At 39.7% G+C, this 144,179-nt stretch overlaps 4 protein-coding genes across 7 annotated transcripts; 3 read left to right on the top strand and 1 right to left on the bottom strand.

Annotated features, from left to right (window-relative positions):
- Nucleotides 1-61,513: 61,513 nt before the first annotated feature.
- Nucleotides 61,514-67,226, top strand: SELENOK (selenoprotein K). Its single transcript, XM_032211739.1, has 5 exons — nucleotides 61,514-61,618; nucleotides 62,099-62,189; nucleotides 63,455-63,532; nucleotides 64,586-64,675; nucleotides 66,491-67,226. The coding sequence occupies exons 1-5, from the start codon at nucleotides 61,600-61,602 to the stop codon at nucleotides 66,492-66,494; spliced, it is 282 nt and encodes a 93-aa protein (XP_032067630.1). The 5' UTR covers nucleotides 61,514-61,599; the 3' UTR covers nucleotides 66,495-67,226.
- A 2,219-nt stretch (nucleotides 67,227-69,445) lies between these two features.
- ACTR8 (actin related protein 8) lies at nucleotides 69,446-95,052 on the top strand. The gene is given in 14 exon segments (XM_032211208.1): nucleotides 69,446-69,910; nucleotides 71,460-71,630; nucleotides 75,113-75,223; nucleotides 76,197-76,301; nucleotides 81,633-81,806; nucleotides 83,132-83,225; nucleotides 84,811-84,943; nucleotides 85,658-85,811; nucleotides 88,258-88,276; nucleotides 88,279-88,352; nucleotides 89,295-89,435; nucleotides 91,904-92,165; nucleotides 92,355-92,518; nucleotides 94,744-95,052. Coding segments are annotated over 14 exon segments (1,890 nt in total). The 5' UTR covers nucleotides 69,446-69,766; the 3' UTR covers nucleotides 94,888-95,052.
- A 1,172-nt stretch (nucleotides 95,053-96,224) lies between these two features.
- IL17RB (interleukin 17 receptor B) lies at nucleotides 96,225-120,165 on the bottom strand. Its single transcript, XM_032209008.1, is given in 16 exon segments — nucleotides 96,225-97,422; nucleotides 99,572-99,661; nucleotides 104,182-104,217; nucleotides 105,171-105,255; nucleotides 108,523-108,591; nucleotides 108,861-108,890; nucleotides 108,892-109,016; nucleotides 110,141-110,155; nucleotides 110,158-110,187; nucleotides 110,514-110,543; nucleotides 110,546-110,581; nucleotides 110,584-110,637; nucleotides 112,150-112,266; nucleotides 115,801-115,926; nucleotides 117,329-117,353; nucleotides 118,944-120,165. Coding segments are annotated over 16 exon segments (1,518 nt in total). The 5' UTR covers nucleotides 119,016-120,165; the 3' UTR covers nucleotides 96,225-96,844.
- A 2,338-nt stretch (nucleotides 120,166-122,503) lies between these two features.
- On the top strand, nucleotides 122,504-143,051 carry CHDH (choline dehydrogenase). 4 transcript variants are annotated; one of them, XM_032209005.1, is made up of 8 exons: nucleotides 122,504-122,723; nucleotides 124,425-125,220; nucleotides 129,206-129,357; nucleotides 130,694-130,823; nucleotides 131,163-131,297; nucleotides 136,520-136,662; nucleotides 137,154-137,256; nucleotides 141,948-143,051. In XM_032209005.1, the coding sequence occupies exons 2-8, from the start codon at nucleotides 124,476-124,478 to the stop codon at nucleotides 142,364-142,366; spliced, it is 1,827 nt and encodes a 608-aa protein (XP_032064896.1). In that variant the 5' UTR covers nucleotides 122,504-122,723; nucleotides 124,425-124,475; the 3' UTR covers nucleotides 142,367-143,051. The 4 variants fall into 4 exon arrangements, with proteins under 4 accessions (XP_032064896.1, XP_032064895.1, XP_032064898.1 ...); XM_032209004.1 differs by having other exon boundaries at nucleotides 122,507-122,733; XM_032209007.1 differs by lacking the exon at nucleotides 122,504-122,723 and adding an exon at nucleotides 122,932-123,121.
- Nucleotides 143,052-144,179: the final 1,128 nt, after the last annotated feature.

Here is a 144,179-nt window from a genome sequence, read left to right as displayed (position 1 = left end):
GTTATGCATAGTCTCACAGTAGGGCATGGCCAATCACACAATGGCCATTGACCCATTTTATTTCTCCAAAACACCCAGTAATTTATGTGGTCTACCTAGCATTGTTGTGCTTGAAGTTGGTATCTTGCTTTACAAAGTGTTATTCCATTAATTTTTTAACTAAATTATTAAATTTTAAATTAAATTTATTTTATTTTAACATATTTAATAAAAACTTTAAAATATTTAAAATTAAATTCAGATAATGTATGGGTTTTGACGAGAGCCCATAAATACAGAGTTGGAAGGGACCCTGGAGGTCTTCTAATCCAACCCTGGTTTGTTTAGACAGGAGACCTTATGCCATTCTGAACAAATGGCTATCCAATCTCTTCTTAAAAACCTCTAATTATGGAGCACTCACAACTTTGAAGGTAAGCTGTTCCACTAATTGATTGTTTCCATTGTTCTTATTCTAGGTTGGATACTTCCTTGATATATTTCCATTCATTACTTATTACTTACCTTCAAGTGCTTTGGAGAACAGGTTGACTCCCTCTTCTTTGTGACATCCCTTCAAATATTGGATGACTGTTATCATGTCACCCCTAATTCTTCTCTTTATTAGACTAGACATATCGATTTCCTGCAATCAGTCATCACATGCTTTAGACTCCAATTCCCAATCATCTTTGTTCTTCTTCTCTGCATTCTTTCTAGAGTCTCAACATCTTTTTTGTATCACGGTGACCAAAACTAGATGCAGTATTCCAAACATGTTTTTACCAAAATGGTATACAGCGGTACTAATGCTGATTTTGATACTATCACTTTGTTGAGACAGCCTAGGACTGCATTAGCCATTTTGGCACCTGCAGTACACCGTTAGCTCATATTAAACTGGCTGTGCCAAAGGACTCCTAGATCCCTCTCACAGTTACTGCTATTGAGTCACACCATACATAAATTGTATGAGCCATGGTGGTGCAGTGGTTAGAATGCAGTACTGCAGGCTACTTCTGCTGACTGCTGCTGACTGCAATTTGGCAGTTTGAATCTCACCAAGCTCAAGAGTGACTCAGCCTTCCATCCTTCCGAGGTGGGTAAACTGAGGACCCAGATTGTTGGGGGACATAGGCTGACTCTGTAAACCACTTAGAGAGGACTACAAAGCACTGTGAAGCAACATATAAGTCTAAGTGCTATTGCTATTGCTATTCCATTCCTGTGCATTTCAGATTTTTTTCTGTCTAAGTGTAAAACCTTAGTTTTCTCAGTACTAAATTGCATGTTTTTGGATTAGGCCCAGTGTTCTGGTCTGTCCAGATCCTTCTGGATCGTGCTTGATGATCAGCTTCCAAACCCTATTTCAGTGTCTTTCCTAAGACTGATCAAGTAAAAAGGACCTTGAATCCATGTAGAATCGTTTCCTTTGAGATATTTCTTCTTGATCCTTTTCAGGTAAAAAGCCATTGTCACTCATATATCAGACATAGGTGTTTAAATATCATTTCTACTTTGCTCTTAAAATCTTAATAGCCACCTATCTTGCTAATTTTTGCATTGTACATGTTTTTGCTAGAACCTGTCTTTTTATCATTCAGCATAGATCCGTCTTGGAAGTTTTTCCGCAAGAAAATTGTTAAAGTTGAAAGATGCAAAAATATAAAAGAAGTAAAAAGAAGTGCAAAACACATAAAATCTCTTCTAAGTTGAGCTCAACTTCTGGAGGTCTCTTGGACATCCACTCCAGCAATATGGAAGAATTTTCCAAAGCCTTCTCATAGACTTTCCCTCTACCTCCCCCTCTTCCCACTCCAGATCTCACCTAAAGCCCTGATATTTCATCTTGATATCCAAAAGTCTGGCCTTGCTTAGATTTTGAAACCAGACAAGTTATAAAAATGAATTAAAGAAAATAAAATTAAAAGAACTTTAAATTTGTAGGGGCTAGACATTTTTGTATAATCGTCCAAGGAACACAGTTTAGCTCAATCAGAAAGTCTCTAGTTGAAAAGCACCAACTAGTACTTCACCACTCAAAGTTTAATGCTTTTTTCATTATGGTTTGGCAAATCAATCTTCCTTCTTTAAAGCTGTAAAATCCAACTTATTTCAAATTTGCATTAAGTCACATTAGGCTGTATCACAGATGTCTAATGTAACCAACCTGAATATTTTAATTCAGCAATTTTAAAATCAATTATCTCTTACAAAAAAAGCACAAAGAAAAGTGGCTATTACAAATAATAGAAAAGCTTTGCAAAAAAAAAGGAGAAGAAAATTGCCTTCCTGTATTATAGGGTCATAGAAGAAAATTAATGCCACTAAAGAGGAAAATGCCTTTTATATAATTAAAATGAATTATGCATTCATCAAAATATATTACTTACATAATATATCTCAATTTTTAAATGAACTTTTGTGTTGTTTGCTTGGATTTCACTATGTATGCTCTATTTTGAATTACAATAACCAGATGTATAGCTGCAAGGTAAGGTGAATAAGAATTAATGCAGCTATTAATAGAAGAAGGAATATGAGCCCTCCAAAATTACACATATTTAGATCTATTGATTTCAGCAAGAAATAGTAAATATTCATTGTTAATCTTCTTGCTGAAATTTATTGAATTTAAGAATTCAAAATTCTATTGCACCTATATAGAAATAGCAATAGAATTTTGGTTAGTGCTCTACAGCATTCTCTGAGCAGTTTACACAATCAGCATATTGCCCACAAGAATCTGGGTCCTCATTTTACCGACTTCAGAAGGATGAATTATGAATCAACCTTGAGCCTCATCCGGATCAAACTCCAGATTGTGGGCAGAGTTTGCTTGCAGTTGTTGTGGCCCTTTGACTGCCAGCAGAGCAGAGGAGATTGAGGGACAGCCTGGCCAGCTTCGGAGCCTTTGGAAGGCTCTGATAAGGAAACAGCATCAGAGATAGAGCTGGGGAATTCCGTCCTCCCCCAGGTAGAGAGGCAGATGTCTTCCATCTGAGTTGAGCTGAGTTGAGTGAGTGGCAGGAACAGATTGGGCCCATAATAGATGTCCGTATGCATAAAGAGAAAAGGAGAGGAGAGCAAAGGAAAGCAATAAACCAGCTCTCAGGGAGAGGCAGACACAGATTATAGCCAGCCCCCTCCCTGGTTGAGAAATAAATAGTAGGGGTTTGGGAGTGGCCGGTTGTCCCAGACAACATCTTGCTTTTAAGGTACAGTGAGCAATTCAGATTTCTTGGCCTGATCTGTTGGAACTAATGACGTTTGATTGTTGTTTATCCATGTGAATAAAAGACTGTTCCTACCCTGTTTGAAAAGGGGTTTGTTTGAACTCACAAGTAGGTGGCTTATCATTACTTGCTAAGGCTGAATCAGAACAGCAGTTCTGCACTTTATCATCTGTGCCACCAGAGCTCACATATCATTACAATAGATAGGTAGGGCTTCAACTTACATAGGTTTTATGTGAAATAGGTTCAATCCTTTAGGTCGCCAGTAGCAAATTGGCATAATAATTTGTATCATAATAATTCATTCCTATGACAATTAATTTATATAACTTAATGACTTTTTAAGGGCATTAAAACAAATTAGATTATTTAGGAAGGTGGGCCTGAGCACTTACGTACTTAAATTTGCCACATAGTTAATTCACAAAAGCAAACTAAATAAAAGCAGGTAGGGTCTCTTTTTAACATCACTATCCTTTTCTTATGGCCAGCATGAGGACCTGTTTACAGTATGCACATAGGAATGTTTAGTGGAACCACTACAAATCCACTTGGCGATTTGCTTTCCAACAGACCCTCTTCCTGTTCGTTCATTCTTTCTTTCTTTCCTCTTCTTCCTTCCTTCTCTCTCTCTCCCTTCCTTCCTTTCCTTCCTTTCTTCTTTCTCTCCTCCCTCCCTTTCCTTCCTTCCTTCTTTCTCTCCCTCCCTCCTTCCTTTTTCTTTCTTTATTTCTTCTTCTTCCTTCTCTCTCTCTCCCTTCCTTCCTTCCTTTCCTTCCTTCCTTCCTTCCTTCCTTCTCCCCCTCCCTTTCCTTCCTTCCTTCCCTCTCCCTCCTTCCTTTCTCTTCCTTCTTTCTTTCTCTTCCTTCCTTTCCTTCTTTTTGTCCTTCTCTCCCTCCCTCCCCTTCTTTCTTTCTTTCTTTCTTTCTTCTTTCTTTCTTTCTTTCTTCCTTTCTTTCTTTTATCTTCTCCTTCCTTCCTTCCTTCCTTCCTTCCTTCCTTCCTTCCAGGTTACTAGTAGACGGTAGTTCAGAAATAATGAAAACTCTATGGCTTTGCTACCATCTGATAGTCATCCAAAGTTTTGTAGCCCGCATCTAGTAATGATACTTAGCAGACTAGGTGATGATCTCAGGCACTGGCAGTGTACACATTTGCGCTTGGCCATAATAGTTTAAATTTTGTTTACTCAACAAGCCACAGTTGGTTTCTTTAAACCATTGAAATGTTTTAATACATACAGTATATGCCATATCCCTTGATTATAAATAAAAATGACTAAGCGCACAGAACCAAAGAAGTTGCATCTGTGATTTAGTATAATGTATACATCTAATTTTTGCTTTTTCAGTTTTGTGAACATGAAACCCACATGAAGAAAAGCACCTCTGTAATATGCTGCATTTTTCTTTTCCTCTTTTTTTTTCCAAATAATCTTGTCATATTCTCCAGTAGTATCCAGATAGCAACAGTATAAGAAAGAGAAACTATATCAGCTGTCCTAGGTTAATGTGAAATATGTTGTGATTACTGCAACTTAGTGGTGTCAAACATGCGGCCCATAGGTCAAATTCATTATGCTCTGGCCAGGCCCACCCCAGTTTAGTGAAGGTCTAACTTGAGAAGGTTTAATTTGAGGAGGTAGAAAACAAAAACTTTATTACAATTCATCAAGACAAGTTCTACTGTGTTTGGGATAACATAGAGTCTATTATGCTCAATATTCCATATTTGTTGTACCCTTTCCCTCTCCCCATTTATTATATATAAAACAAGATGCAGAACAGAATTATGCCACATTATAACTTAAACAAAATATTTCCAGGGTTAAAGAGGTTTGAGACCCTGAGTTCAACAACAGAATATATTACTTCAATGCTGAAAAAACTCTAAAATTATAATGAGATGGATTCATCTCCATCCTCATTATGCTAATCCAGATTCCTTTAGGAACATCCAAGATAAAAAGCTGAAACTGACAGAACCTATTTGTGGATAAGCAAGAGGCCTGCACTCTCATATCTGAAGTCCATGTTCATTCAACACAAATGCTTTGTTCCTAATCTCTTGAGCTGTACTTCATTAGACATGTAAAACCCACTCTTGTATAATTTGACAAGGTTGGAAGGATGTAAGGAAAGTTGAGGCATTGAATTGTTACATACATGTTCCTCTTGACCAGGTGTTTCTTTTTCCCCATTGGTACCTAATAGAACACTTTTTAAGTTATTTTATTCAGATAAAATGTATAGAACAATGACATTACATTTACCAAAAGATCGAAATTTCTAGAAGAAAGATCTTTCGATTCTTGAACTTTGTGTCAAACAACACCAAAACTTATATGACTGTGCTACTGAAATTTGAGGTTATTTTTAAAGATTAATTATCCACTGCTTACAAAGGGCAGATTGATACAAGGTCCATTGTATGGAATGGGGCTTATTTCAGAATAACCACATATGCAATTGAACTGTCAATTCATCGAATATGTACTCAGAACTTCAGTACAGATAAAGAGCCACACATACTGTAGTTTTCCCCATTTGCTTCGTTGCTATGGAAAATCTTAAGGTCTATTCGCCCAGTGCTGAAGACAAACGCTAATCATTATTGGTACTGAGAAATATGGCTGAATATCAACCAGACACTTTAGCTGCTTCAAAGGCAACTTAGTTGCTTTCTTACTTTATGGATTCTATAACAGAATTACATCCTATAACATGTTTGACAAAAGCTCAAGAATATTTTTAAAGTGGATATTTCTGGGTTATTTCAAACATGGTCTAGAGAGCTAGAATTTCCAATAAGCCAGTTTGCTCTTCTAGTGGTTAAAGCATCAGTTTAGAAGCTAGGAAACGCACAACTTCCTGGTTTCTAGACCACCACCTTCACCACTACAGTAAACTGGCTCTTAACTTTTGTTAATTGTTCCTATTATGCTGTATCTCTCCACTCCATCATTTCCAGCAAGAGAGGCACGCTGTGAGTACTGTCAGCTATAAAGTTTCATCAGACAGGACCTAGGAGAAAAGGCTTTTGTGCCATGGTCCTGGCCTTTTGCAACATCTTTCCCTCCTAAAGTGGGACTGGCCCAGCGGTGGCATTAACTTACCGTATTTTTCGGAGTATAAGACGGACCTTTTTTCCTCAAAAAAGAGGCTGAAAATCTGGGTGCGTCTTATACATCTAATACAGCATTTTTTGCCTCCTGAAGCCCCGCCCCCTTCACCAAAATGGCCATGCATACCCTTATGGAGGCTTTCAAAGAGCTCCTGGGGGCTGGGGAGTGCAGAAATAGGCAAACAATGGGCCGTTTTTGCCCCCCCAGCCCCCAGCAGCACTCTATAAGCCTCCATAAGGCTATGCATGCAATTGTTTTGACAAAAAATGGGCCCATTTTCATGAAAAATGGGCTGTTTTTTGCTCATTTTTGCCCCACCCCCTCCTGCAGGAGCACTCTGCAAGCCCCCCCCCCCCGCCCCCAATAAAGCTATTCATGCCTTTTGTTTGGGAAAAACGGGGCCATTTTCGCAAAAAAAAAACCAGGCCATTTTTGGGAGGTTTGCAAAGTGCAAAAACTTTTTTTTCCCTTTTGGAAAGCTCTTTGATTGATGAGAATTACATTGATCAAGTGCTGTGCCAGCAGAAACAAAGTCTTAGATGCTGCAGATTGTCAGTGATTTCCTTCTCCAGCACATGGATAAATACACTTGGAAACGTCTATCTACCTACCTACCTACTCTCTCTCTCCCCCTACCTACTTACTGTATTTCTCTCTCTGTGTCTCTATCCCTCTATCTACCTACTTACCTACCTACTCTGTCTCCCTACCTATTTACTGTATTTTTCTCCCTCTCTCTCTATTTCTCTCTATCCCTCTATCTACCTACCTACACATTCTCTTTCTTTCCCTACATACTTACCTACCTACCTACCTACGTATTTCTCTATCTCTCTCTGTTTCTCTATCTCTCTCTCTATTCCTCTATCTACCTACCTGCTTTTTAAAAAATTTGCCTCTTCAAAACCTTGGTGCGTCTTATACTCCGGTGTGTCTTATACTCTGAAAAATATGGTACTTTCCCTACTGATTCGCAAATGTGAGCACGTGTGTATTGCCTTCTGCACATGCGCAGTGCTCGCATATTATGATGGTGTGGATGGGCGGGGCCTTGTACAGCCAACACTACCGTTTCTCACAAACCAGAGAGAACCGGCTGAATACCACCTCTGGACTGGCCCCAGCCTTCTCAGAACATAATTTTCCCATGATAAAGTGGGGCTTGCTAGATGCTGCATGATACTTAATACCAAATACCATAAATATGCGGACGATACTCAGCTGTATCTGTCCGCCCCGTGCCAACTCAGTGAGGCGGTTGACATGATGTGCCAGTGCCTGGAGGCTGTCAGGGTCTGGATGGGGGTTAACAAGCTTGTACTCAATCCAGACAAGACCAAGTGGCTGTTGTGTTTTCCTCCCAAGAATTTGGCCAGTATTCCATAACTCAGGCTGGGGGGTGAAAATTTACGCCCCTCAGACAGGGCGCGCAACTTGGGAGTCCTCCTGGATCCACAGCTGACTTTAGAACATCACCTGTCGGCTGTGACCAGGGGGACATTTGCCCAGGTTTGCCTGGTGCACCAGTTGCGCCCCTACCTGAACCGGGAGGCACTCGCAACAGTCACTCATGCCCTTGTGACCTCAAGACTGGACTACTGCAATGCGCTCTACATGGGGCAGCCTTTGAATAGTATTCGGAGACTTCAACTCGTCCAGAATGCAGCCGCGCGAGCGATTGTGGGTGCACCTCGGTACACCCACGTTACACCTATCCTCCGCGAGCTGCATTGGCTACCGCTCGGTCTCCGGATACGCTTCAAAGTGCTAGTCGTAACTTATAAAGCCCTTCATGGTATTGGACCTGGGTACTTGAGAGACCGCCTGCTGCCAATTACCTCCCAAAGACCCATCAGATCTCACAGGGTCGGCCTCCTCCGGGTTCCGTCCACCAGCCAATGCCATCTGGCTACTACCCGGGGGAGGGCCTTCTCTGTAGCAGCTCCGGCCCTTTGGAATGAACTCCCCGCGGAGATCCAGACCCTCACCTCTCTCCAGGCCTTCCGGAAAGCCGTCAAAACCTGGCTGTGCCGGCAGGCCTGGGGTTGATGAGTTCCCCTCCCCTCTCGACTGGTATGGCTGTGTGATTTTCATGTATTTTAATTATGTGTACTGTTGTTTATGTTCCCTTTCCCCTTTGAGTTGTTCGCCGCCCTGAGTCCCTCCTGGAGAAGGGCGGCATACAAATAAACCAAAACTAAACTAAACTAAACTAAACTTAACTTAACTGGATAGTCTGTCTGCTTTGCCATCATTCTTTATTATTTAAATATTTAAATAATTGTGGTTTTCAATGGTCTTGATATTTCATTTATTATACATGTCACCCAGAGTACTATGTGAAATGGACAGGTCCACAAATGGGACAGAGAGATGGAGATAGAGATGATATAAATAGATAGATGATAGATAGATAGATAGATAGATAGATAGATAGATAGATAGATAGATAGATAGATAGATAGATAGATAGATAGATAGATAGAATAACTTTGCATTCATTAGTAAACCGGTGATTATTATAAGTATAAAATATGAGGTAAGGTTTTTTCTTTTCTTTCTTAGTCTGTATTTTAGTTTATAGTTTTAATTTATTTTAAAAAGACACATATCCTTAAAATTAAAAATAAAAAGACTTAGGAAGAGCAATATTTTAAATATTGCCTGAAGTATCTGTTGGGCTGGGCTGAGCTACAGTACCAGATTACCACTAGATGGCAGCATGCCAGCTCATCACTTAGGCCCCCATATTTTTGCTGTCCAGAACTGAAAGTCTGTAGAGATTCTCAGTCATCCAGGTCATGGTTGTCCAAAAGGTGCTTTTTCAGGACTTTCTTGCTTTTTCTTTGAAGATGTTTCGCTTCTGAAGAAGCTTCTTGGATGAGTCCAGTTGCCTCCTGAAAAAGCACCTTTGGGATTGTCCAGATCTGGTAGCCCCTGTTTTGCTCCTTTTACATTTTGGAGACTTGCAGAACTATGGATTATAATTGGGAAGTCCGTGGTGCAAATAAGGATGTGGGAATATCTCTAAAGAGAAGTAACAAACTAAAAACTGCTTGGAATAGAGCCTGAGGAGAATATGAACCAATGGAAGGAAGATTGGAGAGACAGCCCACCCCCACACATAATAATTTGTTTGGGGATTCCCTGATTCATAACATGCTTGATGCCGGTATCTTTAAATAATGCATAATCAAAAGTTACGATTGTGATCATCAAACAAAAACATTTTTTTCCTGTTGAAAGGAGATATAAAGGATGAAAAAAATATTAATCAATACCCAGGCTGCATCTATTCAAGATGGATTTCTTTTTTCCCTCTGTTTTTAAATTCAATTAACAGGAAAACGGTGTTCACCTTTCACTTCTCTGATATGTAGCTTCTCACACACAAGGAAATTTAGTCAATCAGCTGTTCAGGACCAAACTAGATAATAGTCTTCGTCACTCGCTCATGTTTTTAAATGAATAATGTATTTCTTAGTTCCCCATTCCCTTTACTATCTTCTTCTTTTGAATTTTAAATTTATGTATGTATATGCTGTCCTTTAACCAAGTGATATTCTAAACCAAATTAAAGCTTGCTTTAAACATTCATCTTCTCGTTTATTTCTTTCCTTCTGCAAAAGAGATAACAGAAAAGAAATGTGTTCTTGCTTTCTTTAGTCAGCAAGTATGCCCATGCCTCCCCTAAACAAATATTTGGGTTATCTTAATGTCTATCAAAGAATAAACAGTTACTTTCTATCTTCCTCCAACAAAATTTTGTAGATAGATATTGTATGTATTTCAATTATCCCAATCAATTCTTTAAAAAAACAATCACTGATGTTATCTCAATGTTGTAACCTATTGAAAGTGCTAGTATCAATTCTGAAGCGAACCTAGCTGAAGCCATCTTCACTGCCTCAAGCAATGGATTGAAACTAATCAAGGAGAGAGCCAACCTAGAACTAAGGAGAATTTTCCTGACAGTTAGAACAATTAACCAGTGGAACAACTTGCCTCTAGAAGTTGTGAATGCTCCAACACTGGAAGTTTTTAAGAAGAATTGGACAACCATTTGTCTGAAATGGTATATATATGGTTCCTGCTCCAGTAGAAAGTTGGATTAGAAGCCCTCCAAGGTCCCTTCAAATCTGTTATTCTGAGACAGAAATTGACATGCTTCCTCAAATGATAAATCTACCTCTGGGAAGATTCTCTTTTAAACATTTTTTTTCAGAATTCCCCAAATTAGCTTATTTTTCAGTGCATCATTTACCAAGTTTAGTTAAGTTCAGTTACAGTGATAGAGTCTCTAACAGATCTGTCTCATACACAAAGAATCAGAATCACATATTAAAATATGATTAGTACATAAAAAGATATATTATCACTTTCCCTTTAATGTAAGATCATATTATAAAAGATGTCAGAAATGCAGTCAATGAAATCTTATGAGATTCTCATGATTTGGGGGCAATTTTTAGCAGGGAGGAGAGGGCGGTCATGTGCAGAAATCACACAGTGGTGCCCAGCATCTGAAAAGTTTTCTAAGCTTTATTGCAAGAATAACATCTGAGTGCAGAGTGCTTCACCCTCCATGTTGTTACTGCTTTACTTATTTATGGTGTTTCTTTTTCATCAGAACAAGCTGTTCTAGTGTCCAGAAGAGAGCTGAGAAGGGGGAAAAAAGGCATGGGTAAGTTTGGCCAGGGGAAGATACAATTCTACTACTGCCACATTCTTTGACCCAAAGTCAAATGACATGAATAATTAAAATTGTGAACCTCCGTCTTAATGCTTTGCAGATAAGCATTTTCAGCTACATTGGCACTATATTTCTCTGCTGGCTTCCTAGCCGACATGACAGATAATTTGAATTGGAGTGTTTTAAAAAGCTTCTTGGATCGTAACTATAATGATTTTATTTCTACATGAATTTTCTGTTTCAGTCAAGTTACAAGAAAGCACAAAGACAAAGTCAAATAAATGCATAAAGTGTCAAAACAAACAACAGCAAATACAGGTTGTGATGTAAATATATATAGTTGTGTTAAGCCCTGCTAAAATGAAACTAACCTTTAGATGACCCTCACTGTTAGCGCCAACTGTTTTGGAGGAAAACTTTGAACATTCATATTTGGACGGGGTTTTCAAGCATTATGATTGGTTAAGACCCTGTGGGCCTAGAGTATAAATTAAAGGCAATTGCCTGCTATTCCTCAGTTCCAGTTTTGAATCAATAAATGCTGTTGTATCTTTGCTGGTCTGGTTCTTGCCTACTGAAGCCCACTACACAACACAGGTAATCTTTGACTTATGGCTATAATTGACCCCACATTTTTGGTTGCTAAGCAAGGTGGTTGTTAAGTGAGTTTTGCCCCATTGGTGACCTTTTGTTGCCACAGTGAAGCAGATCGCTGCAGTTCTTAAGTGAATCATGCACATTAAGCAAATCTGGCTTCCCTCGTTGGTTTTGCTTGTTGAAAGTTGGTGAGATGGTGATCATATAAGCCCCAGGAACAATGTGATTGCCATAAATATTTGCCAAGTGCCCATATCTTGGTCATGTGACCGTGGGAATCAATGGTGGGTTGTGGCTTCCATTGCAACTGGTACACTGCAACGAGAGCCGGGCATGCACCATGGGCACACGGGCTGCGCACACATGTGCACCCACCTCCTGCGATGCTCCAGCTGCTCGGTGGAGCGTTGCGCAGGCGCCGTAAGCTGCACGTGCATGCACAGATGGTCCATTTCCTTCAAATACAGGTAAGGAATGAGGGCGGGCAGGTGGGCCCTCCAAAGCACCATTCTGGTACATTGGCTGCTGCTTCTGGCAGGCACTGGTACACGTGTACCAGGGCGTACCGCCTTCAACCACCACTGGTGGGAATGCTGCAACAGTTGTAAGTGTGAAAAACAGTCATAAGTCACTTGTTTCAGTGCTGTTGTAACTTGAAACAATTGCTAAACGAACAGTCATAAGTCAATGATTACCCGTATGTGCACTTTAAATAGCAGTACAAGTAGTCCGCGACGTGCAATAGTTCATTTAGTGACCATTTGAAGTTACAACAGGACTGGAAAAAGTGATGTATGGTCATTTTCAACATTTACGAGAATTGCAGCATCCCATGGTCACACGATCCAAATTCAGATGCTTGGCAACTGACTCAAATTTATGATGGTTGCAGTGTGCTGGGGTCATGTAATTGCCTTTCAGGGACTCGTGACAAGCAAAGTCAATGGGGAAGCCAGATTTACTTAATAACCATCTTACTGTTCTGACCTAGGCTTCCCCAGATCATGAAGCAGACTCCTCATCCCAATAAAACCTCCTTTTATTTAGGTTAAAGGGAATTCCTCTCCAGCAAAGTCCTGGCCAACAGTCCTTCATGAGATTCCACAACTACAGACCTTTTTCAAGCTTGGAGAGCTGCCAGGCCAATATCTTCCAAACGCCATGCTGTAGCAGCAATTACTTGGCAAGAAGTCAGGAACAGATCTTGAATTGAACTAATTGAATGAATTGAACTAATGAATTGAACTAATGAATTGAATTAATTGTCTCCTGCAGACTCCCCTCCCCTTTCGTGTCTCTTTATTCCTTATGGGAGGGGCCATTCACCATCCACCTGTGCCTTTACTCCCGAGTCAGCCATTGTTCCCTAGCTGTTCCTTTCTCCTAGCAGCTCTGCACATGCGCACATCGGAAACAGGCTCCCGCTGTTCTTCTGCCCTGCTGATATCCGACTCCGAAGGCAGCTGATAACTTCCGGACAGCCCTAGCCCCATCTCTGTCGCAGAGCACTCAGAGCCTTCCCCAGACACCAGGATTGTCCCATGTTCCTCCCCAACCTCCTCAATGTCTGAGTCTGCCACCAGCTCCACTGACTGCTGGCAGGCCACAACATTTACTAACTTAACAACTGCAGTGATTCGCTCAACAACTGTGACAAGAAAGGTGGTAAAATAGGGCAAAATTCACTTAACAACCAAAATGTTGGGTTCCGTTGTGATCATAAGTCAAGGACTACCTGAATGCAGCAGACTATTTATTCAAGGAGGATATCCTGGCTGCAGAAATCTCAACTTTTGCAACAAACACTCACAATTTCTAGTCTCACTATGTGCCCAAGGCTTAGCTTCCTTTCTTCCTCTCCCTCTCTCTACCCTTGGGAAAAAACTCTTGATAAGACTTTTTATAAAAGTGACAAGGATAATTCTCACGTGCAGTGACATAGCCCAATTAAATGCACCCCCCCCCCCAATTTCTCTTCCTGCCAAAGTAACCCCTTTAATCTTCACTGGATATCTCCAGATCACAAGGAATGTTAAGCACTGATGAGACAGGGCCTGTGCCTGCTCTCTTACATAACAAAACAGAGGCTCTCTGCCAGCTGTGCCACTCTAAGCCCGCTGCATTTTTGATAAGGGCTTCTCAAAAGAGGAGTAGCAAAGCAGCAAATTAGTTTTTTTTTTTTTTAATGGCCAGTCATCTGTCAATAGCCGAAGACGGCAGCATTTGAGGCCATGTTTAGTGAGCATGGTTTGAACTGCCCTTGGAGACGAAAAATTAATTATGCCACTGAACTTCCCTTTTGAGCATAGAGGCCATTTCACACCCCATGAACCTTTCATCTAAATCAAAGGACCAGATACAAAACCTGGCAGTTGGAATATCTTGGGGGTTTCAGATACCCGTTGGGGAAAAAGCACCACCCTAGAAGCAATTTGTAACACTGTGCATGTACCATATGCAAGTGTACATGAATAGCAATTTTTTCCCAATGGTATCAAACACCGCTTTCCAAACAGCCTCCCATGGGACTAAATCGCACAATGGTTTTCTGGAGCTAGGTAATTCCTAACCGCGTAGTTAAGAACAGTCCACCTACTGGTTAAATCTTACCAGTGCACTCTGAGAGGAGCACGGAGGTAGCCTTGAAAAAAAGGTGCATGACAGCACTGGCCCTTTTTCCTGTTTTCCTGGATTTGCTTCCAATTTTCATCAAAAATATTTATTGGGTAAAAATGGATCAATTTATTGGCTGCCGCATTTGTTTAATAACTGTAGTGTTCATTTAACAACCATGCTTTTGCTTAATGGTTGCTGCTAAAATGAGCCATGGTGGGCCATGGTGGGTAGAATGCAGCATTGCAGTACCACTCTCATTACTACCAGCTGTTCAATCCTGACCAGCTCAAGGTTGACTCAGCCTTCCATTCTTCTGCGATGGGTAAAATGAGGTCCCAGATTATTGGAGGCAATATGCTGATTCTGTAAACCCCTTAGAGAAGGCTGTGAAGCGGTATATAAGTCTAAGTACTTATGCTATTACCAAACATCAGCTTAACCTGGAAAGTCAGGAGGCGATGAGGAAGAGAGTTGCCTCACCTTGACTCTCTTTGATATAAGAAGGATGCAAAGAGAAACTTTCAAATGTGTTATTACTCCCTATAACAATATAGTAGAACCCCCCACAGGTTTGTCCGCCCGTAATGACTGGTTGCTTAGCAGCCATCAACGATATGACAGAACACCCCCCCCTACCCCAACAATAGTTATGACCTGGTTCTGGAGTTCTGATGGCTGCCCCACCTCCCATGATCTCATTTTGAGTGTCGGGCAGCTGACTCCCATTCCTGACTGTTTCCAGTCTCTCATGGCCACATAACCAAGATTTTTCTGGATTTGCTTCCATTTCAGCCAAAAACATTCATTGGGTAAAATGGATCCTTTTTATGACTTTTGCTTATTGACTGTAGTCTTCATTTAACAACCATGCATTTCCTTAACAACCACTGCTAAAAAGGTTGTAAAACCAGGAAAGTCACTTAATGACCACCACAATTTATGACCATAATTCCAGCTTCAATTACAGTTGTAACTCGAGGATTATCTGTATGTTTCTGATGTGGCCTACCTCCTAGGGCTGATCGTACTTAACAGATCCTCATATTCTAATATCTGAATTGCAATACGTGTGTACATTTTTTTTCATGTATAATGTTATTTCTTCTCCCCTTTTCTCTGCTTATTCCTTTTCAATAAGTTGCACTGCACTCAGGAAATTCATCCCACCAGGTATCATAAATGCCTATTTAATCATCTTTTTTTCTTCCTGTATTAAGGTTTTCCCCGCTGTTTACTTCCCATATTTTGTGCATGTTTGCATTCCAGTATCTTTCCCCTGAATTCTCAGGACATGTGAGAATCATCTGTCTTTTTTCTTCTAGCTACTCATTGAGTACATCAAAAAAACGATGAATGAAATACACTCTCACATCCGAACAAGAGGTAAACCTCCATGTCAAGTACTTGTCAAGTACAATGTAGCTATTTCTGACTTTGAGAGATAACAGCTAAATCTCTTTTTATGGATTATCTTTTCATGGAATCCTCTACCAAATCCAGAGTCATTTTCTCATAGCCTTTTTTCTTCTGAATACTTGATCTCTGTAGGGGGTTATAAATGAACCCACACATATTTTTGTACTCTTTGAATTTATATGAATCTACTATCTGTTTTCTTTATTTGGCTTTGGTGATACAAAATGTCTAGAGACAATTATGTGAAGGGGAGGTGATTCTAAATAGAGCAACAATGAGTCAAATTAACTGTAAGTAAAACAACTATTTTATATACACAAAAACAAAGTTACTGATATTTATCCTACTACCATCATTCCAAACATACCTTAAAGCCAGCCTTCATTTTCTCTACTTTGTCTTTACTATCTGCAAATCTTTGACAACTTTATTTAGATGATTTTTTTTTAAATATGCTTCTGAGTCAAATGTTTGGAAAGAATACTTTGAAAAAAATACTGTCTACTTTTCAGCCAGTAGTGTAGAAAATGTGAGGAGGCTCCATCTTATTTCTTTCCTCAAGCTATAAAAAGTAATTGGTATAGCAGCCAATCTGTTGGCTCAGCTATCCTTGAAGATGTCTGGGCTGTAGTGATCAGTCTCATTGTTGGTTAAAGAGACCAAAAACTACTAACGCTTCTGGAAAGTCTTTTTTTGTGTAACCTTACAATGGCAATGCTTAAACTGTACTAATTACATCAATATGAACAAGATGTTTCCAACCTAAATACTGTTCTATGTTTTGTCCCAGCATATTTTGCAGTTGTGTTTGGAACAGAATCATGATCACGTGAAGTGTTAATACCACTTTATAATGCCTTGGTAAGGCCACACTTGGAATACTGCATCTGGTTTTGGTCACCACGATATTAAAAAAGTTGCGGAGCCTCTAAAAAGAGTGCAGAGAAGAGCAACAAAGATGATTAGGGGACTGAAGGCTAAAATATATAGAGAAGGTTGCTGAAATTGGGTATGTCTACGGCAGGGGTGGCTTGCTGCCGGCGTTACTGCTGGTTCGCAACCCACGTGCAACATACATTCATGCGCTGTTCAGTGTAAATTGTTCTGCACACATGCACAGAACATTTTACAGTGAACTGCGCATGCACAGTCACTAAAATTCAAAAGGGCAGCGCCCAAGCGGCAGCAAGGGAACCAGTTCGGGGACGTGTCAGGCTTGGGTCGCTGCCAGTTCTGTGAGCCAGGACTGAATTCCACTACCAGTTTGGCCAAACCGGGCTGAACCAGCAGCAACCCACCTCTGGTCTACGATAGTTTAATGAAGAGAAGGACTAGGGGTGACATCATAGCAGTGTTTCAATAGCTCAGGGGCTGCCACAAAGAAGAGGGAGTTAACCTATTCTCCAAAGCACCTGAAGGCAGGATGAGAAGCAATGGGTGGATACCAATCAAAGAGAGACCCAACCTATAACTAAGGAGAAATTTCCTGACATTTAGAACAATTACTCAGTGGAACAACTTGCCTCCAGAAGTTGTGAATGTTCCAACACTGGAGGTTTTTATGAAGAATTGGACAAGTATTTGTCTGAAATGGTATAGGGTTTCCTGCCTGAGCAGGTGATTGGACTAGAAGATAGAATAACAGCATAACAGAGTTGCAAGGGACCTTGAAGGTCTTCTAGTCAAACCCCCTGCTCAAGCAGGAAACCCTGTACTATTTCAGACAAGACCTCCAAGGTCCCTTCCAACTCTTGTTATTCTGTTAATAAGCTTTTCTTGTTCACATGAACCCAAGATATTAGAACTTAAGATAAAATTCACAGCAGGAGCAAAATCTGATCTTTTTAATGTACAGTTGTTGTCATATCAGTATCATTCATTCTCCTTGAACATAGCTAAATTTTGTTATAGTGCTCATAAAATTTGGCAGACTTTTATTATCTATTAATGAACTCAACACAAATTGTAATATTTTATCTTCTTTTGTTTAGACATTATCTTTATTTTTACTGCGTCTTTGTTTGCAATTCTGGTCACTGACCTTAATAAAAAATATTCTTTTCTAATAAAATTGCTGGGCAAAATTGCAGCTGTGTTTCCCAGCTGTAACAAAATTATTGCATATATCTACATTGCAACTATGAAGTTGAATGCAAGAATATTAATTTGTACAAGAATTAATAATGCAATTATGCTGAAGTATATGTTATGGATTGCCACTAGAGAATTATATTCCAACCATTAATTTATTACATACAGCTAAATTCCATGGAAACCAAGAGAAAGCAAATCCATGTTTTGTAGGCAAAATGCACTGGAAAAGCAAACATTATCTCATCATAAAGTTAAATAAATTGGGTAAAATTATCTGTGAAAGAAATATTAGGTGTGTGGAAAAGAAAGATAAGTAAATACAAAGTGAAAAGGAAATTTTCTTTTCAGGGAACTTTCTACTTGAAGTCTTCACAGAAAGATGACTGGAAAAAAAACTTCTATCTAGCCCTTCTTTGTAAAACGATAGAAGAATTGTTTATCCTTTCAATGGGGCCTTTTCAACCATCACAGGAAAACTTCAACAAATGTGGCATTAGCATGATTACTCCAGTCCATCAGCTTTACTCTCTTCCACAAATACTCCATTCTGTTCCAACTTCCATTTATAGTTCTAGTTTTTCTTAATATTCAATTAAATCTCTTGGCCAATTATCATGGCCAGTTCTCATTGAGCTGACTTGGGAATTTGCCATTTTATAATTATTTTACAACATTATCATTATTATGGTAACCCTGAAGCTGTTGAATCCTCAGTTTTGCATATGGATGATGTCTTCATAAGCACCCATATTCATATTTTGGAAATTTGTATTCATATATTACAAGCCAAAAAATTAATCAACATGCATTTAGCACTTTGAGTTGTCCCTCTTCAGATCTAGGGAGCCAAAGAAACTCAAGTGACAACTTCTGCTCAGGGAAGACACAAGCTGAATTGGAAGTTGCATATTTGGTCGTTTGCGGGGACATGGAGTGTGGGGGGGTATCAAAATAGTTTATGATGGTGACCACAATTGCAGCATTAAAATTGTGGGCATTTAAATAAATAAAATGGAGGGGTGTAAATAAAGAGGGTGGGTAACCGCCAACCCTCAAAGATAACTTGCCTGCCGTTACGATATTTTCAACACATTACTTCAGGGGAAAATAATATTTCTTTCAAATGAATGCTAAATTTACTTAAACTGACTGACTACTTTTATATGGTAAAAACATTTCTGAAAAAAAAAACCTCTTGTCCCTTCAATGTATCCCATAAAAATGTCTTAGAAATAAAGAATATACAAGTACTCAATAATACAAGAAGAACAGGAAATGCAATATTTTTACTTCTCAAAACCTACCCTGTTTCCCTGAAAATAAGACCTCCCTGGATAATAAGCCCAATCAGGCTTTTGAGCACATGCACTAAAATAAGCCCACCCCCCAAAAAATAAGTCCTCCCTGAAAATATTTAAACACATGTGCAGCCAGTCCCCGCCATTTCTTCTGGTGGCTTGCTGCACAATAAACACAAGGTGAGGAGGCAAGGCCGGAGGGGGGGGAAGGAGGCAGAAATATGTCCCACGCACCCCACATACCCTTACCTAACAGCCACTCCCGCAACTCTAAGTACCACGCCCCTTCTGTCACACTAATGGCCACCGCAAAAAGAATGGTAGGCCCAGTGACGCAATGTCGGGGTTCCAAATAGCACCCAAAAGTAAATCAGAGTCCAAGGCAAAGTATTGCTCAAAGTTCCAATGTATTAATGTATATTGGCACATCTGGGAAAATCTGAATCTGAAGGCTTCCTGGTTTTCCCACCCAGTTGAAAGTTCAAGATCTTGCCCCCACACCCACAAGTCCATCACATGGTCTAATCTTCCACTGCCCTGCTGGCAGCTTCCACCCATCCAGTTCCGGTCAGGTGCAGAGGTGCAAAGATAAAGGATGCCCTTGGCTTTCTAGAAAGAATTTTGTTATGGCTACTTATCATCTAACTCCGTACAACACCCCCTCTCATTTTCCCACAATACAAAATGCATAGTAAAATAATAGAGAATGTGGCAGGCCTGAGATCCACAAGAAATGATGGCTGCAGGCCTGACACACACATCATGCCACACTCCTTACCTACCGCCATTTACTCCTGCAGCTGAGCAGTGCTTTGATTGTAAAGCATCCAGTTGATGAGCAGCTGTGTTGTGCAGCAGTGCAACACAGCAGCAGCCAGAAGGAAACCACGGTCGCCACCTCCTGCACCTCAAAAATAATAAGACCTCCCTGAAAATAAGGCCAAGCACTTATTTCAGGGATCAAAAGAAAATAAGATCCTGTCTTATTTTTGGGAAATACAGGTATTATGCTTTTCCACAAACAATATTGATCCCCAAACAGCTACCTAAATCAAGACAGCCTTAAGTGTGCAGAGTCCAAGGTCTCCAATTTCATAATCACACCACTGGGCATATCTGAGACCAAAGATCTCTAGAATTTTGCAGACCTTCATGAAATGTAAAGTTTCCTTTAAAAGACAATATAGTGGACTGGATCCTTTTGCTCTGGCACTGAATGATAGAATTCATAGATCCGTTTTTTGAAACCTGGCAACTTTAAGATGTTGGGACTTCAACCCCCAGAATTCCCCAGCCAACACCTGCCAACTTTGAAAAACACTGATCTACTGGACCCCCTTGGTTAATACTTATTATTGTGATATTGCAATTACCTATCCCAATCTGAAAGGGTACAGGTGCAGCTCTTCGCAGGATGAACAATCACAAGTGCACGTGCCAATTTGTTGCAGAGAAAAAGGGTTGTTTGTGAACCATTCATTGCGGCTTCCCACCCTTGGAGTCTTTAATGGGACCCCCGATTGCGTATGAATTCTGGACTTCTTTTGGCCTCTCCTGAGTACTCAGTAAACACACCATAATAGTTCTCTCTGTCTCTTTGTTCCAGAGCAACAGCAAATAAGCTGAAAAAAATTGGAATTTCACTGAGCCTAGCAGTGATTGCTATAGAGCGCTGAAGAGGCGTAATGCGCTTTGAAATTTTTCATTTTCCTTGTCATCACAAGAGCTGAGCATCATAATTTGTCTCAAGCACCAAAATTACTAAGATAAGTATTCATTGTAGCACTGCTTTTTAAAAAAAGAAAAAAAAACCATACACACATTCAAATAGAAGGAAATTTCTTCCTTCCGCCGCTTTCCCTTCCCCATCTATACATGCACATGCCCGAGAGACCGAGTTAATTAATGGTTAACCGCTTTAAGAAATAATACTTAGAATTAGAAATAGGATTAACACTTGGGGAGAGGAAATGATTGGCCACTACAGTGTAATGACAGGGCAGAATAAAAGTGCAAATTGCAATTACCTAGGGAAATATTTACCAAATGGAGCTGAGCGGGATCAGGTTTGAAACTGAGATTTAGGTACGATTATTGTCACAGTGTGTAAGAAGATTTTTTTTTCACTGAAAGCTGAAGAGAGGAAAAAACAAACAGAGTTTGCAAGTGAACTTAAAGTAGCAACAACTTTACCTTCCAGGGCTGTGTGTGTCTCTACGCGAGAGGTAGATCCAAGCTACAGCTCTTTAAGCCAAGTTTTATTAAGTGCTGCCATTATGCGTAATTTACAGCAGAAAGATCTTAAGCAAAATGTACATTAATAGTCACATATTTTTCTGTTCTGAGGCTGCAGCTTTCCTCCAGCAGCATAAGAGATTTATTTCATTTGCCGTGTAATAGGGTGACACCTACTGGATCCATTCAGAGCACAAACTCAGAGTAGGACATGCCAATAGGAATAATTGGCTCAGTTCGGGATCTAGTCAAAGGGAGAGAATAGTGACCTCTGGGCCAATCCCTAGTACCAGGCTCACAGAGAGCCTTTTAAGGCTAGCAGTAAAAATAGTCTTTCTTAATAAGGACCTGCAATTTAATTTTTCCTGGTTTCCACAACTTAGAAGAAGCCTGTTGGCACCTTTACCAAGTAGCACATTTTATTAAATTATTATTCTGCCCTTTTATTTTATTATTTATTTTATTTCTATCTTACAGGCATCAAGAAGCAAAGATAAAATACTACATTTAATAAAAAAATAAAGTTGGCAGTGGGCCTGTTCTCAGTTCAGGAGAGGTTCAGAACTCTGCCAATTAAAGGGAATGATTGGTTTTATATACTCACAGTACCTTGAACACTATAAAGGGGGAAATTATGAAACAATGAATTGTAATATTAGAGCAAAATCCGAATACTTCTCTTGTTTTCTGATGTATACATTTGTACTGAGCACAAATACTTGACTTATGATCTGAGAAAGATGGACAGATCCACTTCACATCCTCAAGACTGCCCTATCAAATTTTGGTCACAAAAAATAGCAATAGTCTGCAACATAATTTTAGTGTATGCAGGACAATTATTAATGAAAGTTCTAAAATGTCTCCCCCCCCCACTTCACCCCAAGCCAGGGGAGAAATCAACTACTGGTTCGTAAATGTGAGTGCATGCACCAAATCCACGCATGTGAGGACCTTCCACGCGTGCACAGTGTCAAAAACTGGACATGATGACATCTGGGCAGGTGGACAGAGCCTTCTGCCACTACCGCTACTGGTTTGACCGAACCGGATAGAATGGCTGAATTGCACCACTGCCCCAGGCTTTTAACACACTTTTGTATCATGTCAAATGAATAACCCTCCCCCCATCTCCCCTATTCTCAGTAAAAAAAAAAAAAGACCAGCAATCTCAGCTTCCTCACACCTAATGAGGTTACTACATTACTAGGATTCCTTCTACAGTCAGAAAAAGATAGAGAAGAAGGAGAAGTAGCATTTGCCACCTTCAGCCAAAAGCCTGTCTATTGCTAACCTCTACTCCTGGTCCATTTTGGCCTAATGATTTGTACTGGCTAAAAGTTTCCAGAGAAGTAATTTCCACTGTCCTTTGGGATTAGGATAAATGAATAAGATTCCAGTTCATGAAGAAGTACCTTCACATATACACAAAAGTTCCATGGAGATGGGGGCTACAGGTCTGTTACCTGCACAATTTAGAGAAAACTGATATGTCTTGGCATATTCAATTCTACCCAGGAATATATCGCCTGAACACAGCTACAAGAAATCAGAATGCAGAATGATAGAGTTGGAAGTCTTTTAGCACAACTCCCTGCCCAAAGAGGACACCCTATACCATATTGGACAAATGACTGTCCAATCTTTTGTTAAAAGCCTCCAGTGTTGGAGCAGCCACAATTTGAGAAGGCAAACTGTTCCACTGATTAATTGTTCTCACTGTTAAGAAATTTCTCAGTTGTAGGGTTAGATCTCTCTTTGAAGAGTTTCCATCCATTGCTCCTTGCCCTTTGAAACGTTTCCATTCATTGTTTCTCCTCCTGCTTTGGAAAATAGCTTGATTCCCTCTTCTCTCTGGGCAGGCCAGGTTGGTGCAAGGCAGCTTTGCCAGATTTTGTGTGTTTCTGTGTGATACCTGGTTGTTTAGATAATTGTGAGGTGGTTGCTTCTTGCAATCCCTTAGATATTGGACTGCTGCTATCATGTCACCCCTAGTCTTTCTCTTCATTAGACTAGCCATTCCCAGTTCCTGCAACTGTTCATTTGAGACTCTGGATTCCTAATATCTTTGTTGCTGTTTTCTACCACTCTTTCTAGAGTCTCAACATCTTTGTTGTATCGTACAAGTTGGAACACACTGCATCTTGAATTTGACCCACAGATATCAGCATCAAACTTTTCAAGCATCTGTTCTATGGTTAATCCCTCTCTGTTAATTTTTTGTTCTTGTTCTTTGCTATGAACCAGGATGCAGCCTATGCCACCCATGTGAACCCTCTACAAATTGCCAAATAGAAGTATTTTTAAAAAAATAATAATAGTGAAACTATTAAACACATGGAAAGTGCAGCAATTTTATTAGCTGCAGGTTGCTAATACTAAAATGGAAGTTTAAATTTGATTTTTGTTTATGAATGGGAGCTGCAGTGGGCCAGTTAGAGTCAAAGCATAATGCAAAGCAGAGAGACAAAGAGCTTAAAAGATTGCCTTGCCTTACCCAATCAGTTTTAGTAAAAATGTTCACCTCCACTAGAGGGCAGCAATGTGTTCCTCTTCTTTATTCCTTAGCTGCCCTCTAGTGGCTGTCTGAAATTGTCCAGTCCAGATCTGGTAACTCCTTTAGATTTTATAAAACACACTGGAAAAGTGTCCTATGAACCAATGTTGTTTGTGGATGTGCTTCTGTTCAGGTCTTCTCTGGCCATCTCTTTTTCCTCTAATAGACAGCTAGAATTCTAACTAACTCTGCATGCTCAAGCATAGGTGAGAGTTCATACCTAATGAACCAATTTTGGAGCAGTAGATTAAAGTCACTTCTCAAAAATTAGAGCTTCACAAAGGACACCTAACCTTGTTGGACCTAGTACTTGCCTTTAGAGGGACTTTGGCTTGTTGATGTGCATTGTTTAGAGATTTGGAGTCCACTCAAATGCTACATTCTGTAGCATTTATACAGTCTAAAAATGAATATGCATGACCATCATTCGGCACAGAATGCAATTTCCCACATTGTTGTAATGATTTTAATCATACCTGATTTGCCTCTTTCTTAACATTAAGGCATTTAATCACTGTGAAGGAGGTGAGGAGGTGGGGAGAATGCCATTCATAGTCCTCAGCCTTGTCTGAATGCCCAGGTTTCTGTCTGGTGCCTTGTGCCAACTTTGATTTCAATGCGTAGTCCTCATTTACCAGAGTAACTGTTAGTAGAAAAGGGTCCACGTGACTGCTTCACAACTCTTTAGTTTGGTCCTTGTGATGGTACACCAAAATAACATTGAAGCAAACACTCGGAATCAAAGCAGTGCTCTAGGAAATCTGTAAGGTTCCAATTGTGCACAACTAGAAGTCAACAAATTATATGAGCACTGTAGACTCCAGCTGGTTTTGTAGAACTCCATTATATTTCGTGCACTGTGTGGTACTGTAGCTTTTGATATTCTTAAAGAACTGACAGCATCTATTTCCTTTCAAAGAGAGCTGCTTTCAATTTAGCGCATTCAGTAACCTGAAGATTGGAGTCTGCAAGGCACTCTTAAGAATATCACTTTCAGATGACTGATGTTTTGCAGGTGGTGTTTGCAGAGAACCATGAAACACAGCTGCTGTAAAACCTTTGATGAGTGTAAGTAGAACAACATCAAAAAGCATGCTTTCTTTTGAGCAAACACATGAAAGCACAAAACTGGCGGACAATGTCACAGCCCAGAATTCATTTTCATTAGCAGGCACAAATCAAGGGGAGGCAAGCTGACTGTTTTATGGATAAAAATGTACATTACAGAGGAACAGAGACAATATATTAATAAAGATATGGATTGGTTTGAAATGAAAATTGGTCATATTCACAGTTTTTTTTTTAAAGTATTGTCTCCTTGACTCTAGTTTAAATCCTAATGGTTATGTAGGGGAAGGAAGGAAGGAAGGAATGAAGGAAGAAAGGAAGGAGGGAGGGAAGGAAGGACAGATTTCCAATGATCCTGGTCAATTTCCCACAAGGAAACATCTTGTGGAAGCTGGCAGGAAGTCAGAAGTCACTCCTGCTCCTACTGCTTTCCTGCCTGTCAATGGTAATTATGTTTTTCTATTTGGATATAAAAATACTTCGGAAATGATGAGTCAATAAGGCATTGGTTTAATATCTAAAATGTAATATTTAAGTCTGTATAGTGTATACAGCAGTGGTGGGTTTCAAAAAGTTTTCGAACCTACTCTGTGGGTGTGGCCTCCTTTGTGGGAGTGGCTTGCTGGCCATGTGACCTGGTGGAAGTGGCTTGCTGGCCATCTGTTCTCTCTCTCTCTCTCTCTCTCTCTCTCTCTCTCTCTCTCTCTCTTTCCTTCCTTTTGTCTCTCTGTCCCTTTTTCCTTTTTTCTTTCATCTCTCTCTCACTTTTTCTTTCTTTTTTCTTTTTTCTTTATTTCTTTCTTCCTTTCTCTTTCTCTCTCTGTGTGAGTGTGTGTGTGTGTGTGTGTGTGTGTGTGTGTGTGTGTGTGTCAGTCAGTGGTGGGTTTCAAAAAATTTTGGAATCTCTTCTGTAGGTGTGGCCTGCTTTCTGGGCCCACTGGTGGAACCTCTTCTAACCGGTTCAGTAGATTTGACGAACCGGTTCTACCAAACTGGTGCGAACTGGTAGGAACCCACCTCTGGTATACAGTATAATAATTCATTTAAAATGGGCTTAATCAGTGGTGAAATCTAACCTTTTCCCCCACCGGTTCTGTGGGCGTGGCTTGGTGGGGGGAGTCATATGATTGGATGGGTGTGGCCAACATTTTTTTCACTTTTTAAAGCATTTTTTTCCTGCCTATTTGCCCGAACCTTTTTTTTATTAAAAAGTGAGCAGCGCAATCCTCGGAAGGGGTTGTTGTTGTTTTACTACTGGTTCACAGATCCAACAGCAATTGTCCCTACTGTTTGGCCAAACTTGGCCAAACCAGACCGAACCGGGTGGATTTTATCCCTGGGCTTAATTGAAGCAGCATTGTATCATTATACATATACATATATGTTGTGGCCCAGCAGGATCCGGTTGAGCTGCTGATGGACTCGGATAGCGAGGGACCGTATGAGTCTGCCCTGGTCGATGTGGAGGACTCTGGGCAGGGTTCAGACTTAGAGCAGGGAGCAGAGAGGCTGATTGGCCACCAGGAGGCGCCTGAGGCATGGAGCAGTGGGGAGGATCAAAGGCACTTTGTCCCTGATGCTAGATTGAGAAGGGCTGAGAAACAGAAGCAGCAACTCCGTAGTCAGACTCACAGAATATGATTAAGCAAATATGGTTGTTGATTGGTCCCTCCTAAGAGAGATTATAAGTGAGGCGTTGGGAGGGGCATTTGCAGGAAACAACCACTCGAATTAGTAGTTAAGAAAATCTATCTGTGTATTCTAGTCGTGTCTGTTCGTTTGGACTATCTGCGTTGCTTCGTTTGAACTATCTGGGTTGCTGCAAAGCTACTCTATTGAACGTGAGTTGCCTGGGCCCTCAGCCAAAGGATTCATTATCTCAGTAATTGAACAGTGGCAAACAGCCAATCCTGTGTTCTGGTTTATTCACAGGCTGGGGGGTCAGAACACATCTACATCTACATATACATATACATATACATACACAGAGAGAGAGAGACACAGACAGACAGACAGACAGACAGACACACACACACACACATATTAAGCTGCCAGATTTACGTAGTTGAAATAGGCAGCTATAGAATTTGGATGGATGGATGGATGGATGGATGGATGGATGGATGGATGGATGTTATTTCTTTGAAAACTTCAGCAAACGGTGAAGTGCTTCAACTCTGTAGAGATTGAATTCCTAAGCTGCTTGAAAAATGATCCCTGACTTGCTGTGATGACACATGGTGCCATAGGTGATATATGACTCTTTATAAATTAGCATGCATGAACAATAACAAAACCCTGCTTTTTTGTTGTAAGAGTTCTGAGGGAAATGAAACTTATTTCTATTTCCCCATGTTTTTTCTTTCTGGTACCAGGTGAATAGATTAAAGCAGGGGGAAATACTAAGGAATACTATATGCATTTATTTTATTTTCCTCTTTTTCAACTCTTATATGTATAGGTAGTCCTTGACTTACATCACTTTGTTTAATGACCATTCAAAGTTACAATGGCAGTTACTTATGACCATTTTTCACACTTATGACCATTGCAGCATTCCCATGATCATGTGAGTTAAATTTGGATCCTTGACAACTGGCTCATATTTATGACGATTGCAGTGTTGTCCCAGGCTCATGGATCTTTTGTGAACTTCTGACAAGCAAAGTCAATGAGGAAGCCAGATTAACTTAACAATAGTGTTACTAATTTAATAATTGCGGTGATTCACTTATCAACTGTGGCAAGAAAAGTCATAAAATGGACCAAAAGTCACTTAACAAATTTCTCACTTAGCAACATAAATTTTGGGCTCAGTTGTATATGTGAAATTTTATTGTATCTTTTATAGTTATTAGAATTTTTCAAAATGTTAAAAAAATTGTTATTTTATTTTCTATATTTATTTTTTTGGTGCTGATCGTTCACTGCTTCCTGGTTCCTTTTTTTGCGTGTAATTTTTATTAAAACTTTAAAACAAGAAAATTAAAACGAACACAAATTAATATAAAGCAATGTAGAGAAAGGGAAAAGGAACAGAAAGAGATCAAAGAAAAATCAAAAAGGGCAAGAAAGGGTGAAGAAAAATAGAAAAAAGATTTAAAAAATGAAGACATGCTTCCAATGTTCTTCACAGCAGTTATAAGTACACAAATATACTTTAGCCTATGTCTAAAGTTACATTACATTACTCTTCTAATAATATTAAATAATAAATAATAAGAATAATTGACAACTACAGCCTTCTGTTATTGTTATCTTGATCTAATTTTAAATTCCCTTTGATAATTTTCCAATAAGTCCTATACATCAACTATTTTTCTTTATTTGCCATTTCCTTTCTATAATACACTTCCTGAGCTGAGATCTATGAAGGTGTTTTCAGACACAACCTGGATTTGTATCTATTCCATATGCTTAATTAGGTACATCTAATGGAATGATTTTTAAACTTCACATTAACTTTAATTTTATTATACCATAAATACTATGCCATCCAAACCTCAGTTCATGAAATTTTAACTGTAAAAGGTCTCTTGTTTCTCAGCAACATCATTCTTTCATCCAGATTAAACAAGCAACAAAATACAATTTTGACCCTGGTAAATCCTTTGCATCTTGTAATAGTGCCTCATGCTTTCCTGATAATTAAGAATTTTCTCAGTGTTTTCCTATTGTCCATCATTATGCCTGTTCTGTTTTTATGAGGTTGCTAATATGAGGTCACTTTCTTTCTTCCTAGGCACAATCATACAAAACACATCAATCTTGGACTACAGTGGTACCTTGGTACCCATCATTAATTGGTTCTGGGAGGTGCGATGGGTACCAAAAATGATAAGTACCAAACAGTTTTTTCCCATAACGAATAATGTAGTGAGTACAAGGCAGCTGACACCGATAAGTTCCTGCTTGTGCATTGAGTACCAAACAAACACTGATTACCGGGACAGATGTTCACGTCAAAATGCACTTAGTACTAAATTCAATGAGTTTCAAAGCAGTTGAGTATCAAGGTACCACTGCATATTGTTGATAGGATGGCATCCACTCATGCAGAACAATCCCCCACCCCAGTCCACACATCTGAAAAGGGGAATTGGGGAATTCTGTTTTAGATGCTCTCAATAATCAAGGAAGAGGCAGGGAATCATGTAGAAGAAGGCATACCTTCATATAACCTGGACTTAAGCCGCTGAAGATTTTATTGCCAGCACTTATACTTCAAGCTAAAACAAATTATCAGTACCTTGAGCCCTGACTTGTTATAATTTCTCAGTTTCAAGTCCACTTTTAGCTGTGGAAGTTTAGGCCAGGCATTAGATGTCCTTGGTCACAAGTGTGCAGTAATTGGATACACTGGAAGAAGGAGGGCAACATGTATCTTAGTGAATTTATGGAGAATGGTGAGATGTAAGCTTAACAATAAACTAACAAGTTTCCACACAAAAGCAGCCCCATGTAGAGAGAATTGCCGTAATCAAAACTGGAGCACATGCAGTCAGTCTTTAAATCATTTCTTTTCTTGGAAATTCACAGTGGGAATATTTTGTGTTCATCATTATCTGAGAACTTGAAAACATCAGAATACAACTGAAACACTCAAATAGTAAAGCCAAACAGTTCAGCTACCTCCTTCTTCAATTACTCAGAAATGAATCAAAAGACTGTAGGCAATGTGGCAATTACAAGACTGCGAAGATTGGATATTCTGAATTTATAGGAGGCCAAACAGAGAAAACACACTTTTAAGACCTATCAAATTAATAGCTCTGTGGATTGAGTTAGTCAGAGGGAACCTGAAAATAAGTGTTGGAAAGGACAGCATAATATTTAAAAGGAGTGCCTTGTGCCTTGTTTCCAAATTATTCTGTCCCCCAAATACTGTCTGTCTCTGGAGAGCATTGAAATTCTGTGAAATTTAGGCTGGGGTGCAGTGGAGTCCAAAGGGTGATTCTATTTCGTTGGGCTCCAGGCTAAATCAACTTCCTAAAGGTCAATTGTGCTTCATTTTTTTTCCAGTGACAAAGACACAAGAAGATGCAGAACTCTAACCACATCTAATTTGGGTTTAAACTAAAGATCGTTCTGTACAATAATGCAGAAGTCGAAACAATAGCAACCGCAACAAGAACTAGGCATAATTTCTTAAATCCAATCAAAGTTAGTGCTGGTTTAGTGATTGCCTCATACAGCAGCTGTTTGTAGTTACAATGGAGATGAAAAAGTAACTTAACAACCTTCACAGGTATGTAAAGGAAAGGAAACCTTTGTAAGGTAAGTACAATCACAGTTTCATTTAGTCACTAATTTGTTTAACAATGGAGTTGCCAATCCCAGTCCCAGGACCACTTGTAGAGAGCCGAGGTGGCGCAGTGGTTAAATGCAGCACTGCAGACTACTTCAGCTGACTGCAGTTCTGTAGTTTGGCTGTTCAAATCTCACTGGCTCAGGGTTGACTCAGCCTTCCATCCTTCTGAGGTGGGTAAAATGAGGACCCGGATTGTTGTTGGGGGCAATATGCTGACTCTGTAAACCGCTTAGAGAGGGCTGAAAGCCCTATGAAGCGGTATATAAGTCTAACTGCTATTGCTAACTGCTATTGCTATTGTATTTTACATCTGATAATATAATGTGAACTTCTAACAAAGGGTTTAGGTAGCATAATACAAGGAGACTAGGAGAGGCAATCTTTAGTTATACTTCCCATGTGGCAGCACAATGGGAATGTCAGCCATTAACCAGCTTTAAGAAGGCAAACTTACAGAACAGTCTTTTCTGCTCTTTGCCAATCCATATATTTCTCTTTAATGCTCCTTTGTTTTTTGAGGAAACAGGTAGGCAAGCTGAGCTCTGAAAGAACATGGCTGCAGTTGTCTTTCATTTGAATTTTTTTTAAAGTACCAATTGGATCTCTGACAAATTCTGGGTAAGAAAAAAAATAATGTTAGATGATGACACTTTGTAGCAAACCATCTTTGTAGTTATTTTTACCTAAAGGGATTTTTTTTTAAAAAAAATTGTTCAGGTGGGTTAAGGGACTCTAGCAGGCACCAAAGGAGATATTTATAGGATCCATGTTGCCTATTCTTGCAATAATGGGCATGACTTCCTTCTTGTTTCCACAGTACTTCTCAAGAGAGCCATTCTGTATGCCCAGTTTTGCATTAATCTGGGATCTGTGCCATGTCTCAAGGTCTCATGATGCTGGAACTCTTTGGCAGCTCCTCTGAATAATTTCTGCCTTATGTAACTTTAATAAACTGGTGTAGGCTTTCAATGTCCAGTATCTGTTGGAGACTGTTGGGCTTAAGGTTTTAGTAATCGTGGTCTAAATAACATTTTTTTAAATGTTTTGCCAGTAAGTGTGATTGGTCTTTTTAGAGGCAAGAGAGTCGGTTTAGTGTTTAGCTATAGCACTTACTGTAGACTTATATATTGCTTCATAGTGCTTTACATCCCTCTCTAAACAGTTTACAGAGTCAGCATGTTGTTCCCAACAATATGAGTCTTCATTTTACTGACGTCAGAAGGGTGGAATGCTGAGTCAACCTTGAGCTGGTCAGAATTGAACTCCTGGCTTTGAACAATGAGTTAGCCTGCAATACTGCATTCTAACAACCACCATAGCTCTTAAAAGACAGGAAGCCTGTAAGAATCTGTTTAATTGCTTGTGATCTGCATAGTATTTGATTCATGATTTCTGATATCTATCCCCTCTTTTGGTTAGAGATGCCATCTTTTCATTGTCAACAGAAGTAGCATAATACCAGCGCTGAGATACACAGAAGCAAATAAAGCACCCGTCTTTCCTCTGAATTTTGAGCGTTGTTATCTGCTGAACTACTAGCACCCTTTGAACCTTGTAACTTTCAGCTTTAACTTTTAGCTCCATCTCAATTATTTTTCTTTTTGTGTTGTATCTGGTTTAGATTTTTGGTATTTGAAAAGCAAGAAAGTTAACAGTAACTTAGCAAAATGGAAGAGGGTCCTTGAAACAATAATCATGTTCCTTCCATGTGATACCATTTAGATAAATGTGTTTTTATACATCCAGTATATTAATAGAAGATTCAAAATGTTGACACAGATCCAGCAGCAAAAAAATCCAGGAAATTAGCAATGGGTAGGATAAGAGAAAAGCAACAGGAAGCAGAACTCTGCGTTTAGCTACTCAGAGCATATTGTTCTTAAGTGTGCCTCGCAAAATGAAATATTGAACACAATCATTTCTAAAATGATAATGACCAGATGTTCATGCATGTCACTCATGAGCCATAGTTTCTTCTGAACTATTTCACAGACAATGAATGACTCCTGTAAGAAAACTAAGATGGAGAAGAAAGAAGTTATATTTAGCATTTAACAGGGACAACCAAAAGCAATCTATCCTTTTTAAGAGGGATAACCAAAAGTAATCAATTTTCAAGTAGGATTAAAATACATTGTAGTTTCTGTGATAGAGCAAGACCATGACTCAATCGGAAGAGATTGTTTTAAATGGTGGTTTTACTAATTGCCTTTGGTCCATGGTCTCAAGTTTATGACCCCAGCATCAGGAAACAAGTATGAGGACTTTTGCTGGTCTCTGGCAAATTCCAACATCATGCAGGCATTCATATTTAACAGCAGTGCAAGTTAGCATTATTGAATATTGAATAAAATATTTAATAAAAGTGTATTGTGTGTTATTGCACTTACTTTGCTACAATATAAATCCATACTCTCACCAACAGAAGAGTTAGCAATAGCATTTAGACTTATATACCGCTTCATAGTGCTTTTACAGCCCTCTCTAAGCGGTTTACAGAGTCAGCCTATTGCCCCCAACAATCTGGGTCCTCATTTTACCCTTCTCGGAAGGATGGAAGGCTGAGTCAACATTGAGCCGGTGAGATTTGAATTGCTGAACTGCAGCTAGCAGTCAGCTGAAGTAGCCTGCAGTACTGCACTCTAACCACTGTGCCACCTCGGCTCTTAGGTGAACCGTAGCTCACCTTCAAAGGATTACTTAAAGCGATGACACTCAATAGCCCTGTAGTGGATGGACAGGCAGGATCACATGGAACGACAGGCAGAGGCATCTGCGTTTCACTCAAGATTTATTCATCAAAAATAGTGGCCTGCCTTGGATCATAGGAAAAAAATCATATGATCAGATGAGTTCCAAGATTAAAAAGTGGGGAGGAAGCTCTTCAGCCTCTGATTAAATGGAGGGGAAAACAATCAATAAAAATATTTTTGGAAGGTTTTCTTTATTTTTCCATGTCTCTTTCCATTGTCAATATATTTACAAATAATAATAATAAGTTCTCTTTTAACAAATCTCCAAAATTATGAGTGAAGTCCCTTCCTGAGATCTTTGACGTTCTTGGCTTTGGATTCTCTTCTCTTGTTAAGTTCCACCATTTGTTCTGACTGTGGCAAGTCAAAGTGGCCGACTGAAGGAAAGCAGTTGGGGTTGTGCCAAGGTCATGGAGGGGTTTTCTGGGAGATGGACAACTCAGGACTGACCACGAACATACGGGCAGAAAGAGGAAAATGCTAGAAAGCACCTGTACAGTAGTATGCATGTTTCTTTTCTTTTTTTTCCTTAGGATGGCAATCCTCCGACATAGTTTTTTAATTATTTTTCCCCTTCTACAACACCTTACAGTCATTACATCAACATTGTTATGCCATCATACCTGTACATGTATATAATATTTCGCTTCTATATTTACACACTTTATACACAGTTATATATACATTTATATATATTGTTTTTTGGCTTAATTAATTTTGTTCCTGTTTTGCAGCCATTTGTACCAATTGTTCCAAATTTCATAATATTCCGACTCTTTTTTATCTTTTAATTTCAGTGTTAATTTGTCCATCTCTGCACATGTTTGCATGTTTCTTTGGTATAGATCACTGATGGTGAACCTTTTTGACACCAAGTGCCTAAAATGGAATGCACACATGCACATGTGCACGTGCTGGAGTGCCGGAAACGCGAAGACCAGCTGGCCGGTGGGAATGCGTGTATCATCCAGCTGTTTTTTGGGGGGGGTTCTGGCACACCAACTGGTCTCCATGCACTCTGGAGCACCAGAAACCTGAACACCAGCTGGCCGGCACGCGCATTTGCACCGGCCAGCTGGTCCTTGGGTTTCCGATCCTCCAGCATGCACAAAGACTAACTGGCTGGCGGGCATGTGCACACTGGAAACTAAAACAGCAGTTGGTGACAGTGCACATGCCCACAGAGAGGGCTCTATGTGCCACCTCTGGCATGCGTGCCATAGGTTTGTCATCACAGGGATAGATTATAAAATGAGCCAGGAAGAGGAGAGGAAGGGGCTGTTACAGATCCTGCAGAACACACTACTCTACTGCAGAGGATGTCACCTGGTATATGTGGGCTGGAGTAGATCCTGTCAAATCAACAGATTCCATCTCTGATTCTAGAAGGGAGACCAGAAAAAAATCCTGCAGACACTTTTGAAAATATGGAAAGACAAGAGGATGAGCTGCATTGTGTCTAAGAAAATTTGGATATTGTACAGTGGCATTCCATGAGTTAAAGATTTTGGCAGCAAGACAGCCATGAAAAATCTCCCACGTTCCAGTATCAGTCACTGAGATAAAAAGGCAAAGAAGAAGCCAAAATGTAGTATAAAAAGCAAGGGAAACAGAGTTGAGTGGCAGAAAATTAAGAAGCTTATTTTTTATAATCTATACATTCTATTCTGCACCTACAAGATTTCTGGAAATTATATTGTCACTTGTATATCTTAGCTCACACTTTTTTATTGGCATAAGTATCTTAGTGTTCACAATAAAATCAATCATTTGTTCAAATGCTGTCTCTGTATGTCTCTCTATCAGCTCCTATCCTGATTAGGGGTGGGTTCCTGCCAGTTCTAACCTCTTCTATAGAGGAGGTTCCACAAATCTACAGTGCTGTTTAGAACCAGTTCCAGCTTCCTCCCCCCGCCTGTCCGCATATCATCAAGATGAAGAGCGAGAGGAGGAATTCTGGGAGTTGAAGTCCACAAGTCTTAAAGCTGTCAAGTTTGAACACCCCTGAGGTTTTTTTTCCTAAAGGGTTAGCAATAGCAGTAGACTTATATACCGCTTCATAGGGCTTTCAGCCCTCTCTAAGCGGTTTACAGAGAGTCAGCATATTGCCCCCAACAATCTGGGTCCTCATTTTACCCACCTCGGAAGGATGGAAGGCTGAGTCAACCCTGAGCCGGTGAGATTTGAACCGCTGAACTGCTGATCTAGCAGTAGCCTGCAGTGCTGCATTTAACCACTGCGCCACCTCGGCTCTTAGGGGTGCAAGGGTCTTGTAACTTGACAGCTTTAAGACTTGCGTGCTTCAAATGCCAGAGTTTCTGAGCCAACATTTTGGTTGCTAAGCAAGAGTGTTGTTGTTAGATTGGGTAATGGAAAGGCACACTCAGGCTTAGGCAACAACAGCTTTTTATTGTAACAGAACAAGTATGTACAATCCAGCGAAGGTTCAGTCTGACAGCAGCCCTTTTATAGGGGGCTGTCAGACCCTTCGACCAATGAAATTAAACCTCTGTTCCTACCGGAACAGAGGACTTTGGTGGAAACCATTATAACAGTTGCTAGTATCTAACAGTTGTTAAGTGAGTTTCACCACATTTTACAAGTTGGCCACACTCACCAGTCACATGGCTGGCAAGCCACTCCCACTAGGTCACATGGCTGGAAAGCCATTCCCACCCGGTCACATGGCTCCCACAAAGCAGGCCACACCTACAGAAGAGGTTCTAAAAATTTTTGAAACCCACCACTGATCCTGATTCACCCTCCAACACTGTCATCCAGTTTGCTTTCTTCAGTTCCTTGGTCTTTGAAAGCTTCTTTTCACAATGTCTCTGTTTTCATTCCATAGTTTTATTGGGGGGTTTTAAAATCAAGATATCAGAGTAATTCCTGGTATTTCTCTTGAAAATAGCCCATATATTGTCAAGACTGTTTCTGTTTGCTTTTGTTCTTTTACTTTAGCTTGATTTGGAACATTCTTCCTGACTGTGACAGCAACACTAATCCTGCTTTATTTTTTTGTGTTTCTTGAGTAGTAAAAAGTATAATCTGCTTACTGAAAATGTCCAATTCCAGTCTTTTCACTTCACTGATGCCTAAAATGTCAACGTGTGATTGATTCATTTCATATTTTCACTGTGTTGACTTTCCCATGTTCGTGCTTTTTATATTCCATTTTCCTATTGAGTTTTATCTTTGAAACTACAGATTTTCTTTTTCTCAAGGGCAAAATCAGCAAGTAGACATCTGGAAGGCTTTAATGTAGTTATAGCATAAACATAATTAGTACTTTGAAAGCTCCTCAGAGCTCTCTCAATAATATATTGAGTGCCATCTGACCTGATGGAACCATCATCCAATTAATTTATATTGTATATCCAGGTTGTTTTCTAGTAAACAGAAGTGGTTTATCATTTCCCTCTGCAGCACAGTATGAAATAATGTCTTTGCTGTTGTCACTAATATAATCATCAGCCTCTAGCATGTTTGTATATTATTGTTCCTCAATGAATGAACGAACGAATGAATGAATGAATGAATGAATGAACGAATGAATGAATGAACGAATGAATGAATGAACGAATGAATAGAACTAGACAACCTGAGCCCCTTTTGGTCATTTCAGAGATAGTCCCTTACCTAGACAATGAAACAGAATGAAAATAGCTGGCAAAAAAGGCAGTGGGATTGGAAGTGTCTTCTAATTTCTTGTCAGCTTTCCAGCTGACTTTCCTTGTTCGTCAGAAATATACCCTCTTCTTTCCCTCTTCTTTCCCCTTTCCTCCCCTTCTCAGCAGGCAGGTAAGTGATTGCTGTTGGGTGGGGGAAGGGAGTGAGGTATTGCAAGAGTGCCTGGAAAGCTGTCACAATACATTAAAAATGACCACATAACAGCAGCAGCCCAACAGCATTGAACTTAAATTTCATTCTGTCATGGCTTCCGTATTTTGGACACATTCCATACATTAGCCCATGTGAGGCACCTTGGTTTAAAAATGGCTGCCCTATGATTCACTGTTTCTCCCAGTTAAAGGTCATGACAACGAGAGTTTCAGAAAAATATAGATAAAGTGCCTGTTTGCTTTAGCTGGGCAGCTAGGATGACCTTCATGCTTTGGGTTATCACTGTATTACCGGTGAACATTCCCAGAGTTCATCTCTCATTCCTCCTATTGAAACAGCATAACCAGTGGTGGGATTAAAAAAAATATTACTGATTCTGTGGGTGTGGCTTGGTGGGCATGGCAGGGGAAGGATACTGTAAAATCTCCATTCCATCCCTATTCCAGGGGAAGGTTACTGCAAAATCCCCATTTCCTCCTGATCAGCTGGGAGTCTGGAGGCAGAGAATAGATGGAGGTGGGGCCAGTCAGAGGTGGTATTTACCAGTTCTCCAGAACTGGTCAGCACCTGCTCAATACCACCTCTGAGCATAACAGAAGTTCAGGGAGTCTATGTTAAGTACTATTATCTAGTTTTAAAGTCAATAATTTATCATAGAAACAGTTATCAAGGTTTTTGGAATGGATTTGGATACGAGTAAGTTCCAATTTTTGTCTCTATGTTGTAAAAAGGAGAAGATGACACAATATGTTGCTCTATGATTTAAATTTAATGATTAACTTAAAGCCTGAATTAATTTTATTTATACTTATATGGCTCCTTTTAAAATATTTACTGTATACTTATATAAATCCCTTTTTTCTATTAATTAGTTGGAGGAATTGGTTAGATTTGATTTACAATATTTTTCCATTTTGTTTGACTATTTATCTTCCTTTTTATTATATAAATATCTTTCTTTCATATTTTCCCATTTTAACCAAAATAAAAAAAGACCTTATTATGATACTAAAAAAATTTTTAAACTGTCAAAGGTACCATCTGCAAAGGGATTGAAAAGCGAGTTCAAGGAATGAAACAGGAAAGTGTGTAATCTCCATGCTGTCCCCTTTCATTCTACTTTTCCAGCTGACATGAGAGACCCAGGTGGAAAGATTCACTCAGCATGTCAGAGAGGAGAAATTCTTCCCCTCACATAATTGATTATTCTTACTAAGGAAACGGCTTTTGCCAAATGCATTTAGACTGCTTAGCCTCATTCTTAAAATGAATTATTCACTTCATAGCCCTAGAAAAAAATAAGAAAGGCATACTTCCCCACTGTAGTAATTATAATGAGCATAGTGTTGGATTAATTAAAAAATGAAGAGGAGAGAATTGTAACAAAGAGCTCCAGATGTAAGGTTATAGATTAGTGATGGCAAACCTTTTTGGCATCAAATTCCCAAACCGGAATGTCTGTGCATTTGCATGCATGTGCATGCTGGAGCACCAGAAACTGAAGACCATCTGGCTGGCACACATGTGCCGTTTTTTTGGTCATTTGGCCTTTTTAGGCCTTTTTAGGCAGTTTTTCAGCCGTTTTTGGGCCAAAAATGACCCAAAAAGGCCTTAAAACAGCCTGGTTTTTGGCTATTTGGGGGGCCGTTTTCAGGCACTCTGGCACTCACAAAGATCAGCTGGAAACTATGCGTGCTAGAAACCAGAGGAGCAGCTGGCGATGGTGCGTGTGCCCAAAGAGAGGTCTCTACGTGCCACCTCTGGCACACATGCCATAGGTTCGCCATCACAGTTACAGATGTTGCCCAATCTATGGAATAACATCTTATGTCCCTGGAACCAGTGAATGAGAAAGGATGTTTCATAGATACATGATTTAAGACTAGCAACATAAAGCAAAATGCCAAAGCAGTACAGCTGTAAAGCATGTACTTATTCCAGTTTAGTATTTTAAAAAAAACAAATGGTTTCTTTGGACCCAAACTCTTCCACAATGAATGTTAGCCTTGAACAATCATCTATTATTCTATACTAGCAATTATGGCTACTTCTTGTGCATTACCAGTAATTGTGAGTATAATTGTACTTCCAGTAACTGACCATTTTGTCAGGTCATTAACAAATCTCTGATCAACATAGCAATGGACTTTGGGTAGAAATTTGAATGTAGAATAGCAATAGTAATAGCACTTAGCCTTATATACCACTTTGCAGTGCTTTACAGCCCTCTCTAAATGGTTTCCAGAGTCAGCATATTGCCCCCAACAATCTGGGGCCTCATTTTATTTATCACAGAAGGTTGGAAAGACGAGTCAACCTTGAGCTGGTAAAATTCCAACTACTAAACGGCTGGCAGTTGGCAGCCAGCAGAATTAGCCTGCAATACTGCATTGTACCACTGCGGCCACTGGGCTCTAGAAACAAAGGAAGTGGAGTCTTTCATCCACAGCAGACTTTTCTGTAGGACCAAAGTCTTGCTTTCACATATTTTTGATGAGAATATATCTGTACTTGATTTGTCACATGCAAAAATTAGAAAAGACCCATCAATTGATTCTTCATTTCTCCCAGCTTAGGAGTCACATTACTGAGTGTTCCTACCACCATTGAAACCACTTTGGCTTTTACTTTCATCATCTCTTGTTGCTCTTCAAGTTCTGGATTTATCCAGTTTCTCATACTCAATTTTCCTGATGTTGTTGTTACTTGGCACTGCTACATCTATCACCACTGTGTTTTCTGGTCCTTATCTACTACCATAATGTCTGGCTGATTGATCTGATGGATCTGGAAGTCCCACGGGATCTTATTCTCTATAACCTTCTGTGGAATTTTCCATCTGGACTCAGAAGGGTATAGCCCATATACCATATATATGTACCGTACATGATGACAGCTACTTCTTGTTGTTAGTTGCAAAGTCATGTCCAACACATCGCAACCCCATGGACAACATTCCTCAAGGCCTTCCTGTTCTCTACTATCCTCTAGAATCCATTTAAGCTCATGCCTACTACTTTGATGACTCCATCCAGCCATCTCATTCTCTGTCATTCCCTTTTTCTTTTGCCCCTAATCTTTTCCAGCATTAGGCTCTTCTTCAGTGAATCCTTTCTTCTCACTATGTGGCCAAAGTATTTGAGTTTTCATCTTCAGGATCTGGCCTTCTAAGGAGCAGTCAGGGTTGATCTCCTGTGGGACTGACCGGTTTCATCGCCTTGCAGTCCAAGGGACTCACAGGAATGTTCTCCAGCACCATAGTTCAAAGGCCTCATTTTTTTGGCGATCAGCCATTCTTATGGTTCAACTTTCACAGCCATACATTGCAACTGGGAAACTTCTACCATTTAGTATATGCTGTTACTGATTGTATGTTACACCCAGCCACTATGTGTTGAAATGTCTCTGAGGTCTCTCTCACTGTCTGTATCTTGGGTCCTGTCCAGTGTGGCAGACCACACACTTTCTATGAATCTGGTGATTAGTGCCTGTTCTTATGCTGCTATGATCAGTGTTAAAATGTGGTCTTTTAAACCAGGTCTAACTGAAGAAGACATTAAGATGACGATGATCATCATCATGATGCATACATAGATGATAGATAGAAAGATAAAAAGATAGAAAGATAGAAAGATAGAAAGATAGAAAGATAGAAAGATAGAAAGATAGAAAGATAGAAAGATAGAAAGATAGAAAGATAGAAAGATAGAAAGATAGAAAGATAGAAAGATAGAAAGATAGAAAGATAGAAAGATAGAAAGATAGAAAGATAGAAAGATAGAAAGATAGAAAGGTAGAAAGGTAGAAAGGTAGAAAGATAGATAGAAAGGTAGAAAGGTAGAAAGAAAGATAGAAAGAAAGGTAGAAAGAAAGGTAGAAAGAAAGGTAGAAAGAAAGGTAGAAAGGTAGAAAGATAGAAAGATAGAAACACAGAAAGACAGAAAGACAGAAAGACAGAAAGATAGAAAAAGAGATAGATAGATAGATAGATAGATAGATAGATAGATAGATAGATAGATAGATAGAAATAGATAGATAGATAGATAGATAGATAGATAGATAGATAGATAGATAGATAGATAGATAGATAGATAGATAGATAGGATGTCTGTCTGTCTGTCTGTCTGTCTTGCTGGCTGGCTGGCTGGCTGGCTGGCTGGCTGGCTGGCTGGCTGGCTGGCTGGCTGGCTGGCTGGATGATAGTAGATAGGTGTGTATATGTGTGTGAGAGAGAGAACGACAGAGAGAGATGGAGAGGGAGGGGGAGAGAGAGAGGGGGGGGGGGAGAATTCCCAACTTTTTTATCAATCTTCATTCATATGGAACCCAGCAACACATCTACAATGTCTTCTGATCAGTAGTGCTAGAAGCCATCAATCTGGAATCACTTTTTACTTCCTTAAAAAAGACTATTTAAAATCAGTGAGCCTTAAGTTTATTGATAATTTAATATTTTATGTTCCTATGTAGTAATCTATAAACACCCATCTACTGAAAAAGAAAGAAGATGGAAAGTAAATCCCAAACGATCAATCACAAAATTCACAGAGAGACAAAAGTTAGCAAAGGAAGGATAGGTATCAAAGAGGGCCTGTGCCCATGTGATTGAAGTTTCACCCCTTTCTTATGTGTCCAATGCACAACACAGATGGAAAATAAAAAGGTGTCACTCACATGTCTGTGGCCACCATTTTGACTTTGGTATCCCACCCTACTGCAGACCACCCTGTAGAGAGGGCCTCTGTGTAATTAACAAATTAGATTTAGCTTATGTCTTCTTCACTGAAGTAGATCTGTTCAAAGCATCACTCTGTTTGGAATCAATCCACTCTGTTCAAGCAATATACTGTGTTGAAGTGACCGTGTTTTTTATGTTCCCACATTTTATTTTAAATGCTATTTTTTTCTAAGTCATTTCTGTGAGTTTTGAAATGAAATGTCATCTGCTATGTTGTCAAAAAAACCTATGTTTCTTGTCAGAAAGGACTTGATTAAAATAATTGCCAGCCTGGGAAGCACAAATTCAATTCACTGCTGCAGTACCAAGAGGTATTGCTTGGGAAAAAAAATTAGGAGGTTGCCAATGAACAAAAGATTTTTTTTTTTTTGGCAATACAGAATATTTTTTTGAGAACAGTTGTGTTAGAACGCTTCAAGCAAGCAAAAATAAAAAATAACATCGCTGTGTTTCACAAATGATTTTTATAACTCGTAGTCAAAAATGAAAAATTCTTGATAGATGAAAAGTTCTTGGATGTGAGTAGAATGACCTTCAAGATGAGAGCATCCATTGATTTGGAGCCAGCTATTATCGACATGATGATTATGCCTAGTTGTATGTGTCAATCCCAGACAATCAAGTAATACTGTTGAAATCCTCACCCAGTGTCTAGACTCTAGAGATTGTACAGGCCTGTATGGAGAGGAACAAATACAGATTCAACCCTGACAAAATCAACTGGCGGGGTTTATTTGGTGGCCCTGTCCTGGGGATATTTAATTGTTAGTCTCCAGTGGGTTGTACTTCCATATTTGAGATTTGTGCACAATCCCGAGACTTTCACCTCTCATCTCTTACTGGAAGAGCAGGTAGCAATGTGGACAGATGCTTTACATTATGTCATTATCATCAGGCTTGCTCAGTGCCCATTATTGGAGCAGGACACTTTGGTCATGGTAACACATTCTTTTGGCATTTCCTGCTTGGATGACTGGTTCTACTCTTGAAGATCAGTAAGAAAATCCAGTTTGTTCAAAATGCAGTGGTATGCTTAAGTGATGCTACTAATTTTGGTCCTGAATAGCCTTCTAGTATGATTCCAGAAGAAATTCAAGATACCAGTTGTTACCTATAAACTATTTGCAAAACCATATTTCTTCTGTTACTTTTGCCAATTCCACCAGACCTGGCAGAATTGGCATTCTATGGCTTCCTTCTATCAAGCAGTGTCATCTGATAGGATTCGGGGTGCCTGCACTGTGGAATAGCTTGTTGTCTGAGATTCAGATGGAGCTCATTCCTGTTATTCTATGAAGACCTTGATACTGGGCCATTGGGCCAGAGAAGTCCATTGCTAGAAGAGGTATTATTATATGAATGCCCCAACACTGCAAGTCTTTAAGAAGATGTTGGATAGGCATCTGTCTGAAATGGTATACGGTTTCCTGCCTAGGCAGGGGGTTGGTCTAGAAGACCTCCAAAGTCCCTTCCAACTCTGCTACTGTATTGTATTGTATTGTATTGTATTGTATTGTATTGTATTGTATTGTATTGTATTGCATTGCATTGCATTGCATTGCATTATATTATATTACATTCTTGTTGCCAATATCGGTTTTGTTTTGTTTTGATATGCATTGTTTTTATGACTATATATTTATTTATTTACTGCCCATCTTGTAGCTAACAATTCTGGGCAGTTTAAATATTAAAACATTGAACACATTAAAATCATCTGTTATAAAAACACAGCAGATAAAAACATTAACAGATAAAATAATGGAGAAAAGATGGCAAGAAGGGAGCTGGACATACGGGGGAATGGAAAGGAGAGGTGGCATTGAATTTTAATTAGTCGATCACCTCCAATACAAAGCTCCCCCAAGCCATCTACCAGAGCCAGGTCTTAAAGTTCTTTTGAAATGTCAAAATGATGGGAGTCATATCTCACCTCATGGGGTAAGATGTTCCAGAGGGCAGGAGCCTTAGCAGAACTCGCCAGCCAAAATTCCTTGACTGATGGGATCCACACTATGCCTCCTCTGCCAGCATGGGTGAGGCAGGCTGATCTATCAAGGTGAGACATTTCCTCAGGTGGACTGGACTCATACCATACAGGGGTTTAAAGGTGATGACCAACACCTTGAATTGTTCCCAAAAGCAGACAGGCAATCACCTGCTCTTCAAGTAGGGGTCCCGAATCCAGGAGAACCTCCTAGTTGTGGACTGGGTCTATGTGGGGTAGTGCCACCATGTCCAGCACTAAAGATGTTAAAGTCCTGGATCTTGAAGCTCCATGCACCCAAAGCCAGGTGGCCTTGTCAGGGTTCAGACAAAGTCTGTTGTTCACCATCTAAGCCTTGTAGCTTCCAGGCACCATGAGAGGGAGCGACGTCAACATTTGGGTCTCAGGAGTGGAGTTCAACAGCATACTAGTGATATCTCAACCCATAGTGATAGATTATTTCACTCAGCAGCTTCATGTAGAATGGGAAGAGTACTGAGCCCTGAGCAGAGCACAGAATAGCAGCCGAGGACTGGATTTGTCACTCCCTATTAACACTAGTTGGGATTGACCTTGGAGAAAGGAGATGAACCAGCACAATACTATGCCACCCAGCCCCCATAGCAGACCCAAAAGGATACCATGGTTATGGGTTTTTTAATGTATTCATATACTGCCCAAAGTTGTCAGGAGTTGGGCAGTTACAGAAGGAAAAAAGGAAGGAGGGAGGGCCCCACCTAAACTACACTATATTGCCAAAAGTATTTGCTCCCCTGCTTTTACTCGCATATGAACGTATTGTAAGTGACATCTCATTCCTAATCCATAGGGTTCAATATGATGTCAGTCCACCCTTTGCAGCTATAACAGCTTCAACTCTTCTGGGAAGGCTGTCGACAAGGTTCAGGAGTGGGTTTATGGGAATTTTTGACCATTCCTCCAGAAGTGCATTTGTGAGGTCACAACTGATGTTGGACGAGTTTACGTGGCCTACCACTTCATGGCTGAGTTGCTGTCATTTCCAAACACTTTCACATTCTTATAATACAGCTGACAGTTGACTGTGGAATATTTAGGAGCAAGGAAATTTCACAACTGGATTTATTGCACAGGTAGTATACTATCACAGTTCCACACTGGAATTCACTGAGCTCCTGAGCAATGTTCCCTCTAATCTGCGGGGCTGCATACGTGGCAGAAAAACACTGTGCGGCAGTTTCCAATGCGGCAGTGATTTCTAATGTCACAGGCTCTGGAAGCTGAGGGGCCTCAGATTTTCTGTCCTAGTTAGGGTTAGCATGGGCATGGGGATGGGGACGGTGGCAGGAGCTTACGCAGCATGGCCGGTTTCCTAGGACCTAGGTGCTGGCTGTGCCGCTCAAACTGCCATCAGTTGCCCTGTGTTCAGCAAAGCAAGTGTGGGGGAAGTCCTTTGCAGGCGGCTAGAACTGGCCACCCGCAAAGGACCTCCACAGACTTGCTTTGATGAGCAGGGGGCGACTGATGGTAGTTTGCACCTGGCGCTGCGGCTGAGGTAAAGCCGCCAAAGCCACCGCTGTCACCGGAATTACTGCTGCCACCACCTCCTCCTCCAACAGCACTGCTGGATTTGCTGCCTGGTGCTGAAGCTGAGGTGAAGGCGCCAAAGCTCCCGCCGGTGCCCCCATCCATGGCAGTGGCAGTGGTGCCTCCCCCTCTGTTCAGAGCACCTGAGCTGGGCCCCATGTTACCCCTGCCACCGCCTCCTCCGCCACTGTGCTTTTGAGAAGCCATGAGGCCTTTTTTTCCTGTGGGGCGCGGGCTGTATGGCAGATATGGACTGACTGCGGAAGGGGAAAAGGGCACCGGAGCCCTGGCAAAGGTGAGGCGGCAAGGAGGCAGCGCCATCGCAGGAGCCAGTAGGAAGGCGGCGTAGGGGACGGAAGCAGGAAAAATAAGGTTTCATGGCTTCTCAAAAGCACAGTGGCAGAGGAGACAGCAGCAGGGGTAACGCGGTGCCCACTCAGGTGCTCCGAGCAGAGGAGGAGGCGCTGCTGCCGCTGCCACGGGCAGGGAGCTTTGGCTGCTTTACCTCAGCTGCAGTGCTGGGCAGCAAATGCGGGGGTGCTGTTGGAGGAGGAGGAGGTAGCAGCAGTTATTCTGGTGGTGGAGGGAACTCATTGGCATCTTCAGCAGAGGCCCTGCCCCCGGTGAAAAAACCAAAGATGGAGCAGATCCAGGCTGATGATGTCGCTGCAGCTGCCAGGTCCGGATGGAGGTAACCAGAGCAGCGCTGAGGTGAAAGAGCAACATGACTGGAGGAGGAATTCTGGGAGTTGAAGTCCACAAGTCTTAAAGCTTTCAGGTTTGAACACCCCTGGGTTTTTTTTCCTAAAGGGTTAGGGGTGCAAGGGTCTTGTAACTTGACAGCTTTAAGACTTGCGTGCTTCAAATGCCAGAGTTCCTGAGGCAACATGACTGGAGGAGGAATTCTGGGAGTTGAAGTCCACAAGTCTTAAAGCTGTCAAGTTTGAACACCCCTGGGTTTTTTTTTCTAAAGGGTTAAGGGTGCAAGGGTCTTGTAACTTGACAGCTTTAAGACTTGCGCATTTCAAATGGCAGAGTTTCTGAACCAACATTTTGGTTGCTAAGCAGGAGCATTGTTAAGTAATACTGATATTGTATAACACTTTTAATTAAGCGGGTACCTTGAATAAACATAACTGAGTTTCAAATAATACTGATTTCATTGTTGTCTTAGGTGACATCTGTGAAAAAAATTCAGGTGCTCAGGCATGAAAATGTGCCACTCAAACATTATACTTTTCTGCTCACACTGAAAAAAAATTAGAAGGAACAGTGAACTGGCTCTTGAGTAAGTAGGAATAGCATATTGAACAAAAGTTCTTTTCAAGATCTTGACTGGCAGAGAGTCATTGCCTGTAAAATTGCCTGGCTCAGTGGCTCACTGGTCTGCTTCAGTGTGAGAAAGCTTTCCATAAATGGGCTTTACAAAGATGAATCGTTTTTTCTAGACCATATAACTGGCTTCCCATATCACCTCAAGCCATGATTTAGTTTGCATGATAATCCACCCTGACTGGATGCATCAAATCATAAACTCTGGTTTACAAACCATAACAGCTGTGCCATGAAAAATGCTTAGAGGGGGAAAAAGGTATCTTACTGAAGTACATGAATCCAGCCTATGTTTTATCTGACAATGCGGTCTCTGTTCCATAAAAGCCAGAGCTTTACAGCAGTAGATTATTATGGCTGGAAATTATAACATTTAATGAATAATTCAGTTGAATATTTTTCATTGTAGAGTATATGTTTTTTCCAAAATGATTTTACATTCATTATTGTCTTAAAATGCAGTCTTCTTAGTCCTTTCCCAACTTTTTCCATTTTATGCTGCAGTCATTAGAAAATGAATGAGTATTTGGGAGGTGGCTCAACAAGCAACATACTGATCTGATCATGTATTTTTCTTCCATTCCTTTCTTCGCTTTTGGAGCTCAATTGCATAAGATTCCTCCTCAGAGACTTCTAGTTCTGGTAACATTTACTAGTAAGTGAAAATTGCACTATTTTTAGCACTTTTATAATACTGTGTTCCCTGATGCATTAGCAAATGACAGTTGAACTGAGAAGTATCAACAAGAAACTGCACTTTACAAGCTGTAACTGTCTGCACCGAATGCCAGACTTGATAACTAAGTAAGGCTATGAAGTCAATATCTGTAAATGTAGTGTAAGAGGGAAATAAAAATATGTGTTCTATTTTATCACTGACCAGACCTGTTTTTTTCTGGGAAGGAAACAATGAGGCACGAATTGACAGATTTTGCCAGAAATTCTAGCTTCTCCAATCAACTGTTGTTGTTCAGTTGACTGGAGAAAACCACCATATGTCTAAAAGAGAGTTTATCAGAATGAGAACATGGGTCAGAAAACCTTGGGTTGATAAATACTCCCATCCTTCATCCACCTGGGCAGTCATGAGGGGAGTTCCACCGTTTCTAGCTGCTTTTGTTAAAATATAGATTGTGTGTCATCTGGACATACCAATCATGGTTTGATGCAAAACGGATTTAACTCTTCCTCAGAGGAAAACTGAGCTTCCTTAATGATTTCCTGCATCTTCTACTGTGTGAAGGTGTTCTTCAGATAAAGTGCCAGAAAATACCCAACACTCCAAATGTAGTGGTCCTGTAAATGTATGCATGAGTAGAGAATACTTGTTTATTCTTTTCAATTCCTTCCTGAATCATCCTTAATCAGAATTTGACAAATTATGGTATTTTGTTTCCAATCATCTTGCAGACATTACAAATGTTTAATTCAAAAACTCTGAATCATACCTGACTGACTGCTCCTTGTTAAGTCTCCTTTGAGTTGAGCTTGGCACATATAATGATTCTTGACAAAGGTATGGAAATGATTTGCTACTGCATTGTGGCTTGTTTGCATAAAAGATGAAATGGGAGGAACAAATGCATTTCATAGGTTTGTTGAGATTATAAGAAACTCAGCACACCTTTTTTAAAATTTCTTCCCACCCCCACCCCCACCCCACCCCACCCACCCCCCGCCAAATGAGTGGGAAAATGTGCCAGTAGCATTTCATGATTTGCTGCTCAATTTTGTTCAATCATGTTAGCTATAAAGAAACTTCAGGTTTAAATAGGATGTGATAGATTACTTTAATGCCAAAAAGCTATTAGCTTTATATCTTACTAGAAAAAAAAGGCAAGATCATGATCATGATGATGTCCATCATATTCCTTGCCACAAAAGGAAACAGATTGTGGATGTATCCTGTGGTGTTTTCTGATATGTCACAGAATTCAATATGGCCTTTTATGGCTTTGAGATCAACCTTGTCTTCTTCAAAGCTGAAGCATTTCTAACAGATGGATCTGGACAGATCCATTGAAGGGAATCCTATTGTCTCTCTGCTACAGAATCTTAGAAATCATACCCCTTAACCCTTGACCAATATGTTATTTGTAAATCAATAGTTTGACTATAACTCCAATAGAGATAGGTGATAATTTGTTCTGTGGGGACTGACCTAATTTCCTACTCTTCAAAGAAGGGAACAAGGAAAACAATATTTCCTTTAACACTTTCTTAAGTAGATTTGAGGGAAATATTCAAATCTGCTTTAATCCTGAGACAGCTTTTATTCCCATGTACGTAGCAAAAGCCAGCATGTTCTATAAGTCAATCATTTTCATTTTTATCAACAACCAACTGTATTTAAATTAGTATAATCACAGAACATAAGAACCACAGATTTAGTATAGGCATCCCCAATGCTAAGTACAGAATACACATCATTTATATTCAGGCCAATCCAATCCCTAGTATATAAAGCACTTATGTCATTTTTTTTATATCTAACCACGCAGACAGGCTTTGATCATGGACTTATACTGTACAGGGATTGCTTTCATTGCAAAAATAGAAAATGTTCTCCAACGATGTTGTATCTGCCTGACCTCTTTTTTAGATTGCTCAACATGTCAAGATTTCACCACCGTATTGTAAGTCTGTTCACTAGTCAGGCAGTAAATCTAGCAATACAAAATATTCTTGTACACAAAGAAGAGAGTATAATGAATGCTCTTTTTGATTTACCCAAGGCTGATGTTATGTGCAAAATATTCTGTTATGCTGCCACCCTGTGGTTATGTGGCCAAAGAATACATGGAAATTACGGATGATAGATTCATTAGGTGTATAAAACACTTACAATAAACGAATGAAGACACTGCAACACATTGGTTGCTCATATTAAAACATGGAATTCAAAACAGCTCTGTTTGTGGGGATTCATGGTCTACTGATGTCCCAATACTGCAGTAACAGTCAGACCCACCAATGGAAAATTTCCCCTATTAAAGTCAAGATTAGCATGGCTTTTTAATCACTGAAGAAGTGATGTATCATATTTCTCTATAACTCTGCTCAATAAACATAAGTTAACCTTCTTGTCCTCAAGCTTTGAGAACTCCCTAGGCCCAATTCTGTTTTTAAAAACAGCATTCCTGGATTTTTCCATGACTAGGGATCAGCCTATCACAAATAGCGCAAATAAGTGAGCGGGCTTTGGTGTTCTCCAGAACTTTAGCTGCATCCCAGTTCTTATGCTTCACTTATTATTCGCTCAGGTTTTCATTTTATAAACCAATAACTATTTGGAATAATTGCTTCATCTTATTGCCTCCAAAGTTTCTCAGTGGTTCAAGAAATCTGTCCCTCTGTAAATGCCAGCTAAACTGACAATCTTCCCTTTCCTTGTGCAAAGTGGAAAATGTTACTTTTCTGGGCAATGGACTATTCCAGTGGTTCCCAAATTTGGCAACTTTAAGACTTGTGGACTTCAACTCCCAGAATTCTCCAGCCAGCAGAGGTTGAAGTCCACAAGTCTTAAAGTTGCCAAGTTTGGGAATCACTGGACTATTCAAAGGCCATTATATCAACTCAGACATCAAATGTCAGAAGCTGTACTACATCATGCAATAAAAAAATTAATTACTGCAACTAACATGCAAACAGCACCAGCAGCATGTTAAAAACTTCAGCGATGGCAAAACTGCTGATTGATGTTCAACTTGGTCATCAGGCAAGCAAGAGGTACTTATGCAACACCTGATGCAGGCAAAAAAAAAATTGCAGCATTTGCTTGATGTTCCTGCACAATATTGTTTGTCTCCAGCCCCATCTATCTTATGTTTATTAAGTTTGAATGGGAACTCTGTTTGCAGACTCTGTTTAGAATTTACCATAGAATTCATTGCACCTGGGACTTCCATTTAGAAATTGTTAGGCAGATATTGTCTACCTGACAACCAATCTCTCACTTTTGTAGAATAGGGAGGAAAACTTTTTAAAAAATGTTCAGAGAGAATAACTTGCTATTGTCAAGCCTTGTGTAGCTCCAAGTCAAACAATGATTTATGCCCTTCTGGAATATCTGATTCTTCTTTCTTCAGTTTACTAACTATGTCGGGTTTGACAAAAGCAACAGTTATTGTCTCTGAATCATCTTTAATGCTGGTCTGAGGAGTAACTGTTGCTCTTGTCAAACTGCACATACCTTGATAGATAATGATAGATAGATGATAGATAGATAGATAGATAGATAGATAGATAGATAGATAGATAGATAGATAGATAGATAGATAGAGATAGAGGAAGGGAGGGAGGGAGGGAGGGTGGGTTATGGCTTCTGTTACTGCTGGTTCGTTCAGGGATGTGCTTTGTGCGTGTTCATGCTTTGCACATGCATGCACTTGATGTGCAGTATGTGCACATGCACAGTAGTAAAAAAAATTGCTTCTGCGCATGCGCAGAAGCAAAAACCAAGATGGCCGATAGAACTGGTTCAGGGGTGTGGCCAGCCGAGTTATTATCTACTCAGCTGAACAGGGCTGAACCAATAGGAACCCACCTCTGGGGGAGGGAGGGAGAGAGAGGAGGGAGAGGGACAGAGGGAGGGAGGGAGAGAGATTAAGTCTGAGTCTCTTTAAAACATTTCCTTACCACATCTCTCACCTGTGGACTTCTCATTCCAACTATATTTTCGTTCGCAGTTTCTCACAATTTTGCTCAATCAGGCAAGATGCTCTATTTCTGAAGTTCTGGGTCTAGCTATCAAAACAGGAAATTATCCGGATTTCAATCCAACTTCTAAAAGATCCCTCTGGTTGAATGGCAATGCACTCATAAGTTTTAACTGCTTCTGCATAAAAGGGATTATGAGAGAGTTTCTTGGGATTCAAGAAGAAATTTTTATCAACTCCGGTTTCTCAGCAAGTTATCAGCATATGCTTTAGAAATTCTATTGTATCACTTCAATAGGGATTTGTCATGTATTAGTGGAGGACTGATAAAGTTATGGGAAAAGTTTTATTATAAAACATTTGTGTGTGTGCGTGTGCGTGTGTGTATGAAGTTTTCATTTTAGAAGACAGAAGCAGAGCTAATTTCTTTCCTTCCTGTTTTTTAGAGTGCTAAGGCAGTTACTCAAATGTATACTGTTCCTATAAGGATATGCAGTAGCCTTAAGATATCCCAGATCAGTAGTAAAATACAGTTACTATGCAGAAGTGAAACACTAATAACTAATAACTCAAAAACATATATTAAAACATAATGAAATATGGAGTGGCAAGCACGAAATTTTATTTTTTCAGTTCTGCTAAATAAGTGTCATTAGATTCTTTCAAGATGTTCCAACTTCAGATTTCATTTGTATTGCATAAATGTCATAGTAAAAATTGCAAATTCATCCAAAAAGAACACAATTAAAGTAAAATTTAAAATATAAAAACTTTAAAACTAATAAGTAATCAAATATTGACAAAGCTGATAAATGAACCCAATAAAAGGATCAAATGACAATTATAAGACCCATGCATGGCATGAGAGTTTTTTAAAAGGAAATAAATAAAATATTAAACATACATAAAATGCTAAAGCAGAGGGGGAATACACACATATGCACATTAAAGAAATTTCAATTTTAAATATGTTATTAAATCACTTCATTTTAATGCACCTCCTGGGTATTTTTCATTTTTCCTTCCTAAGTCTCAAATTAGCTATTGGTACTTGACTTTATTTGCCTTATGATAGGATGAGACTGGAGTTAAATGTCTCTTTCCTTCTGTTATTCTGTTTTCCCAAAATTTATGTTGTTAAATGAGACATTTGTTAAGTGGGTTTTGTCAGAATAACTGATGCCAAGATTAAGGAGATCAGATATGTCATTTGTGACAAGAGGTGCGAACAGCTAAGTAGGATCAGAAAAAAAGTATTTGAATATTCTTTCAGGGATGTCATTGAGAATTTTTTGGCAACTATAGAGCATCAAACTACATTCAGCTGGTTGAGAAATTTCTTACAACATACAAAACCACAAAGTACAACATATCACTGAAGATTCATTTTCTGCATTCACACTTGGTTTTGTAATGTGTTGTTAGTTTTAGCTTAGTGTGGTATAAAAACCAAGCTCCATAAAACCCAAAATATCAGTGTGTTTAGGCACCATCCAAAACTGCACAAACTATAAATACCTTAAGTATCTTTATATTTGGAAGGAATATAAGGAATATAAGAATACTTAATGAATACTTAAGTATCTTTATGACATTTTTATGGTAACTTTATATTTGGAAGTCCCATAGGACGAGGCAGTAGATATAATATGAAACTATGCCATTATAACTGTTGGCATGGCAACAATTATGATATATTCTGTTAGCAGTTCCCAGGCAATAGATTATATGCATATGTACCTTTCACTCAAGAAGATCAGAAACCCTTGAGGTCAAGTGGAATGAGAAAGAGAAACAAACAAATAAACAAACAAAAGATCTGGAAGGAAAATACATCAATGTCTTACATCTCAAATGGTAAGCGACTGTTACACCAATTGTAAGAAGGCTTTCCCTGACCTATTAGTGGGGAATGACAGGAATTGTCCTCTAATATATCTGAATGGCTGATAGCAAAGTTGATATAAAATAGAAAGTCTATGAGGAATTCCTCTATTACAGGGGTGTCAAACTGTATGTGTCATGTGGAGGCCATACCCATCCCAGCTCCACCAAGGCAAAAAACATTGTGATACATCACATGACATAAATGCCGCGAGTTTGATACCTATGCTCTGTTAAGTGCTCTTTCAGACTCAAACACATGGGAGGAACATCCATCCATCCATGCAGTCAAATGTATAAACATACATGGATGTATGCAAACAAACCCATCATGTTTTCTCCTTTGGGAGTAAACAAGTGTAGACAAGAAAGAAATTAAACATGTTAAACCTAAACCTTATGACCTTTAGTAATTATGACCACATTGTGACCTTGAGTAATTAAAACATTTACATAATATTTTTAGTACTAATAAATTACTGACACAGAGATGCGGTCTAGAAGATTTTCTAAACTTGTTTAAAGTTTCAAACTTGTATAAAGTTTGCTCTTTGGGTGATTGTTTTAAAAATGGAGTAGCAAGGATTTCATCTCTGGTACCAACCTTTCCCAGCAATGTAGCCAAATATCTAGGCAGATTTAGAGATGACTATGCTAATTGGAAACATACTTAGTAGCTTCAGAAAGTTTCCATTTCAATTTAAAAAAAACCTTCTAAAACTCATAATTTTTTAGACATGTTCTAATTTATGCACAGCATGCCTGCCATGTTGAATACTAGCGCGGGAAATACAAGCGCGGGGATAAAGGACTCCCTTTCTGATTGGTTCCCGGGCGGAGCCGGTTCAATCCTCACCCCGATTGGTCGAGCTACTCGACGCCCCATTGGCTCCTCGTTCAAACCCGGGGGTATAAATGTTTGGCGCGAACCACGCCACGTTGAATCGTAGTCACTCTGTTCTCAATAAAGGTTGCTGTTGCATACCCGCTTGTCGCGTCCCTTCCCTTCGCTCCAAGATGCAAAACTGGCGACGAAGGTGGGATTCCGATTCCCGCGACCACGGAGGAGAACGAGCCAGCTGCCACCGCGTCTGAATCAGCACGAACGCTATCGCAGGCTGAGAACTCCGGCAGCGAACGCAAAAAATTCTCCGCCCTCTTCCTCCCCCTCTCTGGCTCCACACCACGATGGCATCAGCGCTTCCTCCTTTCGCGCCATTCGGATCTGCCGGAGAATCATGGGACGGCTTCATGGAGCGTTTCGAGTGCTACTTAATCGCATCGAGGAACCAGGCACAGACCGACGAGGAGAAATGCAGTTTCTTCTTGTCTTGCTGTGAGCCTTCCATGTTCGCCTCTGCGAGAGCCCTGGCCGCCCCGAGGCCAGCCTACAAACTTGGGTGGGACGAGCTGATGTCCAGGCTGAGGAACCACTACGCTCCCTCACCCTCTCTGATCGCACGCCGCTTCACCTTCCGCCGCCGAGTGCAGAAGCCCAACGAATCCATCAGCCAGTTCCTAGAGGCTTTGCGCACCGTGGCCGCCCAGTGCGATTTTGCAGACCTGGAGGAGAACCTCATAGAGCAGTTTGTATGCGGGGTCCGCGACGCACATTTGCGCAGCCGAATGCTCCGGAACCACAAAATCACCTTGGTGCAAGCCGTGGAGACCGCGCGAGCAGCGGAGCTCTCCGAACAATCCACGGCCGACATCGAACGCCTCCAGCTGAAACCCCCCGCACAAACCGCCGCGGGGCCTTCCACCCAGACGAACCTCGTCGACGACCTCTCTCCTGCTGAAGACGAGGAGGAGGAAACCGTCGGACAAATGAGGACGCAGCCGAAGCGGAAGCCACACCTGCAACCACCGACGCCAGCTCAGCCAGCCTCAAACGCACCTTGCCGCGGATGCGGCGGCCGCCACAGCCGCGCATCCTGCCCGTTCCGTTCTGCCGTCTGCCGCCGCTGCCGAGGAGAAGGACACCTTGCCAGGGTCTGCCGGGCTCTCGTGCCAGCCCCATCGTTCATGCAGCCCAGCGACCAGCGCCAGGCACCGCAACGCCGCCAACAGCCACGTCCTGCGAGGCGAGCTGAGGACTGCCACTCAACCTACCAGCCCTCCAGCGCCGACTGCGTGGTCTACCAGGCTTCCCACGTTCCCGCCGGCGATCGCAAAATCAGCACCGCCGTCCGACTCGAAGGTCAGCTTTGTAGAATGGAGGTGGACTCCGGGTCTTCCCGTTCTCTCCTATCTTGGGCCCAGTTTTCCCGCCTTTGTCCCGGGGTTCCCCAGAGCAAGTTGCGCCCCGTCGGGGTCTCCCTCCTAGACTACCAGGGAAATGGGATTCCCACGGCAGGAATATTCCACATCCGAGTGGAATACGAAGACTTTAAGGGGAAACTCCCAGTTCTAATCGTCAGGAACGATCTGCCCGCTCTCCTTGGGTTGGATTGGTTTCCCGCCTTGGGCCTCACCATAGAGGGGGTGCACAGGGTAGTTCCCCTCACCGTAGATAGCGTTCTAGACGAGTTCGCAGATGTGTTCGATGGGAAATTGGGCTGTTATAAGGGCACCCCCATTTCCCTCTGCCTCGATCCCCAGGTCGCTCCCATTAGGCTGAAGGCACGCAGGGTCCCCTTCGCACTGAGAGCAAAGGTAGACGCTGAACTTGATAAGCTCATAGAGCAAGGGGTAATCGAGCCCGTAGATCACGCCCGTTGGGAAACCCCCATAGTCCTCCCGGTCAAACCCGACGGATCGGTGAGAATATGTGCCGACTATAAGTCGACCATCAATTTGGCCCTGCAGGCAAATCCATATCCGGTCCCCGTAGTGCAACACCTACTCCACTCCTTAGGGCAAGGCCGCATTTTCGCCAAGCTAGATATGGCACAGGCCTACCAGCAGCTTCCCGTAGACGACGATGCGGCTACAGCCCAGACCATCGTCACCCACCGCGGGGCCTTCCGCTGCCGCCGCCTCCAATTCGGCGTTTCGGTTGCCCCGGGGATTTTCCAGAGCCTCATGGAGCGGTTGCTCCACGGGCTCCCAGGCGTCGTGCCCTACTTCGATGACGTCCTGGTCGCAGCCCCCAGCCACTCAGAACTCCTGAAAATACTGCGGGAGGTCCTCACACGTTTTAGGGAGGCAGGACTGAAACTAAAGCGCAGCAAATGCGAAATTGCTGTTCCCAAAGTAGAATTCTTGGGGTTCCTCATTGATGCCCAAGGCATCCACCCCACCCCTTCCAAAGTTGCCGCCATCAAAAACGCACCTGCACCCACCTCTAGAGCGGAATTGCAGGCGTTCCTGGGGCTTTTAAATTTCTACGCCCCGTTTATTCCCCACAAGGCGTCGCTAGCTGAGCCGCTACACCGACTACTTGACCGGTCAGCGGCCTGGCAATGGGGTAGCCGTGAAGCGCACGCGTTCGCGGCTATAAAAGACATTTTGACCTCATCGGCAGTACTTATTCAATATAGCGATAGGATACCCCTAGTTCTGACTTGCGACGCCTCTCCCTATGGCATAGGGGCGGTCCTGAGCCATGCCCTCCCGAACGGCTCAGAGGCCCCCATAGCCTTCTATTCCCGGACACTCTCCTCCACGGAGCGGAACTACAGCCAAATCGATAAAGAAGCCCTGGCTGCAGTATCCGGCATTAAGCGGTTCCATGACTACCTCTATGGTAGGAATTTCACCCTTGTCACGGATCACAAGCCACTCCTGGGGCTACTGGCAGGCGACAAGCCAACCCCCCCCCATTTTGTCTCCCCGCATGACACGCTGGACGGAGTTCCTAACGGCGTATTCGTATACGCTGTTATACCGTCCGGGTAAGCAGCTAGGGCACGCAGACGCCCTGAGCCGCTGCCCCTTGCCAGAGACGGACACTGCCCACGTACCCGCTCTCTCTATTTTGTCCATCGCCGAATCCGACCTCCCCGTCTCTGCCGCGGACGTCGCAGCTTGCACCAAGGCTGACCCCGTCCTATCCCAAGTAGCTTCATGGGTCTTGAGGGGTTGGCCCACGGAAAAGGTTGCGGAAGGATTCCGACCATTTAAAGCACGACAAGCAGAACTCGCCCTACACGGGGGTTGTCTTGTCTGGGGGGATAGGGTAGTGATCCCCACAGCCCTGCGGGCACGAATCCTGCCCGCACTCCACAAAAACCACCCAGGCATAGCGCGAATGAAAGCCTTAGCCCGTAGCTATGTGTGGTGGCCCTTGCTAGATTCGGAAATTGCAGACTACGTAGGCCGCTGCAGGATCTGCCAAAACTCTAGGCCGAATCCCCCCACAGCCGCACCCCGGGAGTGGGAAATCCCTAGAGGCCCATGGTCCCGTTTACACATTGACTTCGCCGGCCCCTTCCACGGCCGAAACTTCATGATAGTAGTCGATGCTTACTCCAAGTGGGTGGAGCTGGTAATCATGACCTCCACCACAGCAGAGAGTACAGTGAGGGCCCTTCGTAAGATGTTCGCCACCCATGGGTTACCGGATGTGATAGTCTCAGATAATGGGCCCCAGTTTACCTCCACCACGTTCCAAGAATTCCTGGCAGAACAAGGAATCAGACACGCGGCCACAGCCCCTTATCACCCAGCTAGTAACGGCCGGGCGGAGCGCGCAGTTCGCTCGGCCAAAGAAGCCTTAGGCCGCATGGACCAGGGCGACTGGCAAGAAAGAGTGGCAGCTTACCTCTTGAGCCAGCACTCCATACCCTGCCCAACGACTAATAAAAGCCCCGCGGAGCTCTTGATGGGTAGGAGATTGCGAACCTCCCTAGACAGGCTCCATCCACTTTACGCAGGGGATCTGCCGAGCAACCTGGGGGCCCTCCCTTCCCACGCGTTTAAGTTAGGGGATCCTGTATGGGCCCGCTCCTTTTCGGGGGATCCACGGTGGGTTCCCGCAACCATCACAGCTCTGACCGGCCCCTGTTCCTTCAGGGTCGGTCTGGCCGACGGAACACAATGGAGGCGCCACGTGGACCAGTTAAGGCGACGCCTCCCCACGGAAACAGACGGCCCGAGCATCTCAGACACCCACTCTCAGCACGGGCCACCCTCGATGACCTTCCCCCAAACGGACCGCCTCTACCCGGGGAACGGGGGACAAGCCGATACGAACTTTTCGGACAGACGCGCCTCACCCGGCTACTCCCTTCCTCGAAGCCCTTATCGAGACTCTGAACCTACACCCCAACCAGACTGCGCGGAGCCACTGTCGGACACTCCTGTTGCCACGGAGACGCCACCCCGGACAAATGGACATTGGGCACGGGGCCCGGGGCCAGCGCCATCTCACGAGGCCGCATCGCAGATCCACCGCCCCGCCACAGACACACCTCCACCGGCGGTTCCCCCCCCATCGACAACCGCCGGGGAGCTACGAAGGTCGGGACGAGAACGTCGCCGTCCCACCTACTTACGAGACTATGTTTGCCCTTCCTAAAGGGACTCTTTCACTAGGGGGGGAGGGGTGTTGAATACTAGCGCGGGAAATACAAGCGCGGGGATAAAGGACTCCCTTTCTGATTGGTTCCCGGGCGGAGCCGGTTCAATCCTCACCCCGATTGGTCGAGCTACTCGACGCCCCATTGGCTCCTCGTTCAAACCCGGGGGTATAAATGTTTGGCGCGAACCACGCCACGTTGAATCGTAGTCACTCTGTTCTCAATAAAGGTTGCTGTTGCATACCCGCTTGTCGCGTCCCTTCCCTTCGCTCCAAGATGCAAAATGCCATACAGACAAAATAAGTATAATTGAGTGTGTTACCACTACAATACTGTGTCAGCTTTACAGTTGTCCAGATATCATTTTACTATTGTGGCAATGTCTTAGTGAAAACCTTTACCATGTTTGTCACTGATTGCACCTAGATTTTTTGGGGAAAGAATTCCAAGTGTGAATGCAGAAAATGAATCTTCAGTGACTGTTGTACTTCGTGGTTTTGTATGTTGCAAGAAGTTTATCAACCAGCTGACTGTAGTTTGATGCTCTATAGTTGCCAAAAAAATTCTCAAAGATCTCCCTGACAGCATTTTCAAATACTTTTTTTCTGATCCCACTTAGATCTTCACACCTCTGTCACTGATGACATATCTGATCTGTAGACCAATAAAAAGCCATCCTTAATCTTGGCATCAGTTGTTCTTAAAACATCTGTCTCGAAATAACAAAAACCTACAGCTTCCTTGTTCATCATTTTCACATTTTTCAGCTGAGTTTTATGTAAAGCAGGGGCAAAAATTATCTTTGATATGTCAACAAACAGTTCCTGTGCCACATTGTTCTGCCCTGGAACCAAATTTTTGGGGTGGCCATTTGTTTTAAATATAATGCAATTCTCTTGCATTTAACCACTGAGCCAAGGTGGCGCAGTGGTTAAATGCAGCACTGCAGGCTACTGCTAGATCAGCAGGTCAGCGGTTCAAATCTCACCGGCTCAGGGTTGACTCAGCCTTCCATCCTTCCGAGGTGGGTAAAATGAGGACCCAGATTGTTGGGGGCAATATGCTGACTCTCTGTAAACCGCTTAGAGAGGCCTGAAAGGCCTATGAAGCGATATATAAGTCTACTGCTATTGCTATTGCTATTGCACTCCTATCCCATTTGCATATGTAACAACTGTATCGGGTACAGTACAATACAATAGCAGAGTTGGAAGGGACCTTGGAGGTCTTCTAGTCCAACCCCCTGCCTAGGCAGAAAACCCTATACTGTTTCAGGCAAATGGTTATCCAACATCTTCTTAAAGACTTCCTGTGTTGGGGCATTCACAACTTCTGGAGGCAAGCTGTTCCACTGATTAATTGTTCTAACTGTCAGGAAATTTCTCCTCAGTTCTAAGTTGCTTCTCTCCTTGACTAGCTTCTACCCATTGTTTCTTGCCCTGCCCTCAGGTGCCTTGGAGAATAGTTTGACTCCCTCTTCTTTGTGGCAGCCCCTGAGATATTGGAACACAGTTATCATGCATGCTACATTCCAAGCGTCAGAGCCACTATTTTTAGATCTCACCAATATTCCAGTTGTACTTGGTTTACTTGTGCTTCAACAACAGTCCAATGTTTGTCTATGCTTCTTTCATGTGTGCAGCATAGCCAAAAGGAACTGAAGAGTGTACAGGTAGTCCTTGACTTACAAACACAATTGAGCCCAAAATCTGTTGTTATGTTGGACATTTGGTAAGTGGGTTTTACCCCAGTTTATGACCTTTCTTGATACAGTTGTTAATTGAATTGCTGCAGTTGTAAATTAGCAACGGTTATCAAGTGAATCTGGCTTCCCGTTGACTTTGCTTGTCAGAGGTTTGCAAAAGGGGAATCACATGATGACTGGAGACTGTGACCGTCATAAATAAGTCAGTTGTTAAGCATCTGAATTTTGGTCATGTGACCATGGGGATTGCGCAATGCAGTGGCGGGATTCAAAATGTTTACTACTGGTTCTGTGGGCTTGGCTTGGTGAGCGTGGCAGTGGTGGGTTTCAAATAATTTAACAACCGGTTCTCTGTCCTAATGACCAGGTGGATAGGTGGGGCTTAGTGGTCATGTGACCGTGTGGGCGTGGCCAACTCAACATTACTCAGGTCGATGGGCACTTTGCCTTAGCTATTAAAATGTAATAAGGGTTAACCGGAGAGGCAGTTTCTGTAAGCAGGGCAATAAAAATTAAGCTAGAAACAACACCAGAATGTTTCCTTCCTGCCTTCCTTACAGGATTAGCCCTGTAAAGCGGAAAAAAAACAAAAGAAGATTTCTTCCAACAACCGGTTCTCTGAACCTCTTAGAAAGTTAAGAACCGGTTCTTCCGAATAGGTGCGAACTGGCTGAATCCCACCACTGGAGCATGGCATGGCTTGGTGGGCATGGCAGGGGAAGGTTACTGCAAAATCCCCATTTCCTCCAGATCAGCTGGGACTCGGGAGGCAGAGAATACATGGAGATGGGCCAATCAGAGGTTCTATTCACTGATTCTCCAAACTATTCAAAATTTCCGCTACTGGTTCTCCAGGTGCTGAATACCACCTCTGGTGCAATGGTTGCCAAGTGTGAAAAACGGTCATAAATCACTTTATTCAGTGACAATAACTTCGGACAACCACTTAATGAACTGTTGTAAGTTGAGGACTACCTATACATTGCTATTGTGTAAAAACATATGTCAATAAAACATTATGTAATAGATTGAATTATCTTCACGATTAGCAGCCAAAAATCTATAAGCAACATCCAAAAGTGTTTCGTATTTGTATTCCTTCAATCATGCCTCGTCCAACATTTATTTAGGCAGAGATACAATAAGCAGAATGAGAATTTTAAAGTGATGGGCGTTTGAATCTCCTTTTTTTTTTTTTTTACAAAGCCATATCCCTTCTATATTTCTAGCTCTATGTTCCTGAGACGGGTGGGGGGAGTTGAGGGGGTGGGAAAGGAAGTGTCGAAACGATGATGACGCCACGGGCCATACCTGAGCTCTCAGCCAATGGAAACTTCCCACCGCTGACTTCCTTAGTTGAAGGGGCGGAGCAAGAGGAAGAACACCGAGGGGGTCGGCTAGGGGATTGCCGGGCGCTCTCGGGGACGGTGGCGAGTCGGCGTAAGCGATGGTTTACATTTCGAACGGTGAGAACCGGAGATTTTTGACGGGGGAGGGGAGCCCCTTTCCCGGGGAGGGGGAACGTTCAGGTGTCTCAGTGTTCTCTTTTGCCTGGCTTTGATCCCGAGGGAGGGCGGGAGCAGCGCAGCAAAGGCGCAACACAGCCTTGTGGTTTACAGGCTCGATCGGTAAGACTGGCCGCTTGCTACCTTCCCTTTGAGTAACAAATTGGGCTGGAGTCCTCCCGGCAATACGCATTGAAAGGAATTGGGAATCACTTTTCTGCAGTATCATGGCGTTTTTATTAAAGGTCATTTTTTGCTCTGTTTTGTTTTGATTGATCGCTTCTGGAAGTATATTATCCCGAACAATGAAAGGAATGGGCATGCCTGGGTTTATAAACAAACGATTAATATTATTGCATGATCAGCTCTTTTATTATGGTGTAGGATTATTGCCGTTATTATTTCAAAAGCGTAATCATCATTGTTTGTTCTCGGTTGTAGGACAAGTTTTGGATAACCGGAGTCGGGCTGCATGGAGTTTGTCATCTATAACTGACTTCTTCTGGGGAATAGCAGATTTCATAGTTATGTTGTAAGTGGAATTTTTCCCTCAAATAAAAACAATGCTGTTATTATTCCCCTTGAGACACTTCAGGCCTGAATAGATTAGTATATATAATGGATGCATTTTACAGTTACATTTATTTAGCAAAAACTCAAATGGAGTAGAAAAATCTCATTCTTATTGCTCTTCTTGTGGAGTTTTTGATTAAAATCGATGAAAACATATAGTCAATGTCTTAAAAGATGTGAAAGGAAATTACAAACAAGGCTGAATTTTCAACGGTACATTTCTAAGATTTATAAAGTAATTTAGATATGTACAAATAAATATAGCTTCTTTATATATAGAATTCCTTGTATAATGGGAGTTTTTCGAAAAACTAACAATGTCTCTGAATATCCGGAGAAAGTTGAATAGTTGTCCTTCAAACTGGATTGTGCTTGTTACACCCGAATCCATATTTAATTAAAAGATCAAATGGATTAAATAACTTTAAAATTTCTAACATTCCTAATTTCTAACATTAAGAAATGTTGGCTGTTCCTTAAAAGGTCAGCCTTCTGCCATTAGGCAACATGAATGTGCCTTGAGTGATGAAAAATAGTGGAGACAAAGAATTGGGTACTGTAGCTTGGTCCGCATTTCCTGACAATGTTTTCTGATCCAGGATCATATTTTCTCATGAACAACAAAATGGAATTCAGCTACTGTTATAATCCATTTATATATGGAATGTGATTGTAGTATTATCTTGTCTTCCACAGGCAGTGAAATGTCTAGTGCTGGCCTATTTGACTATCAGTCTGCAATACCATTTAGATGTTATATATGCTAAGTCTTTGGATATTTTAGCTATTCTTTTTCAATTCAGCAAATGAAGAAATGGATGATGTAGTGAGACATTAAATAGTTCCATCCAGAAAAAGCTATAAGTTACCTAAGGCTGGGTTCTCCAAGTTTTATTATATATTGACTATTGTCCATTGTTGCACAGTATTGGAAAATTATGGTTTTATATAGAATAGTTAATTTCATTTATTTAAGCCTTGTGTTATAAAATTCTCTTAACTGATTGTATCACATTTAATTGTCAGCTTATAAATTTTGTATTTGGTTTTGCTAACAATAACATTTTATTTTCAGTTCTATTTCAATCTCTTTCTGTGTTTGGAAAATAAATTTAGAACAACCAATTGCTTGATCTTTAGCATTGGTTATTTTTTAAAATGTTGCATAGTTGTAAAACTACTGAATATTTCACATCTTTCAGTTAACAGATATTTTCATTTTAGTTTTCAGAGCATTATCCACCCAGATTTGAGGAGAGGCTACACATCTTCCTCTTCTTCAAGATACGATGATGGAAGAGGGTATTGCTTTTATTTTCACTTTAATTTAGATAAAATACAGTATGAAAAATTGGGGTGCAATGGTTAAAAGTCATTGTGTTTTTTCGGAGTGTCTACATATTTATAAAGCTTAAGCTCTTCTGTAGCATCTCCATTATAAGTTACGTTTCCACACTTAAGTATAATGGATTTTGAGTGCAAAAACGATAAAAAGATGCATTGCTACATTCATCAGATTATGTTTTCTAAGATTCAAAGCTAAATTCATGAAAGACCAGGCTACATAATTTTTCTTGCTTGCTTACTCCTGGCAGGAGAATTTCTACCGTGTTATGGTTTGTTTATCGTCACAGGCATATATGAAGTATTTGTTTGTTTGTTATATTTATATGTCTTCACATAACTATGAACCTCTCCAGAGCTGCTTAAAGTCAAATTCTGTAATTTTGACAGATGCACATACTCCCATGGTCACCTGCTCAATTTTGGATGCTTGGAAACTGGCTGCATTTATGACCTTTTTTGGTCACATAATTATGATTTCTGTTGTTTTTTGCCATTTTCTGATATTTACTTCTATTTTCAAAAAAGAAGGCCCAATGAAGAAAACTGGTTTATTAGCTTAATGACCATGACAAAAAAGATGATAAATTTGGGTTGGTCAAGTGATGACTTGCTTAATGACTGCCACCATTTAAGATCATAACAACAGAAGAGAATACTTGTAGCTTAGAGATACCCGGTGGTCTCTAAACTTATCTTTTTCAGGCTCAATTAAGGTTATAAGTCAAGGACTACTTGTACTTAATTCTTATTTTTGGTATTTGTTTTCTAATGAACCAATTATAAACCATGAGTTAGTTGGTTTTTTTCTGCTTTGGAAAAGAAATCTCTGTTCTTGTCTAATTCAATGGGGTTACCGAAATACAATCATATCTGTTAACAAGTGAACAGCACACCTGACTATATACTTTGTTCACATTAAATCAATTTTTAATCTGCATTACTGTGATGCCCAAATATGACCACAGGTGGAAATTGCTGCTTTTTAATTTGATCTTTTGTTTCTCTTAGACCTCCAGGATTTCCTCGTCGTAGAATGGGCCGAATAACCCACTTTGGAGGTCCAAATCCTCCACCAATGGCTGGGGGTGGATGAGGAAGGTAGCCCATCTGTTTCTTTTTAAGATGCTCTGCCTAAAAGTCACATTGAATTCAGCTAAAAAAATAAATAAATCATAATGCTTAATGTTACAAGAATAAGTGGATGAGCTTTTCTGTTTCATTTTATCCTTATTCAAAAAGGCTTATTTATTTATTTTATTCATTTATTTAGTGCATGACAATATACATTTACCTTTTTGAATTCAAAAAGGTAAATGTATATTACATAAAATATGATTTGAGATTAGGAAAAATAGGAATGGATATATCCTACATGTATAACATCCTATGTTTCTTAGTATAGGTAGTCCTTGTTTAGCGATTGTCTCACACAGTGGCCATTCGCAGTTATCATGGTGATAAAAAGAAACTTTGCAACCAATTCTTGTATTTGCCATCTTCACAGGTCTGCAAAGATAAGAAAAGCTGAAGTAAGATCATGTGGTTACTCTTATCTACTGCTTTGCGTAATAGTGGTCCCAATCGGGGTCCTTGTCCCTAAACAAGGACTAGTTGTAATATAATCAGTAAAATAAATTGACAAAGAAATGCATGATACTCCCTTTCGTTCTGCAACCTTCCCCTGCTGTAATTTCATGATTTGGGGCACTCTACATTCTATACTTTTGAGAATATGTAGAAATACACTGCAGGTACATTGGCAAGCACTCAGTACTATGATGTTCACTGAATTATATATTATCCTTGTTAGAAAAGAACAGTATTTTGAATGTACTTAAAGCTGTTCAGTAAATAACTCTGTCCTAAAATGAAGGTTAATCTTTAATCCTGTTTTAAATTGCTATCATGCAGAGTTTATCTGTGAATATCAGACACACCAATGTAGTTTTAAATGAATTTACATTTGAGCAACTGTTTTATAGGGGAGAGAGCAAAGAATGTAATGCATGTTACAAACTTCTTTTTTTAGAATTTTAAACATTATAGTTATACAGATAAAAACTAATTTCAAATTACAAAACATAAAATAATAAGAAAAAATAGAATACGGAGGGAAAAAAATAAAAGGAAAAATAGAAAAGAGCAAGAATATAGCAAAGAAAAAGAAATAGAAAAGAAAGTAACATCTGCCTTTGTTGCAAGTATAAGTAATTTTAACCTATCACTTTCTCTAAAAATACAATGAACAATATATGTTCATTCCATATCTCATTTTTTATCTATAAACAGAACCTCAGAACTTTGTCGTTCAATCCTGGTCAGCAAAAGTCCATTAAAAGTTACCAGAAATATCATCAGTAAAAGCCCATTAAGAGCTATCAGAAATAACAGTGTTTGTTATTAACGTTCAATCCTAATCCAGTCAATTTATTTAGACAACAAGCTACTTTACTTTTTTAAAAAAATCAAATAAATTTACATTTGAGAACCTGTTTTATGGGAGAGAAGGGAAAGAGAATCTTATATCAGAACCATTTATCAGACTTCTTCCACTATGGAAATTTTTAGTATTCTATTGTATTACATTAGCATAGCTGATTAATGTTGAATACCCTAAAATTCAATTTTATGCCAAACAACATTGGAATACAATTTAAGCATATTTTAGTTAGCACTAACATTCTACTTAGAAGTATGTAAGATCAATGTGATTGTTGGTCGCCTCCTTTGAAAGTTTACTTATATCAATATCATAAATAGATTTATCAGAAAGGATGTAGAAAGTGTATTACTATGTAAAGCAAAGCAAGTTTAAAATGGCTTTTTCAGGTTTTGAAAATATTTTAGATAACAGCTACCAGTAACTGTGAACAAACAAATACCTTAATCAATTTCTCTTTTCTTTCTCCATAGGTAAATGCCTGCTTTAAGAAGCAGGCATCAGACTTCATATTTGCATAACTAAAAGAACCTGATCAAGAATGCAGCAAAGGGATCTGAGAGTTGCAAATATGTTGTCTAAATGATTTGACTGCTCTGTGAATCAGCAGAACAATGAAGTTGTACTGGGAATTCCATTTTCTAGGATCCAGTGTAACTGAAATGCAGTTTCTATTAAATTAAATGCACCTGTTTACTGTCTGTTTTAAGCCTTTTGTATAGCTGATGGATGTTTTGTGGTAGTTGTAAAGTTACGGAAATACATGACTTTGCAAAATACTGAGTTGGAATCATTTAATTGCAATCAATATATTTTAGAATGGACAAATTATGCACATGAAGACTTAAAGAATAATCTCAGAATATGTATATTAAGATCATGAACAATGCTACAAACTTGAACTACTTGTAACATCCTACTCAATCTATATACCTTAAAATGCTTTTGGTGAGATTATTACAGGTTCAACTTCTTTTTTTTAATCTAATTTAAACCCCCCACCCCCACCCACTCCCAATCTTGGATATCTGTTATTTTTTGAAGGAAAATGATGTCTTGAAAGTAATTGATTGTGGCTTAAAGTCAGCAGACCATCTGTGGACATCTAGCTATTTCAAAACTATAATTCCCATTGTTTTTCCCCATTATCTGTGTTACTTATAGTTTATGACCTGTTTCATTTTGACCTCTTCATTGCCATGTTAAATCCCAAATCTAAAAACTGACCTTATTGCAATTTATGTCGATAAATAAAAATACATTTATCATGATCACTAAATTCTTACACTAAATCCTGGTAACTCTACTTATTTGCAAAGCCTAATGCAATTCAAGAATTTAGACTCAACTCAGTTTCCATTAATGTTTCATTCTGTTTATGTATGGGAGTGAAAGTTCAATTTATGTGTAAGGACCATTACGGAGGAAGTTTCTAAAAAGTTTTCTGGAACAATTTAATTCAATTTTATGCTGGAATTTGCCTTCTAAAAAAATCATTTCTTGAGTAAGTTTCTTTAACGATGTAGTATATGCTGAGTTTTTTTTCTGTATTTTTCTGCCAGCTTCTGTATATTGCTCTTTTTTATGCTGAATATTGTATATGACAGTTCGGAAGTTGACTGGATCTATAGAAAAGAATGCAGCTGGCAAATGATGACATACAGTAGTATTGCATTAGGATTACCTGTATTTAAAAGTGGATATAAACCTGATTTTAAAAGGGACCATTACAGGGGCTGGATAAAACATTTAAAGAGTGCTTTGTAAAATATAGTAGCAAAAGTAAGCTGCAGCTCCTGACCTCTGAAGTGGTAAAGTCCTACATCGTTGACATAGCTTTTTCAAAGACTGCCTCTGGCTATTTGCATATGTGGATACAGGTACAGCTGTGCTAGCAGTCCCAGTAGAAATGTCTGCATATGAATCCACAGCCAGTCAACAAGGAAAGCTTTCCAAAGGAGACAGCTGTTTTTCTGCTTTAAGGAAATGAGCTTTGCTGGTATTAGTGCATTTGTAAAACTCTTTTTTCATATGTGCTGTACAGCCTTAGGAAACTTTAATAAACTTCAAAGATCTTACAATTTTTCTCTTCTCTTTTTAAATATGATGGTACAAGTAATGCCATTCTTTCAGCAATCTTTGTTGTTGTTTTCTCCTGTGGCATTAAAAGTGGAGCAGGAAACCTGGTAGGTGATATGGGCATCTTAGCAATAAGAGAGATGACTGGCTTGAAATAATGATTCAACAGAAGAACATAGGGTTTTTTCCCCTTTAAAACTTGCAAGAAAGCTTGCATATTTTTCTAAAGGCTACATCATTTGCTTGCTATTGGTTTCCAATACAAAACAAAATCATGCCATGTTAGTGTAATAAAACTGTCTTGTTAAATAAAAGATATTCAAATGTTCTAGGGTGATTCCTAGTAGGAAGCACCTGAACTCAGTTTAAAAAGTAAGGGGGAAAAAAACCATCTTGGCTGAAATACCCAAGAAACCAAAATTCAGGTATTTTTTTAATAGGAATGTCCATGCACAGAGTCAGATGCAAGTTTTGGTTGGATTTCAAGTCCCAGAATTCCTCAATATTGGCTGAAAGCTACCTTCATGCCATGAAATGCAAATGTTGTTGGGATATCACACATCTCCCTTCTTTACCACATCACAAATGACACCATCCGACAACACTTTGGTGTGGCACCAATTTATGCAGAAGAAGAGAGAAGGCCGGTTCAACTGGTATGGACATGTCCAAAGAGCAGCACTTTCAGTTGCCAAGACAGCCTATCTGCTAGAAATCAATGGTCAGTGACCTCGTGGGCGTCCAAAACAAAGATGGTGAGACACCACCAACAAAGACATGCAAACCGGGGAGATGCAGCTGACCGCGCAAAGTGGCATTCAATGATCCAAAAAGCAGACCCTGTACCTGTGGGAATATGCTAGGAAGCATAATAATTCTGGGAGTTGAAGTCCACACAGCTTCAAGTGACCAAAGTTAAGCAACACTACCTAAGGCAAAGCCGAGTGAAATCTGATTACACTTAATTGCAAACTCTGTGGACCACTCCTGAACCCGTTTTTGGGCCTCCCCTAAAATAAAGATTTTTTTTAAAAAAAAAATCTTTTCAGGGGCCCAATGTTTACTTAAACCTTGCAGTTGTTTTCAGAAATCGTGGGAGCTTCATCACTGAAAGTTTTCAAGAAGAGACTGTCACCTGCCAGAAATGGCGTAAGGTCTCCTGCTTGGGGAGGGATGGGGTGTGTTGGACTAGATGACCTGCAAGGTCCCTTCCAACCTTGTTAATCTGTTAAAGGTGACGAAGTCGCCAATTTCACCTTTTGTCAAGCTGAGTTCTGGCTTCCACCCACTTTTAAAATAACGCACTCCCTGGAGGCGGCATCAGATGCGCACCAACCGGCAACAGAAGGGCCGCCCCTCTGACCAGCCTTCGCTGTTTCGATGCGCCTACGAGGAGTTAATAGGAACCAGGAAGGGCCCTTTTGAGAAGGCGGCGCATCAAGGTCCTTAAGTAAAAAATAATAATACCGGCCGTGATCGGCGGCGGCTTGTTTCCCCGTTAGCGGGAAGTAAAACCACCCCGGGATCATTTTGATCGCCCGGAGGGACCGCGGTCCAGCTTCCTCCAGCCCGCCTCGCCGCTGAGGCAGGGGCGGCAGTCTGCTCTCGCCGCCGCTTTCTCTCGGAGGAGGAGTCCCGGCCGGCCCTTTGCTTGGCGGGAGAACGAGAAGATGACCCAGGCAGAGAAGGGTGAAACTGCCGCCGCTGCGGCGGCCGCAGAGAACGGGAAAGACAAAGAGCGCGACAAGGAGAAAGAGCAGCGCGGCACCAAGAGGCCCATCGTCCCCGCCGCCGTGCCCGACTCGTTGCAGGAGGTGAGCCCCGTGGCCGGCGCGCAAGGATCGGCATCGCCGTCCCCGCCCGGTCCTTTCCAACGCCGAGGGTTCGCAGTCGGTTTTTCCTCCACCGAGACAGAGTTGCAGGAAGCCCCCGGCAATGTGGAAGGGTTTCTCGGCAGCGCTTGGCCATTCAGGCCTGCTTTTGTTGTTGTTGCCTTAACAGGGGCTGTCCTCCCCCCCCCCCCCCCCCATGATTGTATTTCCCTAGGAAAACACCCGGAAGGCCTCGGGCGCTCAACTAGCCTGGGAAGCCAAGCATCAACCCGGAAGCAGCATGGGCTTCCTCTTAAAGATATATATAAATATCGATTGTAGAGCCTTAAGTGAGTCTGGAGGAGAAGCCTTAACTTACTGTAATGTTATTGTACCACTGCCTGCACAAATGTAGGGTGGTGTCCCCCACCCCCCATTTCATTTATAAGTACAATGACCATATTTTTTGGGTGGGAAAATCAAGGAGAAACATGAAAAAGGGTGTAAAATCTGGAAGAAGTTTATAAGAATAACTGTTTGTAACTTAGTTTTACAACGGAAAATGCAAGACCAAAACCAAGAAAATAAATAAATCTAAAGGACACCTTTCTAAAATAAAAGGCTGCCTCTTAATATAATAGAAGATATATGGTCACTGTATTTATAGGTGTGTGGCACATTTGAATTATTTCTGGTCATATTTGTCCCTTGAAGAGATACCAAGTAGTCCTTGACTTACAACCATTCATTTAGTAACCATTCAAAGTTAGAACTTAAAAAAGGAACTTATGACTTTATGACAGTTACAGTACCATGTGATTGTGACATTCTGACAAGCAAGGCCAGTGAAGAAGTCAGATTCACTTAATCATGCCACCAACTTAAGGTAAAAAGGGACAAAACTCACTTAACAACTATCATGCTTAGAAACAGAAATGTTGGGTTCAATTGTGAGTCGAGGACTACCTGTACTATCTAACCTATAGCATTTGCTTTAATGTGTCTCTTGAGTCACTTGATGCTTGGTAAGAATAAACTCCATTGAGACCAAGTATTAAAATACTATATATACAATCTCTCTTGTGTGTGAATATTGCATGGGGACTCTCGCACAAAAAAATTATAGGATTTTAAAAATATTTATTTTCTCCAAGGTTTAAGATTCTCCGTGGAATTTATCAATTGGTGGCATCATGTTATATCTGTGTACTTAATAGTTTGCAATGTTACAATGTAAGACTATTCAAAAGTAAAACCTATTCAGTAGAGCCATTTCTAGATAACTGTACATTAGTATTGATCGGCTCTTCCACTCTCCCATATTTAGGCACACATATATGATTTTTACTTAGATTTGTATAAGGAGGTGTGCAAGTATACTATACTTTTTCATTGCTTTTAAATCAAAAACTTTTTATTGATATAAAGGGAGTCTGCAGTAAAACTGCGTAACTCAAAAACATAGGGTAGCTTACAATGGAATAAGCTTAATTTATATTGTCATAGGAAATTGTTTTCAAAATAAAATAGGGGCTTGTTTTATTATTTTTAGCAAATCCAGAGCAACTTTATTATTGTGATACATCCTGGCTCAACGACTTTAAGGATTGGAAGAGCCACAGATACCCATCCTGTTAGCGTCCCTCACATCATCGCAAGAAGACATAAACAACAAGGACAAATCTCATACAAAGACAGTTGGCTTCTAAGAGAAGGACTCAACGTAAGTCTTCAATAGTTCAGTCTTAAATGAAACTGAATCAGTTGTTGCTTATATGAAATACATTACTTTCATGGCTTGTTCTTGCATGCTAAATTTGTGCTGTTATCCAATCCTCTCATATCTGCGCCTGTGACTTCTACTTGTGCACTGTGCCTAACAAATAATGCAGGGGGGGGATAAGTCTTACTCATGCCCTGTAGGCTCTTTTGCGGAATACAAATGGCTTTTATTGAATTACCATCATCAATAGGATATAAATAGATTATTTGTATGTTTTCTAAATGAATGGATACTAAAGTTTTGTTACATCATCCAGTTTCTAGATATGGGAACTAAGTTTTTTATCCTTTGACAGCAGCACATACTTTGTCAATAATGTTATTTCTGCTGTAGGGAAAGCTCTGAACTTAGACCATAACAGTCATCTTGTCATAGACTACTGCCCACATAAAACTTTGATAGCATCTTCTTGTTACTAAATGAGTGTAATGCTCTGGGCCGCAGGGGTCTGAAGTATTACCATATTTTTCGGAGAATAAGACGCAACTTTTTACCCCCCAAAATAGGGTGAAAATCTGGGTGCGTCTTATACACCGAATGTAGCGCCACTCACCCGCTCCATGCATCGCATTTTCGGGGGGTTCCATGTGGTGGGGATCCTCACTTTCACATGGAGCCCGATTCCCAAAGCTGCCTGGGGAACTGCGATGAAAGCCTTTTCAATGAAAGCATTTTTGGGCTGTAGGGTCCCCTCCCCGATTCCAAAAAGGACGTGTGCAGAGGCCAAACAAGTGCATCATGTTTCAGGTAGCAGGCGGTTCCAGCATGCACTGCCTCCTGAAAATGCTTTCCTTCCCAGTTCCCCGGTGCACATCGCAGAGCCACGCGCCCTCCTCCTTGGCTGCTGGCCACCCAGAGTGCGCAGGCAGCAAAGGAAACTACGTTGTGGCCGCCACTGCCTCCTGCCTACGTGCCTTGAGGAGGTTGAGCAGCAGCAGTGAGATGTTTCCCTGCACAGAACAGCCGAGAGAGAGAGAGAAGTGGTGGAACTGCCAGACTCAAGAAAGATGTTCGGGCACAATTTGGGGGTGGCTGGTCGGGCAGGGGATGGGGCAGGGTGGGGCATGCATCTTATTCAAGTCTGGCAGCTCCACCACTTCTGTCTCTCGGCCGCTCTCTGCAGTGAAACATCTTGCATAGTAAAGAAAAACTTCTCATGAAGTTTTTCTTTATTGTGCAAAGTTTTCCCTGCAAAAACCAACAGAGAGATGCAACGGAGCTGCCAGACTCTATTAAGATGCGCATTTCACAGTGGGGCACAATTTGGGTGTGGAAGATGGGGCAGGGGATAGGGTGCTCAGCATCCTTGCCAGTGGCGAAGAAGTACCCCGGGCACTGCTGGACTCTCCCCTCGCTCATTGGGGCGGGGTGGTGAGGGTGCTGCCTCTCCTCTCATGTCGGCTGTTATCCAGGAGAGGGGGCACGAAACTATGGTCGCTGGCAGTGACACTTAAGGGCTTGGGCAGTGTTCTCCAAGAAGTGGCTGCAGGGCACCCCATCCCCTGCCCCACCTGCCACCCACAAATTGTGCCCCATTGCGAAATACGCATCTTAATAGAGCCATGGTGTGGGTTTCCTTTGCTGCCTGCGCACTCTGAGTGGCCAGCAGCCAAGCCGGCAAGCCGACAATCGACCAGCTGCCTCTAATCTGCCTTCCCTGTGTCCGCGCCTGGCTCCTGTGCCTTTGCCCGACTGCACTGACCTCTCGCTTTTCTCCCTGCCTCCTCCAGCCGACGGTATTGGTCATGAGAAAACAGGCGGCTAGTCTGTAGAGGAGGAGGTGGGCATGTGGCTCTGCGATGTTCCCCTGGGAACTGGGAAGGAAAGCATTTTCAGGTGGCAGGGCGTGCTGGAACTTCCTTCCACCTGAAACATGATGCACTTGTTTGGCCTCTGCACGCGCCCTTTTTGGAATTGGGAAGGGGACCCTATAGGCCCAAAACACTTTCATTGAAAAGGCTTTCATCGCAGTTCCCCAGGCAGTTTCGGGAATCAGGCTCCGACCAAGGCAGCAAAGACTTTAGCCGGATGAATACTGATGGATGTTGCCGGGAAACAGGCAGAAAGGTTTTTTTTCTGATTTTCCTCCCCAAAAATTAAGGTGCATCTTATACTCCGAAAAATATGGTAATAAACAGCCTAAAATCCAATAGCCAATATATGTATCTAAATCCTCCACCTGATTGCTGAAACAAGGATTTTATTTAGAAGAAATTTCCTCCATATTAAATTAGGGTCCCTGGCAGTGGTGGGTTGTAGGCAGTACATCCCGGTATGGGCGTACCAGTGCCTGCTGGGAGCACCGGGTACCATTCCAGTACAGTGCTCCGGAGGGCCCCTTCCAGCCGTCGTCCTTGCTTGTATGTGAGCTCTTCGGCGCATCTGCCTATGGAGCATATGGCGCCTGTGTGACCTTCCGCCGAACAGCTGGAGCATTGCGGAGGCATTGCAGAGGTAAGGACGCATGCGCGGGCGGCGCACGTGCATGTGGGAGACGCCGAGGCCCATTGCACCGTACCAGTTGCACCGGGATCCGGAACCCACCACTGGTCCCTTGCTACGTCAGTTCCAGCAGGTGTAATAATAATAATAATATCACAGTCATCAGAGGTTCCTATAGGTTACCACCGAGAAAGCCTTCCTGAGTTCCCAGATACACATGGTTCACCAAGATAGGCAAAGTGAACAAAATGAAAGGATACTCTTTATTACCATTCTTCACTCATAGCATAGGGACTTTCCTATTTCTCCAGGTGGTTGAAGTGGCATTGGTAGCAGTAAATATGCTAGGATAGCCTACGGGAATAATGAAAGGGGAATATACCCTGCAGTTAGTTTAATTATTGACAGCAGAAGTTACATTTTAAAGAGTTAACTTCCAATTCTTTAATCATCACACAACCCCAAAGTCTCAGCCCTGCTATAGAGCAGAAGCAGGCACATCTGGATAAATATTTGGCTCAGTTCATTTCAGCAATTATTATAGTGGTTTTGGCAATCTGAGATGACAAACTAATGTTGCCCAGTCCATCTTCATCATCTTTAGCTGGAGGTGTTGGTTCTGGCCACATGATCATTAGCCCCTCTTTCATCTGGTAAGGCCTACTTTATCTGGGAGAGATCACCATTTTTGCTTTTAGTTGCTAAATCTATAAATCAACAAATTTTTAAATTTCAATTTAAGAATTGAAAAATGACATTCATTTGTTGCCTGCTTTTTTTTTAGCCTAGATATCAATTTACCAGTCATTTTATGGAGGATAAAATGAAATACAAAATGTGAAAGTTTGAGTTTTTATATAATGGTATAGATTTAAAATTAATAGCTTGTTGGTTGTAGATTGTTAGTTTTTGAAATACTGATATAAAATAATTAGTTCTAGGCTTGGAAGCAATCTAAATTACTGACTGATTTTATTTAGAAACCAGAAAGTACAGAACAAAGACAAAATGGGCTTAAAATGGTTGACCAAGCAATATGGTCTAAGAAGATGTCAAATGGTGCCAGACGTACACCTATATCACCTGATCAGGTACCTCGTTTATAAACTGTTGTTAATACTAATAGCAAGTTTTAAGGAGAACCAGTAAAGTCTGATGAAATTTGAAAGCTCATTGAGAGGAAGACAAATGGTCATCAAATCAACTTTGCAGTAATTCAGCTCTTTAGACAGAGTCTATTAAATATTAAGTATCACAGATAAATAAAAAGATCTTTGAATGAAAAGACTTTTGAGATCAAAGACTTAAAACAGCTGTTCCAAGTGGAATTCTGTATGTTGAACTAGCATCATTGTCAAAAAGATCTCTGTCAAGTAGTGCCTAGTAGCTTACATAGACTTTCGGAATATGTGGTTTAATTTGATACTGTTTCAGATATTAAGGCCTCAACCAGTGAGGATTTTATAGATTAACTTCAGCACTTCAAATTTGGCTCCAAAATTAATTGTGAGGCAGTAGTAATAATGTATAAACAGTAATTGAGACTAAGAATTTCCAGCACTAAAAAACATGATTATAAAGTGCACCATCACATCATCACACTACGTAGTGATGGAAGCACTAGGACTTTTAGTTGCCATTCTTAAGCAAATCCAATGCTTTCATGAAGCATGACATGGTCACCGTTTCCAACCTTCTACCAGCTTCCCCATTAGTTTTGCTTGTTAAAAAGCAGTGTAGAAGGTTGCAGATGGAGATCATGTGACCACAGGACACTGCAACCATTGTAAATATGAGAATCTGTCATAAATACCTCTCGCTCAATACTATCATAAACTTGAACAGTTGCTGAAGGATGGTCATAAGTGAGGACTATCCTGTATTTTATCATATTTCACAATCAATTCTCAGTCAATATCTACTCACCATAGTTTAGACTATATTTAGGAATATACATGACTTTGGCATTCAAGTGAACAACCCTGCATTATTAAAGTAAATATTACTTTTTGTCTATGGTATGATTCTTTATTTTTAAGTGATTTCTTTAAACGTTTATTCTAGATCCGATCTTACAACAGACAAATGCGACCTGCTATTTTAGATCACAGCTCTGGAGCAAAATGGACAAATACTACTCATCACCCAGAATATGTTGTTGGTGAAGAGGTAGGGCTTCTTTTTTCCTCATTCCATTAAAGTTACTTGTGTAATTTTGATTTAAAAGTTGTTAAACTCTATGCAACTTTAAGAAGTCTATTTTGACTTTATGCAATCATAAACTGTCTTTGCTTGAAGGCAAATGCTTGTTCCAGTAAGGATAAATGATTCCATTCTGTCTGCAGTGAGATTCCAAGAACATCCCTTTTGACCATTTCCATCCATCCTGTCCATTCTTAGGTTTCTTCTATTTCTCTGAAGCTTTCCAAGCATAATTCATTTCTTCGAATCGATCATCTACAAACGTCACATTCACAAAGCATGTACATTTCTGTTTTCCAGTTGTTGCCTCAAGGGGGCAGTTGGTCTTCATTATTTCCTCAACAAGTTGCTTGATCTGGTAATGTTCTCCAAAACCATAGTTTGAAATAAATATTTTTATTCCAGCCTATTCCATGTCTGTCTAAAGAAAAGAAAGCGCCACTTAAAGACTGGCAGACTTACACAGCATTCATGCTTTCGTACTTTCTGAAACAACTTTTTGGAGGCAAATGTAATAAAGGCACAACAGTGACATTTTTCAAAGAATTTCAAGCTCAGTATTCATTAAGTCTGATTGGTTTTGTGACTATTGTCATCCAAGAGTCAATTAATCTTCCCCTCCACTAAGGACAGGCAGAGATCATGCAATCAAAAGTTATTCTTTTCCCCAGTTTCAGCACTGCCGTTCTCATTTACTTCCTACTCTGTTCTGCCTTTTGGGGGGAACCTTTTTTTTTTTTTTTTCTCGTTCCAAAAATTTTTTATTTCATTTTCATTTTCATTTTATACAATCACTTATATACTGTGCAATTAAAAAAGCAATAAACACAACTCATCTTCTATTCCACCATGGAAAACCAACATAACACTTCAATCCTCCATACACCCTTTCTTCTCCCCCTCCAACTTTCATTTCTCCCCTCCAGCATTCCCCTCTTCTACTTCCCCATCCCCCTCAGACATTCCTTTGTCCCCTTCCCTCCATCTCACCCTCCTTACATTCCCCTCTCACTCCCTCTTTACTCCTCCCTCTTCTTTCCCTCTACTCCTCACTTCGGTGTATTTCTACTATTCATTAATCTATTCGATTTGTATTTTACACTAAAATTGGAAAAAAATAAAAAAAAAAAAAATAAAAGGAAAAGAGAAAAAAAAGAAAAAAAAGCAGCAGTATACAAGTGCATTCTTATTGTTTTAGAAGTTGAGACTATATTTCCACCCTCCCCCCCTCCCCCCCGTAAACCCCCCTCCCTTACCCCCTTCCGACTTCCCAGATCCCATACCCGGCATAGCTCTTTATCAAACACAGTCTGGAGTATATTAAAACCAAATATATTAGAGATTAAAAGATAAAAAATAAAAGGAAAAAGAAAGGAATAAAAAAGAAAGAAAAAAAAAGAAAAAAAGGGAAAGATCAATAAACTCTCTACCTTGAGCTCAGCTTCCCATCATTATTAAAACTTAAACAATGTACATCATTCCTAATCTCAGTTAATTTCTTACTTGCAGGATTTCAAACTATATTGAAACCAAATAAATTGATCAAATGGAATTCTACTCTAGCTAGGGGCCTTATCTCATTATCTAAATATCTGTCCATTTCCAAACCTTTAATTTGTCCCTTTTACCCTCTATAAAGCAATTTAAACACATCTCAAATATTTCTCTCGGTTTCCTTTCCAACTCTTCTCCTCCTGCCTCTACCCATGTCCATATATATATTTTATTTTCATCCGTACTCCTCTCATATTTGCTCCGCCTTCCTGCAGACTCCCTGGGTATATCCTTCCAAACATTATATTCAAATGACAGTTTATATAAAAATCAGCTTGCTTTTTGGCTCAAAATAAACTCTAATTACTACCCTCCCATCTGCACCGCGCTTCCCAACTCCATTCAACCTAAACCACAATCCAGAAACATCACGATCTCCGCCCTCCTCACCCTAGAGAATGAATCCTGAACAATTTATATAAAAGTTCACAGTTATCCATCAAGTCTTTTTTAAGTCCCGTACAATATATTTTCCGAGGAAATCAGCATCACTTCTTTCAGCCTTAATGTCTCTTCATCGGTATACAACTATATCATTTTATACAAGACAGAGATCACAAAATATTATTCAAATTAAAAATTAGGCTAGAAACAACACTAGAATGTTAATGTTAAAAATTAAGCAAATGCTTTGGAAGCATAACTAAATCCTTGTTCTCTGCTCTTCTGCCCTTCCGGAGGGGGACAGCGATACCTCCCGCCTTGTAGCTGTGTGCTTTGTTGTTTCTCTTCTACTTCTCCTTGTCTTTCTCCAAGTCCGGGTAATTCAGGAAGTCCCGCCTTCAGGATCTTGTAATAAAAATCTCGGGCTTCCCAAACAGAGTTGAGGCGATGTTTTTGGTCGTCAAATATAACTGTAATACCAAATGGCACTTCCCATCTATACTGTATCTGAGAATTTCTGAGTTCTTTAGTTAAAAAAGCATAGTCTCTCCTGGCTCTTAACATTTGGGGTGGTATTTCTTTAAAAACGATCAAGTCCTGTCCATCAATTCGCAGCCTGTTATTATAAAACTCTTGTAGTATCGCATTTCTGGATTCTCTTGTAGCAAAATATATAATTATATCTCTCGGAAGCTGTTTCTGTTTTGCTGCCCACGAATTATGGCGGTAAATTTTTTGAATCTGCCAATCAAAGTTGAGTCCCGGACTTCCCACCGAACGACTGAAAGCCTCAAAAAAAGTCTGTTTCAAATTCTCCTGTTCATTTTCCCGCAATCCCCTAACTCTTATTGCAAACGCAGTCTTCTTATAATTTGTCATAACAAGTTGTTTTTCTGCGTTTTCAACTTCCTGTTGCAGCATTTCAATTTTAGATGTCAGGTTAGAATTAGCTTCTTCCAAAATCTCTAGTTTATCCTCCATTCCAGCAATATAATCTGTCATTACAGTAATAACCCCGATCATATCCTCCTTTGTTTGAGCAATCTTGGCATCAAGTTTATCACATAAGTCAGAAATAAGTTGCTTCATTTCCTCTCTAAATTCTTTAAGAGTTTCAAAAAGAAATTCTTTCGTTACCAAGTCTCCAGTAGAGGGCGTAGAAGGCAAAAGCTGCGGCTTTATCGCAATTGCTTGGCATGTATTGTTGAAAAAACGTTTAGATTGCTTTGACTTCGGAGCCATTATAAAAATAAAACAAACAAACTCTCTGCTCAGCTTGATTTAGGATAAGATACTTTCAATAAACTTTTAGCAGTTCGTAAAGAGAAGCCTTCAAGAAAACAGGGCTGGTTAACTATGTCGTGTATCAAATGCGGAAGCTATAAAATCGCCATTTTGAAAAGCAGTAAAACAAAGGAGTTTTTTATAAAATTGAAGGTGGTATTTTGAATAATAATAAAAAGGGTTCTCAGGAATGGTCACTGCTCGGATTGATTTTAAATACTTAGTTTCAAAAATTTGCCCTGAGGGGGGGGAAACCTGCCTTGAGCTGAAAAAAAAACATCTGAGAAGATCTGGCCGGAGTAAAAAAAAAACCCAGCTTTTGTTGAATCCCCTTCTCCGCTCACAGCCAAAAAAAAAAGCTGTGAACTACAAAGAGGATTCTAACGACTGAGTTCCTCCCTGCCTCTTCCTTGCCTGAAAGAGGAGATATCTATAGATCTTGTAGATATATGAACCAGAAATCTGAGGGCAGCTCCGTTGAGCCACCGGCGACGGCAGACCCCTCCCCCGGAAGTCCCTTTTGGGGGAACCTTTGTGGAGTGTCTATGTATGTTTTTTTTACTTCTTTATTCTTTCATTTTTTATTCTATTTTATGCTTCTCTGGCCATTGTGGCTTATAGTGCTAGTGGCAAATAAATGCTCCTAACTTTGGAAGTCAAAGGCAAATGTATTCACCAGGAAACCCAAATAGGCAAAATATTATATATTTTTAAATATTTTGTAATTGAGCAGTGGTCATTTGTACATAATGTATTCCTTTCTGTTCTCTCTCTCCAATTAAAAAAACAAAATATGGGGAGTCCTTGAGTTATAATCACAATTGAGCCCAAAATTTATGTTGCCAAGAGAAACATTTGCTAAGTGAATTTTGGCCCATTTTACAGCCTTTCTTGCCATAGTTGTTAAGTGAATCACTGCAGTTGATAAGTTAGTAACATGGATGTTAAGTGATTCTGGATTCCCCATTGACTTTGCTTGTCAGGAGGTCACAAAAGCATTGCAACCGTAGAAATATGAACCAGTTGCCAAGCATCTGATTTTAGATCATGTGACCATGGGGATGCTGCAACGGTTGTAAGTGTGAAAAACAGTCATAAGTCACTTTTTTCAGCACTGTTGTAACTTTGAACGGTCACTACATGAACTGTTGCAAATTCAGGATTACCAGTGGGTTTTTTAAAAAAAAAAATTGGGTAGGTAGCCACATTAGAGTTTGAAGGTGGATGTCATTTTAGACTTAATTACATTTTGAGTAGCACAAAGAAAGAGAAAAAGAAGATTTGCCCCAAAGGAGAAAAAGTTGATCAGAGGAATGAAACATGTACAGATAGCTACAGTTGCAAGAAAAAGTATGTGAACCTCTTGGGATTATGTGGAGTTTTGCATGAATTGGTTATTTGCTACACTGAAACAGTTTTGTGGAGAGGAGTGGTCCAAAATTACTCCAGATCGTTGTGCAGGTCTGATCTGCAGCTACAGGACACGTTTGGTTGAGGTTATTGCTGCCAAAGGAGGGTCAACCAGTTATTAAGTCCAAGGGTTCACATACTTTTTCCTCCCTGCACTGTGAATGTTTACATGTTATGTTCAATTAAACCATGGCAACATCTAATGTTTGTGTAGTATTATGTTCAGCAGACTGTGTTTTTCTATTGTTGTGACTTAGATGAAGTTCAGACTACATTTTATGACTAATTCATGCAAAACTCCACGTAATCCCAAGGGGTTCACATACTTTTTCTTGCAACTGTACATAATATTGTGTTTTCAATCCATATTGACTCTGGTCCCTTCCCACATCAGCTGCAGCCTCAAATTGGCAGTCTGCCATATTTACCCTAGTATGATACGTGTAAATTCAAAATATTTGTGATTAAATTTTGCATGAATTTTTTAAATTTATATTTAGAGTTGCAGGAGAGAGATGGGCGGTGAATAAACTTAATAGTAAGTAAATCCTTAATATTAAAATATAAATATAAAAGTTAATATTACATATGATAACACCATCAGAATTAAAACTGTTCCTAATTAATAGAAATTGTGTTTTGCTTGTTTCTTTCTATCCTTTTCAGGCATTATATGTTAATCCTCTGGACTGTTACAATGTTCATTGGCCTATTCGGCGGGGACAGCTGAACCTCCACCTAGGACCTGGCGGCTCCCTTACTGCAGTTCTTGCTGATCTTGAGGACATTTGGTCGCATGCAATTCAGAAATATCTAGAAATATCTCTGAAGGATTTGAAGGTGAATCAAATGAATGTAACAATGACAGTCAAGTTTCTACCATTACGGTAGTCCTCGACTTACAACAGTTCCTTTAGTGACTGTTCAAAGTTACAACAAAACTGAAAAAAAGTGACATGATCATTTTTCCAAGTTGCAGCCTTTGTAGCATCCCCATGGTCATGTGATCAACATTCAGATGCCCGGCCACTGCTTCATACTCATGACCGTTGCTGTGTTCCAGTGTTGTGTGGTCCCATTTTGCAAACCTCTGACAAGCAAAGTCAATGAGGAAGCCAGATTCACTTAACAACAAGGTCACTAAATTATCAGCTGCAGTGATTCACTTAAAACTGAGGCAAGAAAGATCGTAAAATGGGGCAAAACTCACTTAAGAGATGTCTCACTTAACAACATAAATTTTGGCCTGAATTGTGATCGTAAGTCAAGGATTACCTGTATTACTACCATTAATATACCCTGAGGTCACATACCATGTTCACTTTCTTACATAGTGCCATCCTCTAGATTATCTATAATAATAATTTATTTGATTTCTGTATATGTATATAATTTCAATTTATGACTGTTAAGTGGCCTACAATAAAACAAATAGTATACAGAATACATAGCGTAGCAAAAACACATACACCATCTTGCTCGAGTTGAACTAAAGCCTAGTGTGCCCCATCTGGCCTTGGCAGCCTCAGCGCAATGAGATGGAGCCACCATTTTGCAATTCAGGCAGTTGATGGGATGGGGGGGGGAGATATATAGCTGAGTATCATTAGCATATTGATGATATCTCCTCCCAAACAGTTGGATTATTTCACCCAATGACTTCATATAGATGTTAAACAGAAGAGAGTATCTGTTTAACTGAAGAGTTAAACTCTTCTGAATACTGAGCCCTGCAGTATCCCACAAAGGAGAGACTGCCAGCTGGATCTCCCCACACACAAACACATATCAGTGGTCGGTTGCCATTGTTTTTACTACTGGTTCGCACACGTGTGAGGCTTCTGCACATGCACAGAAGCTTTGCGCATGCACAGAAGTGGGTGGGCGGAGCCTCCCGCTGCCGCCACTACTGATTTGCCCAATCTGGGCCAAACAGGGAGCAACTCACCTCTGACACACATTCCAATCATCACCAACTAGACTGACCTGGCTATCTAAATTATTTTATTTCCTGGCTATCTAAATTATTTTATTTATTTAAATGCTGACATTAGCATTTACCAAAAAAATAAACCTGGGATATTTCAAATGCCTGTTGTTACTTAATTGTCAAATGGGATGGTCATTCTGTCACATGACAAGTCTCTTTTTCCCCCTTTGTTCAGTATTACAGATGTATTTTACTAATTCCCGACATCTATAATAAGCAGCATGTGAAAGAAATAGTAAATATGACTCTCTTGAAAATGGGCTTTTCAGGTAAATAAATCACTGTAAACTGCTACCGTGATGTTTTAAATTAATTTATGTACTTCAGTCCCAATTGTTTTGTGAATTTGAATTATCTTTGTGATTCCTGCCATGCGTTCATCTAGTGATAAATCCATCATTTTCAGCTGCCAAACTGAGATGCAAGTCTGGCTACAAAGATGGAATGATATTGATTTAAACCTATCTAGAGTATGTGTAGGCAGTATAAACCTTTTTTTCACTGACATAAGTCTTCTTCTTATTTACTTACATTACCAAAAAAAAAAAAAAAAATCTGAAGTACATTCTACATTCCAATAGCAATTTCTTAAGAAACCACTGAGGAGTTGAAGAGTTCATTTAGCTGTTTTATTGCTCATAAAACAATCTTCTTAGACTTGAAAGTTTGCAAAGGTTCAAGGGCATTCATGGATGGGTGGTGTTGGACTTTGACCTCTTGTGCCCACATAGGGATTCTAGAGTAAGCCCCCCTTTGGCCCCTCCCCATGCATTGACCTTTTCTTTCCTACACTTTATAACATTTATAAGGGGAAATCACCTGTTTCCTCCCTAATTATAATTTTTTATTTGTCAAACACTATGATTCACTTTCCCTCTTAGTTTATCTCTTGGTTTCAGGATAGCAGGACTCTGCCATAAAAGCAATTTATACTATGTACTAACCAACCAACCTATGTACTATGTAGGTGAGAGGGCCATCAATATCAAGAGACTCAGAGTTCCTTTTTGTCTTTAATAAATGGGGAAAGGATTGAGCCAGTTCCATCCTTTGGGCACCCTAAGCTGATGTCCCACATGCAGAAGTCTTAAGCAACCACAGACTTAGAAGCAAAGTTAGCCCAAATGTTCTAGCAGCTGGAAGAGGCATACAAATATACCAGGGGTGGGTTCCTGTACCAGTTAATACCGGTTCGCTTCGTGTGCATGCCACACGTTGCTCGCGCATGTGCACTTGACTGTAAATTGTTCTGCGCATGCGCAGAAACAAGCCGGAAATGGCAGAAAAGACCGGGGAATCATTTCAGGGGCGTGGGAAGCCTGGGTCGCTGCCGATTCTACGACCCAGGCCAATCACCACATCACTCAGGCCGAACTGGGAGCAACCCACCTCTTAAATATACAACTTGTTTCATGAGTTAGGTTATCTCAGTTTTATTCCTCAGCCTTAAATTAGTTGAGTTGTATTGTGCGCGCACACACGCACGCACACACACACAAATCCTGAACGTGATTTTCAAATCTATTTCCAAGAATAGAAGAGAAAGGCAGCCTTAGACCTAAAAGACACATCCTTTTTTAACAAGTTATACTTTGAAAGCCAAAGTTTATAGAAATGTTGGTGGTTAGTTGGAAAATAAGGAATGGTGAAATACAGATAGTTTTCCTGGGTAAGTTGACCAATAGGCAAAAAACACAGGAGGAGTCAAGCACCTTTCTAATTTCTTTGACAATGACACATGAGAGTTTTATAAAATGGGATTTATATATTGTTCTGCACTTGTACGACAAGTGCAAAGGTGTCTTTGTACAATAGAAATAGTATATAGCAGTTACGGCATCCTTTTGTTTTTAGGAATAATAGTGCATCAAGAATCTGTATGTGCTACTTTTGGAAGTGGTTTAGGCAGTGCATGTGTCGTTGATGTGGGGGATCAGAAAACAAGCATCTGCTGTGTTGAAGATGGGGTTTCACATCATAACACCAGGTAACAATCAAAAGTTGGGAACAAACATTTTACAGACGTTTAATGTTTTTAATAAAATGTAACATTAGTCCAGGCCAAAGGAGTCGTAATTTATAACCAATTGTCTGGTGTCTCTTTGAAGTTTCAGTGGACCTCCCCAAAACTACTAATCAATTTGAAGATCCAACTTTGTCCTCCATGGTCATTTGACTGCATTTTGGGCACTTGCAACCAGGCTGCATTTATGGGCATGTGCAGGGCCCTGCTGTCACATGACTGTGATTTATATTTTTTGCCAGAATCCAGTGTTTACTTCTGGTTTCCGGCAAAAGCCATTCCTTAGTGAATGATTGGTTTGCTTAACAACGGGTGCAAAATGATAATAAAATTAGGTCTAGTAATCCACTTGATAACCCTCATGATTTACATTCTTAAATGCAGGACTAAACTCATGTTGTAAATCGAGGATTAACTGCATTTTATAAGGCCCTTTTAAGTAACTTTTAAAAAAAATCTTTCTTAAATATTCTTAAAAATCACTGCAACTTTTGTATTGGAAAATCAAGATTAGTACCCCCATGTTGCTACACCAAAGTTCATATTTGAGCAAATAAATAATTGGATTAATAATCATGGCTATGTTATTTCTTCTAAATGTTTTAAAATTTCTTTCAAGTTAAATAGCTTCTGAAAAAGCCGATGTTCTGACAACTGTGGGCTTTCCTCTTTTTTAAGGTTACGTCTTGCATATGGTGGCTGTGACATATCGAGATGTTTTTATTGGCTTATGCAACGAGCTGGGTTTCCTTACAGAGATTGCCAGCTAGTTAAGAAGACAGACTGTCTTCTTCTCCAGCACTTAAAAGAAACGTTTTGCCATTTAGACCAGGTAAGATCTAAAACTGTCAAGCTCTGCATTTTTTTAGGTCAGAGATTGAGGCATTTTAAAATGTATGGGCAAATGCAACTGAAAGTTTATAAAGCTAATGTATATACAGTTTATGACACAGAAAGAGAGAAGAAAGAAGACATTATGATGGCTTAGTGGTGAACATGGTCACCTCCCACTTGGAAGGTTGAGAGTTCAATCCTAGGTAGCAGGCAGATGCTTTACTCCTAGGGCACAAAGTAAAAATATCTGCTATGAACTCCACCTAAGTGTCAGGAAGGGCATCAGCCAGTAAACTCTCAGCTCCATCCAGTTATCTGACTATACCCTGTATTAAGGAACTATAGGGTCGAAAAGGGGGTGGGGTGGGGGGAGAGAAACCAGGAGACTGGGCAGCTGGATGATTTTGGACTAGTTGCTCTCTATCAACCCAAAACACCTTATAGGGTTGTTTTGTGGAGAAAATAGGAGGAAGGAGTTTTAAATACATGTTTGCTGTCAAGAAGGGGTGGGTGGGGGAGGAGGATATGGCTCCCAGCTGCAAAATCATTGCTAATGCACTTTTTTAATGTTCTCAAAAGTTACATCACAGAAAATATTTTTCACAGTTACTCTTTAATAAGTTTTTAAAGTTAAAGATGGATTCTTTAATAAAGTTTTAAAAATGTCTTCTTTAATTATTACTAGCTAAGCTATTAATCTGGGAAAACCACTAGTAATAATTATTCACTTACTTGGCTATGATGCTGTTGTGGTTCACCCAGAGGCCTGTGCTGCTGGCAGCAGAATCGGACAGTGAGGACGTTGGGGAGGAGCATGGGCCAGTCGTGGAGTGAGGAAGGCTCGGATGACGGCTCTGCATTGGAGGCAGAGAGGGGGCCAGGGCCATCTGGGAGTTATATGCTGCCTCTGGAGCCTCCAGAGGTCAGATATCAGCGAGGCAGAGGAACCAGGGGAGCCTATTCCCAGTGCACGCATGTGCAGAGCTGCCAGAAGGCAAGAACAGTTAAGACAAAAGGGACAACTCAGGAGTAAGGCTTGGAGATTATTGGCTCCTCCCAAAAGACATAAAGAAGGAGCAAAGGCACATGAGCCTTTGCAGGACTCAACTTTGTTCGTTCTGGTCGGTTTAAAGTCTGAAGCTCCGTTTTGACTCTGTGCACCCTGTGGCCTTGCAAAGCTACTTGCCAATTAGGTCTTTGGCAGCATGTCAAGGGAGATAAAGGTGGGTGCGTATCAGCCTTATCCCGAAGACTTTGGCAGACTTCTGTCAGACTCTGTACAAACTATTTGTGACTCATTACGGGCTGTGATGAACATAATTCACAGCCGTTGAACTAAAAAGAGGGTTTTGGGGACTAAGCATGTGCTTTTACTGTCTCAGGAAGCCTACGTCAGAACAGATGCCCTGGACTTACTGGACTTAGTCTTCGTAAACGTCAACGTCCACAAGGCAGTGACCGTTGCATTGTGAAGGCCAAAGGCAGAACGTCACGGATTACAGAGTTGTTATCCGTGTGTTGTCCTGCCATTGGATTCTCAGCTTGTTTCACGGTTCCGTCGCCACAGGAACCAACACTCCCCATTTATCCGTGGCTTGTGACCGGCTATGGTTTCCCATAGGCTGGGTAACAGATGCCTGAGTTACTTTTGAGAGAGTTGAATTCATTTAAGTTACACTTCAGAGAACCAATTTGGTTTAATGGTTAAGGCATCAGATGAGAAACTGGGAGACCATGAGTTTTAGACTCCCCTTAGATCAGAGGTCCCCAACCCCAGGCTGTGATCCACTGACGGGTTGTGGCCTATTTGGAACCAGACCATGCCAGCAGCGTGCATGCACACATGTGCACATGTGCACACCACTTGTCATTCACACAAGCCAAACTGTGTGCATGCGTGCCAGTCTGCCACTTGTGCAGCCCAGTTCCCCTCTTCCCCACCCCCATCCCAAACCAGGCTGCCAAGCTGCAAAGGTTGGGGACTGCTGCCTTAGATAACAAGCCAGCTGAATGATTTCCAGGGCTGAGCCATCACTTTGCTCAGCTTTGGAAAAGAGGCAACGGTAAACCATTTTTGAAATCTTGCTTAGAAAACTACAGGGAATTGTCCAGGTTCTCCGTTTAATGACTTGAAGGCCCCAAATGAACAAAAACCTACCCTGTTCCCAGAAAATAAGACTTCCCAGATAATAAGCCCAATTAGGCTTTGTGCACATACACTAAAATAAGTCCTCCAAAATAAGCCCTCCCTGAAAATATGCAACACAGCAGCAGCCATGAAGTGACCATGCTCGCCGCCTCCTGCACCTCAAAAATAATAAGACCTCCCCAAATATAAGGCCAAGTGTTATTTCGGGGGTCACAGTAGTAACACTTCAGTGTATTACTTCAGAGTATACACTCATCGTTAAATCTATAAAATACTTATACTTCTTTATTATTAGGATTTATCTGGACTGAAAGATATGAGTTTCAAGTCCGTCATCCAGATTCTCCAGCTTTGTTGTATCAGTTGCGCTTAGGAGATGAAAAGTTACAGGTAACAGACTGTGAGATGCATCCGTTATAGTACTTTGAACAAAACAGAACATTTATTTTGTTTTGAGCTTTAAATTTAAAAAAAGTTCTATTACAATTTCCTTTCTATCTGTTTTACATTGGTTCAAGCATTGTATATTATGACGATGGGAAACAGTGAAAACTTGGAAAGTGCTACTGTATTCTTGTTTATTACTCCAGGGTAGCAAGATCACATTGGATGGTAGTCCATGATGAACTCTGTGCTACCTACCATCCACCATAAATTGTGGGTATTTTGCCAAGGACTATATTTGGATTTTTAGAAAAACATTAAAATAATTTTTCTTGGGAAGTAATGGGAACATAGCTCTCTTCTGACTAATTAGAAAAAAATTGTCTTCTTGCCCAGTATTCTCATTTAGGGGAATAGCTTGCATGCAAAAGAGATTTGCTGGCCGCAAAAAGGAGGATTTACAATATCCTTCATTACTGTGACAAATAATACTGTGGTTCCAGTTTCCTCTATATCTTCAGCTTTGAGAGTCAATTAACTATTGCCAATAATTCATACATTCTTAGTCTTGAATTACTTCCTTCAGTTTACCACAGAATTCCTCTACTGCATCTGTAGAGTGCATAAAAGTTTATGTCATCTTGAACTCCTCTACAAAAAGTGGGCTGTAAATCTAAAAAATAACCGTTTCATTTTGAGGGTGCTTTTATTAGTTATAATATAATAGGAGGAAAATAAGAGAAAAGAAGCCAAAAAATCTCTTCAGATTGTACAAATCTTTCCCCTTTTACTAGAAAAATAATATTAAATATTTTGATCTACATATTCTGCTGAGAGAAATCTTTAATCATAGGTTATTTAATTGTAACCCAACTGCAAGAAGAATGGATGGATGAATCTATAGATGAATGTTGACAATAATTTGAAATTCTTATCTTTCACAATTAGGCTCCAATGGCACTATTTTATCCAGCAACGTTTGGAATTGTGGGTCAGAAAATGATAGTTTTACAGCACAGGTCTCAAGGTGATCCTGAGGACCCCCATGACGAACACTATCTCTTAGCTACACAAAGTAAGCAAGAGCAGGTGTGTGTGCGTGGCTTTCTCTCTCCTTTTGATTCCCCCCCCCCCCCGTATACAATACAATGAACTCAGTGTCTCATTCTATTTACTTAACACTTCCTTTCCAAAATATTGGTAGATGAATTCTTTTCATATGACTTGCCATTCCCCACTAAGTTGGACTAGAATTTTTGTGTGCCCATAGTTATGTTAAAGAGCGGAGGTAGTGCAGTGGTTAGAGTGCAGCACTGCAGGGTACTTCAGCTGACTGCTAGCTACAGTTCGGCAGTTCAAATCTCACTGGCTCAAGGTTGACTTAGCCTTCCATCCTTCCAAGGTCGGTAAAATGAGGACCCAGATTGTTGTGGGCAACATGCTGACTCTGTAAACCGCTTAGAGAGGGATGTAAAAGCACTATGAAGAGGAATATAAATCTAAGTACTATTACTATTGCTATGTTGACTAATGAAGTGTAGACCAGCAGAAAGTATCAGGTTATTAGGATGAGAATATAGTCAGATCAGGGCTTCTCAACTACATATGGTGGTTATAACATAAGCATGCTTTTTCAGCTAATACTTGTAGTTTATAAAGTAAACTTGTTTCAGCTATCTGTAAGGTTCTCTATGATTAATGCACAGATGTCATAAGAAACTGCACATAATTTAAAATAAAAGAAGACAATTTAGAAAAATTTGTAATCATGCCAAAAAGGACAAGAGTTATTAGTTAGCATAGTCTTTCTATGTGTAATTGTGCCTGTGTGCTTATATGTACGATTATGGTATTTAACTATCCTGAATTATAATCACTATAATGCTTTAATTTGTTTTTGTTATCCAGATACCTTTTTTCCCCAGGTTTTTTTTTAAAAAACTAAAATCGATGTATAGGATTCCTGTTTTGAAATTATAGAATTGAGTTGAATGGATGTAATTATTGGCTACATATCAGAGTATAGGCAAGAAGAATACCCTAACTTTGCCAATTCTAGCTGAAACCAATTTTTGACTTATTCCCCCTCCCCCAAATATATGATACACTAGTATATACCCTGCCAGAAGCCACATCAAAAAGTAAGGATATTGGGGGGGGGGGAATCCACGCAGTCATATTAATTGAATTATTTAAATTATAAAACAAAGTACCCCTATGTATACAATTATTGATGTCCCACTTCCATCAAACTTTTTCTGTCAATAACATAAAAACATAGAGGTACAAATGCATACATTCACCCAGCGTGGGAGAGTCGAAATAATCAAGATGGCAAGCCTGGCAATATCCAATATCACTTTTAAATGAATAGATTTTACATATATGTATAGGAGGGTATGCCCCATCTTCTACCATGTCTGTTTTGATTCCTTTCCCCCCCCCCCCAACATCGCCACATATCCCCCTCTCCTGTTAGTACCATAGCTAGATGAAAAAGGATGGGAAAAAATGTAACTGAACAGGGAAAGAACAAAAAGGAAGGAAAGTCTTGTTTAGGTATGAGGGAAAGGGTTACCATTCACAACACTGGGTTGGGCAACACTGGCAACTTTACGACCTATGGACTTCAACACCCAGAATTCCTGAATCGGGTATGCTCTATACAAATCTTCCCACCCAGGCAAATGCTAATTACTAATTCATTTCCAAAGGTATAACAGAGTAACAGAATAGAGTAACAGAATTGGAAGGTCTTCTAGTCCAACCCTCAAGCAGGAAACCCTATCCCATTTCAGACAAATGATTGTCCAATCTCTCTTTAAAAACTTCTAATGTTGGAGCACCCACAACTTCTGGAGGCAAGTCATTCCACTGATTAATAGTTCTGTCGGGAAATTTGTCCTTGGTTCTAGGCTGATTCTCTCCTTGATTAGTTTCCATCCATTGTTTCTTGCCCTGTCTTCAGGTGCTTTGGAGAACAAGCTGACAACCATTAGATATTGGAACACTACTATCATGTCATCCCTAGGCCTTCCTTTCATTAAACTAGACATACACAATTCCTACAACCGTTCTTCCTATGTTTTAGCCTTCAGATCTCTAATCATCTTTGTTGCCCTTCTCTGTATTCTTTTACTTTTTAGCAGCCACATCAGTAATCATTTGCAGCTCATGCATTTATTTCAACAGCAACTTCTTATTGGTGAATAGAAAAGCTTGTGAAATTGTTGAGAAATTATTGAGGGTTTTTTAATGTTGTTCTGGATTTTTGTGGTCAACTACCTTGATATATTAAAAAAAGTATTAAGTACTTCACAAAGCAATACTTCAATTGTATGTTGTCAGTTCTCAATGGAATAGATGCCTGTGGTTTGGGATGGGAGAGTCAATTGCAGCAGAAAATACAGTTTCTTGGACTTTTTACATTAAGAATTGGGTCTGACTAATTAAGAAATAAACTTGAAGGGAGGAAATAGGTGCTCTTCAGCCTGAGTTATGGGCAGGATTTGTGCTTGCTTTTATTGAGAAATAATCTTATTTTCCTTTTTTTCCAGTCTGCAAAAGCAACAGCTGATCGAAAATCCATGACCAAGCTGGGTGGATTTGATGGAGATCTTCGAGGCCAATCTGCAAGTGCTGAAAATATTTATCCTTCTGAAGTGGATTTAGGCAGTTCTCATAGTGACTGCATTATTGGTGGAAATGAATCTGAAGAAATGCTAACAACTCACATGTCCCGAAAATCTGCTGTATCTCAGTTTGAAGGGAAAGCTTTGGGCCTTGACAAAGCAATTTTGCACAGCATTGACTGCTGTGGTAAGAAACTATATTATTTTGTGTGATATGCAATACTAATTATTGTAGGCAAGATTTATGCTAATCACAGTAGATTTCATCCATGTGTACAAAATACTTTTAATACTTTTCCAATTATTGTATTAATCATTATTTTTCTAATGTGTTTGCTAAAGTTTATTTATAGTTCTTTCATGTGTACTTTTCTAGCATCAGATGATACCAAAAAGAAAATGTACAGTTCAATCCTTGTAGTTGGAGGTGGCTTGATGTTCCACAAAGCTCAAGAATTTCTTCAACACAGAATTCTCAACAAAATGCCTCCCTCTTTCAGGAGAGTTGTTGAAAATGTGGAAGTCATTACAAGACCAAAGGTATCTTTGTATGGATTTATGCAGGTTTTCAAAAGGGAGAGCAGTTAGGGGTAGGAAATGTGAAGGAAGGAAGTAATTGTTCCATTCAGAGGGATGTTTCACCCACAGTACTGCTGTGAGCATAGGTTGTGATGACCATGTCTCCCAAAGGCTCAGTTGCAGCATTCAAGAGTTTTCTAGAATTACCGTGTTTCCCCAAAAAGACAACATGTCCTGAAACTGACCATGCCAGATTTTTGCGGTGGGCAAAAATCTAAATTCCCCCCTGAAAATAAGCCCTAGTGAAGGAGTGGGTTTAGCCAGAACAGGGGGCAGCTCTTCCCTTCCCCGGTCACCTCAGGACTTCTTGGCCCCTTAATCAGATCAGCTGGGCTGCTCCATTCACAAAACAGCTGATTCACGGGTGCCGTTCAGCCCTCTGCCTCCAGCAAACGCCGGTCACTTTTGCAGCCAATTGCGGCTGCAAAAGAAGCCAGAGGCCAAGCAACATAACCCAAATGCCTTATGCCCTCCTTACATAACGGTGATAGTCACAGCTCGCAATTCCGTCCAGGGAACAGGAAAAGAAGGCATGGAAATCAATACACCTGGGACATCAGAAGAAGCCCTGTGAGGAGCCGCTGCTGCTGATGTGCAGGAAATTCCCCCCCTCCCCCCGCAGATTGTCCTTTTAAAGCGGAGTTTCGCCAGGATGAAGATGACACAAACGCCGCCTTCAGCCACCTCTTCGTCCTGGTGAAACTCCTCTTTGAAAGGACGATCTGCAGGTGGGAGGGGTGAGATTTCCTGCACTTTGGCAGCAGGGTCTCCTCGCAGGGCTTCTTCCGATGCCCCAAATGTATGGATTTTCATGCCTATAAGAGGTCGCTTCTCACCTGCATATTCACATTGAAGGCTCGAATTGGGGCGTTTTTGCAAACGGCTTGAAAATGTGGAGGAGGATATTCTTGCCTCTCACCCTGTTCTGAAGGTCAGCACAGACTGAAAACCTGTTTTCAGTCTGTGCTGACCTTCAGAACAGGGAGAGAGGCAGGAATTACCACCACCCCCCATACACACAGATGTTCAAGCCGTTCGCAAAAATGCCCCATTTCAAGCCTTCAGCATATTCCAGGATTGCAGCATTGAAGTATCGAAATGGGGCATTTTTGCGAACGGGTTGAAAATGTGGAGGGAGATTTTACTTTCTCTTACCCTGTTCTGAAGCTCAGCACAGACTCAGAACAGGATGAAAGGCAAAATCACCCCCCCCCTTTTCCTAGCAATCGTTCTTTCCTTGGGATCTCAGCGCAGACGCACATCTCCCAAATGCTCTATCCGAAGCCTTCTCTGCATCTGTGCAGAGTTCCCAAGGAAAGGATGGTGTGTGGGTGTGTAAGAGAGAGATCCCTACACACACACACACACACACACCCCAGGCAGCCACATCCCTCCACTAACCTGCTTTCCTGCTCCATTCTCCACTGCCACGTGCAGGGCAAGAAAAGTAGTTTGTGGGACTACTTCCAACTTCGCGAGATCTTTTTTTTGCGAGAACTTGGAAGGTATTTTCTGGTATTTTTTTTTTACTATAGGCACACAGTCTACTTTTCTTGTCCTGCACGTGGAGCCAGAAAGAGCCCCCCCCCCCCCCTGGCGAGACCAGAGCAGTACAGTCAGCTGTTCTGCGGCCAGCAAGCAGGGCAGGCGAAGGCCAGGATGCAAGGAGTACTTGGGTCATTGTGACCACAGGCAAGCAGGCGGTGGGATGGAGAGGGTGGGGCTGGTGGCCTGCTGCTTCCTGCACCTGAAAAATAATAAGACCTCCCCGAAAATAAGGCCAACCCCTTATTTGGAGGGTCAAAAAAAATAAGATCCTGTCTTAGTTTCGGGGAAACACGATACCTACCCATGGCAGTTGAATGTACAAAAGTATATTTGTATGGGAATTGGCAAAAAAATTATACATACACTTGTAGATAATTATTACTTGTAGCACCAGTTTCATTATACTAATTGTATTGAATTAGTCTATGATAAAAATCATGCACTGGCATCTATTTGACAATTGAAGCAATGACAAACTGTGGACTAGTCGGCAAAGTACAATATGTTTCCCAAAAGTAAGTTGGTTCTATCTGTTCTTTTAGAGACTTTAGAATTTATCCGTTATTTGTAAGAGTTCAAGGAACTAGATCATGTTTAAATTTTAATCGTATGATATTTTTATATCTGTTTAATATTAGGACATGGATCCACGTCTGATTGCTTGGAAAGGTGGTGCTGTTCTTGCCTGCCTAGATACAACACAGGAGCTCTGGATTTATCAACGAGAATGGCAGCGTTTTGGTGTTCGTATGTTACGTGAAAGAGCTGCGTTTGTGTGGTGATCCAGTATTATTTAGAATAATAAAATGTTTCTTTGATCCTTAATTTTGTCTTTTAAATAAATTAAACAGATTAAATTGTTTCCTCTGGAATCATTTAAAAATGAGGCATAATAGTATTAGTATTAAAGATTTCTCTAAACACTTTCCTTTGAGTGTTTCTCAAACTTGCAACATTAAAATGTGTTGACTTCAACTCTCAGAATTCCCAAGCCAGCCATGCCATGTTTCCAGAATTCCCTAGCCAGACAGCCATACTGGTTCTGGAATTCTGGGAGTTGATGTTTACACATCTTAAAGTTACCAGGTTAGAATAACACTATTCTGGTTGAATATTTTATTATGATCTTAGTGAAATCTGTGACAGAAAATACAAAGCAGTTTTTAAAAAAACAAAACAAAAAAAAGAAAAACAAATCAAAAACACAACCAAGATGTGCACACATTCAGGGCACCAGACCTGGGCACCTATTGGAATAATGCCAGTAGGCAGAACTGGTACAGAGATTGCAGCTTTCAAACTTCCTGGCTACTAACACACATTGTCCAAGCATCTACAAGCCACTTTATTTATTTCATTAAATTTAGATTGACTGGCTCCAAGGCAACTCCGGGTAACTCACAATTATATACCTATTATCACTTTCTCACACAAAAACAGACCCACCTAATATTATGTGAAGTATATTTTGGAAATATCTTTTAATTCCCCTCTTAATTCCAAAAACCTATACAAGGGAACCGTATTTTCTTTACCCAAATCCTGGAAGAATGCCATCAGAGTAGGAGTTACACATAATATTGGAGGCTATTATTGGATCTTATTCCAAGAGCAATGCAGCTTGTGAAGGTTATACTAAGGAATGCCCATCATTACCTATGTTATTCAAGGGCAGTGTAAACTATTTTGCAGAAGTCAAACCACAAAGAGACTGGCATGAGTGGCTGTCTGAAAGGCCCAAGTGTTGCACAAGATGGAGCTATGAAAAGGCCTCATGCTCTTCAAGCAGAAGTTGTGTGTTGAAGACCATCCAGACTAGCACTAGATTTGAATCCAAGATCTGGTTGATGCTGAGTTGTTTCTCCACATCCAGATCCAGGCAAACTCCAGACACCAAGACATTACCTCAGCCTGCAGTTTTATGTACACCTTAAAAAGGAGGAGCAAGATTATTGAATCCTGTTGGCAGGTGACACTGGTGAGACTGAGGGAGCAATTTCTCTCCCCAAACAACATATTTGTGTAAATGCATTATTCACATTCCATTAAATTCAAGGCTGCTTTAAGTTTTTAAAGCAAGTGCAGGGGAAGCTTCTTTTGTGTTACAGTCTATAAAAAAGTAGAAGAAAACAGCTATGATTTGTAAGTTCTGACTGAAGTAATGCATATCTGAGCTTTGACCAACACATTTAGCTGCCAGTAAATTATGAGCAGATGAGTCAGTAGAAGAGTTTATGAGGAAGAAACAATAGGCGTTTGGAGTAATAAAGTTTTATATTGTGCAAATGAAATGCTTGAGATGACATCATGGGCCTGAACTGTACAGTGATTTAAATATAATCGCTAATCTATCAAGCTCTGGGGAAATCAGGGAATTCAGGCAGTTCAAATGAATATTAAAGATATATTGTAAACTTAAGCTCTACAAAAATCTGAGCTTCTAACAGTCAAGGGAAATGAGTGGGAATTAAGGCATTCAAGGGGGTTTGGACTTCGATCTCTTGTAGGCATGCAGGGACTCATAACGCATTTGACTCCTGCCTCAGGCTCAGCCTGGTCATCTCCCACACAGTCCTTTTAATCCCTGGCAATGAATTAGCAACCATATCTTTTATAAAATTGTTACCATTCACATTCGTAAGTACAGAAGATGGTATTGAAAACTGTAGTATAAGTTTTCCAACTTATAATTCACTTTTATAGTTAGAAGAGAAACAAGTAACAATTTCTATTTAAATACTATACCTGCAATCCAGGCCTAATCTTACATTTCCAGTTCCACTTCTCCTTTGCAGCTTTATAACTCTTACTCTGTGAAAAGTAAAGATCTCTACAAAAGGAGTTTATATCTTTCATTAAAAAATAATTTGGGCAGATGCTCAATGGACTTGGGAGAACTGGGTCTGGATGTGTTTCATTGAAAGAAACAACCATGTACTTGCAAAGAGAAGAATCCATTTTCCAATCACTGCAGAAGAAATGTAATGCAAGAGTGAACATACATTCAGAATTCTTCTGGTTTTCTATAATGCTCTTGCAGGTTGAATCACACAAAGCACTTGAATGGGTTGAGCAAAGAAAAATGACTTTATCAGCAATTCCTTTCTGAGTAGCGAGCCATTGCACAGGTCCTATTTCAGCAATTCTCCGTTTTTGCCACAGATCTATTATAACATTACTTTGACAGTATTCCTGTAGAAATTCAGCAAAACATAGGACGGTATGCTGTAAACAGGCTTCTTGAGAATATACAACAAGAATTGTTGTGGGTTTTTGTGCTGTTATAGGATGGAAATGAGGCAGTTTACTTGCTGGACCTGTTTGGGGAAAAAACAGCACCACTGTTAAAATGAAACTTTGAGCAAGCAAATTCACATTTAAGGAAGCTGGGGAAAAAAACAGTATTTGTTATCTTGAGAATATACCGTGGCACATAGTTTTACTATACAAATTAGCTGACAAACAGTTCAACATTCCTATGGAACAACAAAATGCTGAATTATAATGAATATGGTAGAGATAAATTCCTCTTTTAAAAACAAAATAATAAAAGACAAATCACTCAGGAGGAGTATTGATGGTTTTGGTTAAGTTAAGTTAATACTTTAGATTGAATCTAAAAGATTAGTGAGGAACAGTTATCATAGATCAGCTGAACTATATATAGCAGAGGTAGTCAACCTTTTTATACCTACCGCCCACTTTTGTATCTCTGTTAGTAGTAAAATTTTCTAACCGCCCACCGGTTCCACAGTAATGGTGATTTGTAAAGTAGGGAAGTTACTTTATAAAATTTATAAAACCGAGTTACATCAAACCCCTACTGCCCACCATGAAAGGTAGAACGCCCACTAGTGGGCGGTAGGGACCAGGTTGACTACCACTGATATATAGAAAAGTGGAAGGTAACTGCAACACCATCTTTTCAGACATCTATCTTCCCATCCTTCTGAGAATTATGAAAAGTAAGCATACAAGGGAAAGACTGCCTTTAATCTGAAAGCATTTTCTGTCTGCCCAGGATACACAAGATGAGCAATTGTGAATGCCCTATTTGAAGAATACACACTATCATAGTGGGAATTTCATGTTACTTAGGCTGCCTTTGAGATTTTCAGACCTTTTATCACAGTGTTGAGGCTGAATATATATTGCTTCCATAACTGTCTATGTAAGAGGGAAACAAGTGAGGAAATTTGTCAGTGTTAATAAGGCTAATATCATGACACATAAGAAAGGGTGGAGCATGCACAGTGACATCATGGCACATATTTTGTCATTTGGACATCATTGTAGTTAGGAACGTATGCCAATAAATATTCTGAAGAAAATTACAATCAAACACCAACAATATCAAAGAAAACACAATTGTCATGGAAACCTAAACCCATTATACCTTTGCTATATATTCTCAACAAAGGCAGCCTCCAGGACATCAAGAATATCCTCCCCAAAGTTGCAGTAGCATGTGATCACCAAGCTCTACCATTCTGTACATATCTACCTCAATTTTTGGTATAGTTATTTTTAAATGAACAATATACAGTATTCAAAAGTACGTAGTGTTAGAAAGAATAATATTTATATTTTATCCTTACAATGTTCTTGCTTATACAGTAATATATCATCTTGTCTCATGGGAAGGAAGTCCTACCAAAGTTGTATCAATATCAGTATTTCATAAACTGTTTCAATAAATAAAATTTTCCAGATAGTATTATAAATCACAGAAAGGACTCATCAGTACCACCTTATAGTTGAAACCAATCAACCACAAATTGTCTTACATGTTTCAATTTTCATGCACAAAACAAATTATTCTATAGTCACAACACTAAATTGACATTGGAAATAGTAAATCGATAGAATATTTCTATTCTCCAGATTACTCAGTCATCGACCCCCTGATTCTAATTATTTATTCAATTTCACTTAAAACATTTCATTGTGGAAAGCAGCTAAACTAGAAATATTATGGAGTTACTGGCTTAATATTACAGTATTTCTTACAGATTAAAAATAAAGTTTATCATGTGTCACATCTTAACACTTTCTGCAGCAGTTACTTTCTATGAATAATTGTCACCGCCTGCAACTTTTCCTTTCAATGTTTGTTCTAATCTCTTTTTAAAGATTCTCTCTGTTCTTTCTCATCTGCCTACTTCCTAATCATATGTGCCATACTCAGATCTGTTAGCATATGCTAGTGTTTGAGATGCCATAGGACTTGTTATTTTCCCAGTAAATTACAAAATACATGTGTATTTTGAAATCCTGCAGTTTCTTAGAATTTAGACAAGAATCTGGATTCAAAGGGAGCACTTCCTTTTTCCCACTCCCCCTCATGTCACAGAATTGACAGGAAAAGTCAAAGTAGCACCTAGCATTTCAATGTTCTGAGCCTTCATTTGTGGGCAGAAGGTAGAGGAGGGACTATAAACAAAACAGAATAAGATAAGCTCTTACCATGCCTACACTTGAAATAAAGCACAGCAGCAACTATGCACACTACCAGAAGTAAAGTGATGGATATGGCAACATATGTTTTTTTCATATCTAAAAGAGAAAAACAGATTGTAAGATTACAATATTATTTTAAAACCTTAAAATTAACGTAATAAAAATGAGCAATTGCCATTTCTAATTCTCAAAAGAATGTAAAATGCATTCTCATGTATGCAAGTGGCGATACAGCACAGATGGAGGTGAGATATTAGAGCTTAAATGAGACGGTGTGGGAAATCTAAAATATGTCAGTATAACAAGGGTGGTTCAGTCTCCAAATTCACAAAGACTAACAAAACAATCTTCTGATCACTGTTCCCTCTAAGGTGCACGCCTGCGCGGCCGCGCACATAAAAAGAAATCCCCGCAGCAGTTTCTAACTGCCGCGCAGAGATTTCTACCAAAGCAAACGTGGGGAAGTCCTTTGCAGGCAGCTAGAACTGGCCGCCCGCAAAGGACCTCCCCAGACTTGTTTTGATGAGCCGCCAGTCCTCTTGCTTCTTCTCCTTCACCGGCAAAGCTCCCGCTGGCTTCCCCGCCCGTGGCAGTGGTGCCTGTCCCTCCACGCGGAGCCCCTGAGCTGGCTCCCGTGTTATCCCTCCCCCTTCCTCCTCTGCTGTGCTTTTGAGGCCGCGGGAGCTAGTAGGAAAGTGGCGGACTTTCCTACTAGCTCCCGTGGCCTCAAAAGCACGGCAGGGGAAGGAAGGGGGAGGGATAACGCGGGAGCCAGATCCGGGGCTCTGCGTGGAGGGACAGGCACCACTGCCATGGGCGGGGAAGCCAGCGGGAGCTTTGCCGGTGAAGGAGAAGAAGCAAGAGGACTGGCGGCTTTGAAATGCAACCCCCTGGTCCCGCCGGCCGCGGATTTGATTCGGCGTAAGTGGGGGGCCGAACACATGCTGAGCCGACTTTGCGCAGTGAGGCGGAGTAATTCAACCCCCCCCAAAGAACGTGTGTGTGTGTGTGTGTGGTGTGTGAGAGAGAGAGAGAGAGAGAGAGAGAGAATTGGATCAAAATTGGCCAAAGGAGTAGAGGGAGGGAAGGAAGGAAGGAAGGAAGGGAGGAAGCAAGCCCTGCCCCCTGTGAAAAAACTGAAGATGGAGCAGTGAATGAATAAACCATAAAAGCAACAAACAGTTAATGCGTTTACAGTTGAGGAGCAAGTTCTCAGCTAAGGAAGAAATATAAGAAAGAAATATAAAAAGCTCAATATGCCAAAACACTTATTTTAGTCTTCATTTAATTACTTGTATTGTAGTCTGATGTAACATCTTTTTAAAGTTAACCTTAGTTAGAAAAGATAGGGTACAAAACTTAAATAATAAAAAATTGTACATTCATTTTGAAAAATAAATGCAATACTTGATTAATTTCATATCTTTATTTAAAATAGTTTTGGCATGGCATGTGATTTTATTGACTCAGTTGGAAATGATGTGGTTGTTGTATCTGATTCTGAGGTATTATATTCTTAAGTAACATAACATATAGCATATTCTCCAAACTTGCTAGACTATTTAATTGATCTTACTACTTTAAAGGGGGAGAGTTTCATGATAAATTATTTTATTACATTTATGTTGCATTTATATATTATATTTATTACATTTATATTCCACATTATATATTTGTATTGTTATTTTAGTGTATATTGTCAATTTCGATAGATATTATATTGATATATCAATACTGATTTTAATCATACTAAATAATAATTACTGCTATTATTTATCAGCATTACATATTTACAGTTTTTAATATCGAGTTAGTCGTATTTTAGAATAATAGTGTTATCTTTTAATAGGATAATTGGCAAAATCTAATTCACATGTGATGGGTTACATTCCAAAGGAATGTGAAAGGACAGGTTGCCTGCAAAATGCCAGGACCCAGGACCCTGTTGGTGCCATGTCTCTCTCTAGCCAGTCTAGCAATCTAAAAGCTGAGCAGACTCAGCAGAGAGCCTTTTTTTTTCCAGGGTGAGCGGAAAAGTATAGTCTTTGAGTGGCACTTTTCATGCCTGGCATTCATTAGGCTGAAACCTCGCTCGCAATTGGCGCTTGACGCTTGGAAGGTTCCGCAAATGTCCAGCAGACGTGACAGCAGTTCAAACTGTGGCTCTCTTAGGTGCTCAGGCATGAAACTGTGCCGCTCAAACACTATACTTTTCCGCTCACACTGAAAAAAAATTAGAGGGAACATTGCTTCTGATCATGGTCCAAATTAGGAATTGGCAACGTGAAGCTTTGCAGTCCATTTGAAGCCTTTGGACATTCTTCTAACCATGATTGCTGAAACCTACCAATTGGTAGGCATTTTGAGAGGCTAAGTAGGTAAATACCATAGAGCAGAGGTGTCAAACTCACAACGGCACATTGTCATCATGTGACGTATCACAACTTTCTCCCCCTTTGCTAAACTGAGGGTGGGCATGGCCAGCACGTGACACATCTGGCCCACAGGCCACAAGTTTGACACCCCTGTATCAAGTTTAAAATAGGAGTCTCGCCATTAAAAAGCATGACTCAAAACCTTCTGATAAGAACTGACACCACCTTCTTGTTTGCTACATCTAGCTCTGAGTTGTAGTTCTCAACCTCCCCAAAATGTACATATTGACTCTGGCCACAGATATGCTGCTTATCCTATCATCATAAAGGAAGCCCCCTAGCCACAATGTAGAACTAATTGCCATATTCAGTGTCAATGTATCTTGTTATCATATGCTCAGAGAGACACAAAGGAAGTCTTTATTTGCCTATGTCAGACTGAGGACTGTAAAGATCTTTATGATATTTCCAGGACTTATTGCTTTTAGAATTCATACAGCCAAATATGGATTTAAGCTTCCATTATTCACTTTCTAAATTAAAATTCCATGCACTCCTATATCCATACATCTTGCCAGTAAGTAAGGCTTATCCTGGGAATCTTCTCTATGTTGATTGGGGTCTGCAACATCCAGAACAGCAATTTTCCTTCTCAGGGCAGGTTTGCAATCTGCCTTAGTAACTAAGGCAGTCCAATGTTTTTTCCCTTGGCGATTTCTTTCCATGCTCTGATCTTAGCCCATCTCTTACTTGGTCAGAAGCTGGTCATTAATTGCTATACAGTATGTTCAGTTAGCAACCATTTTAACTGTTGTCTCTATGTCATAATCAAGATGAGGAGATTCAGATCTCTCCTTCCTCCTCCCCAACATGTAACTGCATCTTTTATTCAAAGGATATTCATTCTTCATTCTGTTCACCTCATTACGCAAAGGTGGTAAATCCAACCCGTATGGTGTATGACTAGCCTAACAAAGAGAAGGATTAGGAGTGACATGATAGCTGAGTGGCTATCATAGAGAAGAGCGGGTTGATCTATTCTCCAAAGCACATGAGGGCAGGACAAGAAATAATGAGTGGAATCTCATTAAAGAGATCCGAATTGGAACTAAGGAGAATTTCCTGACAGTTAGAACAATTAATCAGTGGAACAGCTTGTTTCCCGGAGTTATGAGTGCTCCATGGCTGAAGGTTTTCAAGAAAATATTAGACAACATTTATCTGGGATAGTATATAAGGTCACCACAGCCTTGGACAAGTGATTAGACTAAAAGACCTCCAAGGCTCTGTGCAGCCCTGTGATTCTGTGATTTTCAAATTGTTATCCATTTTTACACTGTTATTATTTCTATTTATCTTCTTCACTCACAATGTCTTAGAAATAAATTTATCTTTTATAAACCTTACAAAACTCTCTTATCTTTTCTTTCCCCTTTTTTCCTGATAAAATACAGAGTAGTTAAAGATAAAGGCTACCATGGTCTGGTTTAAATTAAAGATACAGAGCAAAATAATTAAATAAGCAATTTATATTCTGGGGCATATAGAAAGTAATTTTTTTCCTGCTGTCATCTTCTTGCAGCTTAGCATTTGATTCCCATAAAGTTTTATAACTTCCAATAGAGGTATTCCTCAAATTATAACCACAATTGGGACCAGAACCTCTGTTACTAAGCGATGCAATCATGAGTTGTATGACTGATTTCATGATCTCTCTTGTCATGGTCAATAAACAAACTTGACTTCCCTTATAGACTTTGCTTGTTGGAAGCCCTCTATAAAAGTTGCAAAGGGCAATCATATGACTCTGGGACCCTGAAATTGTTATAAATACTTGGGTACTCGTTCCAAATACCCAACTTTTGATTATGTGACCACAGGGATGCTGTTATGGTAATAAGTGTAAGGACTGGTCATAATTCACTTTTTTCAGTGCCGTCAAAATTTGAAAAATCATTAAATGAATGGTTGGAAGTTAAGACGTGCAAGACTCAAATATTCCATTGACTCTTGACCATTCCCACCTTAACACTTTTCTAATAAATCCTGGCATTTTTCAATGAGAATGTTACTGTCCCATGGAACATCCTTTTATCTTCCTGATATGTCTTTCTCAATGTGTTTCTTCTGGTTCTTATCAAATACATGGGATAGAGTTACTCATTATCACTACTCTACAACATTATACAATGATTGGCATCACATAATAATGCTGAAATTGAATAGAATATTATCCAATACCTGATCTTGTTACTATAAAAACTGTATCTTTTGGTTCTGAAAAAAAGAGGGAGAGAGAATTCATGCACTACTTGAATCAACTATGTACAATCATATTTATACCACACACACTGTCTGCTACACTCTCAGCAAAACAAATGAACTAAACCTGAATGAAGATGTTTTTTCATGGTTAGCACATCAACACAATATTTGCCTCTCTCCCCACCTGCTAGTCAAAATCTGAGCTAGGTCACATGAAATGCATACTGTGTGTCTTGGCGGCCTGCTTATTTCAAGAGAGTGCTTTTGTTACCTTGTGTCTTGCTTGCAAATATGTCACAGACTCCTGACGGCTAGGGGACTGGAGACTAAAACATATAAAGAATGGCTGCTGGAATTGAATATGTCTAGTTTAATGAAAAGAAGAACTGGGAGTGACATGATAGCAGTGTTCCAGTATCTCAGAAGCTACCACAAAGAAGAGGGAGCCAAGCTATTCTCCAAAGCACCTGATGGCAGAATAAGAAGCAACAGATGGAAACTAATTAAGGAAAGAAGCAACTTAGAACTGAGGAAAAATTTCCTGACAGTTACAACAATTAATCAGTGGAACAATTTGCCTCCAGTTGTGAATGCTCTAGCACTGGAAGCTTTTAAAAGGAGATCGAACAATCATTTGTTTGAAATAGAATAGGGTTTCTTCCCTGAGCAGGGGGTTGGATTAGAAGATCTACAAGGTCCCTTCTAACTCTATTATTCTGCATTCTGCACTACTTATTCACCAATTATTATTTTATCTCTTGCTCTTCCTATAAAATTGCTCAAAGCTCTCACCACCAAGCTCTTTTATTCTCACAATCCTGTAAGAAAATAAAGCTTAAGCGACAGTCTGAAACTGCCTGAATGAGTTTAATGATCTCACTGGCCAATCTTAGGCTTATACTAAGAAATACTTTAGCATATAAAGCTTAATGTTTCCATCCGTAGATAAACATTTATCAACTAACCTAGGATAGGTTCTTCATTGCAAACTGTTCGATAATATGAGTATCTTTTGCAGTCATTTTGACATCCTGGAAAATAAGGAATTAGCTGGAAGAAGAGAAGCAAAAATAACACTGGTATTATTATTAAATACAGTGCTTAAATATTGCTTTTATATTTAATTTTGCATTGAGAATTTCTTAACAACAATGAAGAGGTAGTGCTGTGAGAATATAATTGTAGTAAAGAGATCCATTCTGCACTTCTTCTTAGTTAAAAGAAAAAAGGCACGTCCCATGAAAATTAAATCCATTTTGGTTAGATATGCATATCATATTCCATTAGCATAAACTGCTGTTGGAGAAACATCTATAATAGATAAAATTCCTAAATTTACTTCCACCTTTTTCTGACTTAAGAGTTTTCTTTTTCACTTAGCCTTCCAGGAAAAAGGTCAGGTGCATTTGTCTCCTCAGGCAGGACATTAGAATATTTCAGTCAGTAAACACGTTATTATGGGTTTACAAAGCCTGATGAAGTACTTATGATCACTTTTAGTAACACCAATGGTGGTTCCTACCGGTTCGGGACCAGTTCAGCCAATTGGTAATGGTTTAGCACCTATGTTGCTGGAACTGGCAGTGAACCCAGGCCTGCCACGCCCGAGAACTGGTTCCCTATCATTGCCATCTTGTTTTTTGGTTCTGCGCATGTGCAGAACATTTAATTGCACTACACATATGTGCAGCGTACACCGGCAGTAATGCCTGCCGGAACTCACACCTGAGTAACACCTTATGTGCAAGACATTGAGAGAAGGAATAGGGTGTAATCAAGCAACAAGAAATGTGAATTTGAATTTGATTTGATTGTTTATTATTTATAGGCCGCCCTTTTCCCTGAGGGGACTCAGGGCGGCTTACATTTGTGGGAGGGGAATACAAGACAAGACATGAGACATACATAAGTAAAAATAGACACAACATTCATTCATCATTCGGGTGGGGACGGATTAGAATCTTTATCCCAGGCCTGACGGGATAGCCAGGCCTTGAGGGCTGTGCGGAAGGTCTGGACGGTGGTGAGGGTGCGAATCTCCACGGGGAGATTGTTTCCAAAGGGTCGGAGCTACTACTGAAAAGGCTCTCCTCCGCGTAGTTGCCAGTCGACACTGACTGGCGATGGAACTCGGAGGAGGCCTAATCTGTGTGATCTAATAGGTCGTAGGGAGGTAATTGGCAGAAGGCGGTCTCTCAAGTACTCAGATCCACTACCATGGAGGGCTTTATGGGTGGTAAGTAGCACCTTGAAGCGCACCCGAGATCAACAGGTAGCCAGTGCAGCTCGCGGAGGATAGGTGTTATGTGGGCGAACCGCGGTGCACCCACAATCACTCGCGCGGCCGCATTCTGGACTAGCTGAAGTCGCCGGATGCTCTTCAAGGGCAGCCCCATGTAGAGCACGTTGCAGTATTCCAGCCTAGAGGTCACAAGGGCCCGAGTGACCATTGTGAGAGCCTCCCGGTTCAGGTAGGGTCGCAACTGGCGCACCAGGCGAACCTGGGCAAATGCCCCCCTGGTCACAGCCGACAGGTGTAGTCAAAGGTCAGCTGTGGGTCCAGGAGGACTCCCAAGTTGCGAACCCTGTCTGAGGGGTATAAAATTTGGCCCCCCAGCCTGAGTGATGGAACACTAGCCAAATTATTGGGAGGGAAACACAACAGCCACTCGGTCTTGTCCGGGTTGAGTACCAGTTTGTTAGCTCTCATCCAGTCCCTAATGGCTTCGAGACCCCGGTTCAATCACGTCCACCACTTCATTGAGTTGGCACGGGGCAGACAGATACAGCTGAGTATCGTCCGCATATTGGTGGTATCTTATCCTGTGCCTCCGAATGATCTCGCCCAGCGGTTTCATGTAGATGTTAAATAGTAGGGGGGATAAGACCGAACCCTGTGGCACCCCATATGTTAGGGGCCTAGGGGTCGATCTCTGCCCCCCAACCAACACCGACTGCGACCTGTCCGAGAGGTAGGAGGAGAACCACTGCAAAGCAGTGCCTCCCACCCCCACCTCCCGCAGTCATCGCAGAAGGATACCATGGTCGATGGTATCGAAAGCCGCCGAGAGGTCAAGGAGAACCAGGATGGATGCATGGCCTCCATCCCTGGCTCTCCAGAGATCATCGGTCAATGCGACCAAAGCGGTTTCTGTGCTGTAACCAGGTCTGAAGCCGGACTGGAAAGGGTCAAGGTAACTAGCTTCCTCCAAGGACCGTTGAAGCTGGAAGGCCACCACCTTCTCAACAACCTTCCCAACAAAGGGGAGGTTGGAGACTGGATGGTAATTGTTAAGAACGGCTGGATCCAAAGATGGTTTCTTCAGGAGGGGTCTCACCACCGCCGCTTTAAGTGCAGCGGGGAAGTGCCCCTCCCGAAGGGAGGCGGTAACGACCGCCTGGATCCAGCCTTGTGTCACCTCACTGCTGTTGGCAACCAGCCAGGAGGGACACGGGTCCAGTACACAAGTGGAGGCACTCACAGCTCTTATGGCCTTGTCCACATCCCCAGGATGTGGAATGATTATAACAAGTTTAAAATAACTTCTGTGTACTTGCGCATACCTTTTAAAAGTCAAATCCATGAGTTTTAATTGCCTAATTTCCTCTTGAAATCTAACTACAAAAATAAATCCATATTAAAAGCTTTCTATTTAATAAGGAGCCCCGTGCTAAAACATTAATATTCAAATTGCTTGAATTCTTCCATATTATCCTGTCAAAAATCAATGCTAAACATTAAAAATTGCATTCAAGAACAGAGATGCCTTTAGAAACAGTTCCCTTTCTAACTAATATATATTAGGGCCATCACCTTTAAAAGCATTTATTAAGAGGCGTGATGGTACAGTGGTTAGAAGGCAGTATTGCAGGCTATTTCTGCTGACTGCCGGCTGCCAGCAGTTTGGCAGTTCGACTTTCACTGGCTGAAGGTTGGCTCAGCCTTCCATCTTTCTGACGTCGATAAAATGAGGACCCAGATTGTTGGGGGCAAAATGATGACTCTGTAAACAGCTTAGAGAAGGCTGTAAAGCACTATGAAGTGGTATATAAATCCATATTGGTATATAAGTGCTATTGCTATTAAACTCCTTTTGTGCAATATTATTAACCCTCCCAAAAATTGCCCATTAAACTATGACCTCTTACAGCAAGACAGTACTGGCAAAGCTTATTTGAATAACTACCCCTCATAGACATTGATGAGGCAGATAGCATCAGGTATAACTTGTGTTTCAATCTTTGGGCCACAGATCAGAAACAGTAATACAACCATTCTAATTGACATTTCCCTTACAAACGAAAATAAAATCTTACCTCTTTAAATATCATCTTTCCTTCTTGATCATTCATTCTTATTTTTTCAGAAACTCTATTACTGTTACCCTATTGCAAGAAAAAAATCCAGATAAATGTATTACAGAACTTTTCAAAATGTTTATTTTTTAAAAAAAAAGAATTGTGACACTTTTTATTTCTTATCTGTTCAGCTTATAACTTCATGGTGTTTTTCAAAAGCTAATATTTACGTTAATTTTGACTTTATTCAATCTGGTGTCATCTGTGTTCAACTCTTATCAGCCCTAGTCATGTAATCTGACTATTAGTCATCATACTCACTCCCAGTTTTATAGTTAAAGAAGAAAAATATATACCTTGGTAGAAGGCACAACATGAAGAATTGAAAGTATCGCATTCATGAGAGTCACAAAGATGTATTTTATATTTAGAACAAAAGTTACTAGGTGTAAAATTCACTTCTATTTCAAATTCCCTGTTACATATTGTTATATTTGGATTCCATAAACTCCCTGTGAAATTAAAAATAAATCCAGATTAAAAATATGATTGATGTTTTCATGTTTTATCTTAAAGCACACATGGCTTTCAGATCCTTGACAGAAAATGGAAATAATTATAGAATGATTAATGAATGCCCTAAACAACTGGTCCTTTAAAACTGGCGTTTTTAAAAAATTACTTAACTCTTTTTCAACATTTTCTTTTCAAAGGAGATTAATATAGTATTTTCTTGCTCTCATAGTAGTTTTTAGAAATATTTAATTAATTTGTTTATTGTATTTACTATATATTTCAAAACTATCCTGTGACTACTAAACAAGTAATTCCTTATTTTGAGGACATCCCTTTGCAAGTAATTTTAGGTAACTTTTAGGTGACAATTGTTACGTGAAATGATAAATCTGATATTTTCAAACTGGGCAACTGGGAATAATCTGTTTCCTAGTGCCAAAGAATAAGAGTAAATTAAATTAACCACAACTAAATTACATAAAACAGCAGGATGTCTGATTAAGAGAAGGTGAAAAGAAAAACCTAACCTGGTGCCTGTCATATGTGTTAGGATGACAGCCCCAGATTTCCTTTTGTAACCTTCCCAGAGTCTTTCCAGTTGGGCATGCTATAAAAATGTTAGATATACAAATAAACAAATTCCTCAACTGGCATAATCAGAGACTGTGTATTGGTCATGCACAGCAGCAAATAGGAGAAAAAGTGAGTTTTGTTTTTTTAATTTCTAGTTGAAATCTTATAACGAGAGAATTTTACATGCTAACGCCACATCAGTCAGAAAAGAACTGAATTTGAAAAGCCATGACTGTATAGTAGTGGAACGCACAATTTCCTCAGATAGATTCCAGTTCTAAAAGGTTACAAAGCTATTCTACATAAATGCAAAAAAAATGCATTAAGAGCTGCTAATTAAAATGGGCAGGAAAAGTAATATAATCAAATGTTCTTCTGTAGTTAACCAAAATAGCAAGCATCTTTGTCCTCTTGGTGCCCCTGTATTCCTTGCATTTTATTTATGAGTCACAGTTTATGGTCCCCATTGCATTTAATATTTTGAAATATGCTTTATAATACATTTTAATGAGCCTTAGTGTAATGAATTAATGAAATAACTGCTTACCTTTTTCTATACAGTTTTGCAATATTTCAAGCTATTATCTTCACAGTCTGAATTTAAATAAGAGTTTTTGCATTAGAAATTATGAACATTTATAGTATCTAAATCAATTGATTCCAGTTATAAGAAAAAGCTTTTAAAATAAAGATTAGGAAAATTGCAATGAAAGTATAAACTACTGAAGAGCAAATGAACACATTCTAAATCAACAGATTAAATATCATGCTTGTTCTATTTATCAAACAAAGATCGGCTGGACCCATTACTTTTAACTATATGTATAACAGTTTTACATATTTATATATACATATCACCTTAAAATTACAGAAGCCATTTAAAGATGAAGATTTGTAATCAACACTATTTAATCAGTTACCTGGAGAAATTAGCTGTATCTGTGTTTTGAATGATCCTCATTTATATTTGTTGGTGGAAGGTTGTAACATCAATGAAGTAATTAGTATTTTCTTCTAGAGAGAATCCAACAAAGTTGAATTGCACTGTAATTAAATGTATTTGAAGGTTATATAAATTTGGATATGAACTAATCCACTCTCCATGCTCTTTCAGAAATGCAAGCAGAAGTGTGTATACTCCTCACTTATTCAATTTTCCACTACTGATTGGATCTGGTACATTAATGAAATACTAAGATGACAATATCAAAATATATATATATAATGGGATTTTCTAAATGCAGGTTTATTGGCCCAGAATAGAAAAATTAGAAATCAGTTGCTTCCAAAAATCATACATGACGCAGTTTGTTGGCCTAAATCTGGTTTATGTCAGGCACTATCTTGCCAGAATTAAATTTGCTATTTGATCAAACCATTTTGGGAAGGCTTGTTAAGAGTATCCCCATCATAAATCTGACATAGAAGTTAATCCAAATGGAAAGTGATTTTTAAATTATAATTCCATTTATCAGCTAGAACCACATCCAAATTTGAATTTCTCTTAAAATAAAACCACAGTATTCCAATTTTTAAATGATTTCTTAAATAAGAATTTATCGTTCAAAGTTTGGCTATAAATTACTGTAGTCTGATTCTTGTGATTTATTGTGCACTGATTATTATGATTGATATTTAATTTGATTTTAACAATGACCTGCAGTTTTAAAAATCTTAAAAAAACATAACATAAGATGTTACATTATTTCATTTATGGAAAACTTATAAAATATTGAAAATTTTTAACTAACAATTGTCCTATCATGCTTGTACATTTTCTATTTATTTTCTGGGTTGTTTTTCTTTTTTGTCTCTTTTTATCGTTTTTTTTCCTTCTTATCTTATGAATTTTAAAGACAGTTTCAATTTCTGTATCTTCAACCCTAACTTTAATTGCCATATATCTTGAGGAAGGTTAATTTATTAGTACCATTGTTCTTTATAATTTTGATTTATTTCTTTTGCTGCTTTTGTAATCTGACATGCTATAAACTAAGTATGTAAACATTCAACCTTTGACTTGAGTAAGTGTTAAATATGCACATATATATATAATATTTTGATTTTTAACCTGAGTTACCTCAAAATTTATCTTGGGTTACCATTTATTTTCTGGTCATTATTGTTTACTGTCCAACATAGGATTTGGTAAGATTTTAAGTGTACCAAAAAAATCAGAATAATTGTGTTTTTACTCAAACAAAATAGAAATTTAATAGTTTAGTCAATTTTCCATTTTTATGATACTTTAATATCCACCAACCACAGCCAGTTGCAAAGCAATGTATTAAAGAACATAAGCTGTGAGCACATTTGGAACACTGAAATTTATTTTTATCTCATAATAATTGTACATAAAAACCAGATTTTTATCATTTCCTCTCAGAAGATAAAGCTACATAATTTTTGTTCTATTCTACAGAAACAATTTCTAGTCCATCTCACCATGTTTTCTTAAAAGAAATAATTTACTGTTGTATTAGGTCATTAAGCTGACTAAAATCCTATCCTAGCAGCACAACATAACAGCAGCAAACACAACTTAAAAAAAAAAACCTCTTACTTTTTGATGCTCAGACTTGGTTTGACTTTGAAATGCTTCTAAGTAGTCACAGCGAATACAGCCTTGATTTAATTCACATATTTTGGTTGCCTTCAAGTATTGTATACTAGCTGCAAGAAAATTATTTTGTCAAAGAATTTATCAGTAACAGTGCCATTCCAACTACTACAGGTCTCTCAGACATACAATGGCAGATTTTTGGTTATTTTACTACCTTGAGCCAATTCTGCATCCTATTCCATGCATCTATCTACATGCTATCCAATAATGAACTATAAATTTGTTCTCTTACTGCTGGATTTTAGATATAATCTGTGTTTTGCATATCTAAATCAGACAGGAGTCATAAAACAGAAACAGCAAGGGGAAACTCTATAATATTTTTAATCCTCCCACCCCCCAATTAATAAAAAATATGAAATATCTGTTTGCATGCACTTCCTATTTTTATAATTTGAATATACATTTTGCATTAAATATATATTTCAGTTTTAAAAACTTTTTGTTCACATACACATAGCAAAACCAAAAAAAGTTAAAAGTGCTTTCAGTTATTCAAGAAGAAGCCTGCAAAATGTTAAGGAAAGAAGAAGGTTGTGTCCTCTTTTCTGATTTGTATTTTTGCCTTATGGGACAGCAATAAAGAGATCTACATTCTTCTAATAACTTTTCACATTTGTTCAAAGAATACTATTCCTACTCTCTCTGTTTGCCTTCTAATTACTGCGCATTTGATTGGGTTATCAACAGAAAATCTTAAAGCCAGTATTTCTTCAAAATACTTGATTCAGATCATGACTAGGTTTTCTAGTAACTTGTTTGTCAAAAAATATTTTTTACTAATAAATTAATTCATGACACAGAAAATTCTACAAAACAGATTACTGTTTTCTAATAGCTGTCCCCAAAAATCAAATTTCCTCTTGTGGTATTATTGGAGCTGGGGGTCTGACAAAGATATATCACAAACATAACAGCAGTTTGCAGTTGGTAATGGAATGAAATCCAAATAGATTTGGATTTATAGTGTCTACAGTGAGCTTGTATATTTGTGGTCACTTGTATATTAGAATAAAGTGATGGCTAACCGTTTTGTCATCAAGTCCCAACGCCCATAATGCAATGCGTGCACGAAATCCCCTGCATGTTCCTGCTGCCACCCCCCTCCGGACATATGTGCTGCCCCCCATGCCCTGTTTTGGGCTAGCAGGCCTCCCTGAAGCCTCCTGGGACAAAAAATGGGCTGTGGGAGGGGGGCGCTGCTCCACCTGCACATGCATGTGCATCTCCCGCATGCACTCCGCCCCCCCCCCCCATGCATGCACAGTAGAGACCCGAAAATCAGCTGGTCATCGGGAGGAGCACACATGTGCAGTGGAGCTGAGCTGGGGTAATAGCTCATGTGCCCAAAGACAGGGCTCCATGTGCCATCTGTGGCACGCATGCCATAGGTTCGCCATCACAGTTAGAATACAAAAAATATTATAATCTCATTGTAATATCTTCGGTTATCATAAAAAAAGGACATTGAAATGTATTATCAAAAAGAAGCTGAATAGATAATATTTCCCCTGGAATTTCTCATCACCTGAAAATTTAACAATATTAAATTTATTTATTTACTGATTTGGGTTTCTATGTTTTGCCAATCTCAAAATGGTTCTTGGCCATTTACATACCTTTTTACAGTTATACATTTTTTAAAAAATCCAGGAGAAAAGTTACATAAATCAACATAGATCATATTTGAGATTATTTCTCAAGAACTTTAACTTTTGGTCAACTTCACTGCTTTCCATATTCTGAATTTCAATTAGCTTAACTTAACTGCATATATAAAAGCATAAATATATTTCCTTACTTTTTTAGTAATGAGATGATTTATTTATTTAAAAAATGTATATGGCTGCTCATCTCGCAAAACATGACTCTGGTAAACGTCTGTGGAGATTCTCAGTCATCTTGGATGCCCCAAATGGATGTGGAAGTATGAACAGATTTCTAGAAAAATTGCAGACTACAGGAACCATTTGCGTTTCTGTTTGAGATGCAGAAACACAGGCTCATCCAAGCCAATAGCCTGCGCCTGTCTTCAACAGTGTAGAAACACAGCTCAGAACACAGCCTGCAGCCAAGAAGGCTCCACACACACTTGCACTACTCAGGTGACCATGAGGACACAGAGTAACCTCCAAATGGCCTCAATCAATGGCCGTCTAAAAAGAATGCAAATGACCAGCTGTCTGCAAGGAATATAAATCCTCCCATTCCCCATCAACCAGGCAAAACTGAAGAAGCTTCTTGGATGAGAAGCCAAACATCTTCAAAGGAAAAATAAAAAAAGTCCAGTTGCCTCCTAAAAAAGTAACTTTGGGACATGACTGTGGCAGTGTACAAACACGGAAACAATTAAAACAACACAACCAATCTTAAAAGATTGAACCTAAATCAGATTAAAAACATGAAAAAGTCAAGACTGCGGGAGAACAATAACCTAACATCATACAACTACCTTGCAGCCTTCTCATGGGTATCCCAAGGTTTCTGGAAAAACACACTTTAAGAACTTGCTGGAAAACTACTAGGAATGACACTAACTTCACCCCAGAAGAGTAATGTTCTAGAGCAGGGGTGTCAAACTCGATTTCATTGAGGGCCGCATCACGGTTGTGTTTGACCTTGGGGGACCAGGGTGGATATTGCCAGATTGATGTCACTTATGGAACCCTCCTGTGGCCCTCCCGAGCTCAGTTTTCGCTGGCAGAGGCACCACAGGCCGGTCCTTCGCTGTTTCCAAGATGGCCCCATGGGCCAGATCTACGCACCCCACGGGCCAGATTTGGCCCCTGGACCTTGAATTTGACAACCCTGTTCTAGAGGGTAAAATTCCTTAGCAGGCAGGACCTGCAGCATACCCCTCTTGCTGGACTGATGAGACAAATAGACATAACTGGGAAAAGGCAGTTCCTCAAGAAACCTGATCTCATGTAATTTAGGGCTTTTTAGGCCAAAATCAACACCTTGAATTGTACCCAGTAACAGACTGAAAACCTATTGCAGCTCATGGAGCAAATGTGTAATGTGTGCCATTTTAGGGGCACACATAATTGTTAGTACAGCCACACAGTTCATCAATTGAAGCTTCCAAATGTTCTTGAAAGGATAGCCACATTCAGAGCATGTTATAATAATCCATTCCATTGAGGTGACCAGGGTATAACTCTGAGCACAGTCTCATGATCCAGGAAAGGGTGCAACTAGCACACAAAATGAAGTTGTACAAAGGCTCTCCCAGCCACAACTGCCACTTGATCCTCGAGCAGGAATCATGAATTTAGGACCTCCAGATTGTCTACCAGTTCTGTACAGGGTGGTGTCAGCTTATCGAAGATGGTAATATCCTAGATCCAGAAGGCCAAATATGCCAGAGCTACTTAGTTTTATCAGAGTTTAGCTAAGGCCTGTTGTTCTCCATCCAAAGCCTACAGGAACTAAAACAAGACAATGACAACATTGCTTACTTCCCAATCAGGATAGAAAGGGAATATTACAAGCGAGCATTACAGTATTCATTATACAGGAAAGTATTTGTTACATTTAATACAAAATATTTATTGGCCTATTACTTAAATAATGAAATTTACCGTCTGCATTAAGGATCCAAGTTATGTTGAAGTTACACATTCCTTGAATTTCAACAATCTTGATGCTGATATTAAAAAGATCTGCTGGTGTGAATCTATGTTCTTGTTCCAACTCAGGATGAGGCCCTTGCAAAGAATGAAAGTGAGGAGTGAGTATATTTGCAGGGAAAACCTCCAGCTTATTAGACTGGCCCGACTAGCCTGCAAAGCCTTGAAACCTTGGTTGAGGTACTCTTCCTTCTCTGAACACCATCATTCGTCCCCAGAAAAATCCATAGTGGCAGACATGTCATTTAGGCCTTCTGCCTCGGCTACCCTTCCAGAAAGGGTACAGGAAAGCCAACAGCCACAGAATCAACATCTATAGGAGGTGGACTGGAGAGTTTGCCAGTAAAAGTCCAGCTGCGGTATGACTCTTTTTTGGCTACCCGACACCTTCCTCCAAGCGAGAAGATTTAGAATTAAACATCTCAATAGACTTTGGCAGCCATTTTACCTCATACCTTTCCTGAAGAAAATTATGTAAGAATCGTCAAAATCATTGAAAAATGTATGTGTACTAATTTAGCCTGCAGAAATATCCTGCTTTCTGTCATCAATAAATTTCCACGTGCTCAACAGTTTGAAATGGGATTCCCAAGATCATTTGCTTATTTGTATGTCTGTTTTCATTTCTTATGATGGCTAAAAAAACTGCAAGGAGAATACATTCTGATTGAGAAAATGAACATTTTTTCTTGCATAGGAGTGACATGCACTTTGTAAAAGTGCAAATATTTACACTGAAATTTAACTTTTTTCCATCAAATGTTGGAAATATGATCTTGGGGTCCTGGAATACATTATATGGTTCATGCAAAATCCAAAGTCATCCTTCCTTTGCACCGTTCTATAAACCTGCTGCATTTCAATACTACCTTTCAGGAAGTATGTCATGTCACGACTTCACCCTTCCCTGCCAATCCCTTATTTTTTTCTTCATTCACTTCTTCCACTACTAATTCACAATTGAAGATATTAACAGTAATATTATTACAATATAACATTAAAAAGAATGTAATGAGAAAGTCACTAGTATTTATTTATAGAGTAACCAACACAATTGCATTCTTTAAGTATGATTTAGTTTGTATACCACTTCATAGTAGTTACAGCCCTCTCTAAGTGGTTTGGAATGACAAACTGGTCAGATATTATTCAACTTAGTGGATTCTAGAGAAAGGTTCTTCACAAGAGGCTTTACAAAAAACTTAAGGCTGGAGACTTCAGTTCTTTCCTTCCTTCTGTGAGGCACTGATTGCCATCTGCGGCCTCTGTGGTCTTTGTCTGGCCTAATCAGTCAAGGAAGGGCAAAAGTCAAGCAGACATATGATGAGTGTACTTGTTTGATGTACATTGATTAAAAAGCCCACAAAGATTTCATATATTGATAATATTTTAATCCAACTACAATGGCAATGGGGTCCATGAATGTCCAATACATGCAACAAAATTTTAACAACTAAAACCACATTTTATTTATACATACCATCTTCTTCATAGCATTTGATAAGCTGTAATGAAAAAGAAAACCAGGATTAAAAGAAAAGGAAATGTAATAAATAGAATGTTACTTTCTAGGAAAATTGTAAGCTGCCCAGAGTCATTGATTGAGGTGGGCAGCTATAGAAATGACTGAATGCAATAGCAATAGCAATAGCAGTAGACTTATATACCGCTTCATAGGCCTTTCAGGTCTCTCTAAGCGGTTTACAGAGAGTCAGCATATTGCCCCCAACAATCTGGGTCCTCATTTTACCCACCTCGGAAGGATGGAAGGCTGAGTCAACCCTGAGCCGGTGAGATTTGAACCGCTGACCTGCTGATCTAGCAGTAGCCTGCAGTGCTGCATTTAACCACTGCGCCACCTTGGCTCTTGACTGAATGATTGACTAACCGAGCCAGTTAAGTACTAAAAAGATTTGGAAATGCTGATGATAAATGGTTATATTTATATTCCACCTCTCCTCTAAGGTGGCACACGAAGCCCTCTCTCCGGGCATGTGAGCGGTCACCCAGTTCAGCTCCAACGCACATGTGTGCATGCCTCTTGCCAGCCAGCTGATTTTTGGGTCTCTGCTGTGTATGTGGGAGATGCGTATACATGCGTGGGGGTGGGGGGTATCACATGCACATACGTGGGGGAGCACAGGATTGTTTCCCCCCCCCACTCCACAAGGCTTCAGGGAGCCTCTCCGAAGCCTGGGGGGAGGCTGTTTTCGCCCTCCCAGAGGCTCGAGGAAAACCTCCAGAACCTGGGGAGGGCAAAAAACGGGCCTACTGGAAGTACCAGAAATGGGTCTGTTTCCCGCCTCTGGAGCCCGGGGGAGCACATTTTTAAATGGATGTTAACCATTAGTCAGTGAAGTATGATCTCAAACTAATGGGTTAAGAAGCTAATCTAGTGTTAGCTATGGATATGACATTTAAAAAATATTTTTAAAATATTCATTAAAACCATAACTTGCTGGGATGCAGATGAGTGCCAGTGATAATGGAAGATATCTTGCAACAGGAATCATATATAAAAAATAATTTTCCATGGCTCTTATTTAATTGCTGTCCTTGAATTCCAACAAGAAGAGTACTGTTTTCAGCCGGATGTTGATCTTTAATTTTTTTGTACCATTATATGTATTTGAACCCTGAAATTATTGGCCTTTTTACAAGTCCATCAAGAAAAGATCTCATCCCCAATTTCTGATCACTTTTACTCAAAAACAATTCCTAATTTTAGAATGAAGTCTTTCAAAAGTTTATTTGCACCAGGCGGAGGCTAATTTGGTTCTTGTTTTTCTAAGTAGTTTCCCTATAATGAAAGACTGTTGCTGATATTTCAACTAATACAGATTAGATAAGTCACACTTTCTAGGTATTTCTGCTGAAGTCTTCAGCAGAATTGGTTCTCCCAAAGCCCTGCCTGACAACCAAACATCTCCTAAACAGTGGAAAGGTGAGCCTTTGAAAGCCACCTTTCCAGGCAGAAGTTCAAATGCCTGAACTTGTTCAAAGCCTCCCGAATTTCTGCTGCGAGCAGGGGAGGGGCAAGGCTCGAAGCCAAAGCAGGGAAGAAAAAGCGCAGGCACTTTTGGGGCATCGCTTACCGGCTGGGCTTCTCCCTGGAAGCTCTTCCCACTCAGCATCCAGCCCAGCAGCACCCACACCGCAGCCTTCATCCCGACCCGGCTTTTCCAGGAGCTGCCTCTCAGCCTACCCGCTTCGCTCGAGCACTCTTCTCGCTTCGCTTCTTGAGGAGGACGACTCAACTAATCCCCTTGGCTTCCCTCCCCGCCGCATTTATATCTTTCCTCCGCCCTCGCGGCTCATCGCAACCTATAGCCCTGTCAGGAGCTCGCCGCTCAGAGGGAGCCCCGCCAATTTGGTTTTAGAAGAGAAAGAGATAAGAATGAGATAAGAATCCGGTCGCACGCTGCCTTTCGTAGCCGAGGAGCCGACTACCGCCCTAGGCGATTCCCAACTGTAGCAGCTTGGAGGTGGGTTGATTTCAATTCCCAGAACGCTGCGTTGGGAATTCTAGGAACCGTAGTACACATTTTGTCAAGCTGCCAAGGTTGAGAAACACTGTGCCAGAATTACAGCATCCCAGTTGTGGATGCTGATAGAGCAGCACCTCTTTACTAATTTCTTCAATTTTGCCCTCTTAATTTTCAGAGGGTGTTAAGGAACTGCTAGGGTGGAGTAACTTAAATAAAACAGTCAAAAGTATTAACATGCATTTATTGCATTATAGTCTCCAGCTGGAATGCAGAAAAGTAGGGTGAGGGAGCAGGGTTTAGAGGAAGCAAGGTAGCTGCCAATGGTGCCTACTGTATTTTTCCTTTATGGTATTGTTATTCTCATCAACAATATTCTTTTACACCATTCGTTCATGATTTTTATGATATGGTATATTGTATACTATAGACACAGATATTCTTGAAATTGAGTTTTTACTACAGTATCCCTGGTGCACGGCCAATACATTAAGATTATAGTGTTTTGGCTGTAGACATGAAAGCTCAACTTCAAAACATTATTTACTTGGCCACTTGCTTCCCCTCCTCCTAACCTACTTTATCAGGTTGTAAAGAAATTCAAAAGTCAATTTTGCTGTGTCACTTTGGAGTCACTTGTGCAACTTTTAATGGAGAACTAGACTAATTTTGTAAAAGTATTAATATTACAAAAAGACCGCAATATTACCCTGATATTCCAAAAATAAAGATGACAAAAAGATGTATTTGCACCTAAGTCCACATAAATGCACCCAATCCCAAAGTTTATAATACATCTTCATCTTCACATTGTCACCAAAAATATTTTTAAGGAATGTTTAATAAAATGACATACCTCCTTGAATGTTGTAAAATACAAATAGGTTTTAAGTATTTTATCTCATTTATGAATAAATAACTTGTTATAAAACTCAAATGAGAACTGTCTTTTCATTTTGTGTTCAGATAATTATCTGTTCCATCAGATATGAATATTACATGGCTACTGTTAAAAAAAAATACATAAAATAGGATTGGAGCCTTCGATCCATATATTTAGAAAAAAAGTGACAATTGAATAAATACAATCTTTGTAAAAGATAGGTATAGTACCTGTTTTGAATTTGTGTACCTATTTTAGTCAAATACGCATATAACAAAATGTCAGACTATTTGTTCAGTTATCCAGTAATCCAAGGTTCATTTTTGACCCTTTAATTTTTAAATGCAATATATTACTGATCAAATCTTTGCTTATTGGCATATGCTATACAGATATTCTACTGTGAATGAAAATCTGGCAGCATACAAGTTTAATTAATAAATATTATTCGGTTATAATCTTTCAGATTTGCATACATGGAAACTTAGTTTTGAGGCTTCAGCAAAACTCAATCAGGTAAAGTCCCTCTACTTTGCAGAAAAATAGGTCTTAATTGTACACATATTGTGTATACATTGTACATATATTGTGTATACATTGTACACATATTGTCCATTGACAATAAAGGTTTGATTTGATTATTTTAGCTCAATGCTAAACAATAAAATATGGTCTATTTTTTCTGAGTAAAGATTCAGATAATAAATGTTAGGGTAAAGGTCAGAACTAAATTAGGGATACATTATAATTTCATATAATTTTGATGTGTAGGAATGCATCCTTCAGATGAACATGGCATTTTCATAATATGAAAATATTTGTAATAATTCTCCAGAACAGAAGTCAATATTGTAAACCTATTTTGTCACACTTCAGGGTCTGGTTTAGACTCATAATTTACCTATCTGAATGTTCCTCTCTGCAAAATGTATATTTGCATAGGCAAATGATTGTATTTGATTATGCAAATGAAAAGGACTGTAGTAACACAATTTCCCTAACATAATTTTCTGAATGCATTGTTTGGGTGCAGGGGATGTGAGAGAAAAGCATTTACTGTTAAAGAAGTAAGTTCCTATTCTTATCTCCTGTTTCTCTATAGCAGACATAAACCCTAATAGTAGTGGAAAATCTGACTTTCTGTGATTTACATAACTAGCTTAAGTTAAGAATAAGAGAATATTTAACATCCATTTGAATACAAAGGTGAGCTACATTTAATTTCTCAGTTTAGTTCTGCTAGCAACTGCAGTCTTTCTAGCTGGTAGAAGTAGCAGGGTATTTTAAAGTTGATGAATGCTTTACATATAGTCCTAGACCTGTGAGGGCTAACCTTTTCTGCAATGGGAGCAGCCATTGTAACTTTGACAAGATAAAGCAGCATTTTCACTGTATATTTTTTTAGCTTTTATTTTGTTTCCAATTATCTGCAATGATTAACTAAGACTAAACTTTACCCCCTAATTTTTTTTTAAAAAGAGAGGGGAACTTTGAAGTAGGGAAGGGGTCAGTGTGCTTTCACACCGGGATAGATAAGTAAGAGATATAAATTGTCATAAATAGTTTTAAAGGTAGAAGTAAAGATTCCCCTCTCATATAAGTGCTAGTCGTTCCTGACTTTAGGGGGTGGTGCTCATCTCCATTTCAAAGCCGAAGAGCCAACGCTGTCTCGTGGTTATGTGGCTGGCATGACTAAACACCAAAGGCACACAGAACGTTGTTATCTTCCCACCAAAGGTGGTCCCTACTTTTCTACTTGCATTTTTACATGCTTTCAAACTGCTAGGTTGGCAGAAGCTGGGGCAAGTAATGGGAGCTCACTGCGCACACAGCGCTAGGGATTCGAACCACTGACCTTTCTGATCAACAAGCTCAGTATCTTAGCCACTGAGCCACCGGTGTCTCTCATAAAAATAGTTTTAGAAGTTGTTTAAAAAAAAGTCAAGACCCAAAGAATCAAGTCTGGAATTACTAAACTTAATTTATTTATTGAACTGATTACTCTTGTAAGAGAATGGAGAGAGAAAGCTGAAAAATTTGAAAAGAAACCTTTGCTTTCACCTGGAAAATCTTTCATTTTGATGCAGGTGAGGAATGACGTGGAGGAAAAAGGGCATTTATTCAAACAGCTTCTCTGCTGTCAGACTCGGAGGCCATACTGTACAAAGAGGCATTGCCAGCAATCACTACAACTGGGAGGACTGGCCCACCCAGTAATATCATCCCGCACTTTTCTCAGCGCACTCTTTCCAGGAACTAAAAGGGGGAGGAGAGCAACGAGATGCCTCTATCTCTCTAATTTGGAGGGTCCCTGGCAGTCCAGCCCTCTTAGTGCCTGCCCGGTTGCTCTTTGGACTGGGCAGATCGCCCGTCAGCAGAGCCGAAAGTCAACGCTCGAAAGTTTCCGTTCGTCCTCACGGCAGCGCGAGAAGCCCGGTCCGTGGGAGTCTTGCCAGGAATGAAACGAAGCTCCACGACCCTCGGGAAACGGAGCGGCGCGCGCCAAGGTTAACCCGTGTGCGTGGATGAAGTAGCACGTGGCCGCGGGGCGGGGTTGCGTAGAGGACGTTGCTTGTAGGAGGCAGTTAGGGGGGAGGGGAGAGGGAACGCTTGGCATGGCGGAGTGGGTTGAGTTGCCAGGGAAACGCGATCTCTATTGGCCCCGCCCCCGTTTCAAAACTCCTGGGGCAGCGAGCCGAGTTGGAGCTCTTTCGCAGAATTCAGCCGGCCTTAAAAAGAAGCCGCTCGTCTCTTGCGCAACGAGTACAAATTCTCTCCCCTTCACTGATTGAGGGAAAGTTCTCAGGAAAAGGAAAGGCCAGCATTCTTACCCCGTGGAACCGATGCTGGGAGTCTTTGCGCTAGACGAAGGAGGGTGGGGGATGTGAACGAAGGGCTCGCCGTGGCAGGTATCCCCTAACCGCCATAACTTTAACCTTAGACTGTCTACTGTTTACTGTGTTCATATTTATGCTTATACTTATACCTGTTATCTTGTACACGTTTGACAAACTAACTAAATAAAATAAAATATAAAATAGCCTAAGAAATAATCCAAACGCTTACATGAGAATCTTTCTAATATTCACGCCACCCTCACTCCTTCCCCTTCATTTGCGGAAAACCAATTAAAATTGGAAGTATTGTTCTGCAGAAAATTAATTTCGGTTCTGCATTTCAGAGTTTGCCTGTTTTGATTGTTTAAACCTCCTATCTCTTTAAATGGGACTATAAGCAGGACTTGAAACGTGCATCCTAGGTGCTTAAAACTTAAATATTTAGAGGGGAGTGTAGTCTCTGAAGCAGTGTACGGTACTCTACTGTGCTGGATGTTGGAGGAGGTCTGGTGAGCCACAGGTTCATAATTCCCCTTCATCAGAGAGATCATTCTCACACTTCTAATTAACATCACCAATTGGCAAGATGATAAAATGAGGGGATACACCATATCTGCTGCCTTGGAGCTTAGTGCAGTAAATAAAAACAAATAGCTCCTAGCTTAAGGAGGAAACCTACACAAAACCTATTTCTTTGCCTAGCCTGATGACTAGGACCATTGTGTGGAGTGACCTTTCTCCACAGCTGTCATGGACATTTGAACCTATATTGGATTTAATTGGATTTAATGCACATTTCTGAATACATATCAGGAGGATCAGTGCTCAAAAATGGGGGTAGGAGAAAATAGTGGGATGGTTTGAAAGTGGATGGGAGTGGGGGGACAAAATACCTAAGTCAAACTTAGTTTTGGCTTTTTGAAAGAACTCATACCAACTTACTTGGGACATTTCCATTCCCTTGATACCTCTCAGTTCTCCAGAAAGTCTATAAAAAAGAGAAATACAACTAGTGAATAAGAAGTCATGTTGAAAGTGGTTTGGCTTTTGAGAAATGCAAAGTAACACATGAGTTTTGTCCCAATTGGATGAAATGTGTGTGAGGAACTACAAAGTATTTTGTTTAACAATCCATAAAGTGAAGAAGTTTTGCAATGGCAACAAAAGTTTTCATATTAGATGTACACTAACCTAGCAGGCAATCAAAGAAATTCAAATTTTATGTCTTTTATCCTGCCTCTCCCAATATTTCAATTTGCTTAAAATGTATGATTTAAGCCATTTTAAATGATACCGTGACTTAACTATAGTTTATATCATACACTACTATATATTCTATATATTTATTAAGATCACTTTTTCCCTTTTTAGGTCAGAATATTTGAACCCAAATTGACTACATCTGAAATAACATAGGAAACAATGTCTTTCTTAATCAAAGGTGCTCAAAAGCATGGCTTTATCTGTCAAGCCCACAAAGAATTATTGAAAAGGTGTATACTGAAGAGTTCAAAAGCTTTCAATGGACAAAAGATGAGATCTTCAGAAACATCCTCTCCAGTTAATTCTAAAAATATGGACTCTGTCAATTATATAATAGTTGGAGCTGGGTCTGCAGGATGTGTTTTAGCCAACCGATTGACTGAAGATCCTCACAATACAGTGAAGCTACTTGAAGCAGGTCCAAAAGATACTGTTTTAGGTAGCAAACAATTATTGTGGAAGATCCATATGCCTGCTGCTTTAACTTACAATCTCTGTGATGAGAAATATAACTGGTACTACCATACAACACCCCAAAAACACATGGATAATCGGATCCTGTACTGGCCCAGAGGACGAGTCTGGGGTGGTTCCTCATCCCTCAATGCAATGGTGTACATTCGAGGCCATGCAGAAGATTATAATAGGTGGAGTAAAGAAGGGGCTGTTGGATGGGACTATGAGTTCTGTTTGCCGTATTTTAAGAAAGCACAAACACATGAGTTGGGGGCTGATCTTTATCGAGGAGGGGACGGCCCACTTCATGTGTCAAGGGGAAAAACAAAAAACCCTCTTCATTGTGCATTCCTGGATGCAGCTCAGCAAGCTGGGTACCCTTTCACAGACGATATGAACGGTTTTCAACAAGAAGGCTTTGGCTGGATGGATATGACAATATATAAAGGTTAGCTTTGACGTGTTCAGTTTGGAAGCCATGTTGTGTAGTAGCCATGAACACCAGTCTTCGTAAACTCTTATAATGGTTTGGAAACGTTTTCATAATGAAAAAAGCCTATAATGGCTGTTGTTTTCCTTTAAGGGCCTAATAGCATACATTGAGAAAGAATTTGGACAAGACCAGAGGTGTGAAACTTTGGGAGAGAGACAAGGGCTGCTCCTGGTATTTAAGTGGAATATTGAGGGCTATATATCAAACCTATATTTCATTTAATTTTTAAATTTAAATTACATTAGTTAATTAAACAAATACTTCCGATATATTTAATAATCCAGTGGTTGTTTCCTACCAGTTTGGACCAATTTGGCCAAACCAGTAGTGGATTGGCGGCCTGGATCGCTGGAACCGGCAGCAATCCAGGCCTGCCATGACCCCGAACTGGCAGTGCCTTAGGTGCCACCATCTTGTTTTTTGCTTCTGCGCATGCACAGAATATATTGCACTGCGCATACATGCAAAAGCATATGCACACAGCGTGACCACGAGTGAACTGGCAGTAGTAACTATCAGAACCCACCCGTGTGGTAATCCTCAACTTACAATGATAATTGGGAACAAGATTTCTGTTGCTAAGCAAGGTGGTTGTTAAATGGATGACACTCAATTTCACAATCTTTTTTTTTTTTTTTTGCTATTGTGGAGTGAATCACTGCAGTTGCAAATTTATTTATTTATTTATATATCATTTGTAGAGACTGCCCATCTCCATCATAGAGCGGCTCTAAGTGAATTTATGGTCATTAAGCAAATCCAGCTTGATTTTGCTTGTTGAAAACCAGCAGGGAAGGTTGCAAATTGTGATTATGTGGTTCTAGGGCACAGGAACCGTTGTGTTAAATATATGCCATTTGCCAAGCCCCCAGTTTCGATCATGTAACTGCAGGGATGATGAGAAGGTTGTGTGAAGACCAGATGCAAATTAATTTTTTCAGTGCCATTGTAACTTTGACCAATAAACAAGTATGGTGAATCGAGGATTACCAGTATTAAGATTATTGTAAATAATTTTATTTAATCTTATCGCCATAAATTAGCGTAAACTGGAATATATTTCAAAATTACACAAGTAGAAAAATGAGAAACTTTATAAATGTAATTATTAGAGTGTGAAATTTTCAGCGTGAAATTTCAACACAGCGACTGATATGTTTATTTCTAGTCTGAGGGTTGATAGCATCAGACACAGTTCTTACTCAGCATAGATTCTTTTGGACGATTAAAGCAGCAGTTTCCAGAGTAATTTATCAAAACAGGCAACATGACAGAGTTGATGTTGTGATGCAAGCCTGTCCTCTGGTAAACACATATGTGACATTGCCACATAGGAGTACTGTGTGTGTTCTGCTCCGGGCAATGAGGGTTCTGCTCGGGCAGCCAGTTAACTCCACGCTTGGGAATTATAAATTCCACTATCAACTAACCTTTAACTAAAGATAAACAAAGGCATGGCATAAAAATACTGTTGGGACAGCACAGTGTGCATCCTAAAGCTGTTTTCTCCATTTTGCCTGTTTTCATACTTTTCCCAGAAACTGCTGTATTCAAGTTTACCCTTCACTTCAAAGTTCAACTGTGAATAAAATAAATTATTTACAGCATAAACCTTATACCAAGTAATAATTGATTTTAAATTTCATTATGGAAAAACTGACATTGCATGATATATCATCAAATTAATCTTTGTGATGAGTATGTCTTGTAAAATTCTCTGGACAAAAATCAAAGTTGAAATATTCCTCCTGCCAGTATAGTGCCTATATATATACATAACAAAATTCCCACAAGAAAATGCTTAATCTTTAGAAATCAATATGAACATGGGATTAAACAAATTTATTTATATTTTCAGTTTAAATAGTTTTCATTTTTTATTATTGTAAGCTGTCCAGAATTACTCTGAGGTTAGATGGGTGTCCTATAAATTTTATAAATAAATAAATTATAAATTCATAGCCAGTATTAACTTCATTCATTCGCTGGTTCATTGTAAATGTTTATTTTGGCTGACAGCTCAGTTTCTTTCCACATTAAATACACAGTAGAGCAACAACTGAATGATAACACATTAACCATCTGGTTTTCGTTTAAGCTATTTCCTTTTTAAAGGTTGTATGGAAAGGTAGACATTTCTTTTGCCAAGGTAAGAAGTTTGGCATACAAATCCAGAACTGCAACTTAAAATTGTTTCTGCTCAATCCTTAGATAATTGTAATTGTCCACAATGGCAGTTGTTAAAATTGAAATAAATGCCTGGATTAAACCCAGAATATAGCATTAATGTAGATTTAGGGCCAGTACTGCATGCCATATTTAAAGATTTTGACATTCATTGTTTATGGGAAACATTAAATAAAATTATAACAGTCTGTCACATCTGCCGCAAACATAAACCTCTAAATAGAAACAATCCTTGGCTCCATTTTTGAGACAGGTATAGATTTATTAGAAATCTAGTGCACTGCAGTAGCGCATAGCCAGAATTGGGAAAATAGCACACCAAAATCCCTAAGTTCCACTTTCCCTTCCCTTAGCTGTGTCCAGTCACTGCACCCCCATCCCCAATGATCAATCAGGTTCATGCAAGATGTCTTCAGAATGGTCCCTTCCAAGGTTGGTATGCAGCTGTGATTTTTCTCCCAGCCAGGTGACCCTGAAACACCATTCTGGGAAGATAAAACAAGCAGCGGGGGGAGGGGGGATGCAACAGTTACTCTCGTTTTCCCCAAGCAGCCTTTACTTTCACTTTCCCCCAAGCATCCCCCCTCCCCATAGTCCATGGCAGACTGTCAACGCATGGTATCGAAGCACCAGTGGGTATGAGTTGGCAGCTGACATAGTCCCTTATGCATTTGGATGCATGTTGATTTAAGATCATTCTAATCACTTTGGTAGTTTTTTTGTTAGAAGCTGAATGGGTTGAGTGCCGCCCTACTCCCTTGAAACCTCTTGTTGGCCAATAGAGTAGAACTTTAGCAGCATTCTTCAAGGTGATCCAAGTTGATTTTACACTTTTTAAGTGTAAAATCCAAAGGGAGATTATTTGATACAGGCAATACAGTTTTCTACATGGCTCTTCTTGGCCTTTTTCAGTTATTTAATATTCTGTATTGAATTGCTAGGAAGAATTCATTCAGAATTTTAGAAAGTGTCTTCTTCAGCATCACATCTGATACAGTATTGTAATATGAGTGCAAGGAATGTCTCAATGTGTTCAAACATTATCTTCAATATCAAGCTAGAAAAGTAAACAATCTAAATCAAGGGAATGTTAAACCTACAGTCAATCAACTGAAGAGGTAGACTGAAATTTGAGTTTTGAATTGGTTTCTACCCACACATATAGCAGCAGGAATATCAGGCTTGTAAATGGTGTATGGCAGTGGCCCCCAACCTTTTAGGCACCAAGGACCAGTTCTGTGAAGAAAGGTTTTTCCGTGGACCAGAGGAGACATGGTTTTGTGTGCTGCCTGCATCTCACGTATGGGGTTTCACCTGTTTCTGCAGCCTGCTAGCATGCTGCGGACCTGTGCCAGTCCACGGACTGAGAGTTGGGGACCCCTGGTGTATGGTATCACGATAAGATCCTTCTCACAGAAAAATCTAGGATTAATTTTTTAATATTGTTTTAGCATTTTTGTTTCTTTAAAACAAATTTGCATTATTGCTCTGCCTTGATGAATCTTTTGTGGACTACAGTAATAACTTTAAAGAATGTTAATATATAATCACAGTAGAACAGATAAAATTATTTTGGTATTTATTTTATTCATTAAAAATTTAAAAATTTAAAAAGTTTAAAAAATTTAAAAAATTTAAAAAATTTAAAAAATTTAAAAAATTTAAAACTGGATTTTTCCAGAGAAGTTTACCACACCCAATAACATACATTATATGTGTTGGTTACTATTACAATAAAAACATGTATTTTTAGGTAAAAGGTGGAATACAGCTAGTGCATACCTTCGTCCTGCTTTATCACGTCCAAACCTGTCTGCAGAAGTCAGTACATTTGTTACAAAAATTTTATTTGAGGGGACCAAAGCAATTGGTGTTGAGTATATTAAAAATGGAGAAAAGAAAAAGGTAAGAATGTACAGTATTCTTTCTTCAAATCTGAAAAGCAAATCAACCAGCAATCAACTTATACTAACTTCATTTCTGGCTCATTAGAGTTGTAGTGAAGCTTCTTATATTGTTGAAATAAGAGCAAAATACAACTGACACTTAAATCCATGTTATGTATAAATCTCAAGAAAGCACTGCAGTAACATGATCAAAATATAATGGGTACCACCCCATTCTGCAGATGGAGTTAATTTCAGTTTTCCATTTATGTTGATTTTTCAGTTAGCAGATCCCCCCCACTCCCAATAACTTCTAGAAATGAAATCCATATTGGTTTGAAAATAGGTATTTCTTTCATTGAGATTCCTATCATTTTAATATTTTAAAGAGGAAAAAAAATCTGTATTTACTAAGTTCTAATACTTTCCTTCAAACTTCAGAGTAATTTTTAATACTTCTTGTGACATGTGAACCAAATTAGAACATATGAGAAGAAGGAGCCAGAACAGTATAACTTGTAGCAAGGGAAAAATCAAGAACAGAAACAAAAACAATTACTATTGTAAGAATCACAACAAAATTTACTGCTATTTAATAGATTCACAAACCAGTTGACAAAGAACAAATATTGTGAAGCTGTATGGTAACCAGCATAATAATAGCAATAGCACTTAGACTTACCGGTATATACCGTTTTACAGTGCTCTACAGCTCTCTCTAAGCAGTTATTGTAAACTTTAAATTAGAAAGGATGATAACAGATGTCTGAAGGAAAATAGATCATCATTCTGAGATAACTCTTTTTCAGAGAAATAAAGGATATCAGTCACTTGTAGATTTGTGCTGCCAGATGACTATTCATTAGAAGAACGTGAGAACCCAATATATTTTTTAAAATTTCAGAATGTGGGTTCTTTTGGGTTGATACATGATGAGATTATTCTTTTGACTGATGATACAAAGCAAATGTTTATTTTAATGGGATTATTTGAGTAACGTGAGATACAGTTTAGGGGGGAAAGAGGCATTTGTAAGGAGAACAATACATTATTTGCACTAATAAAATTGCCTTTGATTCAGTATTAAATTTTAAATTTTGAAGAATAATTGTAGCAAGGAGAAAAGTTTAGCAAATAAGTTTGGACGCACAGGAAACGTTAGCATTGCTTAAGAAGAAAGTTTACTTAAAAAGATACGAGCATATTTTAATAATTTCAAACTGTCTAGATTACAAAACCTCTAGATATAACCCAAGGAGTATGAAAACTGAGGGCTACAAATCAGTAACATTATTTTGTATTGACTTTAATCTATCAAAATTTAGTCTGATTACATTGCTATTATTTTATTTTAGGTTTTTGCTAGTAAGGAAGTTATTTTAAGTGGTGGTGCCATAAATTCTCCACAGTTACTTATGCTATCTGGAGTTGGAAATGCAGACGATCTAAAAAAATTAGGAATCCCTGTTGTCTGCCATCTTTCAGGTATGTATGATAGATTCAGTATAACTCCATGTAAGGTTGTGTTGGATTTGAAAGTAAAGGGTGTTTAGAAGTTCACATAGCCTCTGCCCAGAACTCCTTAAATCAGCCTTGTCCTTTCCTAGGATGACATGAATTCCCTCTTAGTAATCACATAATCCCTAGAAAGACCAATTTCATTTATAGAGTTGCAGACAAGTGCTGCATAGGCACCCATGGGCACTTGAAAAGCATTTCTGGTTTTGAAACCAAACTGCTGCAATGTCCCAATTCCATACATTTTTAAGTATAGTAAATATTTGTAGTGTACATATATTGGACATTTCTTGTCATTTCTATTAGGGGTTGGCCATAATCTCCAAGATCATTTGGAAGTGTATATACAGCAAAAGTGCACTCAACCTCTAACACTGTATAAATCACAAAAGCCTCTTCGGATGATCAAAATTGGTCTTGAATGGTTCTGGAAATCCACAGGTATGATTTAGAATTATATCTTGTTACATTCTCATTTTGCTAGAGAGATAAAATCAGCTTTTAAAGTAAAGCTTTAATAAATGTGTCCATTCATAATAGATTTTTCTTGTAGATGATTCATTTGACACACTTTCATTCCAGATAAGGAAATCAAGGGTTTTTCAGAAGTTCAGACTATGTTTGCAAGTAGCTTTGTTTCACTGGATTTTTAAAAAATGCATAGTTGTTAAATTGCTTGTAACAAACAGGAAACTCATGTTTCTAGACTGTTTTGTTGCAGCAATACAAAGAATGTTTAGAATAGAAGCACAAATAACTATTGTTACTGTTGTATAACAACACTGGTTTTCTTTTATAGATAAAGTTTTTTATTTTTTCATTTTCATAACAAATAACCACATGTATACTGTTACATAACCAAGATCATATTATATTAATAAATATTTACATCGATTCGTCTTACCATCAACTCCCAAAAACAATTATTGCTTCTTCTGCTGCCCATACACCATATTTGTACCTTAACCACCATTTTCTTTTCCCTCTCTCTGCCTCCTCCCTCCCTCCTTTCTTCCCTCTGTCATCCTTCTCTTCTCTATTTCCCCTTCCTCTCTCCTTCTCCTCTCTCCCCTTTCCACTCCTTCTTTCTCTCCTCCTCTTCCCCACTTCCCCTGCCCTCTCTCTTCTTCCCTTACCTCTCTTCTCTACTTTGCACTATTCATCTCATTTACTTGGTGTATTTCAGCCTCTGAGCGAGCACCATTTTATGTTGATGGTATTTATAATTCTTTTCAATATTTATTTATTTATTTATTTATTTGTCTTGTATGCTGCCCACTCCCAGAGGACTCCGGGCGGCTCACAAAAGACAAGGGAAAGGGGGGAACGAGACAAAGACAACATATTAAAAACAAAACCAACATTCACAATTTCCGTGGAGGTAGATGCTTCTCAGCTCCCCCCAGCCTGCTGGAACAGCCAGGACTTGGTGGCTTTGCGGAAGGCCGGGAGGGTAGTAAGGGTCTGGATCTCAACAGGGAGCTCGTTCCAGAGGGCCGGAGCTGCAACAGAGAAGGCCCTCGCCCGGGGAGTCGCCAGCCGACATTGGCTGGCAGATGGAATCCAGAGGAGACCCAACCTGTGCGATCTATTTGGTCTGAGAGAGGTAATCGGCAGGAGGCGGTCTCTCAGGTACCCAGGTCTGATGCCATGTAGGGCTTTATAGGTAGCGACCAGCACCTTGAAGCGGATTCGGAGACTATTAGGTAGCCAGTGCAGCTCGCGGAGGATAGGTGTAACGTGGGTGTATCTTGGTGCACCCACAATCGCTCGCGCGGCTGCATTCTGGACTAATTGGAGTCTTCGAACACTCTTCAAGGACAGCCCCATGTAGAGCGCATTACAATAATCCAGTCTTGAGGTCACAAGGGCGTGAGTGGCTGTCTGAAGGGCCTCCTGATCCAGGTAGGGTCGCAATTGGTGCACCAGGCGAACCTGGGCAAAGGTCCCCCTGGTCACAGCCGACAGATGGTGTTCTAGAGTCAGCTGTGTGTCCAGGAGGACTCCCAAATTGCGAACCCTCTCTGAAGGGCGTATAATTTCGCCCCCCAGCCTGAGAGATGGAACAGTTGGACAATCTTTGGGAGGGAACATCAGAAGCCACTCGATCTTGTCTGGATTGAGTGCCAACTTGTTTGCTCCCATCCAGACTCTAACAGCCTCCAGGCACTGGCACATCACTTCTACTGCTTCGCTGAGTTGGCACGGGGCAGACAGATACAGCTGCATATCGTCTGCATATTGGTGATACTTAATCCCGTGCCGGCGTATGATCTCACCCAGCGGCTTCATGTAGATGTTAAATAGGAGGGGGGACAGGACCGAACCCTGTGGCACCCCATACTTGAGGGGCCTTGGGGTCGATCTCTGCCCTCCGACCAACACCGACTGCGACCTGTCCGAGAGGTAGGAGGAGAACCACCGCAAAACGGTGCCTCCCACCCCCACCTCTCGCAACCGTTGCAGAAGGATACCATGGTCGATGGTATCGAAGGCCGCTGAGAGGTCAAGAAGCACAAGGATAGAGGGGTGACCCCTATCCCTGGCCCGCCAGAGATCATCGATCAGCGCGACCAAAGCAGTTTCAATATACATATTTAATTTTAACATACAGTATATCTTCCTCTTTTTTGAGAGAGAGAGAGAGAGAGAGAGAGAGAGAGAGAGGGAGGGGTATACATATATAGTAATTGTATTTTTAACGCGTGCACACACACACACACACACACACACACACACAGAGCCTATTTTTGGCCGAAACGTAGACCTGGTTACAATTCCCAGCTATTCTCATCATTATATTTATATAATTATGCATCCTTACATGCCCCAAATTTGTAGTTTTGTCTTTATAATCTCAATAATTTCCCATTGTAAGTATATTTCATGTTCCCTCTCCATTTTTCCATATCTTGACTTAGGTTACTTTTGATTGTCTTTAAATAACAATCCTTACTGTTCAATGTTTATTACAATTCCCTTAATCTACTATATAGAATAACAAGCGTACACATCTTTGTTCATCATTTTAAGAGTTTGATATGTGTCCATATTTCATATATTTTAACCTATACTTAATTATTATTCCACTGTCATATTCAATCAATTATCAACTCAGTTTAATTATCATGTATAAAAGTGAAACATACCTCTGCTTTACATTCTCCACATAACAGTTTTATATTTGTCCATATTCCATATATTTTAACCTTTATTTATCTTTCCATTATCATATTCAATCAGTTAGCAACTCAGTTTTATTATTACGTATAGGAGTAAACCACATATCTCAGCTTTATATTTCCCATATAACAATTTTTATTTGTCTGATTTTTTCCTTAGTCTTTAGGAAAAGTCTTTTGTCCCACTTCTCTATTCCTGTCTTCTCCCTTTTCTTTGTTTTGACATGTCCACCCTCTTCAATTCCCCAAGCCACTGTCAAACCCGGTGAAATCTTTTGTATTTCCCTTTGTTGGGGCATAACCCCCTCTTCAGTTTTTCCTATGTCACTGTCAGTGAGATCTTTTGTCTGCTTTTTATTTCCTCTTGTTGGGACACATACCCCTTTTCAATTTTTCCTATACCACTGTCAAACCCAATGATATTTTTTGTCTGCTTTTTATTTTCCACCGTTTCTATCCCTTCATTATCCCTCCTCTTCTTTCTTCACTTCTTGCTTCTTCTCAATATCTGACTTCAAAATTACTTGATATTAATGATGTATGCATATTTTTTATAATTTCACGTAGTTCTTCAAATTCCCACCTTTCCATAATGTCCAGTTCCAAAGTTACATTTAGTTATGCAGTTCTTATTTCAGAGTTATGGTCCACCTTAAATTTAGCTAGTTCAGCTGATGTGGAGAGGAAGAGAGGTGGGAGCCATCTTGATCCTGTGTTCTTCCTTTGGCAACAAAAAAGAAACCCCTTTGTAAGCTCTTAATTTTATTCCTCCCCCACCCTTGTTAGCTTAATGTCCAGTTCCAAAATTACAGTTAGCTATATAGTTCTTATTTCAAAGTTCTGGCCCACCTTAAATTTAGCTAATTCAGCTAATGTGAAGAGGAAGAGAAGCAGGAGCCATCTTGATCTTTTGTTCTTCCTTCTGCAGAAGAAAAAACTTCATATTTTCCCGGTTCTTGACTTTATCATTTTTTTCCCCTTGCTCCTCTCGTTGGTTATAGTTGCTCAAAATATATTAATTGGAACAAACTCGAATACAGCCAAACTCGGTATGTTTCTCCTCGCCTTCTGATTTTCCAAATTCTGATTTATGGCAATTGGTTAATTAAATCTTCCTCCTCAAGAGTTTCTCATTCCATTCGCCGCACAAGCAAGATTAGGTTATCAGTGAGAAAATAGTGCTTTTTTTCTTGATTTTTTTACCTTGTTACATTCCACCTCTCATTAATTGGAGTTGCTTAAAATATGTTAGTTAGAAGAAACTTGAATGAAGCAAATCTTCTCGGTATGTTTTGGTTTCTGTTTCACCCTCCTGGTCTCTTTTAAAAACACAATCCTTTCAAATCCAAAACCAAATTTAGAGTTTGTAGTTGAGTGGGTTTGTCACTTCTCTACTTTCTCCTTTATGTCCACATTGTTTCAAACAAATGGCTTTTTTTTGGACTAGTGATTCAACCCTCCATTTTTCCCCTTCTTTCTTTCTTTTTGCCAAAATCTTGATCTGTCCATCAATATTATTTATACTCTCAAGGTTCTTTTCCTTTTTCAAATTCTGATTTATGACTCTGGGTTAATTAGATCTTCTTAAAGGCTTTTATCTTGTCTCCTGCACACTATTGCTCAGTTGCTTTGGTCTGAAGTCAGCTTCTTGTGCAGCCATGTTGCCATGCTGCCGCCTCGACTCCAATTCAGAGAGCAAATCTCCGACCTACGAGGGACCTGTTGCATTCCCTCTAAGACACTGCCCCTTCTTCACTCTCCTCCACCCACACACACAGGGAGGTTCTCATCCAAAAAAGATCTTGGAATTGGTTTGTCAGACAGAGTTCATGTGAGACTCTTCAGAGCTCACACCCCCTCATCTTTCCAGCTGGAAAACTTCCAGTCGAATCCAACACTGGTTTTCTTGTGTGCTGGTCAATAACTCTAATAAAATACTACCACTATTCCATGTTAATAGCTTAACATTCTCAAGTGCAATAATTTTAGGACAGCTATGGCAATTGAAAATATATGTGAATATATTATATATATTTAAATATTTTTAAATAATCAAATAAAATATAAAAGCAATTATATTGATTATAAATTACATTTCATGTTATTAAAGAACTATTTCTAAGGTGAAAAGAAAACCTATTTGAATTGTGAATGCTTTCATGATAAATGAGACCTGCTCTTTATTTCATAAGCTATATAATACAATTATGGTTTGTTTTGAACTAACATATGTGACTCTAACACTCTAGCTTTGTAAAGCATATTTTGTGTTATGTTATTTATTGTGTTATGTAACTATGCCCTGCGAGCTAGGCTCCAACCAGAAAGGTAATGAGACTTAGACACAACTTTTACTGTGTGTGATGAATGTTTAAAGCAGAATGTAATATAAAATACAGGGAATGTAAAATGATTTTTTGAAATCCTCATTCTTCCATTTTCATTATTCATGTATCTGATGTTTGGTGTTCTACCTTTCAGGAGATGGAGCCACTGCCCATTTGGAAACTGGTGGATTTATAAGAAGTCGTCCAGGCATTTCTCACCCAGATATCCAGTTCCACTTCCTCCCTTCTCAGGTGATTGACCATGGACGAGTTGCTTCCCAGTTGGAAGCTTATCAAGTGAGTAGTAATACCAATTACTATATAGAATATCCACTGGACAGAAATATTTTCCTGGAATATATTTGTTCATATAATTAAAGAAGCATATTGTACTTTTGGAAATAGTTCCCAATCCCTTTGTTGGTGGCCAGAAGGCTTAACCAGAGATGGCATAGGTTCTCTTTCAATATGTATAGACAGGGTAATTCATCCTATAACTAAGAAGGCATCTTCCCATTGTAAAGGGTTTTGTGAATATCTTATGTTTGTTAATATTAAACAAACTACCCTCATTTAAATATAAGAGCTCCAGATTAATACAAGATGTGATTTTCACTGCAAAGCCAGTGAGTAATGAAACCAAGCTTTGAAACCTGGAATAATTGTCTAAATCAACTATGAAGTTTCTAAATAACTCATGAAACACCACGCTTCACTGAATCCCATTAGTTATTTTATAATGAACCCTTAGATGCCATATACTATGGATCTTTTTGGAATTGTTACAGGTCCACATTGGCCCTATGCGAAGTACCAGTGTAGGAAAGCTGAAGCTGAAGAGTTCCGACCCTACTGAGCATCCAATCCTTGAGCCTAATTATTTGTCAACAGGTAAATGTATAATTATTTATATTCTATTCTTAAAATTAAACTCACCTTCTATATAATTACACCTCACAATATAGACAATTACACCTTCTATAGACAATGGCATACCATACCGGTAGTCTTATTTTGATGGCATTTCTTATTTCTTTGTACTTTTTCCTCTTCCATCAGTCCTGAATTTTGTCAAACATGGAATAGTGACTGCATTATCTAGTAAAGATTATCCTTTGCCACATGTGCAAAATGAGTACAAGTAACTGTTTCCCCATTATCCTTAAGTCTTCTATTCTCTAGAAGTTGTCAGGATTGTCAGACACAGTAATTCCTGAGTAGGACCCAGAAAGCGAGGCTTGTTTTTTGCTGCTCTTGCTGCAATGGATAGTCCTTGTTCAGCAACTGTCTTGTTTAGTGACAGTTTGCAGTTACAGCAGTGATGAAAAAGTAACTTCATGTCCAGTCCTCACATTTACAAGCTTTATATGATTGTAAAGCAAAGGAAACCTCAAATAAGATCATAAGCACGATCACACTTTGACTTAGCAATGACTTCGCTTAATGACTACATTGTTGATCCCAATAAAGGGACTTTCTCAAGGACTACCTGTAGCATCTCTCCAGATACTCATAAAGCCCTCAACCTCCCATTTTAAGTGCCTCACTCTTTCCGCATACTTTGAGTTACTATAATGATCAGATCTCTTTTAAGTTGGGGAAGAGTGTCAGGAGCAACTGGCCAGAGTTTCTCTTCTTAACTAGCCAGAAGCTGAAGCAAGTTTTTATTCTTTGATTTAGATTTTCATTTGTTCTGGTTGAAAATGCCAGTTTGGAAAGAAACAAATCAAGGACAAGTATTCCCTGATTTTTATCTCTGTTTTCATCAATGAAGAAATATGTTCTCTGTTTAGGTCATGATTAATCAGGATTGCTAAGGCAATGTACATTGATTAGTTTGTTCAATGTTACTGAGCACTTTGGAAAAATGAAGGCTTGTTGTAATGTCCAAACAAGGTCAGAGACTTCATTATGCTGGAGTTTTCAGACAATCCAGTTTAACTGGATTTCCTTAGGCAAAAAGTTTCATACTTAAGGCCAGCATCTCTTTTTTGCATAGGGTCTAGTACACATGTGAGTAACTCCATTTTGTTTCTGTGGGAGAAAAAAATGCACATCACAAGGCTGGATATCTTAAATTGTTATGTCAAGCCACTATAACTATTATAAAGTCTTGCAGATTTTTAAAAAATAAACATTTTTATGGCACATATGTTTGTTGATTGTAATCCATCAAATGCATAAAATAAACTCTGTTAATTATTAAAGTATAACATGAATGAAATGCAGAAGATGCAGACAGTGATAATTATTTCCTTAATAAGAATCATTCGCTATTCTGCTAAATGGTATATACAGCAAACCTATTCAATTTTCCTCATTTTATATTCAAATTTTTCTCTTTCTCTTATGGTGAATAGCAGAGGTGGGTTCCTGCCAGTTCTAACCTCTTCTATAGAAGAGGTTCCACAAATCTACCGTGCCGTTTAGAACCGGTTCCAGCTCCCTTCTCCCACCTGTCCGCACCACGCTTGCCCTACCTGCCGCTCACTGATTGGCTGGCTCACCAATTGCCCCGCCCACCTCTAAGAGTCCTATCTAAACCTTAAAGTCTTTTTTAATTTATTTATTTATTTTTAATTTAAAACAAACACAATTCTTCTTTACATGCTGTAGAAAGTGTATCAGTTGGTTACAAAAAGACTTTCGTGCATCTCTTCCATAGTCAACAAACTTATTTCATATTAACTCAAGAATTTTAACTCAAATATTTAAACATGTCACCATCATCATGTCTCCATTTTCATTTGACTATAATTGTTTAAGCGTCCTTCATCATAAAATATACCAAAGTTTAATACATAACCACATACTGGCCTTTCAATTACTATTTCTAAGATCCTCCATTAACACTAAATCTTTATGTCCTATTCTAGCTAAACATCCATAATATTTAATAACAAAGTTTTCTAATCCTCCTTTCCAAATCACTGTTTAAAATTTACATCCAGTTTCTATATTATACCCATTTCTATATATACGTTGTTATTCTTATCCCTCCTTTATTTGACTATATAGCAGTTAGACTTATATACCGCTTCATAGGGCTTTCAGCCCTCTCTAAGCGGTTTACAGAGTCAGCATATTGCCCCCACAGTCTGGGTCCTCATTTCACCCACCTCAGAAGGATGGAAGGCTGAGTCAACCTTGAGCCGGTGAGATTAGAACCGCTGAACTCAGGATAACAGTCAGCTGAAGTGGCCTGCAGTACTGCATCCTAACCACGGCTCCTGTATCATAACATTTTCCTCTTAATAATCAAAACTTTAGCTGCATCTAAGTTGGTTCCCTTTTTTTAAATTAACCTTTATGTATAATCCAAAGGGATTTCTAATCTTCCTTACATGGGTACCATTCCATATTCATATCCAATTATACTCATCATAACACTACACATTGTATACATTAATAACATTATCAATTATTTATTTAAACTATATCTATTATAAATAAATTTCACTAAGTTTAACTAGTTTTAAATTATATTCTTCCATCTATCAACCTGTATCTTTCCAATAGCAAAACAGTCTCATATCTTTTGCCATTTGTGGTGCCAGTCCGCTAATCATCTTCTTGATCAACTTTGTTTGGACTCCTCTTAGCAACGGACTGGCACCACAAATGGCAAAAGATATGAGACTGTTTATAAGTTCTCTCATGTAATCTTGATGCCCTTCTTCTGTTTCCTTATTTAGCTTATCTTTGATTGTCAGAAGTGTTATCCATGCTATTGCTAATGAGATTTCTCTCTTTAAACCCATAGATTCTTTGTTTTTTTCTTCTTCTGTGTCTTGCCCTATGGGATAAATTTCCCCTCCCTTTAATTCCTCTTTCAGTATTCCATTCTTTCCATTTTCAGAAATACCATAAATATTTAATCTCTTTATATTCATTTTCCACTTCGATTTTTTGAGTTTTAACCACCACATTTTGCATTTGATAAACATCTTCAACTTCTTCATCATATTTTGCTGTTATGTGCTCTAAGTTTTCCAACTTTTTGTCTATCCTCACATATGTATTTGATAATTTCTGTATTTCTGAAAATATCTTTTGCATGCTCAAGGTTTCTGTTAGCTTTTGAAATTGTGCTATTCTTTCCAGCTAACAAGCACAGCTGCTCTAGCTTGTTTGTTTTCACTTTTCTCTGGTTAGAGATATACTTCAAAGGACATCTGTGTGCTTCCCTTCTTATCACTCTCTATAACGAAGCAGTAAGACCTTACAGTGCCAAGCAACAATCAGCAAAGAAAAAAAATATGTTCCATTTCCAGTACACAAACTCCAATAAACAAACCCTCCAGCCTCCAAGCAGCAGTGTTACCATTGGAAATATTATTTTTTTTGTATCTTTTTTGTATTTCAAGTTAGAAAAAAGAGTCCAATCTTTAAATGAGTTAGAAAAACACCCACAGCAATGAAAGAGGAAAACTTTAGTCCATAGGTTACAGAGAACAATAAAAGAAAAAATAGAAGAAGAAAGCTTAATCCATCTGTTTCAAAAGGCTTGCATATATTCCATCCAAAAGATAGCATTTAAAAAGTAAGATAACCACTATCCAAAACCATTCCAAATTTAATTCCGCTGCTTAATTCTTCTGTTCTCCAATTTGAATTAATTTTAAGTTTTTTATAGGCAGTCTCTTTTTAAAACAGTAAAAGTTCCTCACCAGCCTGAAACACTTTCTCTTTTCGTATCCTTCTGTTTTCGTCAGTCTTGGCTGGATTTTTTGTCGCCGGCTTGAAGAACTTCTCTTGCTTCTATCAGGGACTTTGCAATGTCCCTGAGGTCAGCAAGACTATTCTTCCTGTTCACCATCTCTACGGGAGGGTTTAGGTCTGATTGGACCACCCAGTGGCAAAAGTATTGGCTGCGGTCTCAGAGCATCGAGACCACACATCCATATCGTCGCGATGTTGGCTCCTCCTCCCCAAACCTTAAAGTCTTAAAGCTGTCAAGTTTGAACATCCCTGGTTTTTTTTTTCTAAAGGGTTAGGAGTGCAAGGGTCTTGTAACCTGACAGCTTTAAGACTTGCACACTTCAATGCCAGAATTCCTGAGCCAACATGACTGGAGGGGGAATTCTGGGAGTTGAAGTCCACAAGTCTTAAAGCTGTCAAGTTTGAACATCCCTGGGGTTTTTTTCCCTAAAGAGTTAGGGGTGCAAGGGTCTTGTAACTTAACAGCTTTAAGACTAGTGTGCTTCAAATGCCACAGTTTCTGAGCCAACATTTTGGTTGCTAAGCAAGAGCGTTGTTACGTGAGTTTCATCACATTTTACAAGTTGACCACGCCCACCTAGTCACATGACTGCCTAGCCACTCGCACTCAGTCACATGGCTCGCAAGCCACTCCCACAAAGCAGGCCACACCTACAGAAGAGGTTCTAAAAAAATTTGAAACCTACCACTGGTGAATAGATACAAATTCAAAAGTGATATCCACCTTACTTGCCTTTCCTGTATCTTAGGTTGTGCCATTTTACTCTGAATGGTTGTCTGAAAAGAAAATAATGTAGCATTAATATTCATATTGGTTGTACATGGAATCATTGTGGCTTTGTTGTGTTTTCTTTCAACAGAAATAGATGTCTGGGAGTTTCGCCAGTGTGTGAAATTAGCCAGGGAGATCTTTGCTCAGAAAGCATTTGAAGAATTCCGGGGACCTGAGATTCAACCAGGGGAACATATTCAGTCTGACAAAGAAATAGATGCTTTCATAAGACAAAAATCTGATAGTGCCTATCATCCTTCCTGCACTTGTAAAATGGGACAGAATTCTGATCCTACTGCTGTGGTTGATCCTGAGACCAAAGTTATAGGCACAGAAAATTTAAGAGTAGTTGATGCCTCAATAATGCCCAGTATTGTTAGCGGGAATTTAAATGCCCCAACCATCATGATAGCAGAGAAGGCTGCTGATATTATCTTGGGATTACCACCGCTTCAAGAGAAAAATGTTCCAGTATATAAACCCAAAACTCTGGAAACTCAGCGTTAACTTTTTTATCTGCACTAGAAGTTTGCTTCCATTGGAGCCAATCTTGGCCTACTTTTTCTATAGGAACGTGTATAAAGAGTAGTAGCATTTAATATGTTTTTCTATACCACTAAACCAAAAATCTACTTTCAGTATCAAGAAAAAGGATGTACAATAGAAATAATGCTTTACTTCAGTTAATATTTGTTAATAATAGATGCTTGGAAGCATCTAATTAACCACAGAATTGTTGTAAGCAGATATTTGATGGTATGCACAGTACATTTTTACCATAGAAGTCAGATTTTGTACATTAATACAAAACAATGGAAAGGAAAATAACAACAAATAGAATGTAGTTTATGGCTTTTGATTTGATGGGCTAATACATTTCATCCGGTCTAAAGGTAAGAGAAAATAGCAATGTATTTTTTCTAGTACACAAGGCAGCATTTAATCTCAGAATGAAATAGAATTGTCATTCTAAATAGTTGAAGCAGAATTATGTTCAAGTTAGACCTTTGATCTATATTTTGTATCTGGTACATTTAGGTCATTTTTTTTTCCTAATTGTCACTAAAGAATTTTAAAAGAATAGAAGTCATGCTGAAGTGATTTTAGTAGAAATAATCATGGTTAAATTATGCTTGTGTTTTGTAAAAAATATTTTATTTCTGAAATAAACAAATTCTAATTAATATAGTTATTATGTTTAGCCTCAGGTTTCTTTAATATATTTTGCTCACGTTTACTATAGGCACTACCATAATTTACTCTGTCATTGTTCAGAAACATTAAGAGAGTAATAAAGGCCTTGCATTGAATTGGTCTCATTAAGCAAGATTGTTTACATCCTTAATTGAAAACTAGAGGAAGTTGACTTTAATCAACAGAACAACTGGGAAGTGTTCTGTTAAAAATGGCTAATCAGCTAACCCATAGGAGGATGGATTTAGTAGTGAACTAACCCAGTCACACAGAAGGTTAAATTAATCAATGAGCTGTATTTACAGGAACTTCTAAACTACATTTTTGTATACCAAGGTCTCCAGAAAAGAAAGAGCAATAAGATGGAATGATAAGATGGGGTAGGTGGACTGAGACAGAAGAATTCTAATATGAAACTATGTACATGCATCAGTGCAAATATTATTTAAGAAGAGTTCATGGCTGTCCTGAGCCAATGGAGGCTTGAAGATTGAAATACTCCAGCATAAGCAACTGAGAGGGTTTGAAATCCAACCCTGTAATTTCAGGAAGAGATTAGCCATGCAGCCTGGCAAGTGATAGATAAATATTATTCCCTACTTGTTCCTACAGCCTGAACTCCACACAGATACCATATCACAGAGTAGGAATCAGATACCATATCACCTTAGAGTTCCTTTGATTACCATCAAGATTTCCCTGGGTGTCACAGCCATCCTCCTTCCCTTTCCTTAGAATCATGAATAGTGAAGAAGTCAGAATCTTGGAGAACCTATTTCTAAAAGAGTAGCATCTATGCCTTCCTAGATTTCAGGTTTCAGTAATGTGCACTAGCTTGTTTGTTCATCAACCATCAGAATTTGAATGGCAAGATCCAAGGACCAAAGTACCTCTCTCCCTTTCCATAATGGTTTTCCCAGCACCACTATCATAATAACTTCCTTGACTTGACCTGAAACTACTACACTTTACTTTTTCCTTTCCCCTCAAGTTGCCTACATGCCATCCTCACTGCCTTTCAGCCAACTAGACATTGTCTTAGAGATTATCTCTGCCACACTCCTCAATTAGCAGTAATCCGCCTAACTTTGATCTCAGCCAAATATCCATTTTCCCTTCTCCATTC

Source organism: Thamnophis elegans, chromosome 2, assembly GCF_009769535.1.
Source record: "Thamnophis elegans isolate rThaEle1 chromosome 2, rThaEle1.pri, whole genome shotgun sequence".
In the NCBI taxonomy this organism is placed as follows: domain Eukaryota; kingdom Metazoa; phylum Chordata; class Lepidosauria; order Squamata; family Colubridae; genus Thamnophis; species Thamnophis elegans.
The sequence above is the reverse complement of the archived record's forward strand: the minus strand, read 5'-3'. Positions and strand labels throughout refer to the sequence as shown.

What these genes read in the sequence shown, in the direction of transcription:
- CHDH (XM_032209005.1), top strand. Translation starts at nt 124,476, where the DNA reads ATGTCTTTCTTAATCAAAGGTGCTCAAAAGCATGGCTTTATCTGTCAA. An exon ending in CCCAGTTGGAAGCTTATCAA is followed by an intron (nt 136,663 to 137,153) that starts GTGAGTAGTAAT and finishes GAATTGTTACAG; the next exon opens with GTCCACATTGGCCCTATGCG. An exon ending in GCCTAATTATTTGTCAACAG is followed by an intron (nt 137,257 to 141,947) that starts GTAAATGTATAA and finishes TTCTTTCAACAG; the next exon opens with AAATAGATGTCTGGGAGTTT.